Source organism: Thalia democratica, chromosome 6, assembly GCF_965202585.1.
Source record: "Thalia democratica chromosome 6, ktThaDemo2.hap1.1, whole genome shotgun sequence".
In the NCBI taxonomy this organism is placed as follows: domain Eukaryota; kingdom Metazoa; phylum Chordata; class Thaliacea; order Salpida; family Salpidae; genus Thalia; species Thalia democratica.
Genome location: NC_139170.1, coordinates 6,343,971 through 6,488,149, shown reverse-complemented (window position 1 = coordinate 6,488,149; position 144,179 = coordinate 6,343,971). Strand labels below are relative to the sequence as shown.

The window sequence follows — 144,179 nt, the reverse complement described above, 5'->3', positions numbered from 1 at the left end:
GTTGTTTAAATTAATATAAAAATAAAAAATCATGGAGTACTTTTACTGTTTATAATAACAATTTGAAAACATGTTTGTCTTATTTTTGATACAACTTTTTATAACTGGTTTAAATTTCAAAAACATTTCAAACTTTAACAAAAGTAGACAGTTGTTCACACCTTTAACAAAACGTTATGCTTATGAAATAAGATTATAACAAGAAGAACTTGAGCCATGCAAACGTCTTATAATTTTTTAGAATCAAAAGAAAAAATTAAATGCTTTTACTAAGAAAATAAAATAAGAACAAAGTATATTTAGCTGATGACAACTCAGTACTCGTTATTATCAAAAAAAAAAAAAAAATTAACTAAAAGAAAATTATTTTATAGAAACTTATTAAATTTTTAGGACATTTAAACATAAACTCTTTATAAGTGTTTATTTCTACTTTAATTTTAAACTTAATTACTTCTAACATCATTTCAATACGTTAAAAGAACAAAAGGACCAAACTTATAACGAAATTAGTGTCAGTTATCATTAGAAGTAACGAAAAAAATCAAAAACATAAAAATTTACAACAACTCATAAAACTTGTCAATTTATTCAGGACGGGACGCTCGGAGTGGACGCCCCTAACGACCAGGGCTTGTTCTCCATGTACGTCCCCTCCGTGTACCATTGCCATGCCAACGAGTACTCCAACCCCGCCCTCTTCCAAGCCTGCAACTCCCACTTCGACGGGTGGGGCTATGACGTCACAGGGAAAGTGAAGTGCTGGATATCCAGACCCATGGTTTGTTAACTTGAAAGATAAAAGTTGGACTTTAATTTTTATTGGTTGTTTTTGTAACTTTTTTGTTTCAATTTTTCTTTCAAGATTCAGAAGTGAAAGTTTGTTAACAAAGCTTACTATTACATAACTTATATATAGCTTAATTATTATAAAGTGCATTAGATCCATTCTAATATCTGTTTTTTACCTTCATCACAACATGTGCTGGATATCCAGGCCCATGGGTTGTTGATTTTAAATTTAATTAAAATATGAATGACGGTTTAGAGAGAAAAAACTTGACTGCCTGGATTTTTTTCTTGTGTTTTTATTTTTTGATCTGAAACTTTCTTACTAGGTTCAAAAATTAAGACGTAAATTTAAGAAACAGTAATAAAATAAATAAACTGAACTGTTTAAACCAAAAACAACAAGAACGTTTCAGGTCTTTTTTTACTGACTGTATACTTTAATCAACTTGGAAAAAAACTATAGATTTAAGTTCTACCGGAAAAATTGTTAGAAATGGTCTTTTTTTATTCTCACAGATCTTTAATTAGTAGTGAATTTTAAAAAAATAAGTACATAAAAAACTAGCAAGAAGATAAAATATTTAAACTTGTGTTATTTTTAGCATCAATTTTTTTTTTACATTTACGCTTTTATAAAATTTTAGTCTTTATTAATGTGAAAACATAATGCTCTATCTATTGAATATACGTACTTTTCAGGAAAAGACTTATTTTCTTCGGTATATGAACGCTCTGTCAATTGCTTCGTTGCTAGCCAACGTTTTTGAGCTTGTCTATGTTGCTTGGAAGCTGACAAGTCTCAAGAAATATCAAAAAAGGTTTGTTGAATTTGCAAATTTGGTTGTTTTTAAGACTTATCGTCTACAACTACTATCAATTTTCTGTTAAAACTAGTGTTAATAAGTTCATGTTTAATTAACTTTGTCACACTTGTTATTTTATACGACTACTTAAAAGGATGTTTATGTGTAATTCTTGCCATAAAAAGTCTTTAAATTACTTCGATTAACGTTAAAAGTTAGTCTTCAATCAAAAAAAAATGTTATGTTACTTTGTATGAAAGTTAAGATAATGTCCATTTTTTAGCAGTTTCTTTTTTCATAGTTTTTACGACATAGAAATTAGTTTAAAAAGTGTAAAGACTTGGCTAGTAAAATACTTAGAAAATTAAGTCATACATAAGTAGCCGCAAAACCAATCTTAATTTCATTTATTTTATTAAGTTTTATTTTTTTCAAAGCTCTTTAAATAAAAAAATTGTAAATATTGTAAATATAAACTTTAAAAAAATTCTCGAACAGATTTTTTTTTTGTTTTATAGTTGCCACAGTAAGTAGGGATTATTTAATTAAGAGTTACAAACAAAACAAGTATGCTTTTAATTTAAAAAGTTTTAATAATTGCTTTTAATTTTACTATTTAGCAAACGATGCCAAACCGATAAAGAATGGATCACAATTGAAGACGTCGTGAATTATGAAGAAAATAATGGAAAATTTGAATGTGAGTTTTGATTAAAACCAAGTAGTTTATAAAGATGATAATGTTGTGTTTTAGTGAAAAACGTACCTAAACTTTGAATTAAGTTGTAACTATTGCTGTAAGTTAACTGTATTGTACTAATTGGCCGTGATAACAAATAAAAAATCTTTAATTTGAAAATTAAAAATTGGCTTTTAATATTACAATATTTACAATAATAACATATTTACCTTATAGATTTGGTTATTTAATAATTGCAACTTTTATATACAATACAGGGTTGCCACTTATTTTTTAGAAATGTTTTCCAGGTTTTTAAAAGTGTTTGTTTTTGGGTCTATTTCTATTTAAAGATAAGTTTAAGGTAAAAAAACTGTGTTAAATGGTATAAAAACATCAAAAAGATACTGTAATGATACTTTATAAATACGTTTTTAAATAAAAAAATAGTTGGTATAACAAAAAATGTATTTTTATGGTAGATTATTTGTTTCAAATCAAAACTTTTCTAGTTAACATGTATAAATTGTTTAAAATTCCCGGTTTTTTAATGATTTTTGTTCTAGACTCTAGGTTTTTTTTTCTACGTTTCTCAAATTCCAGGTTTTTTTTGCCTAAATTGTCAAATTCCAGGTAAAGTGACAACCCTATACAATATTATTTTGAGTATGTCTACCCTCAAAATCGTAGCTTTAACTGTTATTCAGTCATTTATGGAAAGCAAATATTTAGTATGATTTTTAAAGTATAAGAAACAAATAAAAACTAAACCATTGCCCCATAGTCTTTTAAACACTTCGCTGAATTAATAGTTTATTAAAATTTCTGTTCAATTGTTATAAGTAAAAGTATATGAATTTTTTACATCTGCTTCGTATATAAAAATTAGTGAGAAGTATATTAATTTTTTCATCTGCTTCGTATATAAAAATTAGTGAGAAGTATATTACTTTTTTACATCTGCTTCGTATATAAAAATTAGTGAGAAGTATATGAATTTTTTACATCTGCTTCGTATATAAAAATTAGTGAGAAGTATATGAATTTTTTACATCTGCTTCGTATATAAAAGTTAGTGAGAAGTATATTAATTTTTATAAGAAATCACGAAAATGAATAAATAAGATTAGATAATGAAACATTCATATTGCAAAAAATTAAGATTAAAGGATATTTTCTCGGTTATATTTTGGTTTGTGAACCGTAGATTAAAAAAAAAATCTTATTTTGAATTAAATTATCATATATTATAAGCAAGCTTTTTTATTATATTTTAGCTCCCTAATTTTGAAATCATTTGTTTGGTAAATTTATACATCATTCGCATTCATAAATTAATGAAACACTGTTTATAGTGATGAGCTGCTTTACTGAAGATGTTATAAAATCATAACTTTTACTTACTTTTTTTCTTTGGCTGTAATTCTTTTTTGAAATAGACAAAGTAGTTAAAACTGTAAGAATAATGTAAAAAAAAATAGATTGTACTATACCGATATTTAAATTTACTTTTTTAGTTTATAAAATAAAACATTTTCCAGCTCTTGATAAATTAATTTATAATTTTTTTTGCAGAAAAATTACCTAAAGATGCCGCATGTTAGAAGAATTTATAAACAGAAAAAAAAAATCATGAAAAAACATAGAATATCTTCAACTTTGAGCTTTCTTATTTGTTTTCTTAATTAAAAAGAAATAAATTCCGTACATTCGTAAAATTGAATGTGTAATTTACACTAATAAACTTTTTAGCACTGCTTTTACTCAGACTTAAGCATAAAAAGAGAAATAATAACTTAATTAAACATATTTGTGTAAATATTTAGACATTAAATAAACAAAAATTTTCATCAGTTGTAAAAAAAATATTTAAAATATTATTCATAGCTTGTTTTTAAAGATATGTCAACTTATGAGTATTGATACTTTGACATTATTTCGATGTCTAAGTAAACTCCGCTTAATAAAGAAAATATTATTTATTCTTCATTATTTATTCAAATACTGTAGTATTTAATTTACAAGGTCTAAATTTTGTTAAGTTAGAAATATTATCACAATCGATAGTTATTGTTGATATTGTATTTAGATTTATCATATATAAAAGAATATAAAATTTTAATAAATAAAACTTATGTCATTATTAACTAAAAGTTAAATAAATTTATAAACAAGATCATCAGGTAATTTAATTTACGACAAAAACCGAGACAATAAAAAACTTCAAGCCAATAAAAAGTTTTTAATAAAACTCAGGAATATTATCAAAACATTTTTGAATAAAAGTAAAATAAATACTAATTTTAAATCTAGTTGTGAAACACTTTTCAAGTATATTTTTGCTAAACAAAAAATAATTTCTTTGCAAGACGCATGTAGCTTGGCAAAAGTTTATTCACTAAAGTTTTTTTTTTTTACAAAAGGCTCCCTGCCAACTAAACATTGTCTAACAAATTGCATTATGACGGCCTACCAGTTATGACATCATGACGGTTGTATTATGACGTCACATGATGATGCCCCGCAGCGCGTCAACGTACTTGGGTTTCATGAAGTTCCTCATCTCGTCAGCGGCAACCCACGCGTAGTCCACCACATTCTCGTTGTCTGAGAATTAATATTTTTTGATTATTTTACAACAAATACACGATTTGTGAATAAATATTTTCTGATTATTTTTTATTTTACAACTAATACACGATTTGTACATAAATTCAATGCACAACCCGCTACACTGCTATTGTCTGTAATTACATGAACTAACTTTCAAACTAACAAGTTGCTTTGGGATATCAAAATACTTGTAAACAGATTCACAACATTTCCTTACTCACCTACATTTCCCAGAACATTTTTTATTAGAACAACTAATATTTTTTGATATAAAACAATCATAATGGCAACAGCGCACATTTTCTACATTAACTAGAGGAAATATATTAAAATCTAATATCAAAATTTCAGAAATAAAAACTTGGAATGACATAAGTGTTTCTCAATAAGCAATCCATAAAAACAAATCGTACTCAGAAGAATACAAACAGTTTATACTTTTTTTTTTACTTCTTTCTTAAATGTCCATATAATTTTGCCAATAAATACTTGGACCTTGTTAAATCTGCAAAAAAAATGTACACACATATATTAAGTAACGACTTGTTTCTTACACATTAACTTACATACCACTTTGCACAGAAGTTAATTGAACACCAAAAACATTTTTTCTAAACGAAAGTAGTTTTTAAATGCATACTAAATTATCAAAAAAGCAAAGTTTTATTTTAGGAATACTTCTTGAAACATTGTTAAGAACATTTGGTATAACAAGCTATTATTAGTAAGTTTGGCAAAATCATCTCTTAAACTTAATTATGTTGAAACTGATATTAAACTTTTAAAATACAACAACCCTATAATGTCGCCAAATTATTTAACGACTATAAAACTTAAATTATAGCAACAATACAACAACCTACGTAATTAAAAACAAATACTTAAGAGCACAACAAATTCTAAATATAAATACATTTGTATATATATACAGTAGACTACCGCTTAAGTACGCAAATTGAACCCGACCAAAAAGTGCGTACTTAGCACGGGTAGTGCGTACTTTTTGACGATATAGTATAATATGAAATTAAGTAGTTTGTTTTCTTTCTTACAACTAGCCACCAAATAATTAAGCCAAATAAACAAGTCTTTTTATTTTAAATCCTGAGCTCAATAACAAGCTAAAAAGCACCCATGAAAAATATCAACGTTTGCTAAACAAAGCAGCATTATCTGAGCAGGGCTCGCACAGAAAGAAAACCAAGCAGCTCACACTTTTTGACATGATGAAATAGAGCCAAGATTTTTTTTTCTGAATAGATTGCTAGTCAAGCTAAGTTTAGTTTTATTTATTCTTAAAACCATTTTTCTGTTATTTGCTAAATTGTTTCGGTTTAGAATAAACCTAGTTTTGTTTTTTATAGTTGAGATTTTTATTAAACATTAAATTAAGAAAGTAATAAATTTATTATAATTTTCCATTAGCTAAAAAGTGTTTGATTTTTTTAATTGAAAGAAAAACGTTTCAGGACTGTTTTCTCGCAAAAAATCTGTAAAAGTAATTATTCAGGTTATTTGTTTATTTAAATTTGGTATAAATATATAAAAAATTTATAAAGAGCTTGTATAAAAAAATTAGAATTTTTTTTTGTCTTTTTGGATAAGTGCGTACTTAGGCGGGGTGCGTACCAAAAAAAATGCGTACTTTAGCGGTAGTCTACTGTATATATATACAAATGAGTATAGCGTCTATATACATATATATATATATATATGCTATACTCGAGCATTTAAACAACCAAAAAATACTCACATAATTTATTCAAACATCAAACAAACCGATGATGTCGTCGGAGTAAACTTTCACGTCGACGGTCGAGCTGGAGTACGAGTCGCGGGGCACGAACGCGCTGAAGATGAACAGCTTCACCCCGATGAACGAGTCTCGCGCCACCTTGGGGATTTTGTACTTGTAGAAGGTAGAGGGCGCGTTCGAGACGAAACGTGGGGCAATCTTGGCGTCAGCGACGTTGTTCAGCTGCACGCACTGCAGAGAGTTCTCAGCTGTCTGTGGGGAAAGTTTATTGTTGACAGTATGTATCATACAACTGCGACAAGCTTTAATTTATAACACTACATAATATATAAGTCTGTCTAGGAAGGCAATTGACAATTAATGTTCAAAAGTCAACGCTGTTTTGCGATTTTTTTAACTGGCATTAAGTAGATAAATAATCTTTAAAAAAGTTATGTCTTAGCAAGTTTATTGACAATTAGACTTTAGAGTAAAACTCTTGTAAACGTTTTGAACTTTTAGTGTGCAATAAAATTTGTAGATTTTTTTCAAATTAGAATCACTCAATTATTTATCTAGTATAACTAAGAAAAATAGATCTAGCCAATAATTTTTTTTTGCATATTTTGATTTAAAAACAAGAGTTCTCAGCTTGACCTTTTTGTCAAGCAGAACAACACAAATTTTATCAACGGGATTGCCACTGATTAAGGCATAAAACCAGAAGTGAGTAAAACTAGTCTGAGTCAGATTGAGTTTAGAAGAAATTTAAGTATATATATATTAAGAGCCAATAAGTGAAAACAATTACTGAAAATCAAGCTTATATAACTAACTAAACATAAATAATAATTGACGGATTTAACTGAAACATAATCTTTACAAAAAAACAGCTTGAGATTTAGAAATAATATTTTAATTAATCCGAGTTTATTGAAAAGTTATTCTAAGTAATCCCAAGTTCATGACAGCCCTAATCAAAAATAAATTTATTACAATAAGGGTTGCCAAAAGTTGTCAAACTCCAGGTTTAACTGCCTGTTACAATACACTTTTTCTGCTTAATGGGACCGTCAGTTATAATAATTCCAGGTAGAATATAATTATTATAACTTTTGATTCCAATTAGGAGAAACATTGCATTGTAATTAACTTCATAATGATTAGTTTTTATAAAACTTATTTGCATAAAATATAGAATTTATAAAAATCCAAAAAAAATTGTTTACTATAATGACTGTTGTTCATAATAGTCATAAAAGTGAGTACTTGGTAGTGTATTGAAAAATATGTTTACAACTAACAAAGTTGCCAAATGTTTTTGGCAAATTTTCTCCAGGTTTTTAAAATTCCCTCCAGGTTTTTAAAAGTACATATTTTTGTGTTTTATTTTTAGTTTAAAGTTAAGTTTGAAGTATAAAATTGTGTTAAAGAGTATAAAAACATTGAAATGTTTACAATAGAACGAATTAGCTTTACTAAAATTTAGATGATCTTAGAGTAAGTCTGTTATTGACATTTGATGACTTCATTTTACTAACTACAGATTTTAATGATTGAAGGTTTGGCAGTCTGTTTAAAGTAACTTAGTGTAAATTGAGTAAATTATCAATTGTGTTAATTATAAAATTTTATGAAGTTTAAAGTTAACTTTTTTGTAATTCAATAAAAAAAACTAAAATATGCATTATAAAATTTCAGTAATTCAAGAAACTATTTTTATTCACAACTATACGTAAAAATGCATAGTTCTCTAGTCTAGTATGTATTACTGATAAAAAAATAAAACTAAAGGACTTAAAAACATCGTTTACTTTAAATAAAACAACTGATTAAGTTTGGTTAAGTACTTAAATGATATTGATAAGTACACATAAAACTCAATTTCATTTATACTTGTTTATTAGGAACTAATACTGATTTAAAATTGGTATTCAAATGTATTTGTAAGCTAAAACAACGGTTTATTAAAAAACTATGTTATTCTATTATTAAAGTTATAAACAAAAAAGCTACTAAGCTTTAAAGCATCATAATAATATTAAAAAAGAGTTAAGGTATTACAATTGTTTTATAGTATAAAAAAAAAAAAGTATGTTAAATCGATAAACTTATGTAAATTCTAACACCAAATTACAGAGCTCTATATAAAAAAAAATAAGTCACCAACTGTAAAGTTTGTACAAAAATAAACAATAAACATAACAGTTTTTCATAAAAATACATTTAGTTTTGCGCTATATAACATAACTCCCCTGTTAAAATCAAACAAACTTTGTTTTTAAATTATTTAAAAGTATTTAGAAAAACAAATCAAACAGTGTTCAAATTTTTTGGCTTACATAATGAACTCTTGTGACGTCACAAAAGCATGCAGACTGGCTGCTTGTTGAAATTGTTGCAAAATATATGTGTGCTAGGTGTTTCTATTTTTGAAGTGCTTTACGTTTGAAATAACAGAAATTGAAAATATTTCAATTTAAATTTAGAAAAAAAAATCAATATACCATAATATTTTTTGTTAAATAATAAAAACAAGAAAACGCAACTAATTAAAAATTACATATAAAATATTATATTTGTTGAAACAAATTGTTGCAAAATATATGTGTGAGGTGTTTTTATGTTAGAAGTACTTTATGTTTGAAATAACAGCATCTTTTGAAAAAAATTGTGATTTGTACAGAGAAAAATAGCAAATTAATATTCAAAATACCAAAACACTTTTTGTAAAGTTATTAAAATCTTAAAGCAAAACTGAAATAAAAAAACTCACTTAACAAGCTTCGATATTAATTAAACTTGTTTTAAGTGCAGCAATGTACCATAAAACTTACAAAAATATGCACACAAAAGTCAAATTTGATAAACATATGAAGTTAAATAGTGTTATTAGGTAACAACGTGCAGAATTGTGCAATTTCAGTATAGACAAAATTCAAACGATATAAATGCAGAGCATTAGTGTTTAGTTAGCTATGAATAAGTTGTTGGCAAACATTGAATATTGTGCAATTCATCAGACAAATAGGTCAAATAAGTTTTGTTAGTTTATCATCATTCAGTTTTTGCACTAATTGTTAACATACTAACTTCATAGCTGTTCAATAACAAATTAAGTAGTAATAAGTGTTACAAAATAATGTTTACAAAATGCAAACAAAAATATTAATGCTCAATACGAACATGTGTCTTAGACAAATAAATAAATTGGGCAATATCAGGCATATATTTGAAATATATGTTTAGTATTTCAACGCTTTCACAACTGTTTCAGTTTGCAAACCACTAAGTCTTTTACAAATGAATAAAGTATTTTAAATTTAAAAAAAGTTAAAGAAAAAAAAATAAAAGTCTCTCAAGATTTGTGCTATGAACATAAAGTAAATATAATTGAAATTAAAAAAAAATAACTCTAATATAATAAACAACCAATATGTCATAAGACTTTCAATTACTTTAAAAATAATTGAAAATATATTACTAAAAAAATTACTAAAAATTTATAAAAGTAAAATCTTTTACATCATCAAAATTTATTAACTGCTGTCTAAATTAAAAAAAATTCAAAAAACTTACAATTTGCTCATAGTTGTACTTTAATTTATAAAAATATTAGTTTACAAAATTGTTCAGCAAAAGGCTAAAGAAACTGTACAATTTTAGTTCAAACATAAGTAGGGCTAGTTTATACTTGTACAAAAACAAACACTTAATATTTTTTAATTCAAAAAGGGTGTTTTTTACAAATTAAATACAATTAAGTACTACATTACAAAACTTAAATTTTACTCTAAATCCAAGTAAAAAATTTGTTTAAAAAAAATATCAAAAAATGCAATTTATTTGTAACTTCATGTCAATAACATTGTTTGGTAACAATTATTTATATTTAGACCTCCACAAAACTAACCACGGTTTCCAAAACTCCTTTTTATAATCGCTCACTTAGCAAAAACTGAAAAACTAATCTCCCTCTTGCTTATTAATTTATAAATTTAATTTTTCACTCTCTTACTAGTTATGGTCACCATTTAGTCAAAATATCCCTCAAGGATATCGCCAACTTAAAAAAAACCCTGTGTCAAACTGACAAAATTTAAATTCATACTGCGGAATTTATTTGCCAAAGATCTCTACCTAATAAACTACTTTGAACGAGACTTAGTTTGCTGAAAATAATTTAACTTTTTTCTTGAAATCATGTAAGAAATTCTAGTTTAATAAACAAATCAATATTTCTTGATTTTAAAGTAACTGTTAAGTATTTTGAAATAAAATTTTATTTATTTAACTTTCAATAATTCGTTTGTATTAAAAATAAAATTTCTCTGCGTGTCTCTTCTTTCACCTCCTATATGACAAATCGTAATTTTATCTCAATAGTTTTTTTTTTACATACTGTATACATTTTCAACATTTGTATTTAGATCTCCATAAAAACATACGACCTTTCAACCAAACAATACATTTATACAAATCACAAATATACTACTTTGAGCAGAACTTGGTTTGAGAAAAAATTATTCAGAAAACTTTAATAAAATTAAAACTTCTCTGAGCATGATTGAAATAATTGCCGAGTTAATCTGACTTTATCTAATTTAATAAACAAACTTCTCTGAGCGTCTCCCCCTCCACCCACTCTTTGACAGGCAGCATCCAGACGTGGTCCTTGCCCAGCTTCTGTTTGGTGATGAGGACAAGCGGTTCCCTCATCCTGCGGTTCGGGTTCCTCACGTCGTTGTCCGGCGGCGCTGTGACGTCATAATACTAATTAGAAAATAATATTAGAAGCGCTGTGGTGATTTTATTTTGTTAGAAAATAATATTGGAAGTGCTGTTATATTTAAACGTTTTCCTAAGGTTATAAAAGCTAATTAGCTCTTTATGACCACCATCTTTTTTTGTTGATTCGTCAAGGTTAATGTTTGTAGTTAAATACATGTTTATTTTTCCAAGTTGGAAATTTATGGAAACTAAAGTGCAGGTTGATTATTTGTGACAATCACAGAATGACACTTTGGCTTAGTTGAAGAAAAATCAAACTTTTTGAACATAAGATACGATTGACACAGCCTGGATTCCCAAAAACTCTTTGTTGCTAAATAAAGTTAAAACATTTTATACTAAAAAAGCAGAAGTAATCAACGTGAAGTAGATAAAGCACACTACACAATAAATTTTTTTTAAACATCATCTTTAGCTTTCTATTTGTTAGGTTATTGTAATTAATTTTGATAGTTAAACATTTTGCCATTAAAGTATAGTATTTTATTCAGAAGTTAAAAAAAATTTTTATACACATTATTATTCAATACAGTAAAACTAAGTTTTTGAGAACCTTTTGTTAAGAATCCAGGTTATAAGGATGTAAGAAACATTTTAAATTGTTAGCTGAAGATTTCAAACAACAAAAGCTAAATTACAGTGATAATTAATTGTATTGAAGTGGTTGAAGTAAAATAATTTAAGTATAAGTATTTAAGAGCTTCTACAAGATATTTTCAACGAAAACAATTTATGAGTTTGAGCTTTGCACGTCTGTGTTGTCTGTTAAGTTTACAAAAAAGTTACATCATCATAAGAAGAAAGACTAGCTAACTAACACTTGAGTTTATATTATTTAGTCTATATGTAAAAGAATTGTTTTATAAAGTATGCAATTATTCTAGTGCTTACGGATAACATGCTAATTAATAAACTACTACTTTAAATCATTTTCTATTTTAATTATTTTAAACTAAAACATTATTTATATATTAATACTAAAACAAACTTTTACGCTGAACAACTGTTTCAGTGTTCAATACGCATTTTTCATCGAGGTTTTTATTGAAAAAAAAGCAAACTATAAGCGTAAGTACAAAATTGTATGTTACGTAAAATGAGATTAACGCAAAATTAACCAAATTGTAATAATTTTCAAATAATTTGCTTATTGTAATATAAACAATCCCTTTGTAGTTTGTTCCTTTTGTTTAGATGAAAAAAGAGGTTTAGAACCACTAAAGTAAAGCAATTACAAAATTAAGAAGTTAATTTGAATTTGATTTGACAAAAATTTAATTTATAAAAAAACAGACAAAGATTATGGTTTATTCTTTTAGGTATTATATTTAGTTAATCAAATAAGTCAACGGTTGTAAACCAATGTATACTAAATTTTTGTTTATACTAATAAATTTTCAGAATAGTGTTTATCAGTGAAAAAATTTGAAAAAATAAACAGAGTAAATTACAGTATAAATTATAACAAGACTAGAGTTTTACTGAAAACACCAATAGTAGTAAATTAATTTAAAAATAACTACATACTTAGTTGATCTCTATAATTTACAAAAATAAATTGCATGGTTTATAAACATAATGAGGATATTATTAAATAAACTTACAACAATAACTAAAAATACTAGTGTAGTTACAAAAACTTCTATTAAAATTTAAAACTTACATGCTTCTTCGAACGATTCTTTGAATTTTTTCAGTGAAACTTCGAAACCATCTTCCAATTCCTGATTGCTGAACTTGAAATCCAAACTGGAAGCTTCGGCCTTACCAGACTGTTATATTAAAATATTAAAACTATAGTTTACCTAAGTGTTATAAAACAAATTTACCAGACCGATATACACAACATACTTAAACTGTATTTTACCAGCCTGTGAAATATTTAAATTTCAGTTTACCACATGTTTAAATTGTATAAGTGTATTTCACACAGAATTTCTCATTTCATAACATGTTGCAAGACCGTTTTAACCCAAGAGATTATGAGTTACAACACACTTCTTAACCAAGTATAACTATCTAGTTTTGTAAGTGATAGTCCCTTGGGTAAAACTAGTTTCACAACAAATTATGAAATTTTAAATCTGGTTCATTATTTCCTTAAATTTTAATTTGAGATCCGTATTTTTTTGGTTTAAAACAAACTGTACAACTTAAATAGAACTGTTTGCATTTACTATTTTTTTCAAAATATTTTGTCCTTTAATGAAAAAAATCTATTATTTTAGTATAACAAATTAATACTTATTTCTGTTGAAAACTTTCAAAGTAATATTTACAAAATTAGCATATAGGTATTAAAAATTATTAGTACTATATAGAATTATTTATTTTTAGAAATTTTTTCAATTAATAATTTTGCGTAACATATTAAAAGAATATTATTTTTTTAGTACAACAAATAAATACTTTTTTTTTGAAAACTTTTAAAGTACTAACTATTTAAAAAACAACATATAGGTATTAGTTGGTTTTTGGGAATGAATTTTAATGTGAACAGAAACATAAAAACAAATTGTTCAGAATGTATTTTTTATAGGAAGACAATTATATAAAATTAAACTATTTGGAATAAACATTAAACCTTTTAAAAAAAGATTTCTGAAAAGATGATAATATTACAATATATAATAATCAAAAAACATAACTATCTGTATTTAAGTAAATACTGTAGGTAAAACCATTAATTGTATTTAATGTTAAAAGTATACTACAATTAAAATATAAAATTTTATAAGTTAATTTTTGGTATAATATACATGTTAGTATAGTTATATATTTATACTATATATATAATTTATAATTATTAGATAACTTTAACCTTAAAAATAATATTAAATACTAAGTTAATTCATAAACTCAAAAATTAAGTACATGGTATAGTTCTTAATTTTTAAGCTTTAAATTTGTAAAAATCAAACAAAAGACGAAAGTTTTGCAAAATACAAAAAAGGAATTAATTTTCATTCAAAAGTCAAACAAGTTTAAATAGAAAAGTATTGTATAATTATTAAACCAACAAAAAATTAAATAAATTATTCAAACCACTAAAGCTTAAACTACCTCGATTTTTTTAATGAGTGAAGTCTGTCTTTGTTTTTCCAATTCCCATTCACTAAGAACGCTCTTTTCATATTCAACTTTCGACATAAAATCTTCAAAAGTTTGTTCCAATCCGTTTTTCCTCGGCTCCACTAAAGGCTGACGGATCTATTAAAAATAGATAATTTGTTATTTTATAAGTAAAAAACTAGGTACACAAGCTTTGTTTTATTTGGTATAATTTAAATTTATACACATTATAGATGAGCCCTATCTAAGTTGATAACAAATTCATTAATCATTTGCACTTGTATATTCAATATGTGAGAATTTCGATTTAGTTTTTGTATAGAAAACTTTACTATATATATATTATTAAATAACCAGATATTAACAATAAATGATAGGAAACCCAAGTATTATAATTTTAGACATTTTTTAAATAAGTAAACATTTTTAATAGTTTTCCATATAACAAACTAAAAACTATTTTAACAATTAGCAAAAACTTATTTTTATAAAATAAAAGCTAAGCTTAGTTTAGCAGTGCTAATCAAACTTGATGGAAACTCTTGCAATATTTTGGAATAAGGTTAAGTAATTCTTAAACATCTGATTTTTCAAGCTAGAAATTTTGAATTACAAAAAGTTGACTTTCATATATTTTATCTTAAAAGCCTCTTTCAGAAGTTTTGAAAATATAAACTTTATTTATTTAAACTTAATATAAGTGTGTAAAAATCTAACAAAATTATAATTTTATAAAATCTTGATAATTGGAATAGTTTTGACCTTATTTAATAGCATAAATATAATAAACTTTTTTTAGGGTAAATTAAAAGCGTTATGGAAACTAATAAATCCAAAAATACAAAATTAAACGAGCATAAATCTAGAAACAATAAAACAAATAAGATAATACCTAACAACATGTAGAATTTTGTTTATGAAATAAGTTTACATATAATAGAGTTTAGATTTTTACACAATAAATCAAAATTTAAATAGTTAATCTTCAGGCATTTTAAAAAAAGATATTCAATTGGAGTTATAAGAATAATATTTTTAATAATTACAAAATAAAATCAGAAACTTTTTTTTTGCTTCATCAGCTTTTTAAATACTCAGCTTTAATAATCAACTAAAAAATGTTAGTTCTACAAAACGATAATTATGACAAATAATTTCAAACAATTTAAATTATAGAATAAGCTTTGTCTTTACAGTTTATAAGTTTTACTTTATACTTTATTATATAAAAATTATTTTTAAATAGAACTTAATAGAACACTATACTTTAAGAATTTAATAAAAAATTGTTCTTTGTAAAACAATCTAACTTAAAACCTTAAGTTCATATATACACAAAACTAAAAAACAAATACTTCAAGACAAGTTAAACGTGTTATCAAACACAACACCAAAACTCAAAAAAATTCAAATATAGTTATAAGTATAAAACAAAATATTTCCAGGAAAGGAATTATTTTACAATGAATGAAAATCAACTAAAAACCATCAAAAATAATTTTATTCATTCAGTCAGCTGGTCAGTTTCAAAGAAGCTAAATTTAATATAAAAACACAAAAAAAATTCTACTAAACAAAATATTTGTTAAAAACAATTTATAAAACTAAACAACTCAAAATTCAGTTAGATTATGAAATAATTTTCATAAAAAAAAATACTTTTTTACTTTAGTTTAAAACCAAACTCTAAGCCGCCAAAAATACCTTTACACAAAGCAAACAAGTACTCACTTGTGCTGACTGTGTATATACATTACATAGTGCCCACTTTTCAGTTTAAAAGGAAAAATGTTACTCAAGCAAACCAGAACACAAACAAGCTCTTACCAGCGCGGTGGAGGCGCACAACTTCCACGCCAGTTTCTCCCCTTCACTGTCCTGGTCCACACTCAAGCTGCTTGCTGTGGAAGAGGAGGCTTTTCTCAACGGGGGCAGCGGCTTTTTGGGGGCAGACCTCAAAAATTGCATCACAAACTTGACTGCCGACATCTTGTGGTGTTTTTTTTTATTAATTTATATATGATTCTAATGCATGACTTTTGAAAATAATTAATAAGGTTTGAGTTTGTAGAAAAAAACTAGCTAACTTAGTTTTGAGGTTTAAAGAAACTTGAAAACATATTGAAGTAAAAAGTTACAATTTTTTTAGAGTTCACTTTTTGTTTTTTGGTAGTAACATCACACAGTTGAGCATTTCATGAAGCAAAATAAAATTAAGTATTGATAAAAAATTTCTTATAATTTAGGTGCTTTGGTTTAAAAAATTGCAATAACCTAATTATTTATAAGATATTTTAAATGTTTAAAAGTATGGTACTTTTGAAAAAGCTTAAGATTACACTTAGATAAAATAAATAACTTAAATATCTTTACTAGTCAAATTTAAAAAACATTTACAATACTTATAATTAAAACTATTTGCTACTGAGGCAATACTATTGTAAAAAGAAGAGTGCCACTCTTTGGGACAAAAAACTAGTCTGTATATCGAAAAACTGGCCTAAGTTTATTTTAAAATATCTCACATAAAATGGTAACTGTGTAAATAAGTAATTAGATATACTAACATAATCAGAAACTCTTAAGTTTTGTAAACAAACTATTTACTATGCTATGGCTAATAAAGTTCCTTTTTACTGTTATTATTGATGTCTATTTAACTTTTAGAAATTTATTTTAGTATGATTTTATGTTATAAATAATCATAAGTTCATATTATTGATATTTTATCTGCTTTATAAATTTAAACATTTAGTAATAAAATCACTTTCATTATAATAATTACATTTATAAAAATTTAAAGACTATTACTTCATTAAATTTAAAATAAAATCAATTGTATAATTATCACAAATTTTAAATATTATGAAACATTTCTTATAGCACTTTTAGTACTTCATATTATTAAGTTTTCAAAATATATAAGTATCAATAGTTGTTTATTTTTATTTATAAAAATAAATTGCAGTTTTTCTATTGCTTAGTTAAACTGTGTCTAAATCAGGGTTTCCCAAACCTTTTTTCAAATGGCCCCCTTTAGAGAAATTAAAAAAGCTATAGCCCACTTCAACAAGATTACTCAAAACTCTACCATTAAAAACACCTAAAACCTTTTATTTTTGATCTTCATCTGCAACTCCAGATATCTAGTATAAGACCTCATGGCCCCTGTGGCTCCTCTGGCTTCTTTACTGCTCATGGCCTACTGAATGTCTGTCATGGCCCACTTTGGGAAACCCTGGTCTAAATTTTAAAATGACAAACTTCCTCTACAGTTGATATTGTTGTTTATAGGTAGAGTTTGATATTTAGTCTATGGATCTTCTTTTATGAAAACAATTTGTAAAACAACTGCTGTCATTCACCTAACAACAACCAAAGCAAAGTTTTGATGCAACTATATTCCAGTAATACATAAGATGCACTTTAAATATAATATACTTTAGTTAGCACAAACAAAGTAAAACTTAAAAAAAATCTTTTAAAAGTATTCAAAACAATTCTTGTTCTATTTTACATAGTTACTAACAAGTTCTAATATGTTAATTAATATATCCTATAAAAAAAAAAACTTACAAATAATTTTTTATTGAAAAAAATATTAAAAGGAATTTTAAATGTTCACAAAATTTTTATCAGTGATTTACTGTGCACAAAAATTTCCTAATAGAGATCAACTGCTTTAAGCCTTTTGTTTTTAACTCTAGTCTTTATTTGAAAACCACTAAGAGCAAAACTAATTATCACTTACATATATAACTGTAAAATTGTCATTTTACATCTAATGATTAAAAAAAGCTGATAAATAACTTTGTTATATTTTTGTGGAAGTAGCAGCAACGTAGAAAACTTTGAGCTGACTGTGATACGTTTTAAAGTTATTTTTATTAATTTTATGTAAGGTATATTCATTAAAAATACTGGTAATCAATGTTGCCAGTCTTTGATTTGTAAAAGCTAACCTGAGTAACAACAAACTAGCTTGAGTTTATGAAAACATTGAGAAAAAAGTATAAGCCAATACTAAGAAAAAGGTATTCTTAATCAGGCTTAATTACCAAAATTACAAATGAATAATAAAAGAACTAAATAAGAATAAATAAAAGGTTATTTAAGAAAGTAACAAAAAAATGAGTTTTGAAAAACCAGGCTGTAATTTAAAAACATATACATACAAACTAGTTAGAGTTTTGTAACTAAAATTTAAACAAGACACTGAAATTAACAGAAAAAATAATAAAACTAGCCTAAGTTGGCTTGTGTGGCAATCCTTAATAATACAGCAGTACAGTAATAACAATTTAACCCTTATTCATAATCTACGTAACCCAAACATGCAACAAATAGTAATTTTGAACCTTTTAAAACTGAATAAAATTAAAAGATATAATATTTTAGCTGATCAAGTTTAAGCAGTATGACTAAAAACAACTGGAAAATTTTACCTGACATTTCAATTTAACAGTGTATATTTAACAAAAATAAAATAATAGAGAATATACTAACTTTAATAATCAATGTATCAAATACTAAATCAACTCAAGTTCATTTGAAGTATAAAGAAAAACTAGTCTGAGTTTTTTCAAAAAAAACTTAAAACTAGTATCAGTTTGTCAAAATGAAAAAACAACCTAGATTTTTTTTTTTAATCTCAATCTTTCCTGTGAGTGTGGCAACCCTGTACTATATAGTATGTAATAAATTTATGTTTTATTGATTGTCTTTGGTTAAATTGATTTAGACCAATGCCTGTAATCAAGTTAGTAGAGCTCAAAATTTTTGATAATTACCTAGGATGTGGCACCAATATCAAGCTGAAATTAATTATGTCTGATGTCTTTAGTCTTACTAAACTTATGGTTACAAAAGGCATCGAATATAATATAAATTCAGCTTGTTATTGGTGCAACATCATCTTGAAAATTACTAAATTTTCTACAGATAAACGGTCTTGTTCAGTAAAACACATATGAGCTTTATTCATACTATAAATATTAAATGTAAAACCTTCAAAGCAATGAAATATTAATTTTTCTAGACATTAATATTAACGTATTAATCAAATGAAATTTCCATCATATTTCAAAAATATCAGTCTCAAACTCTACTCTTTTTTTAAATTATGAAAAATAAAATTACAAAATCTAATAACTATTGTGCAAGTAGTTTAAAAATACAAAATGATTTTTTAGGCTTAAATGAATTGTATAGTTATTTCGATATTAAATCAGATTAAACGGTTATAATTTTTTTTTTGGGCACTTAGAAAATGTTTAATTTAATTATTAACTAAAATCTGTTCCGGTCATTTATATTATCAGTTCTTAATTGACCAAACTGAAATCAACTTTTTTTGAAATCTGATATTCGAAATGGTGCATGAATCAGCAATAATACTACTCTATTAAAAAACTATTTTTCCTAAAACTTTACTCAAATGAAGTGAATTATTTATCATAACACTGCATGATAGTCTGTGAGGTTAAATATATGTTCTGACTCAGTACATATTCAAAAGTTTTTAAAAGCTCAATATTTACAACAACAGCAAATATTAGCTGTATCCAGAAATTTACCTTTTTAGCCATTATCAGGTAACATTAGAGATGTTTTTTTTTACTTTTTAAAGTGTTGAATACTTAAAAGGTAGTTAATTAAAATGTTTATATTTCTAAGTTTAATTTATTAAACTACAATGACAATGTTATAGTATTTAAATTTCTCAAACCGTCCTTAGGTGTGTCAAGTCAATTATTCTTAGTTATTATTTTGTCTCCATCTTAATACTATGTATAAAACTATTACACTTCAAAACAGATCGACAATTTTTTTCATTTTATACACATTATACTGTTTGAAATGCTTTTAAATTTTCTTTTCAGCAAACAAGCTGATATAAATTCTAATTTATACTTTAACATAATTTAACTAATATTATAATTTAAATTAAAAGATTGAATTAACTTGGTAAATATAAAAAAATTAGATTTACAAAGTAAACTTTTTAAAACAATTTTTCAAGTCAAATAAAAGCAATTAAAAGACGTAGTACTTATTTTAAACATATTTTACGAGCTATATACCACATTTTTTTGTCTTTTACGGCACAAATCCATTAAGTACAAATTTAACCGTCTTATTTAGTAATGAGCTGTTGAATCAAAAGCATTAGTCTATAGCAGTAGTTTGAAATAATATTACCAAAATTTAAGGGTGTAAACTTTCAATAAAAGTATTTTTAATAACAATAAATCAGTTTAAAAGTATTCTATTTCAGATAAAATTAAAAAATATAATTTAACAGAAACTAAACTACTAACTTAATATTTTTGTTTTCGAAAAGGAAACTAATAAGTTAATTATTTATTTTAAAATTGTCAAAATTTTAAAATAAGCTTATTTGAAAACAATACTAATAATTTTTGGGTGGGTTTTTTTTTTTTAATTTTGTATTACTATCATAATTTAGTTACCAAACTTTAGTATGTACATAAATGTTTATTATACTAAACATTTTTATGCTACTTAATAGTTTACAGTTAATGTTATAGTATGTAAATGTAATCAGGGGTATAACTAAAACTTATATAAACCATTTTTGGCTTAAATGAGATCATAAGAAAGTATTGTTTTTCGTTAAAGTGTCTTCAAATTTAGATCCAAAAAAAAGATTGTGCTTAAACTATACAAAATTATTGATAAAAAAAATATATTTCGGTTGAGCGCGACTTTATTCGATAATTATGTAAAAAAAATAATATAAAAACTATTAGAAAATAATAAAAACAAATTATACAGTGATCTTCTTTTATTGTACCAACATATGTTTCTGTGTGTTAACGAATAAACACACTTCAACTGGGTTCTGTAAAAAAAATAAATACTATAATGAAAGAATAGAAGCTGAAGTAGGTGTATACATGTGTTCATTAAAATAAAAATAATTTCTACAGATTCTTAGAGTTTAATATCTAATTATAGTTAAAATACTTAATGTTAAATCCGACTGTTATAAAGCTATATAATATTTGTAATTTTTAAGTTTAAACTAAGTAATGAAACTAAAATACACAACAATTATTGTATATGTAGGCTTATTTATTCCTCTTGTGAGTTTTCAAAATAAACATTGTTTAATCAAAATTTTAGTTATTAGTAGTAAAAGAGCTTTAGTTTTAAATACATTGTAATGTGGACAATTTGATTTTTGACGTAGTTATTAAAAGTTTAAAAATTATATGCTTGTAATAAGTAATAACTATAAAAACTTGAAAATTTACTCGAATGTTTTTTATAAAAACTTTTGTTTTGCTAAAAAAAGTATTTACATAAACGTCTTTTTAGAGCATACATTAAACCAATATTACGGTCAGTTTAACACTTAAGTTTTAAAATGTAGTTTTTTTGAAGTGTGGGCAGGAATAGAAGAGTTCGTATCGTTTATGTATCCCTTCAGTCGGCTTCGGCAATCGCGACTTTTTCTAGTACGCAAGTGGCTCGTAAATTTTCTTATAACTTGTGGGTTTTTGATTTGCGAATATGGTGGATTATTTCCTAGTCTATTTTAAAATCAATGTTGCCATTTTTAAACTTCCAGATGTATTTCTATATTTCTGTTCCGTTTTCTTTGTAGTTTTTAAAATTACTGCTATGCTATGCTATAACATTTTTGTTATTTGTTTTGAGCTCAATGCTTTGATTTTTATTACATTTTTTTTGCTATTTCTTACAAAAAAAAGTTTTAAGCATTTCTTGTAGATTTGTTGATAGTGTTTAATCTTTTTTTACTATATTAAAATAGTAACAAACATTAGTTTAACAGAAAGCTTAAATAACATTAACTACTATTTTTATAATTTAATTTTAAGATTAACCAACAGAGGTATTTTATTTTTAATAGCTTTAGTCTTATTGTTTTTCATTATTATAATAATAAACGAAAATGATTACAATACCAGCTTTAATTTAATTGAAAATGATTCTGTGTACTTTATTGTTGTTAAATAGATTTTACTGTTTGTTAAGTAAACCAATACCTTCTAATTTTTTTTTTAATTTTTAGCAGTTAACTATATATAGTTTTTTGTATAGACTTTGAAATAATTTTAACATGCTGACTATGATAAAGACTAAAATTTAAAGGTTATAAGTTTAAAAATTAGTGTAAAATAGTTTTAGTATTAATTATAACATACACTTTGAACACAATATCTTTCAAAGACTTTTATTGAGGTGAGTCTTTAATAAAATTCAAAAAATATTGTAACTTTTTTTGAAATACAAGTCTTTATTACTTTTATTTCATTTTAATTTTAATTTAGTCGTTTGAAATTACAAAAACCACTAAAAATGCTAACTAATGAATGGTTTTAGTTGTTTAGACTATTTAATGTAATAAAGGTTTACATTTTATTTTTTTTTATTTAGTTCAAATACAATAGAATCAGTAAAATTAAATAAATATATTTCAAAAAACTTTTTTTTTAACTGTAGTTTACTTAACTTAAAATTGAAAAGAGTTAAGCACAAGTTTTTGCTAAGTAGCACACACTCACAATAAGTGAACCTAATTGGCAGACTACTGCATTTAGAAATGAAAAATACTTTTATAAATAATTTTTCAAAGTAAATTTTCAATCACCTAACAGTAACAAAATTTGTTCTGCTCGGTTGCAAAAGCAATAGTTTTAGGATTAAGTTATAGAAAAGTTTACACTCATACACTAAAAAATTAGAAGAAAAGCACTATGTTATAACCTTTCAACTGCAACCTGTATAATTCATTGGTAGTCAAACATGGGCGACAATAAACATTCAAATATTTTCTACGTCAGTTTTCATAGTTAAGTTATAGGAGGATGCCGGATTGCTATAAAATTATGGCGACTGTAAATGTTTTACTTTTTTATTCCGTTTAAAGTTTAATTTACACAGTCTTAAATGGTTTCATTCTATTAACTCTATTTTAAAAACAGCTTTACACCCGTAAAGTATAATTTAATCTTATTTCAAACTTTTACAGAGATTTTACATTTGACTTTTTATAACGTAACTATTTTTAGCTACATAATTTTAAAATTCTTATACTAAACTAAAATCTATACTATCCTTTTATCAGTCTTTAGAAGCTTTATTCAGACGACGTTATAAACGAGAACAATTTATAAGCCTTCCAAACTTTTAAAACAAGTGATTTTTTTTTAAATTTCTAATTAACAGCTGTAAAGTTTGTTTTATCTTGTAAATGTTTATTTTTTTTGTTTCTAGACTCAAAAGTTCCTAATGAAAGTAAATCGAAAGTTCAGATCTTTCTTGATTTGTGTGATAGTTGCAACTTTCGTAGTACTACTGCTGCAGACAGAGCTAGACCACTCAATGCCTTTTCGTATACTTCAAGAACGCTACTTTAACGTAAGTTAATGCATAACATTTTAAAGAGACTGTAACATAAATAATTTGTTGTTGAAGTTTTTTTACTAAAACAAGTTTTATGTTGCTTTTTGTGCACAGAATAAGTGTTAGATATTTTTTTGATATTACACAGAATGACTCTTCAACTTCATTTAAAGCTGTAGTATTAACAACACTACCACCACCAACAACAACAACAATGTCGCAAAACAAGTTGCCTGATAATAAAACTAAAAATATTTCAGCACCTAAACCGGTTATTTCAAAACTTCATTTTGTAATCAATTAAAAACATATACTTTTCACAATAGTTGTGATGATGGTCGTGTCGTAAAAAATCTCTAGAGCGTTACTTCTCGAACTTAAACTAACAAACTTCAATGTTCATAACATTTAACATCTGGCATTCTGGCAGCCCTGATTTTCACTATGATGAATTATTCTGTTTGCTAAACATAACTACTTATTTTGTATAAAACAAAACACTTTGTTGAAGGAACCAAGTATCTACTTTAAACTTTGAGAAACTAACAAAAAAATAAAAGTAAAATCTCTTATCACAGTTTTTTATTAAATTTTTTTTTAATGTTATTCCATAAGCAAACATCATTTACAAAGGATTATTCAAACATTTTAACGTTTGTATATAACGCTTTATGTGTTTCTATAGGTGTTTTAAGACTTGTTTTTTAACTTGATCAGTGTTTCAAAATTTAAGCTAACTTAAATGTACTGATTAGTAAACAAACTCTGTTGTTGCATATTCATGCTGGTAAATCTATCATCAGTCATGTCATTCAGTATAATAAAGTTTTTTTTTTTATTTCATGAGTGAACAGTGTTAACAAAAAGATGTTCAATACAGTTTAGCTTTAGTATAAAAATTACTTTGCATTTTAATTGGTGTTAGTTAAATAAAACCGTTTTCAGTTTAAGAAATTAATGTTATAATTGATTTTTTTTTGATAGATTTATTATTCTTTTATTTAATAGATTTTTGTCATTTTTAACCATGCGTTTAGTAATTAACGTTTGTATAAGTATACGTATATTTATGATTAGTCAACACTATTGAATACTTTTTGTTTTACAATGAACGAGTAGCAACTGCTCTTTAAAAATCTTTTACTGATTGATTTTTTTTTTGTAAAGTTATTTATTAAGATAATTAGTTGTCAATAGAAGATTAAGAAAAACATGACGTTCATAATTTTGATAAAGTCGAAAATCTTTTTTTTTTTAATCAGTTTATTACACTAGCAGCAATGCATAGCTGCTAGCTAAATATTTTTCCTGTTCAGAAAAACTTATAGGATTTTTAAAGCAGTCGATAAGATTAAAGATTTAAAATTTTAAATGATAAACAAAAAATTAAATGAACAAATTTTTGAATGGCACTTGGTATAGAACATGAAAAGACAACTGAAAAAGACATCATTTATGGTTGTCAAGTCTTTTTAATTTTTATAATAATAGTAAACTGAATTAAAGTTTTGATTAGAATGTTAGTTTAGTGTAACAGGATATCAATCTGTACTTGATAAATGTTTATATTTAATGGAAAGTTTTTACTTAAAGTTGTTCTTAATCAAATAAAAGAAAGCTCGCAAAGTGACGTGTTGCACTGATGAAATATAAGGAGAAAATAAAGAGCAGTCACAAGTTTACTTATGCAAGTTTGCATTCCCATATTACAGCCATACATAAACTCTCATCAGTTAGAGAAGATTCATTCTAAACCACCTTGCTGCTGCTAACATGTTGTTCAAATAGACATTTGTACTTTTTCTTGTTTAATGTAAAGTTCTTTTTTAAACAATGTTCTTATAAGCAATTTTTTGATTTAAATTCTGAGTAGATAAATGTTAAATAACTTTATACTTTTATTAAGTATATTTCTATTCAACTTAATTCTTGTGTACAAGTTTTGACCACATCTAAAGTCTGATGTTCTTTATTTTTTTAGTATTTGAAATGTCGTTTAATTAAAGTATATCTACCAAAAGTCATACCTAGTTTTATATAGAGTATCTCTGAGTATTTTTTAGTATCTGTATTATTTAGATCAATAACATTATTATTCATTTAATAATGTTTACAGTGTTTATTTGAAATAAACTATAACCATACAACTAGTTATCAAGTTAGTTAACCCACAATCTCTGTGATTACATTAGTTTTTATCTATTTGGCAAAAGGTAACAAAATTTACAAAAACATCTGTAATTTAGGAGTCCAAAGTATTAAATAAAGTGTTTGCACAGTGCAATTCAATTCGAACTACAGCTGAGAATTAAAAAATAAAATTTACTGTTTTAATGAAACATATGTGCTGTTTTATTTAAATTCAAATGTTCGAAACAAACTATTTAAAAGCCCTTCAAGTCGGCTTTGTGGAAGGTGGATTGGTTTATTTATCCATGTCATTTTCTATTTACACATATATATTTACTTTTTTAATTCAAACATTTGCAAAAGCAATATTCATATATATATAAATATATATAGAATTAAGTTATTTAACTTAATAAATTAAATTTTTCACACTGAGCCCACCTTGAGGGCTTTATTAATAAAAAAGGATTTTTGATAGTTTCAAAATTACGTCATAATCTATTTATGAAAAAAATTTTTTACTTTCATTAGTGATTTTGTTTTGTGCTTTATTTTAAACTTGTTTTGAAGCTGATGAGTGAATAGTCACGAAACTCAAGTCCTTTGAGTTTTGCATCTTTAAATAAACTTTTTAATAAATAAATACATATATATATATAAAAGAAGGTCATTGTTTAAACTTTTACACCTTCTACTGATTAAGGCGTCTAGTCTAATGAAACATGTACCAGTATTTTTAAAATCTTAATTTTTCAAAAAATTGTATATAAATAAATATATAAACTCTGTAGAGATCCTCTCTATATCAGCATTTACATTAAGCGCTTAAAGTATCTTTTTTTTATTGCTTAAACTGATTATAGTTAATATTATTAGCTTTATGATATTTTTATTTAGACTAGTTAGTAGTTATAGCTATATTACAAAAAATACATGTTGAATTACTGTATATAATAGTTTTAAACAAAATAAGATCTTAAAACTTAAATTCTTAATAAATAAAAATATTCTTAAATCTAATAATCAGTAGCAGTACTACTGTTAATAGTTTCTTGAAAGTTTTATAAAAGTTTTATTCCATTGTGTGATTTTTTAAGTTATTCTTTCTTTTAGTATATTCATACAAAATAAACTAGAAATCAAACTTAAAAACCACAAAAAGAGTTTATAAAAATAAATTATTTTTATTAATCTCAATAATAGCAGCTTTTAGATTGTGTTTATTGTATAGAAGCCATCCAGTGAAAATTTTTATTTTACTAGTAATCTCTACTTTGATGTAAGTTGAACCAATATTTAACTAGTAATTGTTTAACTACTTTTATAAAAATTATAGCCATTCAAACAACGCCAAGATATAAGAAAAACTTCTCAATTATTCGACAAATAATTTTTGTATAAAACTTCTATGAATGTTTGAATAGCGGTATAGTATTCTGCATGCTATTTTTTTTTTGTTCTTGTATAACTTTATACTTTTACAGGATGACGTTACTTTGGAAGGAGATGAGACTGTTAGTTGATGTTATATTTAATGCCTAAAAGTTTTATATGATCTTAAGGAAAATTTACAATAAAAAAAAACACTAATTTAACTTTAACCTAAACAGTTAAAATAACAAGTATAAACAAGTAAAAATTAACTTTGTCAGTACATTGTTAAGAAAACTTAAAACAAAAATGGTTTTGATTTGGTAATCTAAATATATTTTATTTAGTATTTTAAAAAAACAAATTATAATTTTTAGTGGCAGTGAAACGGATAATAAACCAAAAAAAATAATTTCAAACAAAAATTTACAGATAATACTTTACTGGTATCGACCTTGGGGGAGCCCCGTTCAAAAGAAATTGGGGTCAGAATGCGGTGGTTGCGTGGTAACAGACAACAGAAGAAGGGTTTGTTATTTTGATTATTATAGTTATTTGTTCTTAATTCAAAACGTTAAAAACTGTTAAAGAACAAAATTGATTAGTATTTCTAAAACTATATGAATTAAGCTTGGCGTGAAATAGTTTCATAATAATGGCAAAATAATGTCTACAAAGCCAAAAAGAGTAAGAAAAATGATTTAAATGTTTTCAGATTGAAGAAAAAGGCACCAAAGCTGTAATATTTCATTACCAAGAACTAAAAAAAAATGACTTACCCAAAACAAAAAGGTAAAATAAGCTTAAATTACGTAAAATAATAATCAGAGTTATAAAAAAATCAATTTAGAATTTATAAAGGAGTATTTTAATTTGACGTTTTATGAAAATCGTTTTGCTTATTACTTGTTTTTTTAACGCAATGAACAAAGCCCATTTACTACAAAACATGTTTGAAATGTTAGTTGTTTTTAGGTGCATATTAAGCTACAAACTTCGCAAAAATAGTTATGATATACTCTTAGAAATAAGTATTCATATGTTATAAAGTGGATCAAAGTTTTGCTACTGTAATGAAACAAACATACATGTTTGATATGTACCAGTGTATACAAATAGTTATGACACTAACAAAAATTTTACAAAACCACAAAAAGGCGCAAAAGCATTTAATAGTGGTTTTATATAAGTGGCAGATGGAAAAATGCTACCCTTTTATTTAAATAAAACAGGCGCACCAACCGGTATTACGCGTTTTATTCGATGGAGAGCCCGGCTTACGTGAAATCACAAAAAGGAAGTTTGAAGGATTATGACGAATATTTCAATTTGACCTTGACCATGAGGTTTGTAATTTTATTTTACCAACTGGCAGATCACAAGCGTTTTTCTAAATATAACGGGGTCGGCAAACTGCGGCCATCAAAGCAAAATATGTTGCACGCAAGGTACTTTCCAACTTTAAAATTTGACTTTTTTTAATCAAAATTAAAAACGTTTCATGGTTAAAGATTACATCTAAGCTCTTAATTTGATAGTTACTGACCACTAGTGCTCTACTGTTGATTATTTTAACCCAGTTGTTTGCTTCATTTCGATAAACTACAAACAAATTGAAAAAACTGCGACCCGCAGAAGACATTTTTGGCCTGAGATAGTTTTTGTGTGAAAATTGGCCAGCGACTTATAAAAAACTGCCGACCCCTGACCACCAAAAGGAAGAAAACAACTAAAACTAATCAGAACCCTCGTACTTGTTTTCACAGAAGGGACGGAGACGCGTTTTATCCTTACAGCAGTATGTACGAAATCGCCATGGAAGTGAAGGATAATAGCACGAGTCTAGAAGAATTGATGAAAAGTAAGAAACACTTGGTCACTTGGTTCGCAACTAACTGTGGACACACTGCAGGCGCTAAGAAGAGATTTAATCTCGTGCAAGAGCTGGTTGATATGGGACTGGATGTGGATCGTAGGTTTACACAAGAAAATTAATTTATTTTTATAGTTAAATTGCGAAATTAAATTTCTTAGAATAACTAGCATAAAATATCAAACTTGTTGTAGACTATTTAGTAGTTAAAACTAGATGCAAAGTTAAGTGAAATGAAAATAAAACTGTTATTAAAAAGTTTTACTAAAAGGTACAATAAGCCACAATATTAAGAAGTAAGTCGCTGAAAAATTAAAAATTTCAAGGGGCAACTGTTTTCCTGAGGCGCCTGTTGTGAGCAGTCGTCTACAATACGCGGGAAAGACAATGCTGGATTTCATATCAAAGCACAAATTCTACCTTGCATTTGAGAACGCTCACATGTGCAAGGACTACATCACTGAAAAGTTATACCGAAACAGCTTCTTATCAGGAGCTGTACCAATTATTCATGGTGCGAGTAAGGTACTTTTGTTTTTTCAAATTTTAACCAATAAAACCTTATATAGGTACAACTTTACTAACGTTTTTATATATTTTAAAAGAATACATTACAGCTCAAAATTCGTATATAATGCATAGCATCTTTTTATAAAACATATTTGAAACATAAATGAAAAATGTTAACTAAGCTCATCCTGAAGTTTAGCCTAAAATAATTAAAACATTCAGCAAGACTACGAGGCGGTGATTCCAAAGAAAAGCGCCATTTTCGTCGACGATTACGCCGACCTGGGACAATTGATCGACTACATCAAGTACCTGGATAAAAACGACACCGCCTACATGGGAGTACTTGACGTGGAGACTGGACGATCCGGAGAAATTTTACGGGTACAACATGGCAACGGGGGACTGCGAACTTTGCTTGAAGTTGAGCAAGTCGTCAAGTAAAAAGGGGTACGAATTTGCAAACGGAAAAAGGGAACTGCCGACGAGTAAAATTGTCAAGTCGCTGGATGAGGGGATTTACAATGAAGAAGACGAAGAATGTCTTCTGTAATCTTATTGAGAAAAAAATATTTAAATAACAGTTTCACTTTTATCCATGTATGAAGCGTACATAAAAGATACTTTTTGTCACTAAAAATATTTTGGTTTTAAATGAAATTTCTTTTTTTTTTTAATTATTATTGTCTTTGTATTAACGTTTTACTACTGAATTAAAAAAAAATCTTATGTTTTTTTTTGCAATGTTAACTTGTGTTTGCCAAAAACCTTCAAAAGTTTCATCTACTTATAACTTTCATATAAAAAGAGTTTATAACTGGGTATAACTAAGTATTAACACGAAAACATTGGATTGGATTTTTAAATGAATAACTAAGGTTAAAATAATTGCAGTGTGTGTTCTTCTTTTTACACTTTTTTTTACACTTATTTTCTAATTGATTCAGAGTAGATTAATTAAAATATTTTATTTTAATGCCGAGTAATGTGATAAATACTTTTTGGTAACATATCTACAATAACTTTTTCAGAATTTTATATATTATAAAACACATTCACAGTGTTACAGTATTTATCGTTAGTTTAAACTATCAGTTACACTTTTTAACTTTAAATAAAGTTAATTACTAACAAGAGGCAAGAAAACTTGTATTTACAGAAACCTAGACAAATTTTCTCAAAAACAAGTGGCCACAAACACAAGAAATAGATCATTCTTGTATTTGTATTTAATAAAATTGATGCTGTTAAAAATGACAAGTAAATAAGCAGATAAATTTAGTTAAAAAGCTCGAATAATTACAATTAAAGAAAATTTAAATCTGTTCCAATTGATTAGTAAACATCAGGGGCGTTTCTAGACTTTTTTCACAATTTTGTTTTATGTTCGTAATTTGCCTCTTAAGTACGCATTTCTTAGGTATGCACTGTCAGTTAAGTATGCAATATTTAGCCGAAAAACTCAGTGTTTAAATTGCTTTTTTCTGCTTAGAAAAAAAAAAACATATAAAAGTAATAGAAAAATATTATATTTTTATTTTTTATACTGTACTAAATTTAGATAAATTAAACAATCAGAGCTTTAAAAAAACACAATTAAGTGTTTTTAATATCAATTTAGATGTTTTTTTTTAATAAATCCGCAGAAAACAGCTCATTTTATTTTCTTTAATGAGTCATAATTTCCATCATTTTTTTCTTAATGATGGACATGCTTGATTCTATACTTCTTAAAACAATACATTTAGCTATTTTTTTTTTTTTTTTTTTTTAAAGTATAGCCATTATAAACGAGTTAATATAAGTCTAGATGTTTTACAATTTCTTTTAGACTTTAGAGTTTAGTTCGTCGAGACTGGAAGCTTGACATTGTTATTTAAATAAGCTATAGAACCAACAACCGCTAGTTTTACGTCATACTTAAATTCTGGAAACTATGTTGTAGTTAAGAAAAGTTTAAGAAAAAAAATTGAAGCACTACCATTTGAATTTGGTTATACAGATTTTAAAATATGTATATGTTTTGCATTAATTTACAAAGAGGCAAAAATTTCCGAAATGATCAAATCTCTTCAATGATAGGAATCAAACTAAAGATGATGAAACAAAATACTCATGGAGAACAAGTTTTTCATCAAATCTAACAAGTTAGTATAACTTTTTGTTGCTTTTATTATATATTTACTTATTTTTTATCTTTGTCTAAAGGGATAATAATAAAATTTAGCTTTCTGAACTGTTAGTTAGAGCCTTGAGAAAGTTAAATGTTTTTGTGGGCTTAAGATTTAGAGATCTTAATGATAATTTTGCCTTTAAAAACTCTGAATTAAAAAACTCAGTGGTTGACACATATCCAAAAAATCTAAGCTGTTAAAAACTTTTCAATAGATTTTCTGCTTATATGTTTTGAAATAATTATAACTATACCTATTAATTAGTTAAATTTAGACAAAAATAAAGTCTATTTTTACAATTTTAATTTTAAGTTTAACTTTTCAAAGTATTTTTTAACTTTTATTCAACATTGAATTAAAGTTAGCTCAAAATATTAAATAAAAGCAAATAATGTGCAGCTTTATGACCAAAAGGTCTTTCTCCCCACCAATCTATAAACCTTAGTCGTTTTTCTTTCTTACTGTATATAAATATGATAAACTTTCAATTAGCCAGAATTTCAATGAAAAAATCTATTTGTTTATAATTTTTGGTACGCACAAATACTACAGCTTAAGTTAATTAAAAATCTAGCTGTAACAAAAGTTTATGCTTGTTTAGTAACATAAATAATAAGTATTATTCCAAGCTTACATTTCTTGTACTTAAACATTTACCACAGTAAATGTATTCAGGGTAAGAATGTTACATCATTTGTAAGTTTACCTTTCCTTGTAATACTTAACATTTATTTATAGCTAAAAATAATTCAACATATTTCTCTCTGTAAAAAAACTTTGGTGATATCATTTTGAGAAGTACAAAAATTTCTCTAAATAGGTGGGCAAGATTGAATTTTTCTACTTGTTAGGATAGATTGATCAGAATAAATTTTTTGGCTTTAAATAGTCTTTGCAGGTTGCATAATTATGAAAAAATAGTGTAAGTGTTATCAAAGAAGTTTTTAAAAGCAAAACAGCTATGAAATTTATTTATTAACTTTACTATAAACTAATAACACAATTAAGAGCATTAATAAAAAAAAACATTCTCTCCTAAACTACAAGTCAGTTTTTATAGAATAATTTTTATTTTAGTTTTTGAGGTAAATATGTTTTTGTAAAATGATACCAATACAAACGTATAGATCTCAAATTTTAGGGTCAATTAATTATAAATCTATCTTCTTCTTCACTTTATGAGCTAAAGACCTCAAACTTCCTGGAATTTTTTTCAATGATTTAAAATACTTAAAAAATTGGGTTTTTTGATATATCAAAAACATTAATTTTAGATAAAAAAAAGGTAGATTTTTAGTATTTTTTTCACTCAAAGTTGAAAAATTTCAATCTCTTAAGATATTAATAATATGAATTCTGTGAAAACTTGAGAAAGATTACTTGAAAAAAAGAAGATAGATGTTTAGTGAAATAGTCTTTTTTTGCACTTTTTATTTGCCCTTCCATAAAGAACCTACTGAAGTCCCTTACTTTGGTTGCTTATATCTCAAAAGTTACTCACTTCCAGTTTTGTGTAAGCGGTTGAAATTTTTCTGACAGCTCAGATAAAAACTACAAAATAAGATCAGCTTGTAAAAGACAAGGTTGACTTCTCCCTGGCCTTAAATTAAAACATTTATTGTAAGTCAGTGTTTTTGTTGCTGGGTCAGATCTATTTTTTGCTAGTTTTAAAGCAACACCTGCTGAATTTTGAACCTGCCAAGCAAAGCAGCTGTAGAAGTCTAAAAAAACATTTAGTTTATGGTCTGATAGATTATAGAGAACATTGTGTCAAAAATGTATAATTAATAATCTTGCATTAGCTCAAGTCAAAGTAAAATAAAAAATAACTTGATAATAACAATACATAACTAATATCAAAAGTAATCTAAATTATTAACAGTAATTTGAGTTTAAAGTAAAACATCTTACTTTATGATAAGATCTATTATTTTGTTAAACACTTGTTAAGGCCATGGGGGTAAGAAACTTGATATGCAAGTTAATCTTATTTTTAAGATATTTATTAAAGCTAGCACTGATTCTCCATACTTTTTAAAATTCAAGCAATTTTTTGAGATATAAGGGTACAAAGTAGGAATATACATAATTACATTATACAAATCAATACATAATTATAGAAAAATTAAACTAGGAAGGCAAAAATAAAGACTGCTTTTTAAAAAGTTTATCATCTGTAGTTTTCAAGCAATTGTACTCAATTAAACTTTTTTAGTCTAATTTCACTTAAAAACTAAATATTAGTCTAAAGATATTTTTAGTATTGAGTAGATTAATTTAAAAAAAAAGCAATAAATTTATTATTTTTTACACTTAGTCACCAAGCACACTTTTATTGAATATTTACAATTACAATACAGTTTTTTTAATGATGCAATACTTCATAACATTTAGGGTCAGTTTTTCAACAAATAAATGAATAGGTAGATTTTTAGTTAGTTTTAAAAAAATCTGAGAAAATTAACAACTGAAATTTCATTTTCAAACCCTAGCATATGAAACTTTTAGCTAAGCTTATTTTACCTAAAAATACAATTAAATACTTTTGTTCTGATTTTTTTAAAGCTTACAAATGAGTGCCAATGTTTATAAAAAAAAGTTTTTTTTTGCCTTCATTCAAAGTACTACCTCGAATTTATATTTTATTCATAGTGATATTTTTATTATTAAGACCTTAATATGGTAAGATATTTCTTTTAAAAATTTCTATAGTGTCAAGTTTTTTACCAAGCTAGGCGTTGCATTTTATTAATTTAAAAAAACCAAGGTAAATTTTGAGATACAATCGATCATAGCTTTTCACTTAAGTTCTTTTTGAAAGGAGCAAGCTAAAAATTTGAAAAAAAAGACTATTTAATTGAAATCATATTATATACATGTTTAAGCAACTGCTTTAATTTTTTTTAGTCTAATTTTTTTGACATACAAACAGTAGTGATTTTGGATTTTTGTTTATCCTTATTTAAAATATTAAATACAAATCTCTATAATTACAAAAACATTTACTATAACATAATAAACGTTACATTTCAATTTTTAATAAAAAAAAAAATCCAAAAACTTAAGGTCTTAGCACAAAACACTTTAAGAGTATAGACTTTTTTTTTGAAGTTAAGGTCGGGCCATAGAGGTGGTCCAACATTTTTTTACTAAATTGGTTCTTGTATCAAAGCTTAAAGTATTAACTATAAGTCAGTTTTTAAACAACACAAGAATTTTAAGATGTATATCTATATATAGATGTATTTGTAAAAAAAAATTTCTATAGAACATATGGACGGTAATTTTTTTATTGTCAATTTTCTTGGAAATAAAAAAATCACTAAAAGTATATTTTTCCTTCATTTTTCGAGCTAGAGACCTCAAATTTTAAGGAAACGTTCCTTTTATAGTTAAAAATACTTTGAATTATGTGATTTGAAAAAATAAAGAATGATTGTTTTTGATAAAATATATAAAAATATATGTGATGTTTTATATATACTTTTTTTTTTCAAAAATAAAAAAGTTCCTGCATTGAATCAATTTAGATTTTAGTAATAAAACTTCTGTGAAAATTTGAAGAAAATTGGTTTAAAAATGCAGGAGAAGATAGATTAATTGTGAAATAGTCTTTTTTACGATTTTTGTTTTTGCCACCCACTAGAAACCTATTGAGCACATTGACTTTGATCACTCATATCTCAAAAGTTACTATGATTTTTTTCAAGCCGTTAAAGGTAAAAAAATCTGATAGCTCAAATAAATTTCTGAAAAGTAAGATCAACTAGTAAAAAAAAAAGATTGACCCATCTATGCTCTTAATGTTAAAATTAGTCTTTTTTAATTCTCTCATTAGTTTCTATAGGAATAAATTTACAAAACTGACTATTTCTCAAAAATTTGTAAAACTTTAACAATATTGTTAGAGTGCATTTAAGTATTTCGTTAATCTTTTGACAAGGTCAGTTTTTTTTATCACCAAAGCTGACCACAGATAAAATAGCTAGTTAGCATTTAGTTATTAAAAGAATTTATTTAAAAATATTACACTTGTTATTTTAAGTTTTTAATAATTAATTCAATATTAATTCTAAAATTAAAAATTTTGGTCTCCAAGCGACAGGGGTAAGGCCAAAAATCAGGTTACATTTTAAACAATAAATTCATTGATTTTATGCTTTTAAAGAGCATTTTATGTTTTTATAATTCAATTTTTCAAATGTACTTGGCTCACAGACAACTTTTTAGGTGAATAAGTCACGTTGACTAATAAGTTGCCCACCTCCACCCTATGAACTTCATTATCGCTTGATTTTTTAAACTAAACGTTATTAAGAAAAGTTTGCTTACAGTTGTCATTATTACATTAAATCAGGATTTCCAAAAGTGGGCGGTACCACCCCCTGGGGGCAATTCTAGTAAGTTGGGGGGCAATAAGGCAATAATTGGTAAAGGGGCAAAAGGGGGGGGGGGCAGTTTCAAAATTTTGGGCGATCTCAAAGTTTTAAAACTCATACTAGATATTTTTGAGTTGCAAATGAAGAGCAAAAAAAAAAGGTCTTAAGGGTTTTAAATGGTAGTCTTGTTGGAGGGGGCAATAGCCTTTTTATTTCTTCAAAGGGGGCAGTTTGAAAAAAAATTGGGAAAACCTGCATTAAATTGAATAGGATTGATTTTTTGCTCCCAACCAGAGTTATCATACATGAAAGCTTCTTGTAGTTTAAGAGTTTTAAAACAATGCTTTTTTTACACTTACATCATTATGCTACATGCATTTGCCAATCAAATTATTAAAAAATACACACTGTTTTTATAAACTTATATAGTGTAAACATTTTATTTTATTTTAGATAAGTTTAGAAGCATGAAAGTTGAAAGTTTTCACAGCTAAAAAACTAGGCTAGTTTGATTTTGCAAAAAGTTCTTTTGTAAATTACTTGAAGCACTACTAAAATGGACAAACATTAAAATTGTATTAACATTTAAAACATATTACATTAATTAATGCAAAAAAGGCCATATCGGGATTAGAGAAGTATTTTTTACAGTTTGATATTGTTTTGCATTTTCTATTAAGCTTACTAGAAGCTTTTTATGAGTTTGATTCCAAATAAACTTGATTTGATCTAAGAGTATTCAGTAAATTTTCAACACCAAAAAGATCTTTTAAAGCCATAGGGGTTAAAAGCAAAGATGTAATGTAGTTGTACAAATTTAGTTTTTGTTTTGATCAATCTAGTAGATTTTGTTATATTTTACTATCAAGTGTCGGCATGTCTGAGTTATCATAAGCACATTGTATTAAATATTTTAAATTAAATTCTAATGCTGATAAAGTTAGTTAATTTAGTAATTAAATGTAAATTTAGTTCTCAAATTTACCCAGTTTCTGACTAGTTTCTCTTACATATTTAAATTTTATCATAGTTATCAGTTTATTCCAGTTTATAAAATTGATAATAAATTAGAAGATTAAATTTTTGAAAATTGAAAAAAAATTGCAAAAAACAAAAAAAAGTTCTATCTCCTTTTACAGTTGTTAAAGCAGACTATTTTTAACATTATGAATTTTCTCAGCTAACTTTAAAAAAAAAATTACAGTTTTATTTTAAAAAATATTTTTAAATACTTTCATTCACAAAAATAAGAAAGATTATAATGTAATATTTAAAACTACTTCAGAAAAATTTTATAATCTTGAGTTAACTAGCCTAAAGAATCTTGGTATTCTTGGTAGTACTAAAATTTTGTGTTTTTCTTGAGAGTCTTTTATAGATCTAAGTTTTAAACTAAAGATTATTTGTATAAAAAACCAAATAAGCTAATTTTATTTGCTTTAAAAAAGCTTAAGTGGTGTGTAAACCAGCTACTTGAGTTTTCTGTTTAAACAACAATTTTATCTTTATACCATTTCTTAATATTTATAGCTACAATATATACATATATATATACATTAACATATACTGTAGTTTTTTACATCGATTCAGCATTATTTATTTTAAGGTTCATTTCGCTATAACCAACTTTATTAGGCAATGAGCCAAGTATTTTGTGGATGTTAATAATTAAATAATCTAGGGTTGCAAATAATCTGGAATCCTAGAAAAACTTGGAATTTTGAGCAAAAATCAATAAAAAAATTTGTTATTTTAGACTATTTTTACAACTAAAGTGTTAGAGCTTCGATTAAACATATAAAATCTGTCCTATATATAGAAGTTTTTATTTTTTATATTTTCTTATCAAGAAACACATTTAAGATAGTTTTAATAAATCTTTTCTATGGTGTTATACTATTTAAGACTATTTTTATCTTAAATTTATTTTTATGCATAAAATGGGCAAAAAGCTTGTTCTTTAAAAAACTTTCAAGAAATTCAGAAAACCTGAAAAAGAATTTTCAAATTTTTTTCTGGCAACCCTGATAGTATCTTTAAAATCCTTTTGTTATCAGTATAAAAATAACTGATATTTTATTTATGTAAAAAAGTTAAATTAAGCTTAAACTATAAGTTATACGGTAAAAAGGTATTTAATTAAATAAATTGATTTTACACTTTTTTTTCTGTGTTCTAGAAACAACTAGTTAAAATGTATTTTTATAATGTTAAATTTATGACTGCATTTGAAAAACAATTTATTTGAAATGTTAAGGTAAAATTAAACTAAAAAATATACTACTATAACATTTAAAATGTATTTGAATTAAATAAGGAAGTTGTAGAAAATGAAAAATTTTCTTGGTCTAAGTTTAAAGCTTAAATTAAACTAAATTTATTATCAAACGTTACTGTTTAAATGTTTGAATGTACTAAAACTGTAAAACTAAATTTAAAAACTATAAATACTTATATTAAGAAAAATGTAATAAAATGTTTAATAATAAAATATATTTTAAATTACCAAAAAACCCAACATTTTATTAATTTAACAACACAATTTTTAATTTAGTTTTTAAAAGTTTCTAACATTAAAAAAAAACATTTTATTTTATCAATTGAACTCAAGCTTAAACTTTCATTCTACACAAATTTCCTATAATTACGTAAAAATAATATTTTACATTTTGAGTTATATTCTCTTTAGTTATTCTGATAAGTTTTAGGCGAAAGTAATTTAACTAGATTGTTTTTCGATATGCAGTAGATTTAAAATGTTTAATTTAAGTTTTACATTAGTAAAAACTAATTTAAACTATAGGTAGAAAAATTTGAGCTTATGAATTGAACTATATTACTGCGCTTAAAAAGTTTGACATTTATATTCTCTACTTTGCCTTCCCAAGCGTAGCTCCCGTGGCGCAATCGGTTAGCGCGCCGTACTTATAAGATAGTATCGGAGAAATGCGGAGGTTGTGAGTTCGAGCCTCACCGGGAGCACCTTTTTTCATTTATTTCACGCTTTGGGTGCGAGAGGTCCCGGGTTCAAATCCCGGACGAGCCCTTTTTGAACGTCAATTAAATGGTCATTACGTCATAGTATCGTCACAAAGGCTTTATAAAATGCATAAAGTTAATTGACAGTGTGCCCGGCTAGCTCAGTCGGTAGAGCGTTGGACTCTTAATCCAACGGTCGTGGGTTCGAGCCCCACGTTGGGCGCACCCCCTTTACCGTTTGGTTACAACCCTAGAAATTATTTTTATTTGTATAGTGTTATTAAGGCCAAAAACAGTACCTTTATTATAACTTTATAAAAAGCTGGTTGTTTTTAATAACTGGGCGAAGAATAAAAAAACTAGATAAAGACTTATTTGTTGTAGTCATAGAAAGCTTTGTAAAGAATATAGTTATTCGAATTAATTTCTAGCATCATACAAGCTAAAAAATCTTATTGCTTAATAATTTTTATTTCAAGTCAAAATATTTTGGTCAAAAGTGCATTGTCCGGGAATCGAACCCGGGCCTCCCGCGTGGCAGGCGAGAATTCTACCACTGAACCAACAATGCTTGTGGAAATGCGGGCATTGTAGCGTTTATAAACTTATATTGCTACTTAGTGATGGTGTCTGTTAACGAAATGCTGCTAAAAGTAGTAATATGTAGTAAAATAAACTTGTTTTGTTTACTTTTAATCCGTAAAAGCAAACTGCATTGTATTTTTTCATTATTCATAAATATTCATAAATAAGAGCATTTTAGCTGAGATTATACTTATAAAATAATTAGCAAATATTTATGTTAATTAAAATTAAAGTTTTTTTCTTTCTTAACTATAATAATTACTAGTTATACTTATTACTAGTAAACATTTAATGTTTTTAGTTATAAATAATAATATAAGTTTGTTTTAATCAAGTAAAAACTTATGTAGTACTATTTTTCTATTAAAAAATGTACATAAATTTTAATTATAATTTCAAATTTTTTTGCTCTAAATGGAAATAAAAATTCTGTTTTATTTTTTTTAAACTGAATGCAAGTTAAATAAAAGTTTATTTTAAATGTAGTCATACTAATTTGCTAAATCATTATATTATATTCGTTTTGCTTATAAATGATGTTAAAATTAAAACATATTAGCTTTGCTGAATATAGCTGAAATAATTCTACTATTTAAATATTTTTTGTCTTTTTTTATAAGCTGACAAAGCTATATTTTCCTAGATTTAACATATAAAACTTTTAATTATAAGTTGTCAGTAATTTATTTTATGTTCGTTAATTTGAGCTGTAGTTTTTAATATAATCATCATTTAAATTTTGGAGTGTATATTGTATAATTATAGGGTTTTCAAAAAACCTAAAGTCCTGGAATTTGACAATCTAGGCTAAAAAACCTAGATTTTGATATATTTTGGAAAAACCTGAAATTTTGAACATAAATCACTTAAAACCTGGATATTTAAACATTTTTTACATGTTAGGTAGTAAAATTTCGATTTGACACAAATAATCTATTTATAGTTTTTTTTTTGTCATCATCAAAAAATTTTTTTATTTTAAAACATATTTAAAGAAGCTTTAAGATATCTTATCAATGTATACTATCAAAATCCACCCGCGTTCATAATCCACCTAATTTTTTTTATTTTTTTCTTTATTTATTAATTTGTTTTGTATACTTTTTGATTTTTATTTAGTTATTTTTCAGTATCACTGTTACCCCTAACCCTTACCCTTGATCTGTAAGCGGTTCTCGAATTTGACTGGGTGGATTTTTATCGGGTGGATTTTGATTGATTGGATTTTGATCGCGGGTGGATTTCGAACATGTCTTCTTATCAATTACTAATTAACACAGTTTTTTACCTTATACTTAATTTTTAACTAAAAATAGACCCTAAAAAGTGTAATTTTAAAAAGTGCCTAGAAATTTTGAAAACCTGGAGAAACTTTGCCAAAAAAATTTAGCAACCCTGTAGTTATTATCTCTCAACTGTAATTAAAGCTCTATTTTGTATATACCAGGGACGTAGCTAGCTCAAAATAGTTACGAATCTGCAAAAATCAAAACATCTGAAATAACGCGTGATAACTTCCTAGCGGGAACACCAACACAGCAATTTAAACTACCTCTAATGTTATTGAATTTAATATGAAAATATGCAGTAGTGTTAATACTTCAAGAATGGAATGTTTAAGTATGGGAGATAATTGTATACAAGGAAATTTATTTTGCTCCACCCCCCCATATGACTTTTATTTTGCTTTATATGTTGCCACTTGTGTAAACCCATAAAACTTTCATTGAAAATAAGTATAAGAAAATCACAATTTATATTGTTTTCAAAATGAAACATTTAACGTAGTTAATAGCAACAACATTAAATTATGCAAATTTTCGTAACATAAAATTGTTTGATTTTCAAAAGCTACAGCTTCGATTAGAATCAATTTTGTAATGCAGCTTTTTGACAAACTAAATCTTTAACGCGCTAAATGTATATAATTTGTATCTATTTAATTCGTTTAATTTTTACAACACAAAAGATGCTAAAGAGTACATATATGTCAAAATTATCTCTCAGGAGTGCATAACTAAGTATAAATGAATACTAAAAGCTAAGAAAGCAAAGTCTTTTTAAGCTGAAATAAAAGCAAGTCTTTTCGCTCATCGGTATAACGTTTCTGCGTAAATATATTTTAATTTTATAAATTCAAAAACAAAAGAAATTTACTTTGGCTGGCCTATAATTCTATTTATAAAAAGATTAGCAATTGTATATGCTAACTAAACGACAACAGTAATCATTCTGAATACAATTTGAATAAAATATTAAAGAACAGCAATCAAAATAAAAGCAATACTTTTATATTATATAAAGGTTAAACTTGTTTTATATATATAAAAGTTACTGATGGATTTGGTCAACAATATTTTTTTGATAAAATTATTTTATTTTTAAAACTATAAATGCAGTTTTAGTTTGCCCAAAATTCATGTAAACTATTTTCTTGAGTGTAATTACAAAAATTGTTTGTAAATTTCTTTCAACCAGTAGCAATATAAATTCTTAATTATGGTATCGTTTGTAAGTCGTTGTGGCCGAGTGGTTAAGGCGATTGATTAGAAATCAATTGGGCTCTGCCCGCGCAGGTTCGAATGCTGCCGACGACGCTTTTTATATTGTTTATCGTTTAACTTTATCTTGTATTCACTATAATCAAAGTAGAAAAAAACACAATTCCAATAATAGCAACACAAGCTTAATTTAATTAAAATATTAGCAAACAGATATTCGGAATACATGGTGCTTGCCACCCAGACCAATTCAGACTTTTCAGAACTTCCCACCATCTAATGTTCGCCTGTTTGAAAAAAAAAACTAAACATGTTCCAAACTCCCCTCAATAACAATAGTATCAATTTTTAAAGGAAATCGTTGCAGAAAGTTATTGTTGCTTTACCACCAGAAAAAAAAAACAGTATATTTGTTGTGTAATAATTATACTCAAAAGAAAATTTAAACTTAAAGTAACCCTTTTGAATTGAGTTTTTTAAACATATATAAATTATTTATTGATAAATGTTTTTTGCTAATTTAAAAGTAAGAGTTAGAAACTACGATAAAGCTCAATTAACTTTTTGATTAGTATATTTTTTTTATCTAACTCACAACTACATTAGGATTAAGATAGTTTCAAACAAATTACTTATATTTATGAAGTTTTATAAAAAAGTTAATAGAAAACTAAACATTACGATATTGTTCAGATTCATTCCGCCAGTAATTCCCGAATCGCTAGCTAAGCCAAACAGCCAATCAGGCAAGCGTTTTGATCAGTCACGTGAAAAGTTTATTGACCAATCAAATCTCGACAAGCCGTCTTTCTTCAAACCTGCCTTCGTATAACGGACCCAACGGAACTTTCGGAAAAAGAAACTAGTTTAAGATCCGTCGAGAAACTGTGTTAGTCTTTTTTTTATACTAATGTTTACTTTTTATTTACTTTTAAATAAATAGATATCTTTGTTTTATTTTGTTTTAGTCGTTGTGCTGTAATTTAGTCAATAATAATAATAAATAATTTCATTAAGTTTTGTAGTATTAATATAAAAAACTTTTCTTAATTTTTCAATGTAGTAGTATATTTTTGTAAAAATTTAGTTTACAATTATACTAAATCTTAAACCTAGTATTTTTTGGAATTCATTTAAAAGCAGGATTATACCAAGTTATTTATAAAATTTTATTTTTTTGAAAGTATTTAAAATCAAAATTTTTTTTATAAAGTTTTTTAGTAGTTCAAGTTAAAATTGTATTAAAAAATTGTTCACATAAAATTTCTTAAATTTTAACGCAGTTAAATCTATAGTTAGTTTGTGTTAATTATTAGCAGTTATAGTTTATACAAATTTCTCTAAAATCATAAATATTAACTCGATTTTAAAGTTAGCGATTAGAAAAATATAGTTTTTATGAAAACTAGCTCGATTGTAAAATAGCCACATATTTCGATTTATACTAACATTTTTAATATTAGACATATAAAACGTTCCATGTGTTAGCATGCTTTAAAATGGTCTTAAAAGTTATCAAAATACAAAATATTAATCACTTTATTACAGATTTAGTTTAATATTTAGAGGTTTAAATAATGAGAAACTAAGAGAAAAAGTTACAAGTTACAAGCTACCACAGTAAAAGAGGGGACACGTTTCAATCCACCCGCGTTCGAAATCCACCAAGTCAAATTCGAGAATTGCTTACCGATCGAGGGTAAGGTTTAGGAGTAACAGTGATAGTGAAAAATAAATAAATAATATATAAAAAAATGCATAAAATATATAAAAGAAATAGATAAAGAAAATATAAAAATAAATCGGGTGGATTTTGATAGTATACCGTAAAAGAGTATGGGATTGTAAAATTGCAATTTATAAAAGTAAAAACTTTAAATTCTATTTACTTGAAAAACATTAATTTAGATTATATATGAATTAGAGTGCTCGATACCGAGTGGTCTAAGGTGCCAGACTCAAGCGTTATGCTTCATCGCCCTGCGATTGTGAGTGTTCTTGTCTACAATTGTGGGCGTGTGTTCGAATCCCACTTCTGACACTTTTTATTACAAATTTTAAGAAATATCTTGAATATTAAATTTCAAAACCAGTGTAACTCCTACTATCATTTTCATTCGGAAACTAAATTAACGAACCATTATCTTACATTGGCGACAGTGAAACTTTTGTGCAGTGAGCGATACGAAGATTGTAAATTGAAATTTCAAACGTTAAGAATCAGTTGCTTGAAAATGACTGGAAACGCTGATGTTAAAAATTTGTGGCAAATGCAGAAAACCGACAAAATATTAATAATTCCCATTTGTTTGTTGATTGATAAATGTGTGAATGTTTTTATTTTCATGTGCTTAAATATGTTTTTGTGGTAGTATTGCCTACACTGTTTTTTTAAAGTTAAGTTAAACTAAAAATAAACTCTGAGTCATCTGAAAATGAATGCTATGTTGACTAAAATGGCTTTTTACAGGAGTAATGGGACAGCATGACGCGGAGATGGCGGGAAAACACGTCGTTCGTGAAGCAAGTCTCCCTCTTTCTCGTTGACGAGGCTCGTTTGCTGAATGATAAAACCAGGGGCGTTACTATTAAGGTTAAAAAATTTATAAATAGTATTTAGAATCGTTAAATACATTCCAATTCATAAAATTTCTCTTTATTTTAAGAAAGTATTAAAATTTGACAGTAACAAGTAAAATTAAGACTATGAAGACCTCAACATGATAAAAAATTAGCAAAAGTTATAATTTGTTTACTTTTTTTTTTGGAAGTAATAAATCGATTAAAACAATTAGTACTTTTAGAATGAAGTAATCAAATTGAATTTTATTAATTTGTATTTTGAATATTTTTTTACTAAAAACACATTTGTTTCATTTTATAACGGCTAAATAAATCATCAATATAAATTAAACATAATTTACCATTTGCTAATTGAAGTTAAGTTTTCTGTAGTTTTAAATTAGTAATGTAACCATATTGTGGTTTTAGTTTGTTGCAGTTAGCGCCACAATACCAATAAACTTATCAATTAAAATCTAGTTGATCATTTAAGCAGTGCTCAGTAGTATTAAGACAGTTAGGACAGTGTTTAAAAAATTTAAATTGAGATTTGTTTCAGTTAGCGCCACAATACCCAACACACAATATATTGCAGAGTGACTCCGAAGTATACAGAATCCCGCTGTCAAGTTTAAGTATGTATTAATTTAACAATAAATAGAAAATAATTAAGTTTTGAATTACTAGCTAATAAGTTTCAGTTTTGGCATAAAATGAATTTGTAAGAATATTAAATATGAAAATAAATATTGAAAAACCTAAACATAATTAAAACTGATTTAAAGTATATTTTAGAAAAGTTGTATATAATTTGAAGTTATTTAAAAGTATTTTTTTAGCATAGATAAGAGTATATATAATTTTAGTTTAAAACCTTAAATGATTTATAAAACTATACAAACTAATTTCAAAGACCTTTAAAAAATCAACTATTAAATTCACTCATACTTTTTAGTAATTAGTTTGTTTTTAGTATGGATGAAACGTACAGACCGGTACAATTGAGATAAGTTGTGTTAGGATATCAGAAGCACAACTACAAAACTGCCTAATTCAAATTTGACATCAGAATCAACTATAAGCTAGTATATTTCATTCAAACTTATTCGGAAGACAAACCACTTTAATTGTTAGTATAAATCTGAAACTAATAATTTATTTTCTATAAACACTACCAATCCACTTTAATTGTTAGTTTAAACTAAGAGTCTATATACTTATACAATAATATGATAAGCATGGTAGTGTTTTGTTAAAATACAATAAGAAACACTTGTTTATTCGCACATATATAATTTTAAAAAGTAACAAATACATAAAGTAAAGAATTTAAGTTTTAGTCTAAAAAATACGTACAATTTTAAAAGGCCCTCTATGTGTAGCCGAAATTCATTTAAATTTCTTAAGTTAATAAAATTAAAAAAGTTTTCTTTATTATCTGTGACTAAAACCAATAGTCTATCCAAATGTCACTAAAACTAAAACTGCGGCCCGCAAAGATTTTTAAACTTGAAAGTTTGGCCCGCGAGCACGAACTGCCTGCCGACCCCTGGTATAACAGTTATGTTACCTTGCATGTTATAGCCTCAAAACTTAAAAGTTATATTATTGTTACGTAATAGTCAGTTTAATATTCACATCATTCAAGTTTTCAGCATGATCCTGGCTAGCTCAGTCGGTAGAGCGTTGGACTTTTAATCCAACGGTCAGGGGTTCAAGTCCCCTGTCAGGCTTCCTCTTTCAAAATGTTGATTAATTTTATTATTAACAAAAGTTTTTTTAATAAACTATATTCATAGTTTAATTCATGATAATCAGTAATGCTATAATTTGGTTGAAATTATAAATTACAGAAATAGAAGAACTTATTTGTATATAAATGTAAAATCAAATGGATTCTATTTAGTTGATAATTTGTAAAAAGTTATTTTTTTGTCTTAAAACACATTAGATTTGTAAAATAAGTCTCAATTGTTCTCGAATACATTCTATATTGAAAATATTTTTTTTAAATAAATATAATAAGTCAACTAGCTGTAGCTACAAAAAGTCAAAAAAATAACTGTTAGTTAAATTTTAATATCGATTAAATTTGTTTACTTATTTTTAATCAAACGTTTACTTTTTATTGGTAGGAAATTGTACACTCATAGTAACAGTGTATAAACACTTATAAGTACTAATTAAAGTAAGTAACAAAAAGAAGTATCTTTTAATTTTTAAAGTGATATTACAACTTTTTTCAAACAAAGCACCAAAAATTTCGAATGAATTGTTTTAAAAATGAAAGTCTACTAACATTTTAGTAGTTTTTTTTTAATGAAATATATGCGTAATTAAATGTAAACACACATAGCAAATTTTTAATATGTAAGTTAATTACAATGGATAGCTAACAAGGTTTAGATATATGTATATGTAGTTACCCAAAAGTATTGTTATAACTTGAATTTAAATTATGTAATTTTACAAGAAAACGGGTTGTGAAACATCATTAATTTAGAATCACAACATAATTTTAGTAAAATTAACTTAACTTTAAGACTTCACCATTATATATATGGTAATTATCATAAACAGTAATTTTATCAAAATAATTGTTGATGGTGTTATTACGTCATAATGCGCTAGTCAGATATATAAACCGAAGAAATGCCTACATATACGTGTGGCCGGTTAGCTCAGTTGGTTAGAGCGTCGTGCTAATAACGCGAATGTCGCGGGTTCGATCCCCGTACTGGCCACATGTTATCCTCGTTAGTATAGTGGTGAGTATTCCCGCCTGTCACGCGGGCGACCGGGGTTCGATTCCCCGACGGGGAGATTTTTGCCCACTTGTTTTAATAAAGTTGGTTTTTTATCCATTTAATAGTCCAATAATAATAAGTAACAAAACTTTTTAATTAATAAATAAAAATACTTTTTTATTTATCAAATGACTTTTAAGGTATTACTTGAACACCTTTTTGGTTTATATGAAATATTTTTTTGGTTTATAAACAAAATAATGAGATACTCCCACAAGTCTTCGTGGCGCAATCGGTTAGCGCGTTCGACTGTTAATCGAAAGGTTGGTGGTTCGAGCCCACCCGAGGACGTTTTTTTTATTTAGTTTTGAAACATAAGTAAAGTTTTTACACTGAGTGTTTTTTGTACTGCGTCCTTAAAATTAAGTACAGTAACCCCTCGCATCTTTATGCACTCGTTACGTTACGCACTCTCGTTTAGTTAGGCATTTTAGAATTCTAAAAAATTCGAACTTTTTATTCAAGTTATTATTTAGATGAAACTGAAGGTAAATAGTTATTTAAAACAAACTTTTTGAAGATTAGAAAAATAAGAATGTTTCTTTATCATAAAAAAACAAAATTTCAATGTTAAGATGTAGATATTTGAACTATCTAACTAACTACATAGTATTGTAAAAATGACGCAGTACAAAAAACACTCAGTGTAAAAACTTTACTTATGTTTCAAAACTAAATAAAAATAAACGTCGTCGGGTGGGCTCGAACCACCAACCTTTCGATTAACAGTCGAACGCGCTAACCGATTGCGCCACGAAGACTTGTGGGAGTATCTCATTATTTTGTTTATAAACCAAAAAAATATTTCATATAAACCAAAAAGGTGTTCAAGTAATACCTTAAAAGTCATTTGATAAATAAAAAAGTATTTTTATTTATTAATTAAAAATTTTTGTTACTTATTATTATTGGACTATTAAATGGATAAAAAACCAACTTTATTAAAACAAGTGGGCAAAAATCTCCCCGTCGGGGAATCGAAACCCGGTCGCCCGCGTGACAGGCGGGAATACTCACCACTATACTAACGAGGATAACATGTGGCCAGTACGGGGATCGAACCCGCGACATTCGCGTTATTAGCACGACGCTCTAACCAACTGAGCTAACCGGCCACACGTATATGTAGGCATTTCTTCGGTTTATATATCTGACTAGCGCATTATGACGTAATAACACCATCAACAATTATTTTGATAAAATTACTGTTTATGATAATTACCATATATATAATGGTGAAGTCTTAAAGTTAAGTTAATTTTACTAAAATTATGTTGTGATTCTAAATTAATGATGTTTCACAACCCGTTTTCTTGTAAAATTACATAATTTAAATTCAAGTTATAACAATACTTTTGGGTAACTACATATACATATATCTAAACCTTGTTAGCTATCCATTGTAATTAACTTACATATTAAAAATTTGCTATGTGTGTTTACATTTAATTACGCATATATTTCATTAAAAAAAAAACTACTAAAATGTTAGTAGACTTTCATTTTTAAAACAATTCATTCGAAATTTTTGGTGCTTTGTTTGAAAAAAGTTGTAATATCACTTTAAAAATTAAAAGATACTTCTTTTTGTTACTTACTTTAATTAGTACTTATAAGTGTTTATACACTGTTACTATGAGTGTACAATTTCCTACCAATAAAAAGTAAACTTTTGATTAAAAATAAGTAAACAAATTTAATCGATATTAAAATTTAACTAACAGTTATTTTTTTGACTTTTTGTAGCTACAGCTAGTTGACTTATTATATTTATTTTAAAAAAATATTTCCAATATAGAATGTATTCGAGAACAATTGAGACTTATTTTACAAATCTAATGTGTTTTAAGACAAAAAAATAACTTTTTACAAATTATCAACTAAATAGAATCCATTTGATTTTACATTTATATACAAATAAGTTCTTCTATTTCTGTAATTTATAATTTCAACCAAATTATAGCATTACTGATTATCATGAATTAAACTATGAATATAGTTTATTAAAAAAACTTTTGTTAATAATAAAGTTAATCAACATTTTGAAAGAGGAAGCCTGACAGGGGACTTGAACCCCTGACCGTTGGATTAAAAGTCCTACGCTCTACCGACTGAGCTAGCCAGGCTCATGCTGAAAAATTGAATGATGTGAATATAAAACTGACTATTACGTAACAATAATATAACTTTTGAGGCTATAACATGCAAGGTAACATAACTGTTATAGCAGGGGTCGGCAGGCAATTCGTGCTTGCGGGCCAAACTTTCAAGTTTAAAAATCTTTGCGGGCCGCAGTTTTAGTTTTTGTGACATTTGGATAGACTATTGGTTTAGTTTTAGTCACCGATAAAAAAAAAACTTTTTTACTTTTATTAACTTAAGAAATTTAAATGAATTTTAGCTACACATAGAGGGCCTTTCAAATTTGTACGTATTTTTTAGACTAAAATTTAAGTTCAATAATATACTTCAGTCTTGATAAAACGTCTACTATTAAAACAATTAATGGTTTCATTTAATTATTTAGTTTTTTCAGTTACTACCTAACTTTATATAAAACTGAGTCTTAAAAACATTAATGGGCCACATTATACATTTTTCATAATAACAGGGTTCGTGCGCGTCGGGCTAAGTAAGGCTAAATGAGTATTTTTGAAAAAAGTTGAAAAACGTCAGGCTAAAATAACAACCACTTTTTCACAATTTTTTTAAAATACTAGTTTTTGAAAATAATCTTTTCGAATAAATAACTTGCTCTCTTTGAAAAGTTCAGAAGTATTAAAACTAGTTAATTGAAATTAAATTTAAACCTGTTTGTACAGTAACCTCTCGCTTATTTACGCACATTGTGTCCACAGAAAAAATGCGTAAAGATACGAGATATCGTAAAGTTACGAGAGGTACCAAATATACTTACCATAATGTCTTTTTTTTTTGATATTGCTTCTAGTTAAAAGCAGACTGAGGACTTACGAACTTTTAACAATTTGTTTACTTTATTTATAATTATAAAAACTAAAGATAAAATTATACATATATTAAAAAAAAGGATCTAAATTTATATAAAATTATAATACTTGTAGAAAAATTTTAGTAATTTTAATGATAAATAGATTTTATCTTTATTTATATGTGACTTATTTAATACTTAATATTTATATTCTATTCTACTTAACAAATTAAGTTTATAAGTAAGCATTTGTTTACAATTAAGAAATGGTGTGGTTTCTATATTAAAATTTGTTTCTATAGCCTTTTCAAAAATATGCATTTGGTGCTGTAATGGATTTCTTCTTTTGAACAAAAATATATAAAATATAGGAAAATTGTTTAATAAAAACTGTTTATGATTCATTAGATTTATTTTTTAGATGTTTATTCATATATAGGGCAAGATTGCTGTATTATTTATTTATGGTTTAAACTCTCATTATTTCATTTAATTTCATTATTTAACACCGTCATATTTCTTTCAGAATTTTAATTTAATCTCTTATTGTTAACAAAATTTGTGATATACTGAGGTATAACTAAATGTTTATTAACTAGTCAAGGAACATAAGTTTACAAAATCTAAATATATAGAGAGGTGAGTTAGCATTTAAAAACATATTTTAAATATACCATACCATAAAATATACAATATACCTAATTTGTGCAATATAAAAAATACTTAAAGTTTTTATTTTTTCTGAGTTCTAAAATGCGTAACTAAACGAGAGTGCGTAACGTCACGAGTGCGTAAAGATGCAAGAGATTACTGTATTATAAAAATCTATAATAATTCTTTTAACATAAATAATGGTTAACTCTAGTATCTTTTATTAAAATCAATATAGTCTTATACATGGTTGCCATTAAAAATGCCTGATTTACATCAAACAAGCGAAAGTTTATTAAATTTTTAAAAAGCCAAAAACTGAAAGACTTGCTGTTAATCAAGCTTAATTGTCATAAAAAGTTACATAATATGTAGCTGAGTAAAAGAAAGTTTCAATTTATAAACTACAAAATGTGAAAATATTTTGAGAATTTGGAGATTTATTCAACCCGGTATAAATATAAATTTCACAAATACTTGAGTATTTTAAAGTGACTTAAAATTAACCAAATAATGTAGTTTCGAAGTTTATAAACAGTTGTGTAGATATATACAGCAAAAACAAAAAACAGTTTAATAATCATAATTTTTCTTTGAAACCATCGATAAGTTTTTAGAGTAATTTTTTTTTTTCAAGTATAAAAATTTATTATGCCTCTAATAAAGTAAATAACTAATTTTTATACAGCATTATTGCAATTCTTAATGCTTTATCTTCCAATTAAAAAAAAATAAGTATAGTATATTTTTAGTAACAATATACAGACTTAATAAATTTCATACACCTTAATCAAGTATAATTAAAAGTTAGTTCAAAAAAAGAGCATGTGTGTATGTTAGTGTTGATTGTTTTGTTACTTGAAATATACTTATCATTTGATATTTTTAATTTTCCTTATTTCTTATGTAATTGTTACTTAATTTTGTTATAACTCAAACTAAAAATTATTACTCATTTTATCAATAATTAAAAGCAGTCTTATTTGAAAATTATTAGAGTTTAATAAAGTTTTTTGTTTAAGTAATCTTATACTGAATACAAGTATGCTGGTTAGCAAACTTAAACGACTTATTGTCGAACTGACAAAATTATTTATTTTACTTTAAAATTATACTTGTGCGAAAAAACAAGTGTTTCTTATTTTGTTTTAATAAAAAATTAGTATGCAGAATTTTAAACAGGTATTTAAATTGGTATCTAAAGTGTATCAAAAATTTTAGTTGTAGTTTAACTTGAAATATTGAGTTATAGTTAGTTACAATTGTAAGTATCCTAACTCCAAGAAAATCAAAATTACTTGTTATGTTCTCTGGTAAAATTTGTTTTGTTATCAGGCTCCTATTTAATATTATCTTATGCGTAAGTATTAACATAAATAACAAATGAAAAGCATAATTTAAACTAGAGTAAAGAAAGTTATGTTTTAAGGTTGATAGGTATTTTTTTATACGTTACTTGCAAAAAAGTAAATCTTTTAATAAAAAGTACTTCTTAAAAAACTATGTACTACGACTTACATTATTTATACCATACTTGTTTAGCAAGTTTTTTTTCGTATAAGTTATTAAAACCACTTATAAATTAAGCTGATGTTATTAATGATGTATTTTTGTAATAAAAGCTAAAACTATCTCTTTTACAAACCAAGTTTTAAAAGCAAACAAAGTTAAGCATTTTTAAAAAGCTACCACAATAGGATTCTTATGCAAACAAAAACAAACTTTGTAAAACTGTTTATATTCGCGATGATGTGTTTTGCTCACAAGCCTCGATAGCTCAGTCGGGAGAGCGTCAGACTGAAGATCTGAAGGTCCCTGGTTCAATCCCGGGTTGAGGCATTGTTTTTTGTATAATTGATTTAAGCATACTGCATGAAATGTTAATTAGTCTTACTGGTAAAAACCAACATAATAGTCTTGTATATATTATATTACACATTATGTTTTTTTAGTTTCATAAGATTTATTTTAAAAAACTTCATAAAAAAAGGGAAGGTTTTTTTTTTTTCTGCCCTCATTTTTGAAACAACACTTTATAACTTAAAATATAATAATGAAAATAATATTTTAAAAGTAAGTTTATGTCTATCTCTATTCCTATAAATAATTTTAGTAAAAGCTACCAGAATAGATTCCCGAGATATAATATAAAATTTCGATAGGACCTTAATAAATAAGCAAATTAAAAATGCAAAAAAAAACTTTTTCTATATAAATCTATTTTCTACTACAGTGTAAATGCAATCCGTTGAACTTTTAAATTCCACAACAAACAATTTTTTATTAATTAATTTAAAATCTCTAGTAATTAAATATTTTACGAAAAATAGATATTAAATTTTGAACGTTAGATGTTATTAACGATGAAATTTTCCGTTTTAAGTGTTTCTATCAGATTTTTAAACAAATTTACCCATGTTTTAAAAGATATTTTTAATTTTTGTTTTATAAAAAATAACAAATATGTTATGTTTTAATCTTTCAAATAAAGCTAATGTTTATTTTGTTAAACGTGTATCACTTTTCTAGTACACTAAAATTAAACTAAATTAAAGTAACTAAACTTAAATTAAATAATAATTAAGTAACTACAAATGACAACATAATGTCCCAAAAAGTAGTTATTTACATAGATGGAGCAAAAATGTTTCAGCCCGGGCTCGAGCCGGGGACCTTTCGCGTGTGAGGCGAACGTGATAACCACTACACTACTGAAACACTTGTCGATGAATGCTGTATTTTATTTATAAAGGCAAAGTTTTATTGCTCAAAATTTTTAAGTTATCATAATAGAAATGTTTATATGGTTTAAATTATTTCTTTTTTTTGAGATTATATCTATGTAATGAAAAAACAAAATATTTTTTTTACCAACTGACATGCGAAGTTGTTCAAGTCGTTTTTTATTTTTGCATTTGAAATTGCATTCAAAAAAAAATGTTAATTAGTTTTTGATATATTTATAAAGCCTTGAATAAGACTTTATAAAGCTCAACATTATTTTAATTACAGTATTTCGTATATATTTATATATAGACTTTAATGGGTGCTGAAAATGAAACAGTTATACTTTTTTGATATGATATCCAAACTATCGATTTGAAAATTAAAGTTTTGTTTAACTAACCTTTAAAGCTTTAATACAACAAATCAAAAATAACTTTTCCAGAAATATAGTCAAAATTTTTTCTAAGAACTGTTTGTTCAATTTCACAGTAAAGGTAGCGTTTTTTTTTCTTTGAAGCAATATGAATATGATCAGGGGCGTAGCGTGGGGAGGGACACTGGCGCATGCGTGCCACCCAAAAAAAGAAAAATGTAAAAAAAAGAATGTAATATCTTTATTCTTTATAGTTTATTTTTTCTGCTTAATTTACCTTTTTTCAACTATGTTTATCTAGTATTCAAAAAGTTAAACGAAATTTTGAATACCAATTAGTGACAAGTAAGGAAAGTACATGTTATTACTCAATATACTGATTCGGTGCGTAATTGCAAATGCGCACCGATGTTGATGAAAAACTCCATAAGGAAAAAATTTATAAGTTCATTAACTTCATAAGAATTTAGACTCAAAAAGTACGCAATTAATATAGCGCACCGCTGTAGTATAACCTTATGGCAGATTATTTTTCTACAAAAAGTTTACAAAAATACGTCACGCTTAAAGAAAAATTAAACAATTTTACAATTTTTTTTATGCTACATTGTTAAGACTACTGCTAGTTTTCTGGACTTTATTTTTGTAAACATACAAGATAAGCGTGTCGGCCTATGAGAAATAAACTTTGTTTGTGATTTTTATTTTAAACAAATACAATCAAATGAATTAAATTTAAAAAGTATACTTTTAACTTTTTTACAAAGTTGTAATAAACTGTAATAACAGTTATAAAGTTGGTCTATTTTATATTCTGTGTAATTTTATAAAAATTAAGTGCAATGAGGTGTTGTTATCACTGTTGTATTGTATATTAAAGAGATTGATATTTTTTTCGTAAATAAAACAGATACTTTCGTTTTATTGAATATATTAATTTTTAAAGATATAAAGTTTACTATAAGTTATAAGTTGTTTAATTTTGTAATATATAAATATTTTTCAAAACAGTTAACGAACTTATTTTACTTAATAAATTTATTTCAATTATATAACTTATAAAAAGTTTTTTTATAGCTAATTACAAAAGTTTTAATTTAGAGGATTTTTTCAGAAAAAAATTTGCGCACCCCCTGACCAAAATACCACGCTACGCCACTGAATATGATCCTCATAATAAATCGAAATTACTAATGTGTCATGATAATAGCAGAAACTAATCATATTTTCACTGGTTTGTTTACAAGTTTTTTTATTTACCAAGTAATTATTTTTAATGAAATTTTACCAATAATACTAACAATTTTTTCAATTTTTTTTGTGCCTAGTGTGTTTCGTCGTTATTAACAGGGTTGCAAAAAAAAGATGGAAAAACATGAAATTTGAGAAACGTTAAAAAAAAAACGTTGAATTTCGAACAAAAATTACTAAAAAACCTGGAGTTTTTAACAACTTTTACATGTAAAATAATGAAGTTTCGATTTGACAAAAAGATTTATTCTAAATATTCATTTTTTGTTGTTATTATTTTTTATTTATAGTAATAATACATTTAAAGTAGCTTTACAGTATCTTTTTAATGTTTTTATACTATTTAAGATATTTTCATCAGTAAAATTCATCTTATACTGAAATTAGACCTTAAAGCTTATATTTTCGAAACCTGTAAAAAATTCAGTAAAATTGAAAGAAATATCTTAAAAGCCTTTAGTTTTTTGTAACTAGTAAATTTAAAGGAGTTAGTCTGATATTGTTGTATGGGAACGGGTCACTTTTGCACGAAGGGTCATTTATGAATGAGAGTAAAAAAATATACAAAATAAAATAAAAACAAATTGTATAAAAAACAAGAAAAAAAAGATTGATAAATAAAATAAAGTTACCGACCGAGGGTAAGGGTTAGTGCTAACAAGGAATAGTAAAAATAAAAACAAAAAAAAATACAAAATAAAATAAAAACAAAAAACTAGATAATGATAAACAAAATCAACTAACAATAAAATAACAAAAAGGGCAAAAAAAGGGGTAGCTGTCTAAATTGCACAAGCATACAAAATTGTACGAGTGCACAAAATTGCACGAAGATACTTTTCGACGATGGGATAAAATTGCACAAAGATACACTTGCACGAAAACACTTTTGCACGGAGACAATTTTGCACGGGTTAGATTTTTTTATTAATTTGATCTTTTTTTTTATTTATTTTAATTACTTTTTACTATCACTATTACCCCTTAACCTCGGTCAGTAAGTTTTTTTTTTGTTTTTAATTTTTTTATTTACTATCACTGTTACTCCTACCCTAGGTCAGTAACTTTGTTTTCCTTTTTTTTGATAAACATTTTAAAATATTTTTTCTGTTTATAATTTTTTCTATATTTCTTTACTCTCGTGCAAAAATGTAACTCGTGCAAAATTGATCCTTGGTGCAAAATCGTCTTCGTGCAGTTTAGTCACCTCGTACAATTAGTAACTTCGTGCAATTTAGAACCGTTCCCCAAAAAAGTTACCGACCGAGGGTAATATTTAGGGGTAACAGTGATAGAAAAAGTATATACCTAATAAAAATTATTAATAAAAAAACAGGAAAAAATTATATATAAAAGTAAATTATAAAAAGCAAAAAGAGTAAAATAAAATAATTATCGACTGAGGGTGAGGGTTAAGCGTTTTTATTTCTGCATACAATTATTTTTAGTTATAATAACTTTACACAAATTATGCTTGTTGTAGTTAGTGAAATTTTTATATAATTCAAATACAAATGTCAATAAATAAATGCATATTTATAGAACTTAATCATAATCATTATAAAGTTCTTTTTATTATACATAGTTTTTTAAACGACTTAAAAAGACGCTCAGAATATTTGGTATTAGGATAGGGGTGGGCAACGTACGGCCCGCGGCCCAGATCCGGCCCCCAGAGTCAAAATGACCAGCCCCCAAACCTTTTTTAAATTTAAACGGAATCCGGCCCGCGGACAAAATTTATCCGGCCCGCGAGTGGATGATCCGGGCTGCTAGGCATTTCAAATTTATATGAAATCCTACAAGCCAATGTAAATATTACAAAATTTGTACAAAACTTTTTTTAAAATATTCACACAAAATAAACTGTAAGACTTTAACATTAAAAATGGTTTGAAAATGGCTTTTAAATTTTGTAGTAATAAAAACACTCTTTTGTTATAGTACCTTGTTCTGCTTCAAGTCAGTTGAATTAATTTTTCTCAAAATATCCAAAAAATTGTTTGCTGAACTAACTTTGATGATTTTACCTATCATAAAGATTTTCATTTAAATGACATGTAAAAAATTGATGTCTTTCCCAGATGTGTAGTGAGTTGTTCTTATAATTGTTATGAAAAGTAGTTTTTAATAACATCGACACCTACTTTAAGTAAAACTGCTCAACTTTGATTTTTAGTAGAATATTCCAATTTGAGACTACAGTTTGCACTCTTTTCTGCTATTGATATTTAATTAAGGAATTTTTGATTAATTAAATGATTAAGTTTAATGATGACCAACTGATGACAATATTTCAAAACAATATCTCATTAACTTTAAGTATGATTTCTTTAGGAAATTTATTTGTGTATGTTTGTAATAACAGTTTACAATCTAACTAAATTTTGAATGAATCTTTGTAAGTTTTTTTAAATAAAAAGATAGTAGTTTAATATTGTAATGTTTGTTAACTTCTGAATAATATTATTAATGTAGCCTCGAGCCAAGGATTACCAAAATTAGATAATTTCGAGTAGTTAAATTTTTAAATGTTTTAGTCTGAAATCTTAGGCTCGAGTAACTTTTAGTAAGTAAATTATTTTTTTCATAAAACTAACTAGTATTAATTCGGTCCAGAGTTGTAATAAATGCAGAATTATGAGTACTACATAAAAATTAACTTAAATTTTATATTTGAGAACCTTGGTAGTTAATATATTGATTCAAAAATTTAAAACACCAGATCAACTAGCATCAAGCCGGATCCAAGTCTTTTGAAGTTAGTTCTATTCTGATACGAACCTTGTCTAAAATTAGTATTTAACTGGATCCGGATAACAATTTTGAATAAAGATCCGGATCTAAAAAAGGATCCAATTGAGTCCGGTAGATCACTTACTCGAAATGCTTCGGCCCGTTGAGAACTAATTTTTTTTGGATCCGGCCCGTCAACTACTTACGTTGCCCACCCCTATATTTGGACAAGTGCAAGAAGAATCTTTCGGTTATCGAGTCGCACACCACTTCGATACCTTTAAACGGTCTAGGACGTTAGTTTATGAATAAATAAGTTTTAACTGTTCAAAAACTGTTATTCTTTCCATTAATAACCCAGTTGAAGTGTGTTGATTCGTTAACACACAGAAACATATGTTGGTACAATAAAGGAAGATTACTGTATAATTGGTTTTTATTTATAAATAAGTTTTATTAATAAACTTTACTTCGAAGGAGACTAACAATAGACTAATTAACAACATAATTTTTAAAGTTTGTTTAAAGGTTTTTAATCATTTTAATTTGACAACTTATGTTTCTTATAAGAACATCTTTAAAAATAAATATTTTACTAATTTCGTATCAAAATAAAAAATCGTTAAACCAAGAATTTTCTGCTGAGTCAGCAGATATGCAAACACGTGACTCGCCTCCCTTCTCTCCTATTGGTTCGTCAGAGTTGACTTGGCAGATGTAAGCAGATAGCATCTCAAATAGAAGGAAGGTCATTTTAAGGAAAAAAGCAGCTGCTACTTGGGTTGCAGTGATGATTCAAATAAAGAGTCGCCGAAAATAAATAAATTTGAAATTAGTAAAAAAAAACCTCAAATCTTAACTCAGTTTGTTTTTTAACACTTTTTTTTTGTAACATAATAAACAATGAACTTTACCGCAAGATCAACAACAACAGCATCCGAGACAATCCTACGACCGGTTTCGTTCTTATTAGGACTCATCAGGCAGGAATAGTCGCGAGAAACCGCTATTGTGATCTTAAACAAGCGGGCTTAAGTACAATGTACTGAAGCGACCGTTTGTGGGTAAAGTTGAAAAAATGACACAGCTTAATCATTCACAGCCCAACGTCTCAGACATTGTCAGCTTGTTGTGAGATTATAGTCTGCGCTCGTTTGATCAGATTTAGCCAGTATTTATTTCGGCCATCATCAACAAGTTGAGATGTTTTATGCCATCGATAATAAACAATGAACTTTACCGCAAGATCAACAACAACAGCATCCGAGACAATCCTACGACCGGTTTCGTCCTCATTAGGACTCATCAGGCAGGAATAGTCGCGAGAAACCGCTATTGTGATCTTAAACAAGCGGGCTTAAGTACAATGTACTGAAGCGACCGTTTGTGAGTAAAGTTGAAAAAATGACACAGCTTAATCATTCACAGCTCAACGTCTCAGACATTTTTGTAACACAAATGCATTTGTATTTAAAAAAATATTTTAAAGTATTCTTAGTTACTCTGTAAAATGTTTAAGACTGCTAAATTGTTAACAATCACTAGATGTTTTAAAATCAAAATAAGGTACTGGTTATTAAAATTTTATAAACTGTGCGTGAGCAACGTACATAAAACAGACCGCTTCACCAACAGAAATATCTGGCAACGTACTTTTCAGCTTATAAATGTAATCAAAACAAAAAAGCTTGAAATTTTTTTAATCATTTTGAAATTTACGTATTTTTAGTGGGAACGGGTCTTAATTGCACGAAGACGATTTTTCACGAGAAAACAAAATTGCACGAAGACTACTTTTCACCAAGGGTCAATTTTACACGAAAGTAGAAAAATACAGATAAAATAAAACTAAAAAAAAAGAAAATAAATAGTTACTGACCGAGGGTAAGGGTTAAAGGTAACCGTGATAGTAAAAATAAAGCTAAATATAAAAAAATTAAAAATAATACAGAAATTAAAAAAAAAGACCCGAGCAAAAATGTCTCTTTGCAAAATTGTCTGCTCGTGCAAACGTGTCTTCGTGCAGAAGTATCTTCGTGCAATTTTGTGTTCTCGTGCAAATTAGTCTTCGTGCAATTTTGTACACTTAGCAAACTAGACAGCTACCTCATTTTTGGTTCATGCTGTATACATGGTGCTTGTTTAATAAAATTTATTTTAAATTATTTTTTTGATTTTTGTTGTAAGTTTGTTTTTTGACTGCCTCCAAAAGCTTATTCTGGTGATACTGGCCCGTCGACTGAACGTGTTGCCTGCCCCCATTTTAAATTGAAAATAATATCTTTTTATGCTTTTAGTAGAAAATACGTTTTTTAACTTTGTAGGTGTGCAAAGTTAATTTGCATAATTTTGTAAAACAACTATTAAACTTGAACTGCAGTTTAAAATACTAACATTTAATTTCATTTCAATTAGTATAATATTTTGGCACAGTAAAGTATGCTTTATGGTAGACTACTTTTATAGTCGATGGGCTAGACTTTTAACAAAAGTCTTTCGCGGACTGCGTAACGTAAGATTGTACTATAAAAACTAAAAAAAATTTCAGGGGAAGTATTGTATTCAAATTTTCATTTAAATGCTGTGTACCTAAAATCGAACTGAGTACATGTATAAGAGTATTTGCCAAAAAAGATTCATTTTTACTTGTTTTGCACAAGAATTTTTAAGCCAAAAAGCACGTCGTTGTCAATATTATGTATATAAATACTCATTGAAAAGCGATTAATTATCAATTTTTTTATTTAAGATTTGAGCAAAAAGTAAACCATAATCTATTTTATTATCCAAGTTTATAAATAAAAAAAATAAACAAGAAAGAACTTCAAGTTTAGACAAGGAACTAGAAGAAGCTAACAACTCTTTTTCATGTATATTTGATTCTATTTTTTAATAATTTTTATACTAATTTTGTTTTACTTTTGATTATTAATCAATTAATCTCAAACTTTAATTATTTAGTTAATAAGGTTTGTTAAAGTTTTAGTAAATCTTTTTTGTTATTCTATAATCTATAATGCTTAAATTTGCTATTTTACTTTTTTTCATAAATTTTTTAATAGTCTCTTAAATTTCGTTTTGTTTATCGAATTTTGGATATTGATTGTTTTTCAAATAAGGTTAAAATCTTAATTATCTTGTTTATAAATTTTTCTGTATTTTTTAAAAATCTTGTTTTGTTTGTAGTTTATAGGTTATTAAAACACACTCAAATTTTTTTGATTGCAAATTAGTGTTGTAACTTATACTTATGATACAAAACTTATTTAAACTTTAGAAATAGCTGTGTCAAACTTTCTTTACTAAACTTGATTGAAAATAGCCAAAATTATACCTGAGTTATTTCTAAATTGTACAACGAAGTTTAAACAATAAAACTATGTAAAGAGCTTTCTTCTTTTAATAAATAGAATTTAAATAGTTATAAATTTAAACTATTTTGGGTAATTTGTTTAAACAGCATTTTAACTTTAAAACTACAAGTTTGTACTATAATAATAAAAAATTATATTTTAATACACACTTCCAAAAAAAAATTAATCTATAAAGAAAACCTAACAGTAATGTATAATCTAACAGTTGGTGAATTATTTTTGTGTGTAATTAATATAAATGCATTTAAAAATTATTTGTAAACAAACATCTGGATATCACATAATTTTTTAGTTCTTTAAGTATTTCTTTCAAAATATATTTAATGTTTTGATATTTACGTAGTTTATATTTAAAATTCTCAATCAAAAGTTTTATATTTCTTACACATATTTATAAATCAAACGATTTTCTAATTAACTATAAGGTCCAATAAACTTACAGTACTCACTTTGATTAGACTTCTTTAAAGATATACAGTTGAAATATGTTTTAAAACAGCTAGGTGTGGAAAAATAATCTGCTATTTAACGATTAGACTACTCTAACTTTAATAAATTAAAATAGTTTTCATTTTCATAGAAATATTGCTATGTTTCTAGTTGTTTAACAAAAAAATAAAGTTTTAAGTTCTGCGAAGAAAATAAAATCTTTTTTTGAAAGCTTTTGTTCATATACAGTGTTTCGCTCAATATAAGTAAACCTAAATAAACATTGTAGTCTCGTAGAATATAGTTAATTATCTAAAGCTTATAACATTAATGTTTTCAAAATTGATAAAACAAATAGAAATATTGTACTAGTGAAATTTCCTAACCCATAACTAAAACGTTTACGTGAAAGTTTAACCTACTACTAACAACTCTTCAAAGTTTTGAAAACTGAAAAATTTAAACTAAGTGTTAAAACATAATTACTCAATAAATAAAAAATATTTCAGTTTTATATGAATTACAATGAATAAATTTCTTAACTATTATTTTCTTCGTTTACTGAATATTTAGTAGCTAAGAGCAAAATATTTAGTGCCTTGGTGCTAGCCGAAGGAGTATTACAAGTATAAACTTAAAAAAAAATTGAATATTTAATTTTGTTAATATCATTATAACTTCTTACTAATACGAATAAAATCTTTAAATTTTTGAAAACCATCTTTATAAAAAGAGCATTAAAGCAGAATTAGTTTGTTATAATCTAGTTCGCCAAAGTTTGATCTTGTTCTTAGCTTTCTCGCTGGTTTACTTATATCCCACCTTCAGAAAGCTCTGGTTCTTTTCTGCTTTGGTTCGCTAACATAGCATGCCAAAAATAATTAGTAAGTATAACTAACTTTATATAAAAACTGGTAAATCATTAATTTTACTTAGCTGGGTTGAAAAAAATTAAAAAAAAAGAGAGATTTTTAGGATTTGCTAAACCTTTATTACATTAAGTTAGATATATTTTTTTCAACTTAACAAAATGAAACAAGTTGTATAAAATAGTTTACAGTTTTTTATTTGTATTTGGTTTGTTTTCAGTTTTGACTGTATTAAATTATGACTTAACGTTGTTTTTTATTCTACTTGATGAATAAACGTTTTTAAACAACTCATAAAAGTCTTTTGTAGTATTTTTTAGTCTTTAAAATTGTTTATTAAAAAGTTGTACATTTTAAAAACTATGTATAAACTAATCCCCAAAACTGTTTTCTATCAAAACTTTAAAAAAAATCAAGCATGAAATGCCTTTAAACAATTAATTTTTATTACTAAAATTTTAGTTCGACAAGCTCGTATTTAAATAAAATTTATATTTAGCAAAGACGTTTTTTCGGAATAAGTTATTAATCTAGTACAGTTTATGTTCAACAGGATTTTAAATACTTAAAATTTTACGCAAATTATTTTTATTTAAAATGATGGAATGAAGATAGTCTGCCACTTTTGATTTTGAAAACTGGACAGTTTTTGAAAGTTTGACAAATTAAAAGATATAAAACGGTTAGGAACTATTAAAAAACACTGTCTCAGTCTTTTACAAAAAACTAACATTGAAAAGATCTTTTGTTTGTTAACTAAACATTATTAGTTCTTAATTAAATAGAATAGTAATAGAATAAAATAATTCAAATATATATGCTATAGTATCAGATAATGTTTATCTAATAAATAAAAGAACCTTTCAGTTTTCGTGTTTTGTAAAAGACTGAGACAGTTGTTTTTAATGATTCCTAACCATCTTTTATTTTTTAATTATGCAAATATTTTTAAATTAAAAAAAAAGAATAGCATATTGAGAATTTTAAAGAACTCTATAAGATGGGAATAAATAAAAAAATTGTAATTTATTCAATTATGCTGTACTTATGTGTGGGAAATATTCCGTTAAAACTAGACTTTTATTCTCAATTACTATGCTAACATAAGCTACTACAGAGTTTTGTATTCCTTGGTTTTTCAGCTGCAAAAAAAAGCAAAGTATTCAATTACCAGCCTAAATTAAAATTTTCTGGTTTATTTAAAAAAAAATTAGATAAATACTGAGACTAATACTAAATTTTACATTTTTAATGGACTTTTTTTTTTGAGTTCTGTTTTAAAAATTATCAAATAGATTAAAAACAACTTGTAAAGTAAGGTTTGTTAAAAAAATACCTGAAAACTGTTTTTAACTTAAAACCTTGTTATTTTAACGAAAAATATTTTCGTTGTATTAATATTTTTGTTGTTATTATCACAAATTTACTTACTATTTTTATCCTTATGTAATAATACACAATTGAAAAACGTTTCTAATCTATATAACTACCATATTATAAAAGAAACTATTTTATTATTTAAATCTAATAAGACCACTTTAAGCTTAAAAAATTTATATAAAAGTACTTATTTGTATCTTAATTTATGCGCATTCGTATGTATTTTGTCTATTAGAATATCTGGTAAGTATAAAATGTAATATAAAAGAAAGCAATTTGTTGGCTCTAGTTTCAGAAATTGTTAAATAATCAAAGCTTTAAAAAAATACATTAAACTGTTTTTTGTTATTTTAAAACCAATTTAGATGTTTTTTTTTTTTTAAATCCGCAGAAAATAGCTCACTTATTTTTTTTTAATGAGTCAAAAATTTCCATCATTTTTTTTTTAATGATGGACATGCTTGATTCCATAATTCTTAAAACAAAATACGTTTAGCTATTTTTGCTTGTATATATTTTATAGTATAGCCATTATAAACGAGTTCTTATAAGTCTAGAACTGGATGTTTTATAATTTATTTTAGACTTTAGTTCTTAAGACCCTAAGCTTGACGTTGCTAGTTAAATAGGCTATAGAACCAACAACCGCTAGTTTTTACGCCATACTTAAATTCTGGAAGCTATGTTGTAGTTTAGAAAAGTTTAAGAAAACAATTTGAAGCACTACCATTTGAATTTGGTTATGCATATGTTTAGTATAATTTTAAAAGAAACACATATTTCCAAAATCATCAAATCTCTTTAATGATAGGAATCAAATAAAAGATGATAAAACAAAATACTCATGGAGAATAAGTTTTTCACCAAATCTAACAAGTTAGTATAACTTTTTGTTACTTTTTTTTATACAGGTAATTATCTCTTATCTTTGTCACAAGAGATAATTATAAAATTTAACTTTCTGAACTTTTAGTTAGAGCCTTGAGAAATTAAATGTTTTGTTGGCTTAAGATATAGAGGTCTTAATGATAGTTTTGCCTTTAAAAACTCTGAATTGAAAAACTCAGTGGTTGACACATATACAAAAAATCTAAATTGTTAAAAACACTTCAATAGATTTTCTGCTGTTTGGAAATAAAAATAACTGTACCTATTTAATTAGTTAAATTTAGACAAAAATAAAGTCTGTTTTTACAATTTTAGTTTTAAGTTTAACTTTTATAAGAATTTTTTAATTTTTATTCAATGTTGTGTTAAAGTCAGCTCAAAGTATTAATTACAAGAAATGGTGTGCAGCTTTATGACCAAAAGGTCTTTCTCCCCACCAATCTATAGACCTTAGTTGTGAGTGCTCTCGTTTTTCTTTCTTACTATAAATAAATATGATATGGAAACTTTCAATTAGCCAAAGTTTCAATGAAAAAATCTATTTGTTTATAATATTTGGTACTTACAAATAGTACAACTTAAATTAATTAACATTCTAGCTGTTACAAAAGTTTATGCTTGTTTAGTAACATAAATTTTAAGTCTTATTCCAAGCTTACATTTTTTGTACTTAAACATTTACAACAGTAAATGTATTCAGGGTAAGAATGTTACATCATTTGTAAGTTTACCTTCCTTTGTAATACTTAACATTTATTTATAGCTATAAATAATTCAACATATTTCTCTCTGTTAAAAAAAAACTTTGTTGGTATCACTTTGAGAAGTACAAAAATTGCTCTAAATAGCGGTGGCCAATTTTTCTACTTGTTAGGCAAGATTGATCAGAATAAGTTTTTGGCTTTAGATAGTCTTTGCAGGTTGCAAAACTATGAAAAAATAATGTGTTATCAAAAAAGGTTTTAAAAGCAAAACAGCTATGAAATTTATTTATTAACTTTACTGTAAACTAATAACACAATTAAGAGCATTAATACAAAAATTAACATTCTCTCCTAAACTACAAGTCAGTTTTTATAGAATATTTTTTTTTAGTTTTTGAGGTAAAGATGTTTTTGTAAAAAGTTACCAATACAAACGTACATATCTCAAATTTCAGGGTCAATTTATTATAAGAAAAGAGCTAAAGACCTCAAATTTCCAGGAAAAAGTTCTTTTATGATTAAAAATACTTAGTAAATTGGGTTTTTTTAAATATCAAAAAATATTAATTTTAGATTTAAAAAAAAGTAGATTTTTTAGTATTTTTTTCACTCAAAGTTGAAAAATTTCAATCTTTATAGATATTAATAATATGAATTTTGTGAAAACTTGAGAAAGATTACTTAAAAAATAAAAAAGAAGATAGATTTTTAGTGAAGTAGTCTTTATTTGCATTTTTTATTTGCCCTTCCATAAAGAACCTACTGAAGTCCCTTACTTTGGTTGCTTATATCTCAAAAGTTACTCACTTCCAGTTTTGTGTAAGCGGTTGAAATTTGTCTGACAGTTCAGATAAAACTCTACAAAATAAGGTCAGTTTGTAAAAAAAAAGATTGACTTCTCCATGGCCTTAAATTAAAACATTTATTGCAAATCAGTATTTTTGTTGCTGGGTCAGATCTATTTTTTGCTTGTTTTAAAGCAACACCTGCTGAATTTTGAATGCCAAGCAAAACTGTTTTGAAGTCTAAAAAAAAACATTTAGTTTATTGTCTGATGGATTTTATAAAAAGTTGTGTCAAAAATGTATAATTAATAATCTTTCATTAGCTTAAGTTAAAGTAAAATAAAAAATAATTTGATAATAACAATACTTGGCTAATATCAAGATTATTTTAAGTTTTTACAGCAAGTTGAGTTTTAAGTAAAACATCTTACTTTATAATAACATCAATTATTTTGTTGAATATTTGTTAAGGCCATGGGGGTAAGAAACTTGCTATACAAGTTAATCTTATTTAAAATATCTTTATTTCAGCTAGCAATTATTCTCTACAATTTTCAAAATTCAAATAATTTTTTGAGATATAACGGTACAAAGTAGGAATATACAAATCAGTACATAGTTATAGAAAGAATAAATTAATAGGGCAAAAAAAGACTGCTTTTTTAAAAAGTTTATCATCTGTAGTTTTCTAGCAATTGTAATCAATTAATTTTTTTTTAGTCTAATTTCACTAAAAAACTAACAATTACTCTGAAGATATTTTTAGTATTAAGTAAATTAATATAAAAAAGAGCAATAAAATTATCATTTTTTACACTTGGTCACCAAGCACAATTTTTTTGAATATTTGCAATACAGTTTTTTTCGTTTTTTTAAATGACAAATATTTTATAAAATTTAATTTAGTTTTTAAAGAAATTAATGAAAAGGTAGATTTTTAGTTAGTTTAAAAAAATTGAAAAAAATTAACAACTGTTATTTCATTTTCATACTCTAGCATAAGAAACTTTTAGCTAAGCTAATTATCCTAAAATTAAAATTATTTCCTTTTGTTCTGAATTTTTGAAATAAAGCTTACACATGAGTGCCAATGTTTATAAAAAATTTTTATTTTTCCTTTCATTCAAAGTACTACCTCGAATTTATTTTTTATTCATAGTGATATTTATTTTTAAGACCTTTAATATGGTAAGATATTTCTTTAAAAAATTTCTATAGCATCTAAGTTTTTTACCAAGCTACGCGTTGCATTTTATTAATTTAAAAAACCAAGGTAAGTTTTGAGGTACAATTGATAATAGCTTTTCACTTAAGTTTTTTTGAAAGAAACAAGCTAAAATGTGAAAAAAGACTATTTAATTGAAATATATTATATACATGTTTAAGCAACTGCTTTAATTTTTTTTTAGTCTAATGTTTATAAGATACAAACAGTAGTGATTGGTTTTTTTTATACTTATTTAAAATATTAAAAATTTTCAAATCTCTACATTTACAAAAACATTAACTATAACATATTAAACGTTACATTACAATTTTTAATAAAAGAAAATTATCCAAAAACTTAAGGTATTAGCACAAACTTTAAAGAGTATAGACTTTTTTTTTTGAAGTAAAGGGTGGGCATGGAGGTGGTCCAACACTTTTTTACTAATTGGTTGTTGTATCAAAGCTATAAGTATAAACTATAAGCCAGTTTTTATACAACACAAGAGATTTAAGATGTACAGCTATAAATAGATGTATCTGTAAAAAAACTTCTATAGAACATATGGACTGTAATTTTTTTATTGTCAATTTTCTTGGCAATTTGAAATAATCACAAAAAATATTTTTGTCTTCATTTTGTGAGCTAGAGAACTTGAATTTTAAGGAAACGTTTCTTTTATATTTTATTAAAAGAATTTGAATTCTGTGATTTGGGAAAAATATTGAAAGAAAGTTTTTGATAAAAAATACAAAAATTTATGTGTTCTTTTCTATAAAAATTTGTTTTTAAAAATTGAAGAAGTTCCTGCATTGAATCAATTTAGATATTAGTAATGGAACTTCTGTGAAAATTTGAAGAAAATTGGTTTAAAAATGTAGAGAAGATAGATTACTAGTGAAATAGTCATTTTTGCGTTTTTGTTTGTGCCATCCACTAGGAACCTATTGAGCACATAGACTTTGATCGCTCATATCTCAAAAGTTACATTGATTTTTTCAAGCTGTTAAAAGTAAAAATGTCTGATAGCTCAAATAAAGTTCTGAAAAGTAAGATCAACTTGTAAAAAACAAGGTTGACCCCTCTATGTCCTTGATGTTAAAATTAGTCTTTTTTATTTATTTCATTAGTTTCTATGGAAATAATTTTACAAAACTGACTATTTCTCAAAAATTTGTAAAACTTAACGTTGTTTTCTTAAATTGTTTTATAAGTTGTTACTATGTTTTATTAATTTTTTAGTTGCATTGTAATTAGAAGTACTTATGAATTGTTAATATTCGTTTGCTTTATTATTATTACTTTTACGTTGATTACATTTCACTATTTAAGCTTGACTTAAAGTTTTCTTTTTATTGCTTAGTATATAACTGATGAAATAAGCATAAAATATTTATTGTTCTGAAAGTTTGAGTCTTATTTATATTTTTTTAAATAATTTATAAAAGTGTCAAAAAATGTTTCATTTAGTTTAAAGTAATTAAATGGAAAATTAGTTCTCATATTTACTAATTTTCTTTTTAGTTGTTGTCACATATATTAATTTTTCATAGTTATCGGTATATCCCAGTTTATAGAATTGATAATAAATATTGAGACTAGATTTTTAAAATTTTTAAAAAACTTGCAAAAAACAAAAAAAAAAGTTCTATCTCCTTTTACAGTTGTTAAAGCAGACTATTTTTAACATTATGTATTTTCTTACTTAACTCTAAAAAAAAATTACGGATTTATTTTAAAATATATTTTAAAGTACTTTCATTAACAAATATAAAAAAGATTATAGTGCTCTATTTAATACTACTTCAGAAAAATATTTAACCTTGAGTTAACTAGCCTAAAGAATCTTGGTATTCTTGGTAGTACTTAAATTTTGGGTTTTTCTTGAGAGTCTTTTATAGATTTAATTTTTAAAGTATAGATTATTTTTATTAAAAACTAAATAAGTTAATTTTATTTGCTTTAAAAAAGCTCAAGTGGTGTGTAAACCAGCTACTTAAGTTTTCTGTTTAAACAACATTTTTATCTTTATATTATCTCTTAATATTTATAACTACAATATATATATATACATTAACATATACTGTAGTTTTTTACATTGATTCAGCATTACTTATTTTAAGGTTCATTTCGCTATAACCAACTTAATTAGGCAATGAGCCAAGTATTTTGTGGATGTTAATAATTAAATAGTCTAGGGTTGCAAATAATCTGGAATCCTAGAAAAACTTGAAATTTTTAGCAAAAATCACTAAAAGACCTGGCATTTTAGACTATTTTTACAATTAAAGTGTTAGAGCTTCGATTAGACATATAAAATCTGTCCTATATATAGAAGTTTTTATTTCTTATATTTTCTTATCAAGAAACACATTTAAGATAGTTTTAATAAATCTTTTCTATGGTGTTATACTATTTAAGACTATTTTTACCTTAAATTTATTTTTATGCATAAAATGGGCAAAAAGCTTGTTCTTTAAAAAACTTTCAAGAAATTCAGAATACCTGAAAAAGAATTTTCAAATTTTTTTCTGGCAACCCTGATAGTATCTTTAACATCCTTTTGTTATCAGTATAAAAATAACTGATATTTTATTTATGTAAAAAAGTTAAATTAAGCTTAAACTATAAGTTATACGGTAAAAAGGTATTTAATTAAATAAACTGATTTTACACTTTTTTTTCTGTGTTCTAGAAACAACTAGTTAAAATGTATTTTTATAATGTTAAATTTATGACTGCATTTGAAAAACAATTTATTTGAAATGTTAAGGTAAAATTAAACTAAAAAATATACTACCATAACATTTAAAATGTATTTGAATTAAATAAGGAAGTTGTAGAAAATGAAAAATTTTCTTGGTCTAAGTTTAAAGCTTAAATTAAATTAAATTTATTATCAAACGTTTACTGTTTAAATGTTTGAATGTACTAAAACTGTAAAACTAAATTTAAAAACTATAAATACTTATATTAAGAAAAATGTAATAAAATGTTTAATAATAAAATATATTTTAACTTACCGAAAAACCCAACATTTTATTAATTTAACAACACAATTTTTAATTTAGTTTTTAAAAGTTTCTAACATTAAAAAAAAAAAATTTATTTTATCAATTGAACTCAAGCTTAAACTTTCATTCTACACAAATTTCCTATAATTACGTAAAAATAATATTTTACATTTTGAGTTATATTCTCTTTAGTTATTCTGATAAGTTTTAGGCGAAAGTAATTTAACTAGATTGTTTTTCGATATGCAGTAGATGTAAAATGTTTAATTTAAGTTTTACATTAGTAAAAACTAATTTAAACAATAAGTAGAAAAATTTGAGCTTATGAATTGAACTATATTACTGCGCTTAAAAAGTTTGACATTTATATTCTCTACTTTGCCTTCCCAAGCGTAGCTCCCGTGGCGCAATCGGTTAGCGCGCCGTACTTATATGATAGTATCGGAGAAATGCGGAGGTTGTGAGTTCGAGCCTCACCGGGAGCACCTTTTTTCATTTATTAAAATTTTTATAACCAATAATTATTAAAACAATAATTTACCACTAAAGTAGGTTGACATTGATTTTTTTGTGCTCTAAAAAAATAAAGTATTGTTTTGTTTTAAATTATCTATTAAAATTGTTTATTTTGTGCTTTAGTAATTTAATTCTGAGCCGTATATACATTTTAAAATTCGGGCTTGATTGAATTACTCTTGTTTCAATAACGTTTTTTCGCATTTACCAAAAGGAACACAAGCTTAAGTCAATTTGAACTAAGTATTGAAGCACTGTGTATTTGTAACACAATAGTAATAACTTTTGAATTGTGTAAGCCACAAATTATTTTTAAAAATATGTATATGTATCTACTTTAGCACCTTATGCTAGTAGTTAAGTTAGTATGATAAAAAAATACTTATTCTTAAAAATCAATGATTTTAGCTGCGATTTTAAACATTTGTTACACCATAATGCTAAAATAGATTTTGTACCAATCTTTTTAAGTATGTAAAGTTTAGCTTATTTATTAGCAATGATTGAAAATAAATCATATTTTTTTGTTTCCAGTGTTTTACAGTTGATATGTTTAGTTTAAAAAATAAAAATATACAAGCAAAATATAAATCTGATTGTGGATTAAATTGTATTAAGATGAATTAGAAAATTGGATATTTGAGGTTGTTTTTATGAAAATAGTTGTTTCTTTATATAAAAAACTTAATGAAAAACTTGATTGTTTAAAGTTTAAAATAGATTGAATTTTTCTATTTAAACTTTAAGTCAAACAGCTGGTTAAATTAAAATGTATTAAGTTTTTTTTTTGTTTTTTATTAACTTTGATAAGTTAATTGTTGATTATTATAATAGAATTATAAACAACAATAAAAATCATTTATGCATTCATATATGGTTATATATATATATATATATCTAATTTATTGAAAAAGTACAATTTTGAAAATACTGGTACATATGTTTCATAAAGTTTTATCGTACTTTTTCAATAAATTATTTAAAAGCACTCCAAGTTTCCTCTGTAGAAGGTGTTCAAGTTTGAACAAAAACCTTATTATATATATATATATATATAAGTTATTTAAGTTAATAAATTAAATTTTTCACACTGAGCCCACTTTGAGGGCTTTATTAATATTAATAAAGCTGATGAGTGAATAGTCACGAAACTCGAGTCTTTTGAGTTTTGCATCTTTAAATAAACTTTATATATATATATATATATATATATATATACCCGTTAACACGCTAATTGTCAACTGGCAGGATGGCCGAGTGGTCTAAGGCGCTGCGTTCAGGTCGCAGTCTACATTGTAGGCGCGGGTTCGAATCCCGCTCCTGTCACGTATTTTTTAAAAAGTTTGCTTGCCTTTAATAATGTTTGTCATGTTTATTAAGACAAATTATTATATATGATAAAATTGTCCTTATTACATGATGTAAATTAAAATTTTCATTGATTTATAGATATTATTATTAAAAAAGGTGCTATAAAAATTTTTATTTAGCTGCAGTTATCCATTAATTAGCTTGATATATAAACAAGGTTCATTTATAAATATTTTATTAGTATTTATATTAGACAGATAAGTTTATGATGCTTTAGCTTACAATTAATTTTTACACTTTCATTACTTACAATTTAAATATGGCTCTTTTTTTTTTGTAAAATTCAGTCAAATTTTTGTATAAAAAAAAAGTAATATAAAGTAAATTAAAAATTAATTTAATGTTTGCTAGTAGAACAAAGTAAAGTATTTTTTTTACATTGTCATTTTGTACTTCTTTTGAGTCAACAGTTATAAATAGTATTGTTTTAATAACATTTTTAAAATAGTTTTTGTGATAAAACAAAGCAATAGAATAAATTCAGGTTTTAAAATTAAACAATTGTTGTATGTTTAGTTTTTATGGTTTATGTTTCTTTTCAGAATTATTTTGTGTATAAACTAGGAAATTATGAAAACTTCGGTTTTCAAAAAGAAAATGCTTCTCCTAAAAATTATTTTGAGTAAGTTTAAATTTATAACTTTTTTTTTTGAACTAAGACTACTTAAAAATTTAAATTTGTTTAAAAAAATTTAAGTAAAATATAATACAGATGAAATTAATAACTAAAAACAAAGTCCCTTTTTACTTTGATTAAAAGTTTTTTTGTAATAGTTTAAGTTTTAATTGTCATACTCACAGAAAGTTTTGTAGTACGCATAGCTTACTTATATTTTTTACCAAAACACTATCAATTTTAAATTGACGTTACAGCTTAAAGCTTTATAACTTTTAAAATTTAAACAGTCTATATATTTGATTGTTTTTTTTTAGGTTGAACTCAATAATTTTATATATTTATAAAAGGATTAAAGTTTAAAAAATGCAGAACATATTTAAACTTTATATAATATGAAAGTAATACTTTTATTTTAATTGTTGTTCTTTAAATTTTTATTTAATTTGTATTCAGAATGATTACTGTTGTCGTTTAGTTAGCATAAACAATTGCTAATCTTATTATAAATAGAATTATAGGTCAGTCAAAGTAAAATGCTCTTGGATTTGAATAAAGAAAGTTACAATATAGTTGATTTTACAAAAAAATATCAATTAGAAGTAAACAGGGTTGCCACTTTACCTGGAAACCTGAAAAAGCCTGGAATTAGACAATTTAGGCAAAAATAAACTGAAAAACCTGAAATTTTAAACAAAATTCAATAAAAAAATCTGGAAAAACCTGGAATTTTAAAAATTTTCACATGTTCAGTAGTGAAATTTAAATTTGAATCAATAAATCTATCATATAAATAAAAAGGTTTTCATCATCAAAATTTTTTTTAAGTAGCTTTCAGTATCTTTTCAATGTTTATATACTATTTAACACAGTTTTTTACTTCAAACTTAACTTTAAACTAAAAATAAACCCTAAAATGTGTACTTTTATTTAAAAACTTAGAAAAAATTAAAAAACATGGAAACACTTTACCTGGAAATCTGAAAAAACCTGGAATTTGAGAAATTTCACATGTTCAGTAGTAAAATTTCAATTTACTTTACCTGAGTAAAATAAAAAATATTTATCTTACTACATATTACTACTTTTAGCAGCATTTCGTTAACAGAAACCATCACTAAGTAGCATTTTGATTTTATGAACGCAATAATGCCCTCACTTCCACAAACATTGTTGGTTCAGTGGTAGAAATAACTTTATGGAGTTTATAAAACCTTCAATTTTACTCAATAAATCTATCATATAAATAAAAATGTTTTCATCATCAAATTTTTTTTTATTAAAAAACATATTTAAAGTAGCTTTACAGTATCTTTTCAATGCTTTTATACTATTTAACAAAGTTTTTTATTTCAAACTTAACTTTAAACTAAAGATAAACCCAAAGATGTGTACTTTTAAAAACCTGGAAGAAATTTAAAAACATGGAAAATTTTTTGAAAAAACGAGTGGCAACCCTGAGTAAAATAAAAAAGATTTATCTTACTACATATTACTACTTTTAGCAGCATTTCGTTAACAGACACCATCACTAAGTAGCAATATAAGTTTATAAACGCTACAATGCCCCTATTTCCACAAGCATTGTTGGTTCAGTGGTAGAATTCTCGCCTGCCACGCGGGAGGCCCGGGTTCGATTCCCGGACATTGCACTTTTGACCAAAATATTTTGACTTGAAATAAAAATTATTAAGCAATAAGATTTTTTAGCTTGTATGATGCTAGAAATTAATTCGAATAACTATATTCTTTACAAAGCTTTCTATGACTACAACAAATAAGTCTTTATCTAGTTTTTTTATTCTTCGCCCAGTTATTAAAAACAACCAGCTTGTTTTAAATAAAGTTATAATAAAGGTACTGTTTTTGGCCTTAATAACACTATACAAATAAAAAATAATTTCCAGGGTTGTAACCAAACGGTAAAAAGAGTGCGCCACCGTGGGGCTCGAACCCACGACCGTTGGATTAAGAGTCCAACGCTCTACCGACTGAGCTAGCCGGGCACACTGTCAATTAACTTTATGCATTTTATAAAGCCTTTGTGACGATACTATGACGTAATGACCATTTAATTGACGTTCAAAAAGGGCTCGTCCGGGATTTGAACCCGGGACCTCTCGCACCCAAAGCGAGAATCATACCCCTAGACCAACGAGCCACTTGTCAGTATAAGTCTTCCTTGGTTTCTATATCTAACAGGTATTATGACGTTGTATTGAGAATATTGCCCAGGGTATTTGTCAAAATCATTGTTTTATTTATAGTTGAAGCCAGTTTTTTTTGTTTGTTTGAATGTAACTAATAGTGGTAGTCGTTACAGCTTATAGTGTCTACTAAAAATTTCAGCATAGTTTATGTGTGTACCAAATACTTATTTTCTATATAACTTAAAATGAATTAACTGAAATTTTCATTCTCATTTAATTAAAAGGTTATACAAAAACAGACTGTAATATATAGTGATATACTTATGAGTTTATGATTTACTTTCAAGCCAGTTGTCTTAAATGTAAGTAAAATGGTAAATTTCACCCTTAATAACAATTATGTTTGCATTAAAAATAAGGCTTGAAAGTAAATCATAAACTCATAAGTATATCACTATATATTACAGTCTGTTTTTGTATAACCTTTTAATTAAATGAGAATGAAAATTTCAGTTAATTCATTTTAAGTTATATAGAAAATAAGTATTTGGTACACACATAAACTATGCTGAAATTTTTAGTAGACACTATAAGCTGTAACGACTACCACTATTAGTTACATTCAAACAAACAAAAAAAACTGGCTTCAACTATAAATAAAACAATGATTTTGACAAATACCCTGGGCAATATTCTCAATACAACGTCATAACACCTGTTAGATATAGAAACCAAGGAAGACTTATCCTGACAAGTGGCTCGTTGGTCTAGGGGTATGATTCTCGCTTTGGGTGCGAGAGGTCCCGGGTTCAAATCCCGGACGAGCCCTTTTTGAACGTCAATTAAATGGTCATTACGTCATAGTATCGTCACAAAGGCTTTATAAAATGCATAAAGTTAATTGACAGTGTGCCCGGCTAGCTCAGTCGGTAGAGCGTTGGACTCTTAATCCAACGGTCGTGGGTTCGAGCCCCACGTTGGGCGCACTCTTTTTACCGTTTGGTTACAACCCTGGAAATTATTTTTTATTTGTATAGTGTTATTAAGGCCAAAAACAGTACCTTTATTATAACTTTATTTAAAACAAGCTGGTTGTTTTTAATAACTGGGCGAAGAATAAAAAAACTAGATAAAGACTTATTTGTTGTAGTCATAGAAAGCTTTGTAAAGAATATAGTTATTCGAATTAATTTCTAGCATCATACAAGCTAAAAAATCTTATTGCTTAATAATTTTTATTTCAAGTCAAAATATTTTGGTCAAAAGTGCATTGTCCGTGAATCGAACCCGGGCCTCCCGCGTGGCAGGCGAGAATTCTACCACTGAACCAACAATGCTTGTGGAAATGCGGGCATTGTAGCGTTTATAAACTTATATTGCTACTTAGTGATGGTGTCTGTTAACGAAATGCTGCTAAAAGTAGTAATATGTAGTAAAATAAACTTGTTTTGTTTACTTTTAATCCGTAAAAGCAAACTGCATTGTATTTTTTCATTGTTCATAAATATTCATAAATAAGAGCATTTTAGCTGAGATTATATTTATAGAATAATTAGCAATTATTTATGTTAAAGAAAATTAAAGTAGTTTTCACACTTAACTATAATAATTACTAGTTATACTTATTACTAGTAAACATATATTGTTTTTGGTTATAAATAATAAAATAAGTTTGTTTTAATCAAGTAAAAACTTATGTAGTACTATTTTTCTATTAAAAAATGTACATATATTTTAATTATAATTCCAAATTTTTTTGCTCTAAATGGAAATAAAAATTATGTTTTATTTTCTTTAAACTGAATGCAAGTTAAATAAAAGTTTATTTTAAATGTATTCATACTAATTTGCTAAATCATTATATTATATTCGTTTTGCTTATAAATGATGTTAAAACGAAAACATATTAGCTTTGCTGAAGATAGCTGAAATAATTCTACTATTCAAATTCTTTTATGTCTTTTTTTATAAGCTGACAAAGCAATATTTTTCCGGATTTAACATATAAAACTTTTAATTATAAATTGTCAGTAGATTTTTTTAAATGTTCGTTGGTTTGAGCTGTATAGTTTTTAATACAATAATAATTTAAATTTTGGAGTGTATTATGTATAACTATAGGGTTTTAAAAAAAAACCTGGAGTCCTGGAATTTGACAATTTAGGCTAAAAAACTTAGAATTTGAGAAATTTAGGAAAAACCTGAAATTTTAAACAAAAGTCACTTAAAACCTGGAGATATTAACAATTTTTTCATGTTAGGTAGTAAAATTTCGATTTGACACAAATAATCTATCTATAGGTAAATTTTTTTGTCATCATCAAAAATTTTTTTTATTAAAAAACATATTTAAAGAAGTTTTAAGATATCTCATGAATGTCATTATACTACTTAACACAGTTTTTTACGTTAAACTTATTTTTTAACTAAAATAGACCCTAAAACATGTAATTTTAAAATGCTGCAAGAAAGCGAAACCCTGGAGAAAATTTGTCAAAAACCTTTGGCAACCCTGTACTTATTATCTTTTAACTGTAATTAAAGTTCTATTTTGTGGTATTAGTATATACGCTTATGGTAAATCTTAAGACTGTCTTATATAGTTTAACAATTACTGATGGACTCGATCAACAACAGTTTGTTGATGAGATTATTTTATCGTTAAAATTATAAGTGCAGTTTTTTTTTGCCCAAAATTCAAGTAAACTATTTTTTGTGTATAAGTACAAAAATTGTTTGTAAGCTACTTTCAACCAATGTTCAATATAAACACTTAAGTATGGTCTCGTCCACAAGATGTAGTAGGCGAATGGTTAAGGCGATTGACCAGAAATTAATTAGACGCAGCCCGCGTAGGTTCCAATCCAGCCAATGACGTTTTTGAATTTACATATCATTTGGGATTATCTTTAATTCACCATACTTAAATTAGAAAAAAACTCAGTTCCAATAATAACAACACAAGTTTAATTAAATTAAAATATTAGCAAGCGGAAATTTCGGAACACATGGTGCCTGCCACTCAGACCAATTCAGACTTTTCAAAACTTTCCACCATCTAATGTTCGCCGGTTTGAAAAAAAAAACTAAACATTTTCCAAACCCCCCTCAATAACCATAGTAACAATTGTTGAAAAAAAAATTGCAGAAAGTTATTGTTGCTTCACCACCAAAAAAAAATGTTGTGTAATACTTATACATGAAAACTTAAATTTTAAAGTAGCCCTTCGGAATTGAGTTTTCTAAAAATATATCAAATAATTATTAATAAATGTTTTTTTTGTTAATTTAAAAGAAGAGTTGAAAACTAAGAAATTGCTCAATTAACTTTTTGATAAGTATTTTTTTATTTTATTTATGTAACTCACAATTACATTATAATTCAGATAAATTAAAAAAAAATCACTTGTTTTACGAAATTTTATAAAAAAAATTAATAGATAACTAAACTTTACGATATTGTTCAGATTCATTCCGCCAGTAATTCCCGAATCGCTAGTTAAGCCAAACAGCCAATCAGGCAAGCGTTTTGATCAGTCACGTGAAAAGTTTATTGACCAATCAAATCTCGACAGTCGTCTTTCTCCAAACCAAATAAGTTTACCCTGCCTTCGTACAACGGACGCAACGGAACTCTCAGAAAAAGAAACTAGTTTAAAATCCGTCGAGAAACTGTGTTAGTCTTTTTTTAATACTTATGTTTACTTTTTATTTACTTTTAAATAAATAGATATCTTTGTTTTATTTTATTTTAATCGTTGTGCTTTAATTTAGTCAATAATAATAAAAGTAATAACAAATAATTTTATTTAGTTTTGTATTGTTAATATTAAAAAACCGTTTTTTAATTTTTTAATATAGTAGAAGATTTTTGTAAAAATTTTGTATATAATTATATCAAATCTTAAATCTAGTATTTTATGGAATTCATTTAAAAGCAGGATTATACCGAGTTATTTATAATAATTTATTTTTTTGAAAGTGTTTAAAATCAAAATTTTTTTTTATACAGTTTTTTACTAGTTTAAGTTAAAATTGTATTAGAAAAATGTTCACATAAAATTTCTTAAATTATAACGCAGTTAAATCTATTGTTAGTTTGTGTTGATTATTAGCAATTATAGTTTATTATAACAGTTATTACAGCAGTTATAGTTTATTAGTTATAGTATTAGTTTTAAATGTTTATAATACAAACAGTTAGAATTTACTTTAGTTAACTAGTTTTAATATTTCTAAATTTTTCGAAGAGAGCAAGTTATTTAATTCGATTATTTTCTAAATCAAGTATTTTTTAAAAGTTGTGAAAAAGTGGTTGTTATTATGAAATATGTATAATGTGACCCATAAACAGTTTTAAAACTTAGTTTTATATAAAGTTGAGTAATAGCTATAAAAATAAAGTAATTAAATAAACTTATTAAGTGTTTAAATAGTTGACGTTTTACAAAGAATGAAGTATATTATCGAACTATATTTTAGTCCAACAAAAACGTACAATTTTAATAGGCCCTCTACGTGTAGCTAAAATTTATTTAAATTTTTGAAATTAATAAAAATAAAACAGTTTTTTATCTGTGACTAAAAGTAAAACCAATAGACTATTCAAATGTCACTAAAACTAAAACTGCGGCCCGCAAAGATTTTTAAACTTGAAAGTTTGGCCCGCGAGCACGAACTGCCTGCCGACCCCTGGTATAACAGTTATGTTACCTTGCATTTTATAGCCTTAAAACTTAAAAGTTAGGCTATTGTGACGTAATAGTCAGTTTTATATTCACATCATTCAAGTTTTCAGCATGAGCCTGGCTAGCTCAGTCGGTAGAGCGTTGGACTTTTAATCCAACGGTCAGGGGTTCAAGTCCCCTGTCAGGCTTCCTTTTTTTTTAATGTTGATTAACTTTAATATTAAAAAAAAAAATTAATAAACTATACTCATACTTTAATTCATGATAATCAGTAAAATTATGGTTTGGTTGAAATTAAAAAATTAAAGAAATAGAAGAACTTGTTTGTATTTAAATGTAAAGTTAAATGGATTCTATTTAGTTGATAATTTATAAAAAGTAATTTTATTGTTTTAAAACATACTACATTTGTAAAATAAGTCTCAATTTTATTCGAATACTATCTATATTGGAAACAGTTTCTTTAAAAAAAATGTAACAAGTACAAATTAAATCAATTAGCTGAAGCTACAAGTCAAATTAAAAAAATTGCAATAATAACTGGTAAATAAATTTCAATACCGATTAAATTCGTTTACTTGTTTTTAATCAAAAGTTTACTTTTTATTGGTAGAAAGTTGTACACTCATAGTAACAGTGTATAAACACTTATAAGTACTTATTAAAGTAAGTAACAAAAAGAAGTATCTTTTAATTTTTAAAGTGATATTACAGTTTTTTTCAGACAAAGCACCGAAAATTTCGAATGAATTGTTTTAAAAATGAAAGTGTACTAACATTTTACCAGTTTTATTCAATTAAAAATAAGCGTAATTAAATGTAAACACACATAGTAAATTTTTAGTTTGTAAATTAATTAAAATAAATAGCTAACAAGGTTTAGATATATGTGTACGTAGTTACCCAAAAGTATTATTAGAACTTGAATTTAAATTATGTAATTTTACAAGAAAACAGGTTGTGAAACATCATTAACTTTGAACCATAACATAAGTTTAATAAAATTAAGTTATTTTAAGACTTGACAGTTATATGTATGGTACTTATCATGAACAGTATTTTTATCAAAATAATTGTTGATGGTATTATTACGTCATAATGCGCTAGTCAGATATATAAACCGAAGAAATGTCTACTGCACGTGTGGCCGGTTAGCTCAGTTGGTTATAGCGTCGTGCTAATAACGCGAATGTCGCGGGTTCGATCCCCGTACTGGCCACATTTCATCCTCGTTAGTATAGTGGTGAGTATTCCCGCCTGTCACGCGGGCGACCGGGGTTCGATTCCCCGACGGGGAGATTTTTGCCCACTTATATAATAAAGTTGGTTTTTTATTCATTTATTAGTCCCAGAACAATAATAATAAGTAACAAAACTTATATAATTATTTTTTATTTATCAAACTATTTTTAAGGTATTAAATTGGTATTGAATTTTTTTTGGTTTATAAATAAAATAATGAGGCTTTGCAACAAGTCTTCGTGGCGCAATCGGTTAGCGCGTTCGACTGTTAATCGAAAGGTTGGTGGTTCGAGCCCACCCGAGGACGTTTCTTTTTTATTTAGTTTTGAAGCATAATTAAAGTTCTTACACTCAGTGTAAGAACTGCGTCATTTTTACAATACTATGTAGTTAGTTATATAGTTCAAATATCTACATCTTTACATTGAAATTTTGTTTGTCACTGATAAAGAAACATTCTTATTTTTTTAATCTTCAAATAGTTTGTTTTAATAACTTTTTACCTTCAGTTTTATCTAAATAATAACTTGATTAAAAAGATGATACACCAAGATAACTAAACCGTATTAGCCCTGGACCTTAAGTATTAATAAGTTTTAATACTCAAAACTTAAGTATTAAATAATTAATAAAATGTATATCATGTTTACCCCATATTCGCCAATCAGTAAAAATTAATTACAGTAACCTCTCGCAAGGTAACTCATCCTCTCGCAGTCTCGTTTTTTTAAGCATTTTAGAATTCTAAAAAAAAAAACTAAAAATTTTAACATTGCACAAATCAATAATTTAATAGCTTGAAAAACACAAGGGATGATTTTAAATGAAATTAATATTTTTGCATGTTTAGTCTGTGCCTTCCTTCAGGAGCCCGTTGTACTCTATGGCTTTAACCTTTATTACTTGTTGTCTTAACAACCCTCCTTTTATACATTTTAACAATTAAGAATTTTCAAATCCTCAAATTCTTATGGCATGAAATGTCATTCCTACTCAAAAAATCCAGTAATATATCTTTAATACAATGCAAGACAAGTTTATCGTTATGTGGGCAAAGGTCAAATTAAAAAAAGTCATAGTAACATAACCAATTTTTATTGTTTATAAAACATTTCTTATATTCTATATATATTTGTTCAAAAGAAGAAATCCATAACACAACCAAATGCATATTTTGTAAAAGGCTATAGAAACAAATTTCAATATAGCCCCACACCATTTCTTAATTGTAAACAAATGCTTTATTATAAGTTGAATTTGCTAAGTAGAATAGAATATAAATGTTAAGTATCAAATAAGTTACATATATATAAATTTAAAAATAAAAGCTACAATAACTAAAATTAGTAAAAACTTTTTACAAGCTTTACTATTTTATACAAATTTAAATATTTTTTTAAATATATGTATAGTTTTATCTTTTGTTTTGTCATATTTATAAATGATGTGAACAAGTTGTTAAAAGTAGGAAAGTCCCCAGTCTGCTTTTAACTAGAAGCAATATCAAAAAACAGCCATTATAGTGAGTATATTTGGTACCTCTCGTATCTTTGCGCATTTTTTCTGTTGACAAAATGTGCGTAAATAAGCGAGAGGTTACTGTATATAAGAACTTATTGATAACATTTTTAAGAAAAAAATGATAAACATTAATACCTCTGAGCGTACACAGGGCTGCCACAAAAAATGGTATCCTAGAAAACCCAGAATTTTACAATTTAGGCTAAAGTAACCTAGAAAAACCTTGAATTTGAGAAAGTTTGAATAAATACTGGAAAACCTGGAACTTTAAACAATTTATATATGTAAAGTAATGAAACTTCGATTTGACACAAAAAATTATCATATAGAATTTTTTTTTGTCATCATTAAATAATTTATATTTAAAAAACACATTTAAAGTAGCTTTACAGTATCTTTTAAATGTTTATATACTATTTATACAATAATATACACAAGACACACAAACTAACAAAGCTAAATATATTTCGCATAAAAATTTTTTGAATGATGACAAAAGTTTTTATCTATTTGATAGATTTTTTGTGTCAAATTGAAACTTCATTACTTTACATGTATAAATTGTTTAAAGTATTCTCAGGGATATTAATGCTTATCAATTTTTTTCTTAAAAATTTTATCAAACAGTTCCTATTCACTTAATTTTTACTGATTGGCGAATATGGGGTAAACATGATATACATTTTATTAATTATTTAATACTTAAGTTTTGAGTATTAAAACTTATTAATATTTAAGGTCCAGGGCTAATACGGTTTAGTTATCTTGGTGTATCATCTTTTTAATCAAGTTATTATTTAGATAAAACTGAAGGTAAAAAGTTATTAAAACAAACTATTTGAAGATTAAAAAAATAAGAATGTTTCTTTATCAGTGACAAACAAAATTTCAATGTAAAGATGTAGATATTTGAACTATATAACTAACTACATAGTATTGTAAAAATGACGCAGTTCTTACACTGAGTGTAAGAACTTTAATTATGCTTCAAAACTAAATAAAAAAGAAACGTCCTCGGGTGGGCTCGAACCACCAACCTTTCGATTAACAGTCGAACGCGCTAACCGATTGCGCCACGAAGACTTGTTGCAAAGCCTCATTATTTTATTTATAAACCAAAAAAAATTCAATACCAATTTAATACCTTAAAAATAGTTTGATAAATAAAAAATAATTATATAAGTTTTGTTACTTATTATTATTGTTCTGGGACTAATAAATGAATAAAAAACCAACTTTATTATATAAGTGGGCAAAAATCTCCCCGTCGGGGAATCGAACCCCGGTCGCCCGCGTGACAGGCGGGAATACTCACCACTATACTAACCAGGATGAAATGTGGCCAGTACGGGGATCGAACCCGCGACATTCGCGTTATTAGCACGACGCTCTAACCAACTGAGCTAACCGGCTACACGTGCAGTAGACATTTCTTCGGTTTATATATCTGACTAGCGCATTATGACGTAATAATACCATCAACAATTATTTTGATAAAAATACTGTTCATGATAAGTACCATACATATAACTGTCAAGTCTTAAAATAACTTAATATTATTAAACTTATGTTATGGTTCAAAGTTAATGATGTTTCACAACCTGTTTTCTTGTAAAATTACATAATTTAAATTCAAGTTCTAATAATACTTTTGGGTAACTACGTACACATATATCTAAACCTTGTTAGCTATTTATTTTAATTAATTTACATATTAAAAATTTACTATGTGTGTTTACATTTAATTACGCTTATTTTTAATTGAATAAAACTGGTAAAATGTTAGTACACTTTCATTTTTAAAACAATTCATTCGAAATTTTTGGTGCTTTGTCTGAAAAAAACTGTAATATCACTTTAAAAATTAAAAGATACTACTTTTTGTTACTTACTTTAATAAGTACTTATAAGTGTTTATACACTGTTACTATGAGTGTACAACTTTCTACCAATAAAAAGTAAACTTTTGATTAAAAACAAGTAAACGAATTTAATCGGTATTGAAATTTATTTACCAGTTATTATTGCAATTTTTTAATTTGACTTGTAGCTTCAGCTAATTGATTTAATTTGTACTTGTTACATTTTTTTTAAAGAAACTGTTTCCAATATAGATGTATTCGAATAAAATTGAGACTTATTTTACAAATGTAGTATGTTTTAAAACAATAAAATTACTTTTTATAAATTATCAACTAAATAGAATCCATTTAACTTTACATTTAAATACAAACAAGTTCTTCTATTTCTTTAATTTTTTAATTTCAACCAAACCATAATTTTACTGATTATCATGAATTAAAGTATGAGTATAGTTTATTAATTTTTTTTTTAATATTAAAATTAATCAACATTAAGAAAAAGGAAGCTTGACAAGGGACTTGAACCCCTGACCGTTAGATTAAAAGTCCAACGCTCTACCGACTGAGCTAGCCAGGCTCATGCTGAAAACTTGAATGATGTGAATATAAAACTGACTATTACGTCACAATAGCCTAACTTTTAAGTTTTGAGGCTATTACATGCAAGGTAACATAACTGTTATACCAGAGGTCGGCAGGCAGTTTGTGCTCGCGGGTCAAACTTTCAAGTTTAAAAGTTTTTGCGGGCCGCAGTTTTAGTTTTAGTGACATTTGAATAGTCTATTAGTTTTACTTTTAGTCACAGATAAAAAAACTGTTTTACTTTTATTAATTTTAAAAATTTAAATGAATTTTAGCTACACGTAGAGGGCCCATTAAAATTGTACGTTTTTGTTGGACTAAAATATAGTTCGATAATATACTTCATTCTTTGTAAAATGTCAACTATTAAACACTTAATAAGTTTATTTAATTACTTTATTTTTATAGCTATTACTTAACTTATATAAAACTAAGTTTTAAAACTATTCATAGGTCACATTATACATATTTCATAATAACAACCACGTTTTCACAACTTTTTAAAAATACTTGTTTTTGAAAATAATCGAATTAAATAACTTGCTCTCTTCGAAAAATTTAAAAATATTAAAACTAGTTAACTAAAGTAAATTCTAACTGTTTCTATTATAAAAAACTAAAACAGTTCTATTAACATAAATAATGGTTAAATACTCTAGTATCTTTTATTAAAATCGATATAGTCTTATACATGGTTGCCATTAAAAATGCCTGAGTTACATAAAACAAGCGAAAATTTATTAAAATTTTAAAAAGCCAAAAACTGAAAGAGTTGCTGTTAATCAAGCTTAATTGTCATAAAAAGTTATTTAAGATGTAACTTGGCTAGAAAAAAATTACAACTTATAAACTACAGTTTTTAAAAATATTTTGAGAATTTGAAGATTTATTCAACCTGGTTTAAATAGAAATTTCACAAAGTCTTGAATTTTTTAAGTGACTAAAACTCACAAAATACTGTAGTTACGAAGTTTATAAACAGTTATATAAATATAAATGTAGCAAAAAAAAGTTTAGTTATCATAAGTTAGCTTTAAAACGACTGACAAGTTTTTAAAGTAATTTATTTAAGTATAGAAATTTGTTATGCCATTAGTAAAGTAAATAACTAATTTTTATTGAGCATAATTGCAATTATGTATGCTTTATCTTCCATTTAAGAAATAATAAGTATAAAATATTTTGAATGAGAATATACAGACTTAATATATTCAACATACCTAAATCAAGTATACATTAAAAGTTAGTTCAAAAAAGAGCATCTGTGTATGTTAGTGTGCAATGCATGGGAGTTAAATTAGTTTGCAAGGATATCTTACTTAAAAAAATGTTTGATTACATGACAATTCAAATTCAGAACTTTCAAATTCCGACAATACAAATTCTTAAAAAAATATTTAAGAGACCATAATTTAAATGTAATATATATTTGAATAAATCAAAAGTACGTATGTCTTATTAATTACTACTCGCTATTTTTATTTTGCAAAAATTTTAAATAGTTTTTGAGATATTTAAAACTTACTAAATATTATATATTTTAAAACTTTTTTTAGCCATGTCTTAAAATAAGTTATGCTTTGCAAAACAAAAAAAAAGCTTGTAGACATTAATAAGGCCTACGAACATTTTTAAATGTTATTTGTTTATACACTACTTTTGGGAGTTGTGGCCCTTTATAACATTTTTTAAGAGTTTGAATTGTCGGAATTTGAATAGTTGTGCACCCAAAGTGTATACTGAACAAAAAACTAACTTAACTTATGTAATTTATGGTTTTCAGTGTGTCTGTACACACTTATATATTTTATGTAGAAACAATTGTAATAGAAGATTGTGCAAAAATTACACTTAATCTAACTTAAAACTTGTGTTATGTTTTAACATTTTATCTTAAAATGTATTCTAAACCCAAAAGTTGTTTACCTAATGTCATTTTCTTGTTATATTTCAATGCTGTCTGTACACACTTGAATAAAATAAAAGTGAAAAAACAATTATAATAGAAAACTGTGCTATTTAATCTTACGTTTAATCTAAATTAAGTAAAAGTTAAAATCGTGAAAGTGAGCATCTGTATACATTAGTATGCATAGAAACTAATTTTAAGTGCACAGTAAAAATTTGTTCTGAAAAAAATATTTTGTTTTATTTCTTTTTCTTATTTAGTTTAAAATGTGTCTGTATAGTGACACACTTGAATATAACTAGAGTGAAAAAACAATTTTGATAGGTATAAATTTTGCTTAGATTACACTTAATTCAAATAAGTATTAGTGAAAAAGAGATTCCAAAAATGAGCATTTTTATACTTTGTTGTGCAAATATATAATTTATTATATATTTAAAGAGCACAGAGAACAAAACCAAAATGTGTCATAGAAAAAATAAACAAACTAATAAACCTTATGTCTTATTTCTAGTTATTTCAAAAGTTTTTGTTCACACTTAAATATAAATATAGTGAAAACTTCTTTAAAAAAACTTAGGTATAAACTACATTTTAAACAAAATAAGTAATTTGTGAAGAAATGTATATTAGTTAGATACTGTGAATTACTTTTTTACAAAGTGGAATACATTTGCGCTGTGTATACCTATTTATTATTATGTATAACATAACTAAGTTTTTCTAAGTACTTTTAAAACTTTGCTGTAGTTAACCAATTAATATTTTAAGAAGAAAGTTATTATCTAAATAGATAAAAAACATTTTTAGAAAGCTAATTTGTCTTTTTCACAGTTTTAATGCTAAGCAGTTAAATTATTGATAGTTTCAAAATGTTATACAGGGATGTAAAACTAAATTAATTGAATTACAACAAATCAATTAATATTACAACAATACCTTAGACCAGGGTTTCCCAAACTCATTTACTAAATCGCCCCCTTGTGAGTAACTTGAAAAAAAATCGCCCCCCACGATTTTACAAAGTAAATTTTCTTTTGAGTACAAACTTTTGAGCTAAAAAAAGTTGTGTTCGAAATGTAATTTGGTCTTGTACTTCTCATGCACGCACTTTTGTGTTCAAAGTACTTTACAGGGCTTGAGAAAATAATTTACAGTTATTTTCTTAGAAGCCCAGTAAAGTGTATTAAAATAATTAATTATTAAAAAGCCTTGAGTAATCTGTAATCAATCCTGTTTAAATATGATCTGCTTTGAAACTATTGAAACTTTTAGGTCAGTGGTGGACAACTTTTGTAGTCAGCAATTCATATTTACTAAAAAATATTTTCTATTTTTAACTCGTTAGAAAATGTAATTGCGGGCTGCATGATTTAGAAAAATTACAAATAAGAAAATTAAAAAACTCAAGCAAAATTGTAATAAAATAATTTAGTACTATTGTGATGTAGGAAATACTTTGGTGAACTGAAAACGAAATGAAAGCGTATATCAAAATATTAAATATCAAAAAACTTAATTTTATTTATTTTGCACAAGTAGTTTTCAATTTACTTAGAAGGTCGAAATTCGACTGGATCTGCGACTGGATCTGAGCCGTACGTTATCCACCTAAAATCTTAACTTAAACCTGACATTTTAATAATATCTCATATAAAAAATTTCGGACATTAAGAAGTTAATACTAAGTAACTTATTTAAGCCGCAAAAAATAATTAAATTACTTTATAAATAGGCTTTTTAAAAATATCTATACCAGAGATTAAAAAACTATAAAAAAATTAATAGTTTCTTCTACACATAATGAAATAAATCTTGAAATTTTTTTTTCTGATCTAGTTAAATGAAGTTTGACCGACTGGTTGATTATCTCACATGAAAAGTGGCTTCATCAACTGCTTCAGTTAATGCAGTAAATTTACTAATTTCAATGCTAAGATATATTGTAAGCAAGTTAGTTGTAAAGTTAAAAATTTAATTTTAAACTTTTTAAACTACTATTTGTTTTGTAGTAGATTACCATGAAATAGCATTTGACTTTGAATAATCTTTAGGGGACTAAACCTTAATTCTAACAATTTTTTTTAATTTAAATTTAAAACAGAAAATCCAATGTTTTACAGGTAATTCTGAGAACAGAAAGTAACCAATTAAAAAAACTTTTAACTAGGTTTAAATTTTGTTTTGTAACTGTAGCAGTCTTTTTGATGGCTTATTTAATTCTGTTTAAAAAGTTTTTTTTTTCTAGCTTTTAGCTTACAATAATTTAACAGAGGAAAATAGTGAAAAACTAAAAGCTAGTGTTGAAATATTAAAATAAACTAAGTATGTTCTAATTGCTAATAAATATTGAATTAACATAAAACAAAAAACAGTTGTATTAATAGTTTAAAACTCCTTATTATATAATAAACTTTTGAAAAATAATAAATCAAGTTAGAAAATAAAATTGTGTTTAAGAAACTTTTAAATGAAAAAGAAGAAGTCATTTCAAATAGAGACCTCAAATTTGTACTCTTTTAAAACTAAAAACATCTTTATAGAAATAAAAACTTTAATGGTTGTCAAAATATTACAATCAGATAATAATTTTATAGTAATATAAGTTGCATACAGATTAAACTAGTAATAACAAAAACCTGTCAAATAGAGGTCTTTCAAACAAATATTTTAATCACTATGCTAAAAAAAGTTTAAGTGTAATGTAAAACAACGATTATCAAATACAAAATTAACCAGGTCAAAATAAAATTATTAAAATCCTTAAAACATAAACCATTTAATAAATATAGTAGACTTCCGCTTGAGTTTGCATTTTGAAAAAAATCATTAAAGTACAAACATAAAAAAATTATTACCATGTTTTTTTTTACAAAATGAAAAATTTCAATATGTTATATGCAATGATGTTAAGAATAAACATGAAATCCACAAAAACAAAACAAACCTTCATAAAGAAAAAGATGTATATAAGCTATTAAATATTATATATATTTTGTTTTATTAATATTTAGTTAGTAATAGACTTTACTTTAGTTAAAATTAAGAAAATATAAATTTGCACTTTTTTTTGGTAAAAAGTGCGAACTCAAGAGGAAGTCTACCGTAAATAATATTTATTAGGCATTATTCAAACCTGTTGCAGAATAAATAGCTTAATAAAGTTGTTATTATAAAAAGACTACTCAAATTCAATACAAACCAGGTTAAATAAAAAATACTTCAAAAGATCAAATAAAATTAAAAAACTTTCATAAAATTATGTTTGTTACTGAAGTCTAATATAATGTGAAGGATGAGGATTATGACTGCTTGCAAGTTTTTCTAATCTGATTCTTAATTAGTAAAATAGAGCCTTAAGTCACCTCCTTTATAAATATCTAGATTAGACATTTTGCTCAAGATGTTGATAACTGAACTGAAAGCTTTTTCAACAACATAGCTAGAAGGAAAAGCTATAAACAACAATCTTAATTCCTCTAAAATGATTGGATACTTTTGCCTTAGTTTTTGTTGAGTCCAAAATCTTTCATATCGTTCTTCTGAAAAACTTACTTTAAGTTCAAGGTCAGTTTGTAAGTCTTAGAAGGTTTCCTATAAGTCGTTTACTTCAAAAGTATTTGCCTCGAAAGGATCGTTACTTTTATCTATTTGATAGCTTTTTTGTATCAAATATAAACTTTACTACTTAATATTTTAAAATTGTTAATAATTCTAGATGATTTCCAGGAATTTTTTTGCTTTAATTATCAAATTCTAGGTTTTTCCAGGTTTCTAGGTAAATTGGCAACCCTGTATAGTTTTATTTCTTAGTCTAACTTAGTGACTTTTCAAAAAGCATCTGGAAATATCATGAGGTGATAGTTAGTAATAAATAACATAGATTTTTGCAAACCATTTGTAACCCCAAATAATATATATGTCAGGTTATAAAATAGTGAGAGGGATTCCAATCGTCTATGATATATGTAATTGTTAAATATGGAAATATATAAATGAAAGTATAGTATTTACTTGAAAGTAGGAGTCATAAGCACTAGATTTTTTTTCTTTTATTTTCATAAATAAAATAAATTTTTTTGTTTAAGCTTTACCTCAGTGTCAAATAATAAATAACAAGCTAAAAATAGTAATTTAGCAAGAAAAAAAGTAAAAATCTTATGACAACCCAAAATTTTTAAATCGCCCCCTTTTCGCCCCCTTACTAGTTATCGCCCACCCTTTCGCCCCCTTACTAATTATCGCCCCCCAAAATACTAAAATCGCCCCCAGGGGGGCGATTTCGCCCACTTTGGGAAACCCTGCCTTAGACTGTGTATACCAAGGTAATGAATGTTTTGTTACTTAAATAAACTTATCATTTGGTATTTTTAACTTGCCTTCTTTCTAATTTAATTATTACTTATTTTTTTATATATTAACCTTAAAATTGTTACTCAGTATACAAAAACAACTAAAAGCAGTCTTATTTTAAAACTATTAGAGTTTAATAAAATTTTAAGTTTTAGTAATCTTAAATTGAATACAAGTATGCTGATCAGCAAACTTAAACGACTTATTGTCAAACTGACAAAATTGTTTGTGTTAATTTTAAAAATTATACTTGTGCGAATAAACAAGTGTTTGTTATTGTGTTTTAACAAAAAAATACTATGCAGAATTTTAAACAAGTTTTTAAATTGGTATCTAAAGTGTATCAAAAATTTTAGTTGTAGTTTAACTTTAAATGTTGAGTTATTGTTAGTTGAAATTGTAAGTATCCTAACTCCAAGAAAAGCAAAAATACTTGTTATGTTCCCTGGTAAAATTTTTTATGTTATCAGGCTCCTGTTTAATATTTTCTTATTACTTTCGGTTGTGCATTGAGGTTGCAAGTTTTAGTTCAAATTAGTACGTTAACTAAAATAAAAATTAATACATGATAACTTATTATGTTTTTAATTTTAAGTAATAACTTCTAATCATTATATCAGGTTACGTAAACTTAGTATTGGGAATTGCAATTCATCAAGCAGGAGTCGATTTTCACGACAGAAGCATCGTTGAAAATTATTTTTAAACGGAAACCTCCTTGTTTTTGGTTTGTTTGTTCATACTAAAAGTTAGGAACTGACTTGCTATTAAATATTTATTTGATTTAGTGTTAGCAGTTTGTGTTTTTCTTTCATATGATCTTAAATAAATTTTGAAAAGCTTCCTTTTTATGTCATTATAGTTTATGTTTTTTTTTGTTTTGTTGCATAAATAACTTTTTTAGCTTTAATAAAAACTAATGCTTACAAAGTTAATGCAAATATATAAAAAATATTTTTTTCAAAATCAGTTTATGAATGTGAGTATTTTTATTAAATGTGACATTTAATAGTATTGTGTTGTTTGACTGTACTTGAATGAAACTAAAACCTCCTTTTAAATTGCATCTCAACTGTTTAATTTTTATCACTATGATTCATTAAAAATCACTAAATAATAACCTAAAATATTTTATTAGTTACCCACAATTCGTCAGTGTGAAATATTTTTTAAATATTCGTTTAATTGTTACATTTTTTGATTTTGTACTGTTAAACTCTACTAAAGTAAAAATAAATAAGTAAACTATAAAAGTTCATTATAAAAATATTTTTGTCAGAATGATAATTATAATAGTACTTTCTACTTTGGTTTGCAAGTCAAAAATTGATAAGGACGAAACCGGTCGTAGACTTTTTCGGATGCTGTTGTTGATGGTCTTGTGGTGAAGTTCATTACTTACTATTGATGGTGCGAAGCATCTCAACTTTGTTAAGGATGACCATAAGAACAATTGTTTAAAACAATTATTTATAAATTAAAGTATTATTCTAGAATTCTAGTGTAAAGGTATAAAAATAAGTAACAAATAAAAAAGGATAATCTAAAACAGAGTAAAGAAAATTATGTTTTAAATTTGATCGGTATTTTTCTATACTCTATTTGCAGAAAAGTCAATTTTTAAATAAAAAGTACTCCTAATTTTTTTTTTAATTATCAATTATGTACTACGACTTACATTATTTATACCATACTTGTTTAGCAAGTTTTTTTTCGTATAAACTATTAACATAAATTATAAATTGAGCGAATGTTATAAATGATGTATCGTTGTAATAAAGGCAAAAACCATCTCTTTTACAAACCAAGTTTTAAAAGCAAATAAAGTTAAGCATTTTTAAAAAGCTACCACAATAGGATTCTTATGCATACAAAAACAAACTTTGTAGAAATGTTTATAATCGCTGTAATGTGCTTTCGATCACTAGTCTGATAGCTCAGTCGGGAGAGCGTCAGACTGAAGATCTGAAGGTCCCTGGTTCAATCCCGGGTCGAGGCAATCTTTTTGTAAAATCGATCAAGCATACTGCATGAAATGTCAATTAGTCTTACTGGTAAATACTACCATAATATATTGTCTAGTATAAATTATATTACACGTTAGGTTTTTTTAGTTTCATAACATTTATTCTAAAGAACTTCATAAAAAAAAGAATGTTTTACTTTTTTTGCCCTCATTTTAGAAACAACACTTTATAACTTAAAATATAATATAAAAAACAATATTTCAAAAGTAAATTTATGTCTATTTCTATAAATAACTTTAGTAAGAGCTACCAGATTAGACTCCCGAGATATAATACAAAAGTTCGGTAGGACCTTATTTAATAAGGAAATTAAAAATGCAAAAATATCTTTTTCTATAAAAGTCTATTTTCTACAACAGTGTAAATGCAATCCGTTGAACTTTTAAATTCCATAACAAAAAATTCTTATTAATCAATTAAAAATTTCTAGTAATTAAATATTTTACGAATAGCAGATATTAAATTTTGAATGTTAGAGATTATTAACGATAAAAATTTCCGTTTTAAGTGTTTCTATCAGATTTTGAAACAAATTTACCTATATTTTAAAAGATTTTTTACATTTTTGTTTTTTAGAAAATAACTTATATTTTATGGTTTAATCTTTCAAGTAAAGCTAATGTTTATTTTGTTCTACGTGTATTACTTTTGTAGTACACTAAAATTTTAAAGTAAAGTGTATATAATTATTAAGTCACTACAAATGACAACATAATGTCCCAGAAAGTAATTATTTACAAAGCGTCTTTGTAACAAAAATGTTTCAGCCCGGGTTCGAACCGGGGACCTTTCGCGTGTGAGGCGAACGTGATAACCACTACACTACTGAAACACTTGCTGGTAACAGCTTAATTTTGTTTATAAAGGCAAAACCTTTTTGCTCAAAATTTATAAGTTATTTTGTTAGAAATGTATATAATGGTTTTATTATTTTTTTAGATTATATCAATGTAATGAAAGAAAATGAGTACTAAAAATTATTTTTTTTACCAATTGACTTGCGAAGTTGTTCAAGTTGCACTTTATTTTTGAGTTTTGAAATTGTATTCAAAAAAAACTTTTAATTAGTTTTTGATGTATTCATAAATCCAGATGACTTTATAAAGCTCAACATTATTTTAATTACAGTATTTCGTTTATATATAGACTTTAATGGATGCTGAAAATGAAACAATTATACTTTTTAGATATGATATCCAAACTATCAATTTGAAAATTAAAGTTTTGTTTAACTATCCTTTAAACTTTTCAAACTTTAAAAATACTTATCAAAAATAACTTTTCCAGAAATATAGTGAAATTTTTTTTCTAAGAACTGTTTGTTTAATTTTACAGTAAAGGTAGAGTTTATTATTTATTTTTTTCTTTGAAGCAATATGAAGATAATCCTCATAGAAATTCGAATTTACTAAATGTGTCGTGATAATCGCAGGAACTAATCAGATTTTCACCGGTAATTTTTTGTTGTTATTATTTTTTATTTATAATAATAACACATTTAAAGTACCTTTACAGTATCAGTTTAATGTTTTTATACTGTTTAAGATATTTTCATCAGTAAAATTCATTTTATACTGAAAGTAAACCTTAAAACTTCTATTTTCGAAAACCTTACCTGTAAGAAATTCAGAAAAACTGAAAGAAATTTCTTAAAAACCTTTAAGTTTTTAGTAACTAGTTAATTTAAAGAAATTAGTCTGATATTGTTGTATGGGGAACGGGTCACTTTTGCACGGGGGAAAAATTTTGCACGAAGGATCATTTTTGTACGAGAGTAAAAAAAAAAATAAAATAAAAACAAATTGTAAAAAAAAAACAAGAAAAAAAAATTATTGTATTATTATTGTAAAGTAGGAGTCGGCTGTTTAATTTAAATATCTTTATGGGATATGTAAATTAAACAGCCGACTCCTACTTTACCAATTAATTATTTTATTAATTATAAAATACGATATATATTTAATTTAAGTCATTATGATTCTATGCATGTCGCTGAAAATTAATTATCGGTCAGTACATTGTAAGCCCAATAACAATTTTGTTTTTTTGTGTTTTGTTTTTTCTTAAAGTTTAGTTTTTTCATTTTTGATTTTTACATTTGAACTAAATCTGCTTCCTAATTCTATATAACTTTGATTCAATCATTACAAACATTTAATATATAGTATACATGTTACATCGAGTTTCTGTGACTTTTATTGCCTTCACCGTCGTTAAGTTTTATAAATTTTTTTGATTCACTAACTAATGGTTAATGTTTTATTTTTGTTTAAAATAGATTAAATAAAAATTAAATTAACGTTCTTTGCAATACAAATTAAATAGTTTAAATAACCTCATTTACATTGTGATGTAATTATTAGTTGTAATGAATGTATTTTTCATTAGTTAACAACAATAATATTTGAATCAGTTATCTTTCCCATTAACGTGAGTTGTTTGTTTATATTATGATTTGTTGTTTTGTTGTGTAAATTAGCTTACTTTACTTATTTTAGACTTAATAATCACAAATATTATATAGTTTTATAACAGTCGGATTTAATATAAGTATTTACCTATTAATAACTATTATCTGTAGAAAATATCTTATTTTAATGAAAACATGTATACACCTACTTTATTCTATGCTTCTATTCTCTCATTACAGTAATTACAGTAAACTCTCGGATCTTTACGCACTTGTGACGTTACGCACTCTCGTTTAGTTACGCACTTCAGAATTCTATAAAATTCAGACAATAAAAATTTTAATTTTTTTAAATATTGCACAAATTAGGTTTAATGTATATTTTTAAGATAAAATATGTTTTTGAATGCTAATACACCTCTCTATATCTTTAGACTTTGTAAATTTATGTTCCTTGACTAATTGATGAACATTTAGTTATACCTGAGTGTATCAGAAATTTTGTTAACAATAAGAGATTAAAACAAAATTCTGAAATAAACATGACTGTGTTAAATAATGAAATAATGAGAGTTTAAAACACGAAGAAATAATACAGCAGTCTTGCCCTATATATTAATAAACATCATTTTAAAACTGTAAAGAAATGCTTAATTATAAATTGAATTTGCTTAGTAGAATAGAATATAAATGTCACATATAAATAAAGATAAAGATAATTTCTACTTATTATTAAAATAGTTAAATTATTTCAACTCATATTATATAGAAATTCAATTCCTTTTTTTTAATATATGTATAGTTTTATCTGTTGTTTTTATTTTCATAAATATAGTAAATAAATAGTTAAAAGTGGGAAAGTGCCTAGTCTGCTTTTAACTAGAAGCAATATTAAAAAACAGCCATTATAGTGAGTATATTTGGTACCTCTCGTTTCTTTACGATCTCTCTTATCTTTACGCACTTTTTCTGTGGACACAATGTGCGTAAATAAGCGAGAGGTTACTGTATTTTTTACAGAACCAAGTTGAAGTGTGTTGATTCGTTAACACACAGAAACATATGTTGGTACAATAAAGGAAGATTACTGTACAATTTGTTTTTATTTATAAAATTTAACATAATCATTATAAAGTTCTATTTTATACATAGATTTTTAAACGACTTAAAAAAGACGTTCAAAATATTTGGTATTAGAACGTAGTGCAAGAAGAAACTTTCGGTTATCAAGTCGCACACAACTTCGATACCTTTTAACCAGGACGTTAGTTTGTGGAATAAGTTTTTTTGAAGTAGTTCACTTCGAACGTGACTTAACAATAGACTGATTTACAATATAATTTTTAAACTTTGTTTACAGTTTTTTAATCATTTTATTTTAAAAACTTATGTTCTAATAAAAACATCTTTAAAAATAAATAATTCACAAAATTTGTATCAAAAAGAAAAATTGTTAAACCAAAAATTTTTTGCTGAGTCAGCAGATTTGCAAACAACTTGCCTTCCTACTCTCCTATTGGTTCGCTTGACTTGGCAGATGTAAGTAGATAACATCTCAGTTGGAAATTTTAAGGAAGAAAGCAGCTGCTACTTGGATTGCAGTAATTTTTCGAATAAATAATTTGAAATAAATAAAATAAAACCTCAAATCCTAACTCAGTTTGTTTTTTAATCCTTTTTTTTGTAACACAAATGTATTTGTATTTAAAAAAATATTTCAAAGTGTTTTTAGGTTCTCTGTAAAATGTTTAAGACTGCTAAATTTTTAATAATCACTAGATGTTTTAGAATCATTATAAGCTAATGGTAATTTTAATTTTATAAACTATGCGTAAGCAACGTACATAAAACAGACCGGTTCAGTTCCACAAACAGAAATATCTGTCAACGTACTTTTTAGATTAAAAATGTAATCAAAATAAAACAGCTTGAACTTTTTTTAATCATTTTGAAATTAACGTATTTTTAGTGGGAACGGGTCTAAATTGCACGAAGACAAAATTCCACGAGTGCACAAATTTGCACGAGGGCAAAAAATTGCACGAAGACGATTTTGCACCAAGGGTCAATTTTGCGCGAGAGTAGAAAATTACAGATAAAATAAAACTAAAAAAGTAGAAAAAAGGAAATAAATAGCTACTTATCGATAGTAAAAATAAAACCAAATTTAAAAAAAATACAAAAAATTATACAGAAATTAAAAAAATAAAATTGACCCGAGCAAAAATGTTTCTGTGCAAAATTGTCTGCTCGTGCAAACGTGTCTTCGTGTAATAAAATCTTCGTGCAATTTTGTACACTTGGCAAATTAGACAGCTACCTCATTTTTGGTACATGCTGTATACAGTAGTGCTTGTTTAATAAAATTTTCTTTTTAAGAGTTATTTTATATTTTCGTTGTAAGTTTTTTTTGACTGCTGCCAAAAACTTGTTTTGGTGATACTGGCCCGTCGACTGAAACTGTTGCCTGCCCCCATTTTTAATTAAAAATAATATCTTTTTATGCTATTAATAGAATATACGTTTTTTAGTTTAATTAGATGTCCAAAGTTAATTTGCATAACTTTGTAAAACAATTATCAAACTTGAACTACAGCTTTAAACACTAACTTTTATTTTCATTTCAATTAGTATAACCTTGTGGCACCGTAAAATATATTTCAAGGTAGACAACTTTAATAGTCGATCGGCCAGGCTTTTAAAAAAAGTCTTTCGCGGACTGCGTAACTTTTAAAATTTTACTGTATAAACTAAAAAACAACTTTTTAGGGGAAATATTGTATTGAAACTATCATTTAAATGCTGTGTAGCAAAAATCGAACTGAGAACACGTATGAGATTATTTGCCATAAAAAGATTTATTTTTACTTATCTCGCACAATAATTTTTAAGCCAAAAAACATGTCGCGGACCGTACGTTGCCACTATTATATACATAATTAGTCATGAAAAACGATATATTATCTATTTTTTATTTAAGATTTGAGCAAAAAAATAACCATAATTTATTTCTTTATCCAAGTTTATAATTTTAGAAAAAAAAAACAAGAAAGGACTTCAAATTTAGAATAGGAACTAGAAGAAGCTAAGAACTCTTTTTCATGTGTATTTGGTTCTATTTTTTAATAATATTTATACTAGGTTGGTTTCACTTTTGATTATTAATCAACTAATCTCAAACTTTAATTATTTAGTTTATTAGATTTGTTAAAATATCAATAAAAGTTTATTGTTATTTTATAACCTTTAATGTTTTTAATGCTTAAACTTGATATTTTACGGTTTATCATAAATTATTTAATAGTCTCTTAAATTTGGTTTTGTTTATCGAATTTTGGATATTGATTGTTTTTCAATTAAGGTTAAAATCTAATATATCTTGTTTATAAATTTTTCTGTATTAATTTTAAAATTTTGTTTTGTTTTTAGTTTATAAGTTTTTATAACATATTCAATTTTTTTGATTGCAAACTAGTGTTGTAACTCATAGTGACTTATACTTATGATACAAAACTTATTTAAACTTTAGAATTAGCTGTGTCAAACTTTCTTTACTAAACTCAATTAAAGTTAGCCAAAATTATACCTGATTTGTTTCTAAATTGTACAACGAAGTTTAAACCATAAAATTATATAAAGAGGTTGCTTCTTTTAATAAATCAAATTTAATTACTTATAAATTTAATCTATTTTGGGCCATTTATTTAAACAGCATTTTAACTCTTTAAAAAATACAACTTTGTACTATAATAATTAAAAAGTTATACTTTAATACTAACTCCAAAAAATAAGTAATCTATAAAGAAACTTAACAGTAATGTGTATTCTAACAGTTGGTGAATTATTTTTGTGTGTAATTAATATAAATGCATTTAAAAATTATTTGTAATCAAACATCTGGATTTCACTAAATTTTTCAGTTCCTTAAGTATTTGTTTCAAAATATATTTAATGTTTTGATATTTATGTAGTTTGTACTTAAATTTCTCAATCAAAAGTTCTTTATTTGTTACACATATTTATAAATCAAACAATTCTCTAATTAACTATAAGGTCCAATAAACTTACAGTACTCACTTTGATTAGACTTCTTTGAAGATATAAAGTTAAAATATGTTTTAAAAAAGCTAGGTGTGAAAAAACAAACTGTGTTATTTAACAAATAGACTACTCTAACTTTAATAAATTAAAATAGTTTTCATTTTCATAGAAATATTGCTATGTTTCTAGTTGTTTAACAAAAAAATAAAGTTTTTAGTTCTGCGAAGAAAATAAAATATTTTTTTGAAAGCTGTTGTTCATATACAGTGTTTCGCTTGTAGAATAGAGTTAATTATCCAAAGCTTAAAACATTAATGTTTTCAAAATTGATAAAACTAATAGAAATATTGTACTAGTGAAATTTCCTAACCCATAACTAAAACTTTTACGTGAAAGTTTAACCTACTACTAACAATTCTTCAAAGTTTTGAAAACTGAAAAAGTTAAACTAAGTGTTAAAACATAATTACTCAATAAAATAATATTTCAGTTTTATATGAATTACAAAGAATAACTATCTTAAATATTATTTTCTTCGTTTACTGAATATTTAGTAGCTAAGAGCAGGATCTTTAGTGCCTTGGTGCTAGCCGAAGGAGTATTACAAGTATAAACTTAAAAAAAATTGAATATTTAATTTTCTTAATATCTTTATAATTTCTTACTGATACCAATAAAATCTTTAAATTTTTGAAAACCATCTTTATAAAAAGAGCATTAAAGCAGAATTAGTTTTATAATCTGGTTCGCCAAAGTTTGATCTTGTTCTTAGCTTTCTCGCTGGTTTACTTATATCCCACCTTCAGAAAGCTCTGATTCTTTTCTGTTGTGGTTCGCTAACATAGCATGCCAAAAATAATTAGTAAGTATAACTAACTTTATATAAAAACCGGTAAATCATTAATTTTACATGGCTGGGTTTGAAAAAAATTAAAAAAAAGAGAGATTTTTAGGATTTGCTAAACCTTTATTACAGTAAGTTAGATATATTTTTTTCAACTTAACAAAATGAAACAAGTTGTATAAAATAGTTTACAGTTTTTTATTTGTATTTGGTTTGTTTTCAGTTTTGACTGTATTAAATTATGACTTAACGTTGTTTTTTATTCTACTTGATGAATAAACGTTTTTAAACAACTCATAAAGGTCTTTTGTAGTATGCCTTTAAATGATTAATGGGTATTACTAAAATTTTAATTTGACAAGCTTGTATTTAAATAAAATTTATATTTAGCAAAGACGTTTTTCGAAATAAGTTATCAATCTAATACAATCTATGTTCAAAAGGATTTTAAATACTTAAAATGTTACGTAAATTATTTTTAATTAAAATGATGGAACGAAGATAGTCTGCCACTTTTGATTTTGAAGACTGGAAAGTTTTTGAAAATTTGACAAAATAAAAATATAAAACGGTTAGGAACTATTAAAAAACCACTGTCTCAGTATTTTACAAAAAACTAACATTGAAAAGATCTTTTGTTTATTAAATAACCATTATTAATTCTTAAACAAATAGAATAGTCATAGAATAGAATAAAATAAAATAATTCAAGTTCTGTTTGAATAAGAATAGATAATGTTTATCTAATAAACGGAAGATCTTTTCAATGTTCGTGTTTTGTAAAAAAAACTGAGACAATGGCTTTTTAATGATTCCTAATCACCTTTTATTTTTTATTATGCAAATTATTTTTAGATTAAAAACAAAACTAGCACTTTAAGAATTTTAAAGAATCGTATAAAATGGTAATATATAAAAAAAATTGTAATTTGTTCAATTATGCTGTACTTATGTGAGAAATATTCCATTAAAACTAGACTTTTATTTAAAGTTTTATGCTAACATCAGCTACAACAGTGTTTTGTATTCCTCTGTTTTTCAACTGCAAAAAAAAAAGCAAAGTATTTAATTACCAGCCTAAGTTTAATTTGTCTGATTTATTAAAATAAAAACTAGAGAAAATACTGAGAAATATACTAACTTTTAAATTTGTAGTGGACTTTTATTTTGAATTCTGTCTTAAAAAATTATCAAATAGATTAAAAACAACTTGTAAAGTAAGGTTTGTTCAAAAAATACCTGAAAACTGTATTTAACTATAACCTCGTTATTTTAACGAAAAATATCTTTGTTGTATTAATATTTTTGTTGGTATTATCATGTAATTATTACTATTTTATGATAATTTAATAATACACAACTGAAAAATGTTTCTGATTTATATAACTAACATATTTCTAAAGGAACTATTTTATTAATTAAAACTAATAAGATCACTTTTAGCTTAACAAATTAATATAAAAGTACTTATTTGTAACTTAATTTATAAGCATGCGTAAGTAGTTTGTCAATAAAAATATCTGGTAAGTGCAAAATGTTATATAAAAGAAAGTAATTTGTTAGCACTAGTTTTAAAAACTATTAAATAATCAGAGCTTAAAAAAACACATTAAACTGTTTTTAATTGTTTTTATATCAACTTAGATGTTTTTTTAATAAATCTGCAGAAAACAGCTCATTTAATTTTCTTTAATCAAAAATTTCTACATTTTTTTTTAATGATGAACATGTTTGATTCCATACTTCTTAAAACAAAACAAATTTAGATATTTTGCTTTTTTTTTAAAGTATAGCCACTATAAACGAGTTCTTATAAGTCTAGATGTTTTATAATTTCTTTAAAACTTTAGTTCGTCAAGACTCGAAGCTTGACCTTGCTAGTTAAATAAGCTATAGAACCAACAACCGCTAGTTTTACGCCATACTTAAATTCTGGAAACTATGTTGTAGTTTAGAAAAGTTTAAGAAAACAATTTGAAGCACTACCATTTGAATTTGGTTATGCAGATTTTAAAATATGCATATGTTTGGTATTAATTTAAAAGAGACACATATTACCAAAATCATCAAATCTTTTTAATGATAGGAATCAAATAAAAGATGATAAAACAAAATAATCATGGAGAATAAGTTTTTCACCAAATCTAACAAGTTAGTATAACTTTTTGTTGCTATTTTTATACAGATAATTATCTCTTATCTTTGTCACAAGGGATAATTATAAAATTTAACTTTCCGAACTTTTAGTTAGAGCCTTGAGAAAGTTAAATGTTTTTGTTGGCTTAAGATTTCGAAATCTTAATGATAATTTTGCCTTTAAAAACTCTGAATTAAAAAAACTCAGTGGTTGACACATATACAAAAAATCTAAATTGTTAAAAACACTTCAATAGATTTACTGCTGATATGTTTTGAAATAATTATAACTGTACCTATTTAATTAGTTAAATTTAGACAAAAATGAAGTCTATTTTTACAATTTTAATTCTAAGTTTAACTATTCAGGAGAATTTAGGATGTTACATCAAGTTTATCTTCCCTTCTTCTTCAGTTTTTGAGCTAGACACCTCAAATTTTCAGGAATTTTTTTTTATAGTTTAAAAGACTTCGAAAGTTGGGTTTTTAAAAATATCAAAAAATATTAATTTTAGTTAAAAAAGACAGCTAGTTTTTTTAAGTATTTTATTACACTCAAAATTTAAAAACTTCAATCTCTTTAGATATTATTAGTATGAATTCTGTGAAAACTTGAGAAAAATTACTTAAAAAACAACAAAGAAGATAGATTTTTAGTGAAGTAGTCTTTTTTTGCATTTTTCATTTGCCCTTCCATAAAAACCTACTGAAGTCCCTTAATTTGATTGCTTTATCTCAAAAGTTATTCACTTCCAGTTTTTGTAAGGTTGAAATTTGTCTGACAGCTCAGATAAAAATCTACAAAATAAGATCAGCTTGTAAAAAACAAGGTGGACCCATCTATGACCTTAAAATTATTGCAAGTCAGTGCTTTTGTTGCTGGGCCAGATCTATATGTTGCTAGCTTTAAAGCACCACCTGCTGAATTTTGAGCCTGCCAAGCAAAACAGCTGTACGACTATCTGTTTTATTTAATTCCTATACAGTAACATTCAGTTTATTGTCTGATAGAATGTATCAAAAGTGTATATTTAATTTAGTAATTTTTCGTTAGCTTAAGTTAAAGTAAAGTGTAACCTAACAAAGCAGCTGCTTAATATAAAGTACAACTTTATATCTTACTTCATTGTTAAACAAGATTTATATTGTTGTTTGATAGATTATACAAAAAGTTGTGTCAAAAATGTATAATAAATAATCTTGCATTAGCTCAAGTTAGATTAAAATAAAAAATAATTTGATAACAACAGTACTTGGCTAATATCAAGATTATTTTAAGTTTTTTACAGCAACTTGAGTTTTAAGTAAAACATCTTACTTTATGATAACATCAACTATTTTGTTGAATATTTGTTAAGGCCATGGGGGTAAGAAACTTGATATACAAGTTAATCTTATTTTAAAGATCTTTATTTCAGCTAGCACTTATTCTCTACAATTTTCAAAATTCAAATAAACTTTTGATATATAAGGGTACAAAGTAGGAATATACTTAGTTACAATATACAAATCAATACATAGTTATAAAAAGATTAAATTTTAAGGGCAAGAAAAAAGACTGTTTTTAAAAAAGTTTATTATCTCTAGTTTTCAAGAAATTGTACTCAATTATTTTTTTTTAGTCTAATTTCACTTAAAAACTAACTATTAGTCTTAAAATATTTTTAGTGTTGAGTAAATTAATCTTAAAAAAAAAGCAATAAATTTATTATTTTTACACTTTGTTACCAAGCACAGTTTTACTGAATATTTACAATACAGTTTTTTTAATGATGCAATATTTCTTAACATCTAGAGTTAGTTTTTCAAGAAATAAATGAATAGGTAGACTATTAGTTAGTTTTAAAAAATCTGAGAAAATTAACAACTGAAATTTCATTTTCATACCCTAGCGGCCTAGCATATGAAACTTTTAGCTAAGCTAACTATACCTAAAAATACAATTAAATATTTTTGTTCTGAATTTTGTTTATAGCTTACAAATGAGTTCCAATGTTTATAAAAAAAAAGTTTTTTTTTTGCTTTCATTCAAAGTACTACCTCGAATTTATATTTATTCATAGTGATATTTATTATTAAGACCTTAATATGGTAAAATATTTCTTTTAAAAATTTCTATAGTGTCAAGTTTTTTACCAAGCTACGCGTTGCATTTTATTAATTTAAAAAACCAAGGTAAATTTTGAGATACAATCGATCTTAGCTTTTCACTTAAGTTCTTTTTGAAAGGAGCAAGCTAAAAATTTGAAAATAGACTATTTAATTGAAATCATATTATATACATGTTTAAGCAACTGCTTTAATTTTTTTAGTCTAATTTTTATAACATACAAACAGTAGTGATTTTGGATTTTTGTTTATCCTTATTTAAAATATTAAATACAAATCTCTATAATTACAAAAACATTAACTATAACATAATAAACGTTACATTTCAATTTTTAATAAAAAAAATTATCCAAAAACTTAAGGTCTTAGCACAAAACACTTTAAGAGTATAGAATTTTTTTTTGAAGTTAAGGTCGGGCCATAGAGGTGGTCCAACATTTTTTTACTAAATTGTTTCTTGTATCAAAGCTAAAAGTATTATCTATAAGTCAGTTTTTATACAACACAAGAATTTTAAGATGTATATCTATATATAGATGTATTTGTAACAAAAAATTTCTATAGAACATATGGACGGTAAATTGTTTATTGTCAATTTTCTTGGAAATAAAAAATCACTAAAAGTATATTTTTTCCTTCATTTTTCGAGCTAGGAAACGTTCCTTTTATAGTTTAAAAGACTTTGAATTATGTGATTTGAAAAAAATAAAGAATGATAGTTTTTGATAAAATATATAAAAATATACGTGATGTTTTATATATACTTTTTTTTTCAAAAATAAAAAAGTTCCTGCATTGAATCAATTTAGATATTAGTAATGGAACTTCTGTGAAAGTTTGAAGAAAATTGGTTTAAAAATGCAGGAGAAGATAGATTACTTGTGAAATAGTCTTTTTTGCGATTTTTGTTTTTGACACCCACTAGAAACCTATTGAGCACATTGACTTTGATCACTCGAAAAGCTACTATGATTTTTTTCAAGCGGTTAAAGGTAAAAAATCTGATAGCTCAAATAAAGTTCTGAAAAGTAAGATCAACTAGTAAAAAATAAGATTGACCCCTTTATGCCTTTAATGTTAAAATTAGTCTTTTTTTAATTCTCTCATTAGTTTCTATATAAATAATTTTACAAAACTGACAATTTCTCAAATATTTGTAAAACTTAAACAATATTGTTAGAGTGCATTTAAGTATTTCATTAATCTTTTGACAAGGTCAGTTTTTTTTATCACTAAAGCTGACCACAGACAAAATAGCTAGTTAGCACCTTAGTTATTAAAAAAATTTATTTAAAAATATTACACTTGTTATTTTAAGTTTTTAATAATTAATTCAATATTAATTCTAAAATTAAAAATTTTGGTCTCCAAGCAATAGGGGTAAGGCCAAAAATCAGGTTACATTTTAAACAATAAATTCATTGATTTTATGCTTTTAAAGAGCCTTTTATGTTTTTATAATTCAGTTTTTCAAATATACCTGGCTCACAGACAACTTTTTAGGTGAATAAGTTACGTTGACTAATAAGTTGCCCACCTCCACCCTATGACCTCCATTATCGCTTGATTTTTTAAACTAAACGTTATCAAGAAAAGTTTGCTTACTAAAGCATAGTTGTCATTATTACATTAAATCAGGGTTTCCCAAAGTGGGCGGTACCGCCTCCCTGGGTGCGATTCTAGAAAGTTGAGGGGAAATAATTTGTAAAGGGTCGATTACTTTACAAAATACTATTTGTATTTTGTTAAGAAAACCTAAATTGTGTAAACATATAGATTTTAATTATACTGTTTTGTTGTTTTCTTAAATTGTTTTATAAGTTGTTACTATATTTTATAATTTTTTTAGTTACAGTAACCTCTCGCTTATTTACGCACATTGTGTCCACATAAAAAGTGCGTAAAGATATGAGAGATCGTAAAGAAACGAGAGGTACCAAATATACTCACTATAATGGCTGTTTTTTAATATTGCTTCTAGTTAAAAGCAGACTGGGCACTTTCCCACTTTTAACTATTTAATTACTTAGTTTATAAATATGAAAACAACAGATAAAACTATACATATATTAAAAAAAGGATTTGAATTTCTATAAAATAATAATTAGAAATAGTTTTACTATTTCAATAATAAGTAGAAATTATCTTTATCTTTATTTATATGTGACATTTATATTCTTTTCTACTTAGCAAATTCAATTTATAATTAAGCATTTCTTTACAATTACAAAATTGTGTTTATTAATACATAGGGCAAGACTGCTGTATTATTTCTTTGTGTTTTAAACTCTCATTATTTCATTATAACTTTATTATTAAACACAGTCATGTTTATTTCAGAATTTTGATTTAATCTCTTATTGAAAACAAAATTTCTGATATACTGAGGTATAACTAAATGTTTGTCAATTAGTCAAGGAACATAAATTTACAAAGTCTAAAAATATAGAGAGGTGTATGAGCATTCAAAAACATATTTTAATTCAAAAATATAAATTAAACCTAATTTGTGCAATGTTTAAAAAAATGAAAGTTTTTATTTTCTGAATTTTATAGAATTCTGAAATGCGTAACTAAACGAGAGTGCGTAACGTCACGAGTGCGTAAAGATCCGAGAGGTTACTGTACATTGTAATTATAAGTACTTTGTATTTTTAATTACCCTTGCTTTATTATTATTACTTTTACGTTGATAACATTTTCACTATAAAAGCTAGATTTGAAATTTTCTTTTTATTGCTTAGTATACAACTGATGAAATAAGCATGAAATAATTATTGTTCTGAAAATTTGAGTCTTATTTATATTTTTTGAAAGAACTTATTAAAGTGTAAAAAAATGCTTAATTTAGTTTAAAGTAATTAAATGTAAAATTAGTTCTCATGTTTACCCATTTTCTTTTTTGTTGCTGTCACATATGTTAGTTTTTCTTAGTTATCATTATATCCCAGTTTATAGAATTGATAATAAAAATTGAGACTAAATTTTTGAAAATTTTAAAAAACTTGCAAAAAAAAAAGAAAAAAAACAAGTCCTATCTCCTTTTACAGTTGTTAAAACAGACTATTTTTTACATTATGTTTTTTCTTAGCAATATATGTAAAATCTATGTAAAACTATTTCAGCAAAAAAATTTTTAACCTTGAGTTAAATAGCCTAAAGAATCTTGGTAGTACTTAATTTTGGGTTTTTCTTGAGAGTCTTTTGTAGATTTAATTTTTAAACTATAGACTATTTGTATAAAAATCTAATTAAGTTAATTTTATTTGCTTTGAAAAAACTTTTAAACTTTTAAAATCCTTAAGTGGTGTGTAAACCAGCTATAAAAAAATTTGAGTTTTCTTTTTAAATAATAATTTTATATTTGTATCATCTCTTAATATTTATAACTACAATATGTATATACATTAAAATATACTGTAGTATTTTATATCGATTCAGCATTATTTATTTTAAGGTTCGTTTCGCTATAACCAACTTTATTAGGCAATGAGCTAAGTATTTTGTTGATGTTAATAATTAAATAATCTAAGGTTGCCAAAAAATCTGAAATCCTAAAAAAAACTTGGAATTTTGAGCAAAAATCACTAAAAAACCTGGTATTTTAGACTATTTTTACAATTAAAGTGATAGAGCTTCGATTAATAATTAAATTAGCTAGGGTTACCAAAAAACCTGAAATCCTAGAAAAACTTGGAATTTTGAGCAAAAATCACTAAAAAACCTGTTATTTTAGACTATCTTTACAATTAAAGTAATAGAGCTTCGATTAAACATATAAACTCTATCCTATATATAGAAAAATTTTTCTTGGTCTAAGTTTAAAGCTTAAATTTAATTTAATTTATTATCAAAAGTTTACTGTTTAAATGTTTGAATGTAATACTGTAAAACTAAATTTAAAAACTATAAATACTTATATTAAGAAAAATGTTTTAAAATGTTTTATAATAAACTATATTTTAAATTACTGAAAAAACCCAACATGTTTTTAATTTAGCAAATTTTTAATTAAGTTATTAAAAGTTTATAACATTAAAAAAACATTTTATTTTATCAATTGAACTCAAGCTTAAACTTTTATTCGACACAAATTTCCTATAATTACGTCAAAATAATATTTTACATTTTGAATTATATAAGTATTTATAGTTTTTATATTTAGATTTACAGTTTTAGTACATTTAAACATTTAAACAGAAACTTTTGATAATAAATTAAATTAAATTTAAGCTTTAAACTTAGACAAAAAAAAATTTCTATGTATAGGATAGATTTTTTTATGTTTAATTCGTTATTCTAATAATTTTAGGTGAAATTAATTTAAATAGGTTGTTTTTTGATATGCAGTAGAGTTAAAATGTTTAATTTAAGTTTTACATCAGTAAAAAGTAATTAAAACTATAGGTAGAAAAATTTGAGCTGAAGAATTTAACTATAATATTGCGCCTTCAAAAAATTGACATTTATATCCTCTACTTTGCCCTCCATAGCGTAGCTCCCGTGGCGCAATCGGTTAGCGCGCCGTACTTACATGATAGTATCGGAGAAATGCGGAGGTTGTGAGTTCGAGCCTCACCGGGAGCACCTTTTTTATTTATAAACATATTAAGCAGTAATTATTATACAATAATTTACAACTAAAGTAAGTATTGGTCGAGTTTTTTGTGCTCTAAAAATATAAAGTTTTTTTTTTGTTTTAAATTATCTATCAAAATTGTTTATTTTGTGCTTTAGTAATTTAGTTCTGAGCTGTATATACAGTTTAAAGTTCGAGCTTGATTGAATTACTCTTGTTTCAATAACTTTTTTTCGCATTTACCAAAAAGAACACAGGCTAAAGTCAATTTAAATCAAGTATTGAAACACTGTGTATTTGTAACACAATAGTAATAACTTTTGAATTGTGTAAGCCACAAATTATTTTAAAAAATATGTGTATATATCTACTTTAGCACCCTATGCTAGTATTTAAATTAGTATGACAAAAAAATACTTATTCTTAAAAATTAATGATTTTAGCTGCAATTTTAAACATGTTTGACATCATAATGCTAAAATAGATTTTGTACAAATCTTTTTAAATATTTAAAGTTTTGCTTATTTTTTAGCAATGATTGAAAATAAACAATATTTTTTGTTTTAAGTATTTGACAGTTAATGTGTTTAATTTAAAAAACAAAAATGTACAAGAAAAATATAAATCTGACTGTGGAATAAATTGAATAAGATGAATTAAAAAAATTGAATATTTGAGGTAGTGTTTTATGAAAAAATTGTTTGTTCAAAATAAAAAAAAAATAAATTGTTCCATTAAAATTTAAAATTAAACACCTGGCTAAATTAAAATTTGTTAAGTCTTTTTTTTGTTTTTCATTAACTTTTATAAGTTAATTGTTGATTATTACAATAGAATTATAAACAAAATACGAAAGATCATTTATGCATTCTTATTTATATATATATATATATATATATATTTATTTATTTAAACCCGTCTAATGTATATATATAAATTAATTATTGCTAATTTATATATAAATATATATATATAAACTCGTCTAAATCTAATCAGTTAGTTGGCAGGATGGCCGAGTGGTCTAAGGCGCTGCGTTCAGGTCGCAGTCTACATTGTAGGCGCGGGTTCGAATCCCGCTCCTGTCACATTTTTTGAAAATTTTGCTTGCTTTGAATATTGGTTGTTATGTATATTAAGATAAATTATTAAATATCTGTATTACACGATGTAGTTTAAAAGTTTTACTTTATTAGGCATTAATTGATAATTATTAAGATAGGTGCTATAATTTTTTTTATTTATCTGCAATTATCCATTAAAGTAGCTTGATATATAAACAAGCTTCGTTTGTAAAATTTTTATTAGTATTTATACTAAAGAGATTAGTTTATGATGCCATAGCTTACAATTACTTTTTATACTTACATTACTTGCAATTTAAATAACGGCTGTTTTTGTTTTGTGAAATTCAGTCAAATTTTTGTATAAAAAGCAAAGTAATATAAAGTAAATTAAAAATTAATATAATGTTTACTAGTAGAACAAACTAAAGTTTATTTTTTACATTGTCATTTTGTACTTCTTTTGAATCAACAGTTATAAATAGTATTGCTTTGATAACATTTTAAAAATAGTTTTTGTGCTAGAAAAAAGTAATAGAATTAATTCAGGTTTTTAAATTGAACAATCGTTGTATGTTTATTTTTTTATGATTTATGTTTCTAATTATTTTGTGTGTAAACTAGGAAAATTTTTTAATGAAAACTTCAATTTCTAAAATAAAAAAGCTTCTCCTAAAAGTAATAAAGTGTAAGTTTAAATTTATAATTTTTTTTTTTTTTTGAACTAAGACTGCTAAAAATTTAAATTTGTTTAAAAAAATTTAAGTAAAATATAACAACTAAACACAAATTCCCTTTTTACTTTGATTAAAAGTTTTTTTAATAGTTAAAACTTTGTTTTAAATGTTATTTTGTACTACTTACAAAACATCTGTGTAAATCTTAAAAAATTACATTGCAAAAACTGGTGTCAAATTTGCACGAGCGTACAAAATTGTTAGATTTTTTTTTACAAAAATTAACTTTAACTTTTATATGAAAGGTTCAAGTACAAACCACAAGCCAGTTTTTATAGAACTCAAAAATATCATTTAACTTTTGAGATATTTACTTTTTTGTAAAAATTTTCCGATATAAACGGTATGGACCGCAAGAACCTTTCATATAAAAGTTAAAGTTAATTTTTGTAAAAAAAAATTTAACAATTTTGTACGCTCGTGCAAATTTGACACCTACCAGTTTTTGCAATGTAATTTTTTAAGATTTACACAGATGTTTTGTAAGTAGTACAAAATAAAATTTAAAACAAAGTATAACTAGGTAAAATTCACAACAATCACACATAAATATGAGTAAAACTAAAATAATCATAAGTTAAGGTTGTTTAATTTAAATGTGGTGCACAAAATTTTTATTTTAATATCAAGTTGTTTCTTAATTGTCATCATAAATATTATTTTTAGAAGATTATTAAATGATAAAGTATATAAATTTCGTATAGTTTTTGTTTACTAACCTTATTTTTAATGCAAACATAATTGTTATTAAGGGTGAAATTTACTATTTTACTTACATTTAAGACAACTGGCTTGAAAGTAAATCATAAACTCATAAGTACATCACTATATATTACAGTCTGTTTTTGTATAACCTTTTACTTAAATGAAAATGAAAATTTCAGTTTATTCCTTTTAAGTTATATAGAAAATAAATATTTGATACACACATAAACTATGCTGAAATTTTTAGTAGACACTATAAGCTGTAACGACTACCACTATTAGTTACATTTAAACAAACAAAAAAAAAACTGGCTTCATCTATAAACAAAACAATGATTTTGACAAATACCCTAGGCAATATTCTCAATACAACGTCATAATACCTGTTAGATATAGAAACCAAACAAGACATGTCCTGACAAGTGGCTCGTTGGTCTAGGGCAGGGTTTCCCAAACTCATTTACTAAATCGCCCCCTTGTGAGTAACTTGAAAAAAAATCGCCCCCCACGATTTTACAAAGTAAATTTTCTTTTGAGTACAAACTTTTGAGCTAAAAAAAGTTGTGTTCGAAATGTAATTTGGTCTTGTACTTCTCATGCACGCACTTTTGTGTTCAAAGTACTTTACAGGGCTTGAGAAAATAATTTACAGTTATTTTCTTAGAAGCCCAGTAAAGTGTATTAAAATAATTAATTATTAAAAAGCCTTGAGTAATCTGTAATCAATCCTGTTTAAATATGATCTGCTTTGAAACTATTGAAACTTTTAGGTCAGTGGTGGACAACTTTTGTAGTCAGCAATTCATATTTACTAAAAAATATTTTCTATTTTTAACTCGTTAGAAAATGTAATTGCGGGCTGCATGATTTAGAAAAATTACAAATAAGAAAATTAAAAAACTCAAGCAAAATTGTAATAAAATAATTTAGTACTATTGTGATGTAGGAAATACTTTGGTGAACTGAAAACGAAATGAAAGCGTATATCAAAATATTAAATATCAAAAAACTTAATTTTATTTATTTTGCACAAGTAGTTTTCAATTTACTTAGAAGGTCGAAATTCGACTGGATCTGCGACTGGATCTGAGCCGTACGTTATCCACCTAAAATCTTAACTTAAACCTGACATTTTAATAATATCTCATATAAAAAATTTCGGACATTAAGAAGTTAATACTAAGTAACTTATTTAAGCCGCAAAAAATAATTAAATTACTTTATAAATAGGCTTTTTAAAAATATCTATACCAGAGATTAAAAAACTATAAAAAAATTAATAGTTTCTTCTACACATAATGAAATAAATCTTGAAATTTTTTTTTCTGATCTAGTTAAATGAAGTTTGACCGACTGGTTGATTATCTCACATGAAAAGTGGCTTCATCAACTGCTTCAGTTAATGCAGTAAATTTACTAATTTCAATGCTAAGATATATTGTAAGCAAGTTAGTTGTAAAGTTAAAAATTTAATTTTAAACTTTTTAAACTACTATTTGTTTTGTAGTAGATTACCATGAAATAGCATTTGACTTTGAATAATCTTTAGGGGACTAAACCTTAATTCTAACAATTTTTTTTAATTTAAATTTAAAACAGAAAATCCAATGTTTTACAGGTAATTCTGAGAACAGAAAGTAACCAATTAAAAAAACTTTTAACTAGGTTTAAATTTTGTTTTGTAACTGTAGCAGTCTTTTTGATGGCTTATTTAATTCTGTTTAAAAAGTTTTTTTTTTCTAGCTTTTAGCTTACAATAATTTAACAGAGGAAAATAGTGAAAAACTAAAAGCTAGTGTTGAAATATTAAAATAAACTAAGTATGTTCTAATTGCTAATAAATATTGAATTAACATAAAACAAAAAACAGTTGTATTAATAGTTTAAAACTCCTTATTATATAATAAACTTTTGAAAAATAATAAATCAAGTTAGAAAATAAAATTGTGTTTAAGAAACTTTTAAATGAAAAAGAAGAAGTCATTTCAAATAGAGACCTCAAATTTGTACTCTTTTAAAACTAAAAACATCTTTATAGAAATAAAAACTTTAATGGTTGTCAAAATATTACAATCAGATAATAATTTTATAGTAATATAAGTTGCATACAGATTAAACTAGTAATAACAAAAACCTGTCAAATAGAGGTCTTTCAAACAAATATTTTAATCACTATGCTAAAAAAAGTTTAAGTGTAATGTAAAACAACGATTATCAAATACAAAATTAACCAGGTCAAAATAAAATTATTAAAATCCTTAAAACATAAACCATTTAATAAATATAGTAGACTTCCGCTTGAGTTTGCATTTTGAAAAAAATCATTAAAGTACAAACATAAAAAAATTATTACCATGTTTTTTTTTACAAAATGAAAAATTTCAATATGTTATATGCAATGATGTTAAGAATAAACATGAAATCCACAAAAACAAAACAAACCTTCATAAAGAAAAAGATGTATATAAGCTATTAAATATTATATATATTTTGTTTTATTAATATTTAGTTAGTAATAGACTTTACTTTAGTTAAAATTAAGAAAATATAAATTTGCACTTTTTTTTGGTAAAAAGTGCGAACTCAAGAGGAAGTCTACCGTAAATAATATTTATTAGGCATTATTCAAACCTGTTGCAGAATAAATAGCTTAATAAAGTTGTTATTATAAAAAGACTACTCAAATTCAATACAAACCAGGTTAAATAAAAAATACTTCAAAAGATCAAATAAAATTAAAAAACTTTCATAAAATTATGTTTGTTACTGAAGTCTAATATAATGTGAAGGATGAGGATTATGACTGCTTGCAAGTTTTTCTAATCTGATTCTTAATTAGTAAAATAGAGCCTTAAGTCACCTCCTTTATAAATATCTAGATTAGACATTTTGCTCAAGATGTTGATAACTGAACTGAAAGCTTTTTCAACAACATAGCTAGAAGGAAAAGCTATAAACAACAATCTTAATTCCTCTAAAATGATTGGATACTTTTGCCTTAGTTTTTGTTGAGTCCAAAATCTTTCATATCGTTCTTCTGAAAAACTTACTTTAAGTTCAAGGTCAGTTTGTAAGTCTTAGAAGGTTTCCTATAAGTCGTTTACTTCAAAAGTATTTGCCTCGAAAGGATCGTTACTTTTATCTATTTGATAGCTTTTTTGTATCAAATATAAACTTTACTACTTAATATTTTAAAATTGTTAATAATTCTAGATGATTTCCAGGAATTTTTTTGCTTTAATTATCAAATTCTAGGTTTTTCCAGGTTTCTAGGTAAATTGGCAACCCTGTATAGTTTTATTTCTTAGTCTAACTTAGTGACTTTTCAAAAAGCATCTGGAAATATCATGAGGTGATAGTTAGTAATAAATAACATAGATTTTTGCAAACCATTTGTAACCCCAAATAATATATATGTCAGGTTATAAAATAGTGAGAGGGATTCCAATCGTCTATGATATATGTAATTGTTAAATATGGAAATATATAAATGAAAGTATAGTATTTACTTGAAAGTAGGAGTCATAAGCACTAGATTTTTTTTCTTTTATTTTCATAAATAAAATAAATTTTTTTGTTTAAGCTTTACCTCAGTGTCAAATAATAAATAACAAGCTAAAAATAGTAATTTAGCAAGAAAAAAAGTAAAAATCTTATGACAACCCAAAATTTTTAAATCGCCCCCTTTTCGCCCCCTTACTAGTTATCGCCCACCCTTTCGCCCCCTTACTAATTATCGCCCCCCAAAATACTAAAATCGCCCCCAGGGGGGCGATTTCGCCCACTTTGGGAAACCCTGGTCTAGGGGTATGATTCTCGCTTTGGGTGCGAGAGGTCCCGGGTTCAAATCCCGGACGAGCCCTTTTTGACGTCAGTTAAAGGATTATTACGTCATAGTATCGTCACAAAGGCTTTATAAACTCCATAAAGTTAATTGATAGTGTGCCCGGCTAGCTCAGTCGGTAGAGCGTTGGACTCTTAATCCAACGGTCGTGGGTTCGAGCCCCACGTTGGGCGCACCCTTTTACCATTTGGTTACAACCCTAGAGGTTATTTTTTATTTGTACAGATAGTAGTAAGGCTAAAAACAGTACCTTTATTTTAACTTTATTTAAAACAAGCTGATTGTTTTTAAAACTGAACGGAGAAATAAAAAATAGATAAAGACTTATTTGTTGTAGTCATAGAAAGCTTTGTTAAGAATACAGTTATTCGAATTAATTTTTAGCATCATATTAGCTAAAAAATCTTGTTGCTTTTTTGTTTTTATTTGAAGTTAATTATTTTAAACAAAAATGCATTGTCCGGTAATCGAATCCAGGCCTCCCGCGTGGCAGGCGAGAATTCTACCACTGAACCAACAATGCTTGTGGAAGAAGGGGCATTATTGCGTTTATAAACTCAAAATGCTACTTAGTCATGGTGTCTGCTAACGAAATGCTGCTAAAAGTATTGATATGTAGTAAAATAAACTTGTTTTGTTTTACTTCTTATTCGTATTTTTTTGTTAAAGCAAACTGTATTGTATTTTTTCATTATTCATAAATATTCATAAATAAGAGCATTTTACTTTAGCTGACCTATAGTTATATCTATAAAACAATTAGCAATTGTTTATGTTATCTAAATTTAAAGTAATTTTCAAACTTAACTATAATAATTACTAGTTATACTTATTATTAGTAAACATATAATGTTTTTGGTTAGAAATAATGAAATAAGTTTATTTTAATCAAGTAAAAACTTATTCTAAGTAAGTAAGTACTAAGTACTACTATTTTTCGATTAAAAAATGTACATAAATCTTTATTATAATTCCAAATTTTTTTGCTCTAAACGAAATTAAAAAATTTTCTTTAATGTAGTCATAATAATTTGCTAAATCTTTATATTATATTGGCTTTGCTTATTAAATGATGTTAAAACGAAAACATATTAGCTTTGCTGAAGATAGCCGAAATAATTCTACTATTTTAATTCTTTCATGTCTTTTTATAAGCTGACAAAGCAATATTTTTCCGGATTTAACATATAAAACTTTTAATTATAAATTGTCAGTAGATTTTTTTAAATGTTCGTTGGTTTGAGCTGTATAGTTTTTAATACAATCGTTATTTATATTTTGGAGTGTATTATGTATAACTATAGGGTTTAAAAAAAACCTGGAGTCCTGGAATTTGACAATTTAGGCTAAAAAACTTAGAATTTGAGAAATTTAGGAAAAACCTGAAATTTTGAACATAAATCACTTAAAACCTGGAGATATTAACAATTTTTTCATGTAAGGTAGTAAAATTTGGATTTGACACAAATAATCTATTTATAGGTAAATTTTTTGTCATCATCAAAAAATTTTTTTATTAAAAAACATATTTAAAGAAGTTTTAAGATATTTCATGAATGTCATTATACTACTTAACACAGTTTTTTACCTTAAACTTATTTTTTAACTAAAATAGACCCTAAAACATTTAATTTTAAAATGCTGCAAGAAATTTTGAAACCCTGGAGAAAATTTGTCAAAAACCTTTGGCAACCCTGTACTTATTATCTTTTATTTGTAATTAAAGTTCTATTTTGTGGTATTAGAATATACACTTATGGTAAAGCTTAAGACTGTCTTATATAGTTTAACAATTACTGATGGACTCGGTCAACAACAGTTTGTTGATGAGATTATTTTATCTTTAAAATTATAAGTGCAGTTTTTTTTTGCCCAAATTCAAGTAAACTATTTTTTTGTGTATAAGTACAAAAATTGTTTGTAAGCTACTTTCAACCAATGTTCAATATAAACACTTAAGTATGGTCTCGTCCACAAGATGTAGTGGGCGAATGGTTAAGGCGATTGACCAGAAATTAATTAGACGCAGCCCGCGTAGGTTCCAATCCAGCCAATGACGTTTTTGAATTTACATATCATTTGGGATTATCTTTTATTCACTATACTTAAGTGGAAAAAATCACAGTTCCAATAATAACAACATAAGTTTAATTTAATTAAAATATTAGCAAGCGGAAATTCGGAATACATGGTGCCTGCCACCTAGACCAATTCAGACTTTTCAAAACTTCCCATCATCTAATGTTCGCCTGTTTGAAAAAAAAAACTAAACATGTTCCAAACTCCCCTCAATAACCATAGTAACTATTGTTGAAAAAAACAGTGCAGAAAGTTATTGTTGCTTCACCACCAAAAAAAAAATGTTGTGTAATACTTATACATGAAAACTTAAATTTTAAAGTAGCCCTTCGGAATTGAGTTTTCTAAAAATATATCAAATAATTATTAATAAATGTTTTTTTTTGTTAATTTGAAAGAAGAGTTGAAAACTAAGATATTGCTCAATTAACTTTTTGATAAGTATTTTTTTATTTTATATATGTAACTCACAATTACATTATAATTCAGATAAATTAAAAAAAAAATCACTTGTTTTACGAAATTTTATAAGAAAAATTAATAGATAACTAAACTTTACGATATTGTTCAGATTCGTTCCGCCAGTAATAAACGAATCGCTAGTTAAGCCAAACAGCCAATCAGGCAAGCGTTTTGATCAGTCATGTGAAAAGTTTATTGACCAATCAAACCTCGACAAGCCGTCTTTCTACAAACCGAATAAGTTTACCCTGCCTTCGTACAACGGACCCAACGGAACTTTCGGAAAAAGAAACTAGTTTAAGATCCGTCGAGAAACTGTGTTAGTTATTTTTTTATACTAATGTTTACTTTTTATTTACTTTTAAATATATAGATATCTTTGTTTTATTTTATTTTAATCGTTGTGCTGTAATTTAGTCAATAATAATAAAAGTATTAACAAATAATTTTATTTAGCTTTGTAGTGTTAATATAAAAAACTTTTTTTAATTTTCAATATAGTAGAAGATTTTTGTAAAAATTTTGTATATAATTATATCAAATCTTAAATCTAGTATTTTGTGGAATTCATTTAAAAGCAGGATTATACCAAGTTATTTATAATAATAATTTTTTTTGAAAGTGTTTAAAATCAACATTTTTTTATAAATTTTTTTACTAGTTTAAGTTAAAATTGTTTTAAAAAAATATTCACATAAAATTTCTTAAATTATAACGCAGTTAAATCTATTGTTAGTTTGTGTTGATTATTAGCAGTTATAGTTTATTAGTTATAGTATTAGTTTTAGTTTTAGTTTTTTATAATACAAACAGTTAAAATTTACTTTAGTTAACTAGTTTTAATATTTCTAAATTTTTCGAAGAGAGCAAGTTGTTTAATTCGATTATTTTCAAAAGCAAGTATTTTTAAAAAGTTGTGAAAAAGTGGTTGTTATTATGAAATATGCATAATGTGACCCATAAATGGTTTTAAAACTTAGTTTTATATAAAGTTAAGTAATAGCTATAAAAATAAAGTATTTAAATAAACTTATTAAGTGTTAAAATAGTTGACGTTATACAAAGACTGAAGTATATTATCGAACTATATTTTAGTCTAGTAAAAACGTACAATTTTAATAGGCCATCTACGTGTAGCTAAAATTTATTTAAATTTTTGAAATTAATAAAAGTAAAACAGTTTTTTTATCTGTGACTAAAAGTGAAACCAATAGACTATTAAAATGTCACTAAAACTAAAACTGCGACCCGCAAAACCTTTTAAATTTGAAAGTTTGGCCCGCGAGCACGAACTGCCTGCCGACCCCTGGTATAACATTTATGTTACCTTGCATGTTATAGCCTCAAAACTTAAAAGTTAGGCTATTGTTACGTAATAGTCAGTTTAATATTCACATCATTCAAGTTTTCAGCATAAGCCTGGCTAGCTCAGTCGGTAGAGTGTTGGACTTTTAATCCAACGGTCAGGGGTTCAAGTCCCCTGTCAGACTTCCTTCTTTTTTAAATAATGATTAACTTAAATATTTACAAATTTTTTTTAATAAACTATATTCATACTTTAATTCATAATAATCAGTAAAATGATGGTTTGGTTGAAATTAAAAAATTACAGAAATAGAAGAATTTATTTGTATTTAAATGTAAAGTTGAATGGATTCTATTTAGTTGATAATTTATAAAAAGTAATTTTATTGTCGTAAAACATATTACATTTGTAAAATAAGCCTCAATTTTATTCGAATACATTCTATATTGGAAACAGTTTCTTAAAAGAAATGTATTAAGTACAAATTAAATCAACTAGGTGTAGCTTCAAGTCAAATTAGAAAATTGAAATAATAACTGTTAATTAAATTTCAATACCGATTAAATTCGTTTACTTTTTTTTAATCAAAAGTTTACTTTTTATTGGTAGAAAATTGTACACTCATAGTAACAGTGTATAAACACTTATAAGTACTAATTAAAGTAAGTAACAAAAAAAAGTATCTTTCAATTTTTAAAGTGATATTACAACTTTTTTCAAACAAAGCACCAAAAATTTCGAATGAATTGTTTTTAAAATGAAAGTCTACTAACATTTAAGTAGTTTTATTTAATTAAATATATGCGTAATTAAATGTAAACACACATAGCAAATTTTTAATATGTAAGTTAATTACAATAGATAGCTAACAAGGTTTAGATATATGTAGTTACCCAAAAGTATTGTTATAACTTGAATTTAAATTATGTAATTTTACAAGAAAACGGGTTGTGAAACATCATTAATTTAGAACCGCAACATAAGTTTAGTAAAATTAACTTAACTTTAAGACTTCACAATTATATATATGGTAATTATCATAAACAGTAATTTTATCAAAATAATTGTTGATGGTGTTATTACGTCACAAAGCGCTAGTCAGATATATAAACCGAAGAAATGCTGCTTTCACGTGTGGCCGGTTAGCTCAGTTGGTTAGAGCGTCGTGCTAATAACGCGAATGTCGCGGGTTCGATCCCCGTACTGGCCACATCTCATGCTTGTTAGTATAGTGGTGAGTATTCCCGCCTGTCACGCGGGCGACCGGGGTTCGATTTCCCGACGGGGAGATTTTTGCCTACTTGTTTTAATAAAGTTGGTTTTTTATCCATTTAATAGTCCAATAATAATAAGTAACAAAACTTATATAAGTATTTTTATCAAATGACTTTTAAGGGAGTCATTTTGTGCAAATTCCGGAAATCCCCTACTATTATTAGTTGATTAAATTTTAATATCAGGGACAAAACAAGCTCAAAAAATTCAAATCAGTGACAGAACTTCAAATGTTTAAATAGTAAATTATAACTGAACAATCAGAGACAAAAAAAAATATTATCTATTGTAATTTTTATCAAAATATTGCAAAATCTAATCTGAATACCGCTTATCGACCGAGAAAAAAATTATTTCGAAAGGTTAAATATACAAAATATTTACTATTTTTAGGGTTAAATTTTTAAATGAAGTTGAACTTAAATTTAAAAAAATATATTATTATATATTATAGATTAATATATAAAAAACAAAATTATATATTAATAGTTTGATCAGATAATAAGGATGAGTAACAATTATATGTTAGTTTTAAAGTAAAATTGAACAAATTTTAATTCAACGATATTTTTTTAAAGCAAATGTTATGACATAGACTTAACATTTTTATTAAAGATATAAACTGACGTTTAGAAATTAAAATTTCGGTTATAGTACAAAATTTAGAAGAAAACCATTGGTATTTACGTTATAAAATCGATTTTCATCAATAAAAACTTTTTTATAGTAACAACTTAAGAATTAAGATTAAATTTAGTTTTAATTATAGAGCTAATTAAATCAAGTTTGTATTAATTTAAACAAAAATCTTAAAATTTAATATACAGTCTAAAATTTACTAAAATTAAGACTTTTATTATTATTTTACTTATTTTTTATAACTAAAACTGTATAGTTTATGAATCAAATAGCCTAGTCAGCTTAAGCATATAAAAATTCAAGCCAGGCTAACTATTTAACATATAAATTATCATAAAAATACAAATTTTTATTATTTTTTTTATAGAATTTGTAAAATTTGTTTTAATTGTTTTTTAAATCATTATAATTCTTGAACTATACTTAACATTTACACTTTTTACACTATATTTTATATTTTTTACATAAACAACTTTATATAAAGTTAATTTAAATATATTAATAAAAAGAAAAAATTAGGTTTCATTTTTGCCGTAATAATTGTATAATGATTAAAATTTTTAATTTATAGCTTGCAGCTTGATAGAAAGAAAAACATTTTATTTTTAAATAGTCTTAACCGGTTTTTTTTTTTGGAATTTTGACACCAAGATCAATGGTTATCGAACGATTTACATTGTAAAAGGTTAAAATTTTGTCTTCCTTTTTTCAAAAGCTAGTTTTTTGTTAACATGAAAAATTTATAACATTAATTTTGAAAGAAGTAACTAAAAAAAAATATAAATTATTAAATTTTTTAAATGTTAACGGCATAAGGGGTTCTAACATTTTAAATAAATAAATAAATAAGCCTTACATTTCAAAGCTTAAGTTATATACTATAAGATAGTTTTTACAAAACTAACAACTAATTACTTTTGAGATATAACAATTTTTGTAAAATAATTCGGTTACAACCATATAAAATTTAAATGCCATTTTTTTTTAATAACCAATTTTTTCTCTAAAATAAAACAAATTCATTGAAAACCTATCTCGTCCTTTATTTTAAAAGCAATATAATTTAAAATATCATGAAATGTATTTTAGAACAAACTTGGTTAAAATTTGATTAATAATTGTTTTGGTTTAATGACCTGGATAGCAAAAATACCTCTCGGTCATCGAGTTGCATACTCAAACTTGATACAAATTATAATGAGCTAAAAATGAAAAAAAAATTTAAACTCTAAAACGAAGAGCTCTATGAAAAATGAGACTATTAAACTTTACAACCAACATTTAATATTTTTCTCTAAAAAAAAAAAAATAAATAAAAATGTTTGATGTTTTTAATTTTTTTAATGTGTGTTTAAGAATTTCGACTCTACTACCAACTTATTTTAAATTATCCAAAAATAATTAACAGTAAAATAAAGCTATAACATTGAAAACAAAAAAATATAAAAAATAAAGCTGCAGTACTTAAAAAAAACTAAAATAAAGCTGTTTTCATAAAACAAATGCTTAAACTAGAAAAAAGTATAAAACAAATATATCATCTGAATCTTTTTTTTTTACAAACTTGAATAAATGTCTAAATATATGAGTTTAACTATACCAAATTAATAATGAAAACAACCACAAAAAACACAGAAAATAGTAAATAACTTTTTCCTTTTTGAAAAAAAAAAATAAATAAATAGTAAAAATATATAAATTATCTGATTATAAACAAAATATGACAAAATTTGAAAAAAAAATGTAGTCCCCCTATGCCCTTAAATTAGTTTATTGGAAATTTTATAAAATATTTGATAATATTTTTTAATTCTATGAGTCTAATATACAATTCGGTTTTGTTTAACATAAAAATGTAACAACGTTGAAAAGTACTCGATTAAAAATATGAATCATATTTTTTAAATTAAAACAGTAGGGGTGGGGGATCCACCAATAGTTTATCAAATTTTAAGAGTTTCAACTTGGCTACAAGAATTTTTTTAAAACTTAAGAAAATTCAAAGTAACTTTTGAGTTATGAGCGATCAAAGTTAGTGAACTCAATAGGTTCTAATAGAGTTAATACCATACCTTATAAAACTTTAAATTAAGGAAAAAATGTAGTACTCCCATTCAAGAAAATATATAACAAAAATCACAAACATATGAACTTAAAAAAAAAGTAATTCATATTAAAAAAAAACAGAAAATTTTTTTTTTTTAATAAATGTCACTGTAGTTTATATTTGGATTTTGCATATTATAACCAATATTATTTTATATTAAAAAAATGTTAGACTACTCTATGACCATAAGAAAAGCTTGCTATACAAGTTTAAAAATTAAGACAAAAAATTTTATTAAACATTGTAAGTTATTAATCAAGTGTACGAGAAATCTTTCTAGAAAATAATTAACATTCATAGTCTTTTCAAATAAATATAATTTTTTGATAAAAAAATTAATCAAGACCATTGTTTTGATTAAAACTATGTTAAAACAAAATTGTATTTACAAAATTAATGAAATATTTTTGTTAAGTAATCTCAACTGTTCATTTGTTCAGAAAAATAACTATAAATTTTTTCAAAAAAATATTTGATGAACTACAACTTAGTAAATTTTTCAAAATTAGACATAAATAAACAAAATTATAATTCTTAAACTTTTAGATGACAAACAACATGAAAATAAAAAATTATCTATCATTTATAATGGTCTTACACTTTTTATGAAAATTACTTATTATATCATCATATTAATAATTAAGTAAAAAAAAATTGAAATAAATAATAAATATTGAATATTTTTTGTATCATTGTCAATGAATATAGTTATTTTTGATTTTCTGTATGTGTCAACCATCTGCAGTTAACTGGTACTGATTGGGCAAGTTCCAAGGCTCATCAACCTTCTTTAGTCTTTTGTACTTTAGTTGTTTTGCTGCTACAAGGAGGAGCGACCGTTAGAGATGGTCAAAGATTTGCTTCCATAGGCTCCCTGCCAAATTGTGATTACAAATGCTGTCTGTACTCTGTATTCTCCATGTGTTTAGTCATGTCCATTTGTTTTATACTACAATTAATTAGTATAAATCTGAAAAACATTGAAGTATAAAATATGGTGCAAGTTATTACTTTTTTTTTGAAAAGTCCCATGGAGGGAACGTTATTCTGTAGATAATTCTTGGTTAAAATTTCAAAATTAAAATCTACTAAGTGTGGGAAAATCATTAAGCCCAAAACTAAAAGTCAAAATAGAATTTTGGTAGAAAAACATCAGTCTCATTGTTCCTTCTACAACGATAAACGTATTTTGAAGTGAGTTGTCATCACCTGTAATTCTACCTTCCCCTTTAAAATTAACATTAAACTAACCAAAAAATAATATCTATTTAACTGAAATAAAAATCCCTTGGTGACACGTCATTTGGCAAACACTCACAAGGTTATAAACTCTACATTAAAACCACAAAGTGTGGGAAAATCATGAAGATTAAATTCCCAAGCAAGTATATGCCGACGCTGAAACAAAAAAATACATCAACAATCCAATTGTGTGGTCACTGCCACCAATGTGAACTCACAATCAGCTGTTGCAACTTTAAACCAACAAATATCTAACTAAAACTATTAAAAACTCTACAAAAATGTTTTTAAATTCAAAAATACTAACAAAAATCAACATTTGTTTTTATTTTTAACAAATGAATATAAGAAATAAAAAACTCTTATGAAAAAGTCACAGGAGAATTTGTCTTAAACTATTTTAAAAAGGGTAATCTGCAAATTTATGCTAAATAATCTAAAAACGAAATAAAATAAAGTTAATTAATATAAAAGCTAGCTATTTCAATAAAGATTTAAACTGTATGTCTAGAAAAAAAATTACAATTTTAAACAAAAAATTACTTAAACAACTTTTTTTTTTTTTTTTAATTTTTTATTTTTTTTTTTGTTTTATTAGTTTTTTTTTTTTGCGCATGGACGCAATTTTTTTTTTTTTCAAAATAAAAATATTTATACAACAATTTTTTTTTTTAAATTAAATTTTTTTAAATTACTTCTCCGGTTTTTCAACATAAGAGAATTTCCAGGTTTTATAGTGATATAGTTTGAAAATTCCAGTATTCCAGGTTTTTTAGCAACTCAAATTATTTAAAATAGCATTTTTGAGTGCAGCAAATACAGGTCACATTCTATTTGAATCAGACTAAAAATAAGGACTCAACAAATAGGTTGTACCTACTTAATTTACAAAGTAATGTTAATGAAACCCTTGGAACTTAGGACGTGGATTGGTCTTTCGTCTACCCGTATGGCCTGGTTTGAATGCTTGGCTCATGAGCCAAGCAGGATACAATTCTTTTTTGTCTGTTGATTGAACAAATGGCCTCCCATCTTTAACTACAACAAATTTACTAAAAGTGGACCTCTTTGCCTTTTTTGCAGGGACCTCTGGAATAGCAATGTCATGACAGTTATTTAAAAAGTGATTAAAGAGACTATCTACTTGATGGCAATTCAGTTTAATTTGAGGAGACTGGTAATAAGGAAACATAAAATCACCTTCCCCATTAAAGGCCTTTTTAATGTTAATAAATTGATTTTGGACTAAAATTCTCAGGTCAGACTCTAAACATGTGGGACTCACATATAATCTCCCAACTAAGCTTTTGAGCTTGTTATTGCAGCTTTCTGCAAGATTGTTAGTTAAGGGCTTGGAGAGATTTAGGCGCCATTTAGGTAATAGAATATGCAAATAAATAGTTGTTAATTCTTTGTATATATAATTTTTTCTAATAATACTTTTTATGTTTTTAAAATTATCACATTCTAATATTTCACTAACACTATCATTAAACAATTGTAAAGAATCACATGATACTAAAATTTTAATCTTTTTGCTTAATTCAGAACTATCAACACTACTTGAAATATTTCCCTGTAAGTGGGTATAACAAAAAATGATGGTGCTGAAAGGAAAGGATTTTCTAATTCCATTTATAATTGCTTTTTCCTGATCTGCACAAAAAAACATTTTATAGTGATAATTAGTATTACAATTTAATTTTAAACTTAATTCATCAAATTTGTTTTTTAAATGTTCAAAAAAAAAAACCAAAATTTCTGTTTTTACTTTTTTTATGTACAAAAATAGGGCCCATAAACAAAGAATTTCCTTTTGGATATTCCTTGGTAATTAGTTTTAAATTTTGTAGCTAAGACAAGTGACATGTTAAATACCAATGTCAAATGTCTTGTCTACGTGTATGACAAATCCAGCACCATCATTTCCTGCCATAATTAATGAAAACAGATCACGAATTTGTTCTTCCTGATATAATATGAATCCAGGCAAATCTCCTGCTAAATTTGAATATGCCCTTACAAATTTATCTCCTGAATTTACTAATTTTTTCAAGCCCTGAATATGATCGACCGGATTTTTACTAGAAACAGAGCAGTTTGAGTTGGTTTTTTTATTTAAAATATATTTTAAATTATAAATTTTTCTTGTGCAAGGAAAAAGCTCATTATGTTTATTGTATATATGAGCGGTTTTAACATTTTTAATATTACTAATAATTTCAATCTGCTTATTTTTTAAGGAAAACTTACAATCTGCATCAGGCTTACCTATGAATAAGTATAAGTTACTTAAAAAAGAACTGTTGCTTAAATTATATCTGAAATTTATAAACTTACTAGAACATTTTGCTCTATATTGCCTAATAGTTAACTTATAAACTACTTTGCTGCTATCCTGAACGCCATCACTACAAAGAACAGCCTTCAACTGACCATTGTTGTTTTCAAAATGTACCCAAAAAAAACTCCAACCATTCCTTCCTTGAGCAGATTTCCACTCACAGGGAAATGTATTTTTATTTTTATTAATATCATCCAATTTAAAATAACAGTTACTAGCAATTACATTATTAATTTGTGCATTAGGTATATCAGAATTAATTAAGATATTAGCTACAAAAAGATTATCTAATTTATACTTTTTAGCAAGTGAATTCATATCTTTTTTCAAACTACTTCATTAAATTTAAAAACTGTTACGCCAATACCATTAGAAGCAGTATTAGTTGATGACTCAGGAGAAGACACTAATCTAGTTGTTCTATTATGACAAGGTGACAGTGGCCCACAGATTTCAGTGGAATTAGCCAAATTAGGTACCAAACCATCCTTAACCAAAACTGGACCTGAGACATTTATTTTAAATGGACCTAGACCGCTCCTACCTAAAGCATTCTTAACCGCAATTGGCCCTGGGACATTTATTTGATTGTTTGATGTACCTAGAACCCTCTTACCCAGAATATTCAGTGGTTCAAAAACTTTAGAAGAGGTTGGAAAATTTGGTACCATCCCTTTCTTAACCAATTTTAATGGACCTGAAACATGACCACCATGTGTATTAGGTAAACTATTTGTTGAGTCCTGGTGAGGGAAAAATGAATAATCTTTAGTAAAATCTAAATGAAGTGTATTTTCAAGATTTTTAACTATTTTTTTTATAATAAGAAAAGATTCATTATTTTTTAACAATAAATTTTCAAATTCATTATTTTAAATACCTTCTGGAAATTTTTCTTTAATTTCAATAATATAATTAATGAATTTGTTTGCCATTTTTAATTCTAAACAAAATCTGAAAATAAACAAAGCATAAAATTTTCTATTTAATCATAGCTTAAAAATATAAATGTATAATCTTGTATAGAAGATAAATAGTATGAGGGTCAATATCACATTTATATTTGTTTGATTAGTGTTTATTTTTTAATTTTCCATTATATCAGTGTTACTAGGATAACTAGTTAATACTTCTTGTTTTTTATTTTTGTTTATATTATTTTGTTGTTACTAAGAACATTTGTTGAAAGTTTTAAAGTTGAAAGTCGAAAGTCTGCAAAAAACGGGGAATTCCGGAACATGTACAATCGGACCCCTTTTAAGGTATTACTTGAACACCTTTTTGGTATATAATATTTTTTGGTTTATAAACAAAATAATGAGTTGTTCCCACTAGTCTTCGTGGCGCAATCGGTTAGCGCGTTCGACTGTTAATCGAAAGGTTGGTGGTTCGAGCCCACCCGAGGACGTTTTTTTATTTAGTTTTGAAGCATAAGTAAAATTTTTACACTGAGTGTCTTTTTGTACTGCGCCATTTTTACAATACTATGTAGTTAGTTAGATAGTTCAAATATCTACATCTTTACATTGAAATTTTGTTTTTTTATGATAAAGAAACATTCTTATTTTTCTAATCTTCAAAAAGTTTAGTTTAAATAACTATTTACCTTCAGTTTCATCTGAATAATAACTTGAATAAAAAGATGATACACCAAGATAAGTTAAACCGTATTAGCCCTGGACCTTAAATATTAATTAGTTTTCATATTTAAAACTTAAGTATTAAATAATGATAAAATGTATATCATGTTTACCCCATATTCGCCAATCAGTAAAAATTAAGTACAGTAACCTATCGCATCTTTATGCACTCGTGACGTTACGCACTCTCGTTTAGTTACGCATTTTAGAATTCTAAAAAATTCAAAAAAAAAATTTAATCTTTTTTAATATTGCACAAATTTGGTTTATTTTACATTTTTTATGTAATATATGTTTTTCAATGCTAACTCACTTCACTATATCTTTAGACTTTGTAGACTTATGTTACTTGACTAACTGATAAACATTTAGTTATACTTAGTATATCAGAAACTTTGTTAACAATAAGAGTTTAAAATAAATTCTGAAAAAAATATGACTGTGTTAAATAATGAAATAATAAAAGTTTAAAAAACAAACCAATAATACAGCACTCTTGCCCTATATATAAACAAACATCTAAAAAAGAAATCTTATGAAACTTCCTAGCAAAAAGTATCAAATAATCACATATAAATAAAGACAAAATCTACTTATCATTTAATTAGTATAAATTTTCAAAAGTATTATTACTTTATATAAATTTAATCCCTTTTTTTAATATATGTATAGTTTTATCTTTTGTTTTCATATTTGTATATAAGTTTAACAAATTTTTAAAAAGTGAGACAGTCCCCCAGTCTGCTTTTAATTAGAAGCAATATCAAAAAATAGCCATTATATCAAGTATATTTGGTACCTCTCGTATTTTTACGATATCTCGTATCTTTACGCAGTTTTTCTGTGGACTTCTATATTTAGTATCACTGCTACTTTTTGCTAGAAAGTTTCATAAGATTTCTTTTTTAGATGTTTGTTCATATATAGGGCAAGAGTGCTGTATTATTGGTTTGTTTTTTAAACTTTTATTATGTCATTATTTAACACAGTCATATTTCTTTCAGAATTTATTTTAAACTCTTTTTGTTAACAAATTTTCTGATATACTAAGTATAACTAAATGTTTATCAGTTAGTCAAGTAACATAAGTCTACAAAGTCTAAAGATATAGTGAAGTGAGTTAGCATTGAAAAACATATATTATTATTTACATAGATGGAGCAAAAATGTTAATTAGTTTTTGATATATTTATAAAGCCTTGAATGAGACTTTATAAAGCTCAACATTATTTTAATTACAGTATTTAAGTATATATATAAATATATACGAAATACTGTAATTAAATATGCTCTATCTATGTAAACAACTACTTTTTGGGACATTATGTTGTCATTTGTAGTTACTTAATTATTATTTAATTTAAGTTTAGTTACTTTACTTTAGTTTAAGTTTAGTGTACTAGAAAAGTGATACACGTTTAACAAAATAAACATTAGCTTTATTTGAAAGATTAAAACATAACATATTTGTTATTTTTTATAAAACAAAAATTAAAAATATCTTTTAAAACATGGGTAAATTTGTTTAAAAATCTGATAGAAACACTTAAAACGGAAAATATTATCGTTAATAACATCTAACGTTCAAAATTTAATATCTATTTTTCGTAAAATATTTAATTACTAGAGATTTTAAATTAATTAATAAAAAATTGTTTGTTGTGGAATTTAAAAGTTCAACGGATTTCATTTACTTTGTAGTAGAAAATAGATTTATATAGAAAAAGTTTTTTTTTGCATTTTTAAATTGCTTATTTAATAAGGTCCTATCGAATTTTTATATTATATCTCGGGAATCTATTCTGGCAGCTTTTACTAAAATTATTTATAGGAATAGAGATAGACATAAACTTACTTTTAAAATATTATTTTCATTATTATATTTTAAGTTATAAAGTGTTGTTTCAAAAATGAGGGCAGAAAAAAATTAAACATTCCTTTTTTTTATGAAGTTCTTTAAAATAAATCTTATGAAACTAAAAAAACATAATGTGTAATATAATATATACAAGACTATTATGTTAGTTTTTACCAGTAAGACTAATTAACATTTCATGCAGTATGCTTAAATCAATTATACAAAAACAATGCCTCGACCCGGTATTGAACCAGAGACCTTCAGATCTTCAGTCTGACGCTCTCCTGACTGAGCTATCGAGGCTTGTGAGCGTTAACACATCATCGCGAGTATAAACAATTTTACAAAGTTTGTTTTGTTTGCATAAGAATCCTATTGTGGTAGCTTTTTAAAAATGCTTAACTTTGTTTGCTTTTAAAACTTGGTTTGTAAAAGAGATAGTTTTTGCTTTTATTACAAAAATACATCATTAATAACATCAGCTTAATTTATAAGTGGTTTTAATAACTTATACGAAAAAAAACTTGCTAAACAAGTATGGTATAAATAATGTAAGTCGTAGTACATAGTTTTTTTAGAAGTACTTTTTATTAAAAGATTTACTTTTTTGCAAGTAACGTATAAAAAAATACCTATCAACCTTAAAACATAACTTTCTTTACTCTAGTTTAAATTATGCTTTTTATTTGTTATTTATGTTAATACCTACGCATAAGATAATATTAAATAGGAGCCTGATAACAAAACAAATTTTACCAGGGAACATAACAAGTAATTTTGATTTTCTTGGAGTTAGGATACTTACAATTGTAACTAACTATAACTCAATATTTCAAATTAAACTACAACTAAAATTTTTGATACACTTTAGATACCAATTTAAAAACCTGTTTAAAATTCTGCATACTAATTCTTTGTTAAAACAAAATAAGAAACACTTGTTTATTCGCTCAAGTATAGTTTTAAAAAGTAACATAAACAATTTTGTCAGTTTGACAATAAGTCGTTTAAGTTTGCTGATCAGCATACTTGTATTCAATATAAGATTACTTAAACAAAAAATTTTATTAAACTCTAATAATTTTCAAATAAGACTGCTTTTAATTATTGATAAAATGAGTAATAATTTTTAGTTTGAGTTATAACAAAATTAAGTAACAATTACATAATAAATAAGGAAAATTAAAAATATCAAATGATAAGTTATTTCAAGTAACAAAACAATCAACACTAACATACACACATGCTCTTTTTTTGAACTAACTTTTAATTATACTTGATTAAGGTGTATGAAATTTAATAAGTCTGTATATTGTTACTAAAAATATACTATACTTATTTTTTTTTAATTGGAAGATAAAGCATTAAGAATTGCAATAATGCTGTATAAAAATTAGTTATTTACTTTATTAGAGGCATAATAAATTTTTATACTTGAAAAAAAAATTACTATAAAAACTTATCGATGGTTTCAAAGAAAAATTATGATTATTAAACTGGTTTTTGTTTTTGCTGTATATATCTACACAACTGTTTATAAACTTCGAAACTACACTATTTGGTTAATTTTAAGTCACTTTAAAATACTCAAGTATTTGTGAAATTTATATTTATACCGGGTTGAACAAATCTCCAAATTCTCAAAATATTTTCAAATTTTGTAGTTTATAAATTGGAACTTTCTTTTACTCAGCTACATATTATGTAACTTTTTATGACAATTAAGCTTGATTAACAGCAAGTCTTTCAGTTTTTGGCTTTTTAAAAATTTAATAAACTTTCGCTTGTTTGATGTAAATCAGGCATTTTTAATGGCAACCATGTATAAGACTATATTGATTTTAATAAAAGATACTAGAGTTAACCATTATTTATGTTAATAAAAGAATTATTATAGATTTTTATAATACAGTAATCTCTCGCATCTTTACGCACTCGTGACGTTACGCACTCTCGTTTAGTTACGCATTTTAGAACTCAGAAAAAAAAGAAACTTTAAATTTTTTTTATATTGCACAAATTAGGTATATTGTATATTTTATGGTATGGTATATTTAAAATATGTTTTTAAATGCTAACTCACCTCTCTATATATTTAGACTTTGTAAACTTATGTTCCTTGACTAGTTAATAAACATTTAGTTATACCTCAGTATATCACAAATTTTGTTAACAATAAGAGATTAAATTAAAATTCTGAAAGAAATATGACGGTGTTAAATAATGAAATTAAATGAAATAATGAGAGTTTAAACCATAAATAAATAATACAGCAATCTTGCCCTATATATGAATAAACATCTAAAAAATAAATCTAATGAAATTATCATCAAATAATCACATATAAATAAAGACAAAATCTACTTATCATTAAAATTAGTATAAATTTTCAAAAGTATTATTACTTTATATAAATTTAATCCCTTTTTTTAATATATGTATAGTTTTATCTTTTGTTTTCATATTTGTATATAACAAGTTTTTAAAAAGTGAGACAGTCCCCCAGTCTGCTTTTAATTAGAAGCAATATCAAAAAATAGCCATTATAGTAAGTATATTTGGTACCTCTCGTATTTTTACGATATCTCGTATCTTTACGCAGTTTTTCTGTGGACTTCTATATTTAGTGTCACTGCTACTTTTTGCTAGGAAGTTTCATAAGATTTCTTTTTTAGATGTTTGTTCATATAAAGGGCAAGAGTGCTGTATTATTGGTTTGTTTTTTAAACTTTTATTATTTCATTATTTAACACAGTCATATTTCTTTCAGAATTTATTTTAAACTCTTTTTGTTAACAAAGTTTCTGATATACTAAGTATAACTAAATGTTTATCAGTTAGTCAAGTAACATAAGTCTACAAAGTCTAAAGATATAGTGAAGTGAGTTAGCATTGAAAAACATATATTACATAAAAAATGTAAAATAAACTAAATTTGTGCAATATTAAAAAAGATTAAATTTTTTTTTTGAATTTTTTAGAATTCTAAAATGCGTAACTAAACGAGAGTGCGTAACGTCACGAGTGCATAAAGATGCGAGAGGTTACTGTACTTAATTTTTGCTGATTGGCGAATATGGGGTAAACATGATATACATTTTATCATTATCTAATACTTAAGTTTTAAATATGAAAACTAATTAATATTTAAGGTCCAGGGCTAATACGGTTTAACTTATCTTGGTGTATCATCTTTTTATTCAAGTTATTATTTAGATGAAACTGAAGGTAAAAAGTTATTTAAAACAAACTTTTTGAAGATTAGAAAAATAAGAATGTTTCTTTATCATAAAAAAACAAAATTTCAATGTAAAGATGTAGATATTTGAACTATCTAACTAACTACATAGTATTGTAAAAATGACGCAGTACAAAAAGACACTCAGTGTAAAAATTTTACTTATGCTTCAAAACTAAATAAAAAAACGTCCTCGGGTGGGCTCGAACCACCAACCTTTCGATTAACAGTCGAACGCGCTAACCGATTGCGCCACGAAGACTTGTGGGAATAACTCATTATTTTGTTTATAAACCAAAAAAATATTATATACCAAAAAGGTGTTCAGGTAATACCTTAAAAGTCATTTGATAAATATAAAAATACTTATATAAGTTTTGTTACTTATTATTATTGGACTATTAAATGGATAAAAAACCAACTTTATTAAAACAAGTAGGCAAAAATCTCCCCGTCGGGGAATCGAACCCCGGTCGCCCTCGTGACAGGCGGGAATACTCACCACTATACGGGTAGGACTTTTTATGGGTAGTTTTTTTTCGAGCAATATTGGGTACTTTTCATGAGTATAATTGCAGCAATTTTGCAAAAAAAGGCTCCAATATTTTGATGACGTCATAGCATATTTTGGGTAGTTTTGATTTTAAAATTATACAAAAAAGTTGTAAAAATACGTCGCGCTGAAAAGCAAATTGAACAATTTTACATTTAAAAATTCTATATAAATGGCTTCATTAAAAGTCGTACTGCTAGTTTTTGGAGCTTTATTTTTGTAAACACAAGAACAAGCGTCTCTGTTTATAAAAAATACGCTTTCTATGTAATTTTTAATTGTAAACAATTTCAACCACATATATAGAAATAAAATAAAAAACTATTTTATATATTTACTAAGTTTTAATGAAATGTAATGACAATTATAAAGTGGGTTGTTTTTAATTTATATGTAATTTTCTTTGAGTCATGTGTACTTTATAAACTTATTTACTAAGTTATAACTACAGAAGAACACTAATTAAACTGTAATTACTAGTAATTTTGAAATCATACATTTGAAACTTATTTAACATGATACAATAAGACTTCTTCTATGTTATGATTTCCGTAAAAAAACATACTTGACCAGTTAATATAATGATTAAAGCCGGTAATGTGATGTGTATAGATAAACTAAAATTAGGCATAAATAACCAATTAGTTTTAAATCAAATCTAAAGATACTACTCTCATTTTGTTTAAAAACAAAAACCTAGTAAAGTTTTAATTTATTGTAAGCTGTTTACCATAATTATTTAAATAATACTTTAAACCTGCCATAAGGGTTCTAAAATTTATTTTAACAAATTTTATTACTTGCTCTTATTTCTAGTTAAAGCTTAAGTTAAAACGGTAAAATTATTCAATTATAACTATAACATTTTATTGTACTATAAACTTTAAATCGAATTCAAAGTTAACTTTAGTTGTATACAAAAATAAGTATCTCCTGTAATTTTAATTAATAAATAAAGAAATGAAACATTTTTGCATTTGTTAAAAATTTATTATTTTAATCTATGTTAATTTTTTCACACACACAACAACTTAAAAAAAAATGTTATATTTACCTAAATGTATAAGATTCATAATTTATTATAAAACACAATAAAAATTCACTTATCTTAAGTATTTAAAATAATCCAAACATATTTTGAAAAAAATTGTTTTTTTAAAAGCAGAAAACAAAACATCTATCTATAATGCGTTTAATACTTAAACTTTTTAATATAAAAACAAACAATTTCTTCCATTAAATGTGTTGAAAAATTAAAAACAGGTATATAAATCTAAAACATACAATCTTTAGTATAACAAAAAATGAAATATCATTAGTCCTAGGTAATCTTGTTTAAAATAAGCAATTTTCGGTTATTAATATTAATACTACAGAAAATTAACACAAAAAATCTAGTTTAAATGTTTACTGACAGTTATAGATCATAAAAAAACACAAATCTGATTTTATGAAATAAGCAGTAAGTATGTAACCATAATTTACTTTTAATTATATGGTCAAAAATTAAAATAGACTAACTCAGATAAAAATTTCTTTTTACAACTGAACTAAAACAGCACTTAAAAAAACAAAGTTAAATCTAACAATAAAGAAACTAAAACGAAATACTGAAACATACACTCTTTAGTATAACAAAAAAAAATGAAATGTCATTAGTCCTAGGTAATCCTGTTTAAAAAAGCAATTTTTGGTTATCAATATTAATACTACTTGATATTTAAACAGAAAATTAACACTTAAAAATCTAATCAAAATGTTTACTGACAGTTATAAACCATAAAACAACACAATTCTGATTTTATAAAATAAACAGTTAAGTATGTAACCATGATTTACTTTTAATTATATGGTCAAAAATTGAAACAGACTAACTCAGATAAAAATTTATTTTTACAGTTGAACTAAAACAGCACTTAACAAAAACAAAGTTAAATCTAACAAATAAAGAAACTAAAAAGAAATACTAAAACATACACTTTTTAGTATAACAAAAAAATGAAACATCATTAGTCCTAGGTAACTACTTGTGCACTAATAATTTATACAGGCAAATATAGTACTTTAGTTCAATCACAATAAAAGTATGTGAAAAAGAGTTCAAAAATTTTTATTTAAGTTAAGTTTCTAAGTTTGTTTAGGGCCACTTAACACTTGACAAAGTGTACACTTTGACACATATGAGGTTGATAGAGTTGCAGTCAAATTACAATTGGGATCACCCATAGATAGTATTCCAATCTTAAACTAAATTTATTTAATAGAAATTGCACATTACTTTTCATAATCTTTGGTACAGCATCTAAAACTTTGTCACACTTTTCTAAAACATTAAAAATATCTTTATGCCTTTTAATTTCAGTATAAGGTTTGATATATATACCATGTATATTATTAACAATATCTTTGTTATCTGTATTATTTTTAAATAAGGTTGTTGAACATAACAAGATTTTTTTTATTATTTCTTTCAGTAGGCTTAAAAAAGTGTTTTGTGTTATAAAAAATTACCACCTTTTTTATTTTTAGCATTAAAATTATTTACAAAATCATCTGAACTATCACTGGAATAAGTTGTTTGAGGCTCATTTTGTTTATTGTTTTTAACTGTTTTAAACAAATTCTCACTTAAACTTGAATCAACATTTACACTAGCATTTGAAAAATTATCACTGTCTTTATCATCGCTGTCAAAAATTATAATTCTCCTTTTACTTATTTTGAATTTACTGTTTTGCTTAAATTTACTTACCAAACTAACAAAATGATTTGGCTGCCAATATTTATTAGTAACAAAAGTTATGGAAGACCATTGAATTACAATACTTACTGCATTTCCATAAACTTTACAATTAAAAATTGTGTTAAGCAATTTGGCTATAGTATTTTCCAGACCATTTACATATGGGTAGAATGTATTTATATGTATATTAAGTGCCATTGCACTGCATGCAATGTGGGCAACTCCCATCAACGTTTGTGGTGTTCCCACTTGCATTGTTAAAGAAAATACAGAGTCAAATGTAAAGTGTATGTACTTTTCTCTTATTTGTACAACTGCATCTTTATTTTTAACCATCCAAATAAATACTTTTAACCTAATTTTTCTATGATAGTCTTCAACGCCATACAGGCACTGGGAAATAGCCTTAAACAAATAATCTCCAGCCCCTGAGTTTTGGATTGGTATGCAGTCTGTGGGTAACCCTAATTGTAGTTTGACTGCAACATCATCAACCTTTTGAGGTGGTTCAAATTGTACATTTTCTTGATATGGGTCAAGTGGCCCTAAACCAAACTTAGGAAGTTCTTTCAAAAAAATCTCTGTAAAATCTTTTTCACCTAAGTGTTTCCACTTTTGAATGAAATTAAATGCTTCTTTTGCCATTTTAGTAACTTAATACTACAAATATACCTGTTAGTAAAATATTAAATTTAGTTTAATAATAATAAAAAAAATACTTAGGGCTTGGGGAGGGTGGGGTTAGTCTTTTTTGTATAACTTGATCTTACTTTGTTGAATTTTAACTAAGTTCTGAGTTACTTTTTACAGAAATTTTATATTAAAAAAGTTTTGTGATAAATAGCCTGTTTAAGTTGAGAATACAATAGGTTCCTTATGATAGGGGTTAACTTAAACTATTAAAAATCTTTCTACTCCTACGTTTTTGAGATCAATACCATAAACAGACATTTTTAAAATTTTCTTCATGTTTTCAGAATTACTTCTAAGATTTTAAGGTAACAAATATATTGATCTATCTATTATAGCATAAACTAATAAATTTAAGGTAAATAACTATCTTAAATAGTATAACAACACTAAAAAGATTTTGTAAAAATACTTAAAATGTGTTTATAGTTAAATAAATTTATTGATAGAAATAAAAACTCATATATATGATGGACTTTTTATATCTAATCAAAACTTTATTATTTTACATGCAGAAATAGTTTAAAAATCACATATTTTTTGGTGATTTTTGTTTGAAATACCAATTTTTTTTTTTTTTATTCCACAGACTCAAGGTGTTTTCAGTTTTTGTTTAAACTGTCAAGTTCCTGGATTCCAGGTGTTTTGGCAACAGTGTCAAATCTTAAGGAAATATATCTTTGAATATTTATAAAAAGAAAGAAAACAAAATAAAAGATGACAATAAAAACCTATTGTACTCACTAATATAATTTTTTTCTCAAAAATTTGTTTTAGTAATAAAAATCTGTATAAGGCTACTTGTGGTTTACTTAAAAATCTGTAAAATAACATCAAGTTGTAATAAAGCTGATCTACACCCTTCCTGTAACTACAATAAGATTTTTTTAAATTTCGTTCAATTTTTTCCTAATTCAACATTCTTTTTTAATTACAAGTATTATTTATTTTTCTGTAAAAAAGTCATCAGAATTTTAAGTTATTCTAGGATTTTATACAACATTCCAAGATTCCAATAAACATCTAGGTTTGATGACCATTATTTTAGCTTTATTTCAAACTAAAAAAGTGCTAGGTTTTATTGTTTTTACAAAACTTATGAATAACTAGTTTAAATTTTTTCAATGACTTAAAGTCATCAATAATAAACTAAAAAGGAAATTAATTAGTTTAATATTTGTTTAGAGTTTGAAATTGTAACTTACACAAAAAATATCAGAGTTAGAAATTATATTTCTATAACTTTAATAACAAAGGGAAATGTTTTGTACTATTTCATTGTTTTTATTCAGATTTATGCATTTCATTATTTAAAAAAATTAACAATGTGAATTTAGCATAGGCCTGGACAGCAATTTTGCTTTGTTTACAAAATTTAAGCTTCAAAACTACCCAAAGTAAAGTTAATGACGTCATCAAAATATTGGGTACTTTTTTTGCAAAATTGCTGCAATCAAAAGTACCCAATATCTAAAACTACCCATAAAAAGTCCTACCGCCACTATACTAACAAGCATGAGATGTGGCCAGTACGGGGATCGAACCCGCGACATTCGCGTTATTAGCACGACGCTCTAACCAACTGAGCTAACCGGCCACACGTGAAAGCAGCATTTCTTCGGTATATATATCTGACTAGCGCTTTATGACGTAATAACACCATCAACAATTATTTTGATAAAATTACTGTTTATGATAAGTACCATATATATAATTGTGAAGTCTTAAAGTTAAGTTAATTTTACTAAACTTATGTTGCGGTTCTAAATTAATGATGTTTCACAACCCGTTTTCTTATAAAATTACATAATTTAAATTCAAGTTATAACAATACTTTTGGGTAACTACATATACATATATCTAAACCTTGTTAGCTATCTATTGTAATTAACTTACATATTAAAAATTTGCTATGTGTGTTTACATTTAATTACGCATATATTTAATTAAATAAAACTACTTAAATGTTAGTAGACTTTCATTTTAAAAACAATTCATTCGAAATTTTTGGTGCTTTGTTTGAAAAAACTGTAATATCACTTTAAAAATTAAAAGATACTTCTTTTTGTTACTTACTTTAATTAGTACTTATAAGTGTTTATACACTGTTACTATGAGTGTACAATTTTCTACCAATAAAAAGTAAACTTTTGATTAAAAACAAGTAAACAAATTTTATCGGTATTAAAATTTAACTAACAGTTATTTTTTTTTTTTGACTTTTTGTAGCTACAGCTAGTTGACTTATTATATTTATTAAAAAAAAAAATTTCCAATATAGAATGTATTCGAGAAAAATTGAGACTTATTTTACAAATCTAATATGTTTTAAGATAAAAAAAAACTTTTTACAAATTATCATCTAAACAGAATCCATTTAATTTTACACTTAAATACAAATAAGTTCTTCTATTTCTGTAATTTATAATTTCAACCAAATTATAGTATAACTGATTATCATGTTTAAAGTATGAATATAGTTTATTAAAAAAACTTTTGTTAATAATAAAGTTAATCAACATTTAAAATAAAGAAGCCTGACAGGGGACTTGAACCCCTGACCGTTGGATTAAAATTCCAACGCTCTACCGACTGAGCTAGCCAGGCTCATGCTAAGAGCTTGAATGATGTGAATATAAAACTGACTATTACGTAACAATAATATAACTCTTAAGGCTATAACATGCAAGGTAACATAACTGTTATAGCAGGGGTCGGCAGGCAGTTCGTGCTCGCGGGCCAAACTTTCAAGTTTAAAAATCTTTGCGGGCCGCAGTTTTAGTTTTAGTGACATTTGAATAGTCTATTGGTTTTACTTTTAGTCACAGATAAAAAAGCTGTTTTACTTTTATTTAATTCAGAAGTTTAATTGAATTTTAGCTACACATAGAGGGTCTATTAAAATTGTACGTTTTTGTTGGTCTAAAATTAATTTCGATAATGTACTTCAGTCATTGTAAAATGATAGCTATTTAAACACTTAATAATTTTATTTAATTACTTTATTTTTACAGCTATTACTTAACTTTATATAAAACTAAGTTTTAAAAACATTTATAAGCCACATTATACATTTTTCATAATAACATTCACTTTTTCACAACTTTTTAAAAATACTTGTTTTTGAAAATAATCGAATTAAATAACTGCTCACTTCGAAAAATTTAATAATATTAAGACTAGTTAAATAAAATAAATTCATACCTTTTTGTATTATAAAAAACTAAAACAATCTATTAAAATAAATAATGGTTAAATACTTCCGTATCTTTTATTAAAATCGATATAGTCTTACACATGGTTGCCAGTAAAAATGCCTGATTTACATCAAACAAGCCAAAGTTTGTTAAAATTTAAAAAAGCCAAACACTAAAAGACTTCCTGTTAATTAAGCTCAATTGTTATGAAAGTTACATAACATGTAGCTGAGTAGAAAAAAGTTTCAATTTATAAACTACAGTTTTTAAAAACATTTTGAGAATTCGGAGATTTATTCAACCCGGTATAAATATAAATTTCACAAACACTTGAGTATTTTAAAGTGAGTTAAAATTCACCAAATAATGTAGTTTCGAAGTTTATAAACAGTTGTGTAGATATATACAGCAAAAACATAAAAAGTTTAATAATTATAATTTAGCTTTGAAACCATCGATAAGTTTTTGAAGTAATTTTTTAATAAGCACAAGTATTAAACAGTTTTCGATATATTTGAAACTTACGAAAAATTACTATATTTTAAAATTTATTTTAGCCATATCTTAAAAGGAAAAAGGTGCTTCACAAAACAAAAAAAAAAAGCTTGTAGATTTTTATAAGACCTACGAACGTTTTTAATTTTTTTTTGTATATACATTACTATTTGAGATGTGGCCCTTATAACTTGTGTTATATTTTAACATTTTATCTTAAAATGTATTCTAAACTTAAAAGTTGTTTACAAAATGTCATTTTCTTGAAATATTTCAATGCTGTCTGTACACACTTAAATAAAATACAAGTGAAAAAACAATTATAATAGAAAACTATGCTATTAGGGGTTCTTGGGCTTGTTGTCCTCGGGCTTGTTGTCCTCAGGCTTGTTATCCTCGGGCTTCTTCTTCTCTGGTGGTTAATAGAGGCTTATGAAACATCAATTGGATCATTGACAACGTCTTGTTTCTTTTAGGAAACATTTGACTTTCTGTCTTCTAGCTGGTTTGTTGAATCAGCAAAACACCACATCGATTGGCTCTGGAAATAATGACAGCAGGAATTTTTGATTGCGACGTCATAATATAAACACAAAATCTTCATTTTTTCTTTTATCTATTGTCGTACTTTTAAACAAAAAAACTTTTAAAGTTTCATGCAGTAGCAAGGTGTTAGGTGTGCTTTAAAGCTGTGGTTATCAAACGACAATCAATTATTTGCTTCAAACAACATTAAAAAGATACAAACGCAACAATTTATTTAACAAGCGACGACTGCTAAATTTAAAGGGAGGAAATTTCAGATTTCTTTCAAACGGAAAATTTTAACACAACTTTATACTTGAACTTGAAACGAGTAATGAATAGTAGAAAATGACTTATCTTTTTACGAATAAGAAAGATGAAAACTCATTCAAACATACTTTTAAACTTTAGCAACATTCTGATTTAAAACAAATACAATCTATACTTTAGAACAATCAATCAGCAGATCAAATCAATAAACTAGTATTAGTAAACAAATCGACAAATTTGTTTTATCAGCTAAAACTCAGATGTTATTGAGAACAACTATTCTGCTGTTGTAATTCTAAATTTTAATGCGGTTCTTAATTTACGTTTCTATGCTTAGAAAAATATTTATATTGTGCTCTCTTTGCAACTTATAAATGCAATTTTGCACTAAAATACTGCGCCCCCATGCGACTTATGTTAGTTGCAACTTATATTGTGCCCTTACCTAAAAAGATTAAGCTTTTTAGGATCGAAATACTGCGCTTCCATGCGACTTATGTTAGTTCCAACATATATTGTGCACTTAGAAAAAGAAATATTATGCTCGTTAGCAAATAAACTGTGCACCTAAGTTCTAAAAAAGCATATACAAAAGTATAAGTAGAAATAACCGCAAAAATCATATAGTATTTTTAACAAAACTCCCGGACATCAAGTTTCACTTTTAACAAAACTCAATAAACCACTACAACACATTTGTATCATAATTGTAGACTAACTGTTTCAAAGTATAAAGTTTTTCACACAATTTTTCTTACTATAATCATAGTAAAATGACGCAAAGTAAAGTATTATCGCAAAATATACTTTCAAAATCTTAAACTCGTTAAAAAGTTCTTTAGTAATTACTAAAGTTTTATTTTCCGCTGTGTTTTTTAATTGATAAGGCACCTGATTCCTTTTATAAAATTCCTAAAATTTAGGCCACATATGGTCTCTACTTATCCCGTTACAGAGCTGGTCTTGAGGGTAATAGGGAATATTATAGTATATTAATACAACAATCAAAACAACAATTATATTTTATTTGCATAAACTAAACAACACAAAGATACAATTACATCACTCTATACGAGAACTAAAGTTAAACACACATGAAAATATTAGTTCTTAAATCTAACGT

The 144,179-nt window shown here is 25.5% G+C and overlaps 3 protein-coding genes and 32 non-coding genes across 35 annotated transcripts in view; 24 read left to right on the top strand and 11 right to left on the bottom strand.

Moving 5' to 3' along the window:
• Nucleotides 1–2,306, top strand: part of LOC145838195 (gap junction beta-2 protein-like) — a 5,296-nt gene extending 2,990 nt beyond the window's left edge. The window contains exons 7-9 of the mRNA XM_082945754.1: nt 596–781; nt 1,492–1,610; nt 2,216–2,306. Of these exons, the coding sequence (XP_082801880.1) occupies nt 596–781; nt 1,492–1,610; nt 2,216–2,306 (396 nt within the window). The remainder of the gene's footprint in view (nt 1–595; nt 782–1,491; nt 1,611–2,215) is intronic.
• A 2,141-nt stretch (nt 2,307–4,447) lies between these two features.
• LOC145838230 (large ribosomal subunit protein mL46-like) lies at nt 4,448–16,518 on the bottom strand. Its single transcript, XM_082945792.1, has 6 exons — nt 16,313–16,518; nt 14,477–14,623; nt 13,077–13,185; nt 11,240–11,379; nt 6,667–6,895; nt 4,448–4,881 (listed from the first exon to the last, which is right to left on the bottom strand). Exons 1-6 carry the CDS (start codon nt 16,472–16,474, stop codon nt 4,781–4,783), a joined length of 888 nt encoding a protein of 295 aa, XP_082801918.1. The 5' UTR covers nt 16,475–16,518; the 3' UTR covers nt 4,448–4,780.
• Nucleotides 16,519–27,496: 10,978 nt separating this feature from the next.
• Nucleotides 27,497–43,215, top strand: LOC145838192 (alpha-(1,3)-fucosyltransferase 4-like). The gene is made up of 6 exons (XM_082945752.1): nt 27,497–27,525; nt 28,615–28,728; nt 29,149–29,358; nt 29,582–29,780; nt 29,988–30,205; nt 43,077–43,215. The coding sequence occupies exons 1-6, from the start codon at nt 27,497–27,499 to the stop codon at nt 43,213–43,215; spliced, it is 909 nt and encodes a 302-aa protein (XP_082801878.1).
• On the top strand, nt 39,211–39,300 carry Trnai-uau (transfer RNA isoleucine (anticodon UAU)). Its single transcript is given in 2 exon segments — nt 39,211–39,248; nt 39,265–39,300. It is a non-coding gene; the product is annotated as a tRNA-Ile (tRNA).
• Trnak-cuu (transfer RNA lysine (anticodon CUU)) lies at nt 39,448–39,520 on the top strand. Its single transcript has one exon. It is a non-coding gene; the product is annotated as a tRNA-Lys (tRNA).
• Nucleotides 39,798–39,868, bottom strand: Trnag-gcc (transfer RNA glycine (anticodon GCC)). The gene has a single exon. It is a non-coding gene; the product is annotated as a tRNA-Gly (tRNA).
• Trnas-aga (transfer RNA serine (anticodon AGA)) lies at nt 42,398–42,479 on the top strand. The gene has a single exon. It is a non-coding gene; the product is annotated as a tRNA-Ser (tRNA).
• Nucleotides 43,216–47,615: 4,400 nt separating the features above from the next.
• Nucleotides 47,616–47,689, top strand: Trnai-aau (transfer RNA isoleucine (anticodon AAU)). Its single transcript has one exon. It is a non-coding gene; the product is annotated as a tRNA-Ile (tRNA).
• Nucleotides 47,690–47,696: 7 nt separating this feature from the next.
• On the top strand, nt 47,697–47,768 carry Trnad-guc (transfer RNA aspartic acid (anticodon GUC)). The gene has a single exon. It is a non-coding gene; the product is annotated as a tRNA-Asp (tRNA).
• Nucleotides 47,769–47,969: 201 nt separating this feature from the next.
• Nucleotides 47,970–48,043, top strand: Trnan-guu (transfer RNA asparagine (anticodon GUU)). Its single transcript has one exon. It is a non-coding gene; the product is annotated as a tRNA-Asn (tRNA).
• Nucleotides 48,044–48,793: 750 nt separating this feature from the next.
• On the bottom strand, nt 48,794–48,867 carry Trnai-aau (transfer RNA isoleucine (anticodon AAU)). The gene has a single exon. It is a non-coding gene; the product is annotated as a tRNA-Ile (tRNA).
• A 4,252-nt stretch (nt 48,868–53,119) lies between these two features.
• Trnaf-gaa (transfer RNA phenylalanine (anticodon GAA)) lies at nt 53,120–53,192 on the top strand. The gene has a single exon. It is a non-coding gene; the product is annotated as a tRNA-Phe (tRNA).
• Nucleotides 53,193–53,998: 806 nt separating this feature from the next.
• Trnav-cac (transfer RNA valine (anticodon CAC)) lies at nt 53,999–54,071 on the bottom strand. Its single transcript has one exon. It is a non-coding gene; the product is annotated as a tRNA-Val (tRNA).
• Nucleotides 54,072–71,485: 17,414 nt separating this feature from the next.
• Trnai-uau (transfer RNA isoleucine (anticodon UAU)) lies at nt 71,486–71,575 on the top strand. Its single transcript is given in 2 exon segments — nt 71,486–71,523; nt 71,540–71,575. It is a non-coding gene; the product is annotated as a tRNA-Ile (tRNA).
• A 1,274-nt stretch (nt 71,576–72,849) lies between these two features.
• On the top strand, nt 72,850–72,932 carry Trnal-cag (transfer RNA leucine (anticodon CAG)). The gene has a single exon. It is a non-coding gene; the product is annotated as a tRNA-Leu (tRNA).
• Nucleotides 72,933–75,174: 2,242 nt separating this feature from the next.
• Nucleotides 75,175–75,245, top strand: Trnag-gcc (transfer RNA glycine (anticodon GCC)). The gene has a single exon. It is a non-coding gene; the product is annotated as a tRNA-Gly (tRNA).
• A 437-nt stretch (nt 75,246–75,682) lies between these two features.
• Nucleotides 75,683–75,754, bottom strand: Trnap-ugg (transfer RNA proline (anticodon UGG)). The gene has a single exon. It is a non-coding gene; the product is annotated as a tRNA-Pro (tRNA).
• Nucleotides 75,755–76,499: 745 nt separating this feature from the next.
• Trnap-ugg (transfer RNA proline (anticodon UGG)) lies at nt 76,500–76,571 on the top strand. Its single transcript has one exon. It is a non-coding gene; the product is annotated as a tRNA-Pro (tRNA).
• An 83-nt stretch (nt 76,572–76,654) lies between these two features.
• Nucleotides 76,655–76,727, top strand: Trnak-cuu (transfer RNA lysine (anticodon CUU)). Its single transcript has one exon. It is a non-coding gene; the product is annotated as a tRNA-Lys (tRNA).
• Nucleotides 76,728–77,009: 282 nt separating this feature from the next.
• On the bottom strand, nt 77,010–77,080 carry Trnag-gcc (transfer RNA glycine (anticodon GCC)). The gene has a single exon. It is a non-coding gene; the product is annotated as a tRNA-Gly (tRNA).
• A 3,466-nt stretch (nt 77,081–80,546) lies between these two features.
• Trnak-uuu (transfer RNA lysine (anticodon UUU)) lies at nt 80,547–80,619 on the top strand. Its single transcript has one exon. It is a non-coding gene; the product is annotated as a tRNA-Lys (tRNA).
• Nucleotides 80,620–81,657: 1,038 nt separating this feature from the next.
• On the top strand, nt 81,658–81,729 carry Trnad-guc (transfer RNA aspartic acid (anticodon GUC)). Its single transcript has one exon. It is a non-coding gene; the product is annotated as a tRNA-Asp (tRNA).
• Nucleotides 81,730–81,906: 177 nt separating this feature from the next.
• On the top strand, nt 81,907–81,980 carry Trnan-guu (transfer RNA asparagine (anticodon GUU)). Its single transcript has one exon. It is a non-coding gene; the product is annotated as a tRNA-Asn (tRNA).
• Nucleotides 81,981–84,203: 2,223 nt separating this feature from the next.
• Trnan-guu (transfer RNA asparagine (anticodon GUU)) lies at nt 84,204–84,277 on the bottom strand. Its single transcript has one exon. It is a non-coding gene; the product is annotated as a tRNA-Asn (tRNA).
• Nucleotides 84,278–93,827: 9,550 nt separating this feature from the next.
• On the top strand, nt 93,828–93,899 carry Trnaf-gaa (transfer RNA phenylalanine (anticodon GAA)). The gene has a single exon. It is a non-coding gene; the product is annotated as a tRNA-Phe (tRNA).
• A 787-nt stretch (nt 93,900–94,686) lies between these two features.
• Nucleotides 94,687–94,759, bottom strand: Trnav-cac (transfer RNA valine (anticodon CAC)). The gene has a single exon. It is a non-coding gene; the product is annotated as a tRNA-Val (tRNA).
• A 15,205-nt stretch (nt 94,760–109,964) lies between these two features.
• On the top strand, nt 109,965–110,054 carry Trnav-uac (transfer RNA valine (anticodon UAC)). Its single transcript is given in 2 exon segments — nt 109,965–110,002; nt 110,019–110,054. It is a non-coding gene; the product is annotated as a tRNA-Val (tRNA).
• Nucleotides 110,055–111,048: 994 nt separating this feature from the next.
• Nucleotides 111,049–111,131, top strand: Trnal-cag (transfer RNA leucine (anticodon CAG)). The gene has a single exon. It is a non-coding gene; the product is annotated as a tRNA-Leu (tRNA).
• Nucleotides 111,132–116,493: 5,362 nt separating this feature from the next.
• On the top strand, nt 116,494–116,566 carry Trnak-cuu (transfer RNA lysine (anticodon CUU)). Its single transcript has one exon. It is a non-coding gene; the product is annotated as a tRNA-Lys (tRNA).
• A 3,785-nt stretch (nt 116,567–120,351) lies between these two features.
• Trnak-uuu (transfer RNA lysine (anticodon UUU)) lies at nt 120,352–120,424 on the top strand. The gene has a single exon. It is a non-coding gene; the product is annotated as a tRNA-Lys (tRNA).
• Nucleotides 120,425–121,376: 952 nt separating this feature from the next.
• Nucleotides 121,377–121,450, top strand: Trnai-aau (transfer RNA isoleucine (anticodon AAU)). Its single transcript has one exon. It is a non-coding gene; the product is annotated as a tRNA-Ile (tRNA).
• A 7,731-nt stretch (nt 121,451–129,181) lies between these two features.
• Nucleotides 129,182–129,255, top strand: Trnan-guu (transfer RNA asparagine (anticodon GUU)). Its single transcript has one exon. It is a non-coding gene; the product is annotated as a tRNA-Asn (tRNA).
• Nucleotides 129,256–131,575: 2,320 nt separating this feature from the next.
• Trnaf-gaa (transfer RNA phenylalanine (anticodon GAA)) lies at nt 131,576–131,648 on the bottom strand. The gene has a single exon. It is a non-coding gene; the product is annotated as a tRNA-Phe (tRNA).
• Nucleotides 131,649–134,771: 3,123 nt separating this feature from the next.
• Trnan-guu (transfer RNA asparagine (anticodon GUU)) lies at nt 134,772–134,845 on the bottom strand. Its single transcript has one exon. It is a non-coding gene; the product is annotated as a tRNA-Asn (tRNA).
• Nucleotides 134,846–140,092: 5,247 nt separating this feature from the next.
• On the bottom strand, nt 140,093–140,166 carry Trnai-aau (transfer RNA isoleucine (anticodon AAU)). Its single transcript has one exon. It is a non-coding gene; the product is annotated as a tRNA-Ile (tRNA).
• Nucleotides 140,167–144,179: the final 4,013 nt, after the last annotated feature.

Bases quoted from the DNA above. Each gene is read 5' to 3' on its own strand.
- LOC145838230 (XM_082945792.1), bottom strand. From the start codon at position 16,474: ATGTCGGCAGTCAAGTTTGTGATGCAATTTTTGAGGTCTGCCCCCAAA. The intron at 6,896-11,239 runs GTTTGTTTATTA...CTTTCCCCACAG, and splicing joins AGGGGGAGACGCTCAGAGAA to ACAGCTGAGAACTCTCTGCA. The intron at 4,882-6,666 runs GTTTGTTTGATG...ATTAATTCTCAG, and splicing joins TTACTCCGACGACATCATCG to ACAACGAGAATGTGGTGGAC.
- LOC145838192 (XM_082945752.1), top strand. From the start codon at position 27,497: ATGACGTTACTTTGGAAGGAGATGAGACT. The intron at 29,781-29,987 runs GTACTTTTGTTT...TAAAACATTCAG, and splicing joins TTATTCATGGTGCGAGTAAG to CAAGACTACGAGGCGGTGAT. The intron at 30,206-43,076 runs GTAAAAAGGGGT...GATATTGTTCAG, and splicing joins GAAGTTGAGCAAGTCGTCAA to ATTCATTCCGCCAGTAATTC.